The sequence below is a fragment of the Corapipo altera genome, unplaced genomic scaffold, assembly GCF_003945725.1.
Source record: "Corapipo altera isolate COAL_440 unplaced genomic scaffold, ASM394572v1 140b, whole genome shotgun sequence".
In the NCBI taxonomy this organism is placed as follows: domain Eukaryota; kingdom Metazoa; phylum Chordata; class Aves; order Passeriformes; family Pipridae; genus Corapipo; species Corapipo altera.
In genome coordinates this window covers 2,264,785-2,408,963 of record NW_020884956.1, presented here as the reverse complement: position 1 = coordinate 2,408,963, position 144,179 = coordinate 2,264,785, and the positions used below count along the sequence as shown (strand labels likewise).

Below are 144,179 nucleotides of genomic sequence, written 5' to 3'. Positions count from 1 at the left end.
ACTTCCACACACAAAGCAGCTGAAAAGCAGGTCGTATATATTTTGCTTCTGCTGGCAGCTCCTCCCATCCCATCAAAGGCTAATAAGGCATTTTGGATGCTTCATCTAGTTTGTTATCTTCCTGATGGCATTATCATTCCAGTCAGAAAGGCACTGAGTTCAGCCACCTCTGAGATCTCCCATCCCTTATGGCTGTGCCAGCAGGGAAAGCACATCCAGAATTATGATCCCCCTGCAAGTTCTTCCTCCAGTTACAGTCACCACGGACATACACACCCTTAGAGACTGTGTCTCCCATATTTTTATTGAATGAGTTACATGAAATTGGCAGGGCAGCTATTTTAATTCCCCAGCCCTCGCTGTAAGGGTGGCCTTAGCACACTGCAGAGTGCTCACCCTGTTGTTTTACATGCTGTGCACACAGCCCGTGTTAAGTTGGCTTCAGCTGGCAACATGAAAACACTTGGATTTACATTGCTAACGCTCCACTACAGTAGGGGGACCTCCCCCTCTGAGGGCTTCTGCAGAGCAGTTCCCTGAACAGCACAGTGTGACCACTCACAGGCTGAGGCTGCCCACTGGACCTGTGCCATGCCAAGATTCAGGCTGTTCTTTTGCAGCTCTGGTATCCAGCCTAACTGCACAGCAGGCTTTAAAATGGTGTAGAAATTGGTACCAGTCTTCCTAAGATGCCATACCCATGAGATTATTTATTAGAAGATTTATATCTTGTTAATGATCTCAGAACCACCCACAAGTGTTTTGCTTTAGGATCTGTACTTGTAAATTGATGATTAGGAAGTAACACAAGGGATTTGTTCCAGTGGAGCATTATTTTCTCTTTAATTAATGCAGGAATTTCAGGGGAAGACACTCTTATGTTTGTCTCCTCAAAGGGAGAGTGAAACTCCGTCCCAACATCAGTAAACTTAAAACATAAGTACTGCTTGGTCCGTATGTATGTAGGTAGTCCATGCAGTTGGTTCCTGGGATTTTTGCCCCTTGCCCTCAAAGGGGGCAGTGAGCTTCACAGATTTGGATAAAATAGAACTCAAGGGCAAAGAAAGTGTCTGAGCAAGGAACAAGGTTTGTGAGGATGAGTCTCTAGTGGACCAGCTCAGTGTCAAGCTGCTGTGGAAGAAAGAACTGTCAATTATGTCTCAAGGCTGACAGAAGGAGACCATTGCTCTGTGGGTCTTTCTGTAGGGTAAGGACTTGATCATCAGGCACCATTCATAGCCTGAAAGAGCTGTGAATGGCTGGGAGGCAAATGCAGGTCAAGGAAGTCAAGATAAAAGTCCTAGATTGATGGGGATTTAGGAAAGATCAGTCTCTGGTGAGCAAAAGGGACTCCTGTGCATTTTGCCTGATAGATATTCGTAAGAAATCAATCTCTTGGGCGCTGCAGTGAATTTGATTTCTGAGGCTGTAGCTGGACCCCATCACAGGTATGTGACATAACATGCTCTAAGGTCATGTTTTTCCAAACTATTTGGATTAGGAACCTGGCAGGATCACAAAGGGACTCCTTTTGAAGACCCTGGGCAAGACAGTAAGCATGTGCCAAATCCTCCTCACAGACAGAAATCTGTTGGGAACTGTACCTATCTTCAGGTGCTTATTTTACAAAAACTAAAATAAGCTTTTAGCCCCAACAAGAAGTTGCTAAATAACTGCCAGCTCAAAGAGATCTCTGAGACATGTTGTGGCTGCAGCAAAAGGGGCAGAGTATTCAAGTATTGAGACGAACCAGTGCTTGTGTAGTGAAACACATGTCTGGTGAACTGTGTGTTTGGCAGGCACTTCTGTGTAGTTAGTGCAAGGAAGTGACTGAAAGCAAGGTTTTGGAGGTGGTAACACTGTGTTCCTCGTTTTCTGGGGATCCAGCTTGAGACATCTAAGCTGATGTTTCTGGTTTGCAGATGTGGCGGGATCTCTGTTGCACTCACATCTGTTCTGAGTGGAAATGTGCTGTATATTGTAGTTGCTTGCAAAAGTCAAGCCCAGTGCTTCTTAAAGCAGGCAACCAAAACACGAGAGCACATGTGGCAATTATGGAGGACTTATGAGTCTGATGAGGTGCAGCAGGGAATGGAGGGAACAAAATAAGCTACTCACTAGTGGTGGTGAGCACTGCCTGTTCCTCTACAAAGCATATGGCTGTATAATTAGAGTCTGCACCATAATACAGATAGGCATGCATGTCAAATCAAGACTGCATAGGCAATTGCAGAGGAAACCTTAATTTTGGTACCTGCTGGTAGCTTACTTCACAAACTTACTACACAAATCCTTATTTCACAAACTTAATGTCCTTCTGCAAATAGGTTTTGGGGGACTTGACATAATTAATTTGCACAGCAGAACTCCCCAAAGGTAGGAGCTTGTTGAAAACCTATAAAAAGAGCACTGTGCAAACCTATAAAAAGGGGTTGGTCCCAAACCAAAGAGCTTATAATGTAAAGACAACAAAATATTTGATGGGGGGGGTATAAAAAGCATGTAAGAGGTGCTGAAAGAAAAATGTGAAATATTATATTATAGTGATCTCTACAGTCCTATATCAAACCTAAAATGCAGCAATTAATTCATGATGGTAGGAGATGTTCATACGTTGCTCAGGCCCAGTTGCACTTACACTGAATAGGTTAAAGACCCTTTAATCATCACAAGACAACATCCCTTTCTACAGTCATATTTTCTTTAATAAAAACTATTTGTATCATATTAAAAACCCAAATCACCTCCTACTAGTTCACTGGAAGCAGGCAGCAATGTACCATAGGGTGCCTGCTACAGGAGGGCTCTGAGCCTGGAGCCACCCAAAAATTCAATAGAACATCCCACTAATAGCTTTGAAACCAAAGATTCTTGAGACCTTCTTAAGTTTCCCTATGAAATCCTGTCGTGCCTTTCCTGACCAACCAAAACAACAAAGTACAAGTCCATACAAGTCAGAGAGCTGCAGGAAGACCTGGTGCAAGTTGAAAAACAAAAATTCCAGTGTTGGTGGGCTCCAGAGCTGGAATATTGTGAACTCTGTGAGAATCTAACAAAGCAACCCCCTAATGTTCATGTAAGACATGTAAACAGAGAGCCATGTCTGCAGCATTTGGACTGGGTTTCTTCTGGGGGGCTGTTATTGCTTTAGCCAGACCACATGTTCAACAAAGTAAAACATGTCTTGGTCTTTCCTTGGCTTTACTTCTTTCAGAATTAAGTGCAATGTGAAGCTCAGCTTCATGGGGGTGATGGGCAGAAATACACCCAGGCTGCTTTCTCGTGTGTATTTACCTTCAACAGAAGAAATAAAAATTTAGAGTGTTATTACTCCTTTCCCCCTAATCCTTCTCTCCCCAGCTTTATGTCTCTTCAGCAAAAGGTCAGTCTTCTAAAGCATGATTTAAAATGTGCACTCATGAGAAGAGAAGAGCCAAACCACACAGATCCTGGATGATAAAAATGTACTCCTCTGTAAAGTGTGCATTCCTCCTGTGTCAAATGCACACTCCCTTGCCGAGGTCAGGCTGTTTTGTAGTGTTGTGAGATATGTTTGTGTGGAAAGAGCTGATATAAATGATAGCACAGAGGAGCAAATGAAGGAACCGAGATCCTGATCATGTTCTCCTGCAAGACTACTAAGGAAATGGAGCTTTAATAAAGATCCTTGAAAAAAAGAGCCATATTTAAAGAGCATGACTTGGGAGGGGGCAGGTTGAATATCTCCAGAATTCTCATGGATCTGCTAGGTAAGATCCACATGCTTTGCTGCTGCTTCCCTGATAGCACAGAATGACTGGGGCCTCATGCAACATTTTCCTGCTACTCTCCAAACTCCACTCTTAAGCAGCCCCACAGCCTGGTGCCATTCTGAAGAAAAGTCCTATTACCTGGCCACCCAAGAGAGCTCAGGCCTGCAGCAGAGCTGCCAGGAGGCACAGGGTAGACAATGTGTACACTGCAAACATTAAATGATAATGTATAGAAAAAAAAATAAAATGTGGGAATTGCACGTGTCACGGAGTGGAGCAGTGCTTGAGGCTTGGTAATGCCAACCCTCTGGATGGGGACATGGTGTCTGATGTATTTAGGGCTCAGCAGTTCCCCTCTGGAACAGCTGGAAATGGAGGTACCTTAAGGAAGGGTGTTGCACTGCTTGCTTTCCCCATTGCCCGTAGGGACATTCCCTTATCCTGAAAGCCTGGAGTGATCTGGCAGATAAAACAGCTGGCAAAGGTGCGTGTGTGAAAGCAACAAGCTGCTGCTGAAGCTTCTGCAGGCACTGGAGATGTGGGAATGTGGGGAGTAACAGTGCCCTGCAGCTCTGTCTGGCGTGGGCAGGCGATCAGAGAGGACAGAGTTGCTGCTCTCAGGCAACGAACCAACCTGTGTGCTTGGGACTGGGTTCACTGAGTTTGCTGACAGTGTGTGTAATCTTCTGAGAGTGGCAATAAAACACTCCAATCTTCCAATTTTGCATCCACCGAGGCTTTTAAAAACGCTGTGAATTTATCTCTAGTCGTTTGCAGGGACATTTTAATGGAGAAAGAGACATCATTATAGATTTCTTTACCTCACACAACAGGGAAGCAGGGCACCCACTGGCACAAAGCAGAGCCAGAAGCAAGAGAATAGTTCTCTAGGGGACCAGGAAAATACAGTTCTGCCTAGAGATAGTATTTTTTATTTAAGGCTTTTATTGTCTAGATTTTCCAACCCAGGCTTCTGCTGTGTGAGAACGGGCTGCATATTGTGTGTGTTTGGGTTTTTGCTGTTGTTTTCCCAGGGATGTTTGGCGTCCTAAAGGAATCTGCAAACTACAGATGGTGCCCAAAGCAAGGAAATGTGGAATGTAGCTTGGAGTGCAACACAAATGCAGTGTCTGAAAGGCCCCTTGTCTGCTCCTGCAGGCCAGGGGAGCAGTGCAGAGGAGACTCTTTGCTCCTATGGAGTTATATCAAACTGTTCATTTTCCTTTTCTTTCTCTCCATTGTCAACCCCAAAAAATCTAAACACTTAAAAGCCCAGTTTGAAGAGTGGAATGTGTGGTACATTCTTGTCTTGCCTGATGGGACAATGTCTGTGCCAATGGGGGGTTGCTGAGGTAATTCTTTATTGACCCTGAGTAATTCTGGGAGCTTATTGTTATAAAATTTCAATGAACTGTATTGTGTCAAAACTATGCTTAATTTAATATCTAATTTAATTAACTTTTGTATTCCCTGTGCTGAAGAATGTTGATATGGGAAGACACCTCCCAGGAACAGGGCATTTCATGGGTTACACTTGCTCTTCAGTGGCTTGAGCTGTTTTTCAATTATTATTTTAGATTTGGATTTAAGAATTTTTAAATACAAGTAGAGGTTGCTTTTAAGCAGCAAAGGCAAATTTAAAAACCCTAGTGGCTTTTTATATTGTTAAAGAAAATTAAGAGTTACTGTATCATCTTTGGGGTTTATTTATTTTTTTTTGTTTTGCATTCATTTGACAAAAAAGTGTATTGTCTAAATGAAGATAATTCTTGTAAATAAAGGGGACTGGTTCTTCTGTTTGCAATCCCACAGTGAGACATCTGCCCTCTCTTCTGTGCTAAATTCTGTCACACCATGGCTGCAACAAACCAGCCAACAAACCAACAAAATGCGGCTGACTGGGACAGAAATTTCTAATCTTCTAAAAAAATTGAGACTGCGTAGAAAAGAAGCCCTTTGGCTCAAGATGTAATCACAGGCTGTTAAATATTTTGAAGAAACTAAATTCTGAAAAATACGTTGAGTTTTCTCCAGAAGTTGTTTAAAAATTTCAAATAAAACCAGGTCTTTCTAAGGTCAGGTATATCCAAATAGAACACTCCGACACTTTCCATCTCAGTTGTTTCTACTTCAATAAAGAGTTTGTTAAAATGGACAAAATAGTCACCTGGGTATCACCACAATCCCGTCCCTAACACCAAATAGTCTGGGTACCATTAGGTTAAATGCCAGATTATGTTTTCTTTGTCAGCTAGGGGTCATGGCTAAAGAAGGTCAAACCAGCCAGTGATGTGATCCAAACAGAAATATTTTTTTAAAATTTGTATATTCAACTTTAGAAAAAGTTGAAGCTGTATAATGTTGCTTGTATCTGATTTAACCCCTCCCTGACAGCAAAACACTGGAAGAGGAACAGAGTGATTTAAATGCAGTCAGAACATGGGGTTGCTGATGTAGCAATGACATTCACATATCTCGAAGATGTACAACTTCTGGAATACAAGTAATCAAATTTGCTAGATAATTTAATTCAGATGTTTTGTGGTTACTGGAAAACAAACAAAGACCACAAACTGAGAGAGAGGCCTAAATATCCTCTAATGATTTATTAGGAAGACTTTCAGCCTACATAAGTGTTCCTATAAAATTGAGTTAATAACTGAGATATGAAACACAGTAAGACCAGACATTTTTGTCTTGCAGTTCAGTGTAACCATATCCTACAGCAACATTCTGAAAACTCCAGCAGATGTTGTTTAAATAAATTGTTTCATGAAATGTGCTGCTCTTTTCTTGAGAAGAGATGTCCCTTTGGCTGGGCTTTAATGGAGACACTTTACTGACTTCAGTGGATGGCAGAAAGAAAACTGACTATATTGACTAAAGGAGACGTTTTTAGCTCTAAAATAATAATAATAATATAACTGAAGACCTTAGTGAGATGAAAATTTGTTCCTCGTTAAAGCTCCAGAGGCAAAGACAGAGACATGCTTCTCTAGGCATCATCAGGGCACCATGTTACAGCAAGGGAATATGGACAGGCCTTACCTAACAAGTGTGTGAGTGAATGGGAAAGACCCCTATTGATTTTGGCAGCCTCTGCTCACTTACTAAAGGATCAATGATCTTCAAACCTGATTAAAAGCAACAGAAGCCTTGCTGAAGGGAATGATGCCAGGGAGCTTTTCTTTCCATGCCCATTAAGGAAATGCTTTTATATGCTTGCAGGTTGCAACAGTAGATCCACTCAACAACATTTCGTGCCTCCAGTGGTTTTTGAAAATCCCTTGTGGGCAGGTGGATCTCAGGCCGTGTCAGCCACCTGGGTAGGAAGTCAATTTTCAAAAGCCTTTTTTATTTTTTTTTACTTTAAAAGTGAAATTTTCAAAAGCCTTATGCAAAACCTAAAGGTTCAGTGTAACCTGGGCAAAGCTCTTGGAGTTTGTTGGGGATTTTGCTTTAAGAATCAGCTCTTCAGATCCTTAAAGACTTTAGCATGCTGAGATGAAGAACTAACGATTTCAGCAATCAAATTTCTCTCAGTTGATTTGTTTGCTCTTGAGAAAGACTCTTCTGTGACACATCCTTTGGAAATGGGCTGTCTTCTGTGTCCTGCAGTGCACGTGGCAGCAATGTGATGATACAGTGGAATAGATGGAATATTAATCCATATTAGTAAAGGATCCTCTGCCAGGCAGGAAATATGGGGAATACTCAATTTTCTCATCAAAAGGTGGCATTCATGATTATTATCAAGCAGACTGTAAATATGAATTATTCGGTGTCAGGTTCTCTGTAAAACACAGATAATATTCATCACTAAGAAAACTCACTGTGTTGATGTACATCAGGAAGAGACAGATAAGAGCTGTGGTATCAGAAATGGGTTTTCCCTGTACAATAACAATAACTTAATCAGTATTTCAAATGTACAGGACATCTCTCATTTTTCAGGATGTGCTAGTTTATAATAGCTATGTGCACATGCCCTCAGATAAACTTCTGTATCTTCTTCATGTCTTAGTCCTTTCAGGTGACCGCCAGTTCTTGCTGAAAATTTATGTCCTTTGGGCAGTTTTTTGTCTGTAAGTGTGCAGATTTCCATTTGATTTTGGGTAATGAAAAAGCACCAAGATGCTTAGAGCTCTGACCTATTTTTCCATGGAGGCTGATACCAAACAAAGCAATAGAAAAACATTTTACACTTCTCTGATTGAAGCACAGTAGCTGCAGCAGCCACAGCACGTGGAAATTATTTTCTCTGACATTTGCTATTACCAGTTTTCCAAGCAGGTGAAGTCTATGGTGATGCAAGTGGTGATGAAACTCCTGTTCCTCTGCATGAACTGGTTTTGTGTGGAAAGCACCAGTGTAAAAGTTTTACAGGAGGGCCAGTGGCAGGTTTGGCGTGGCAGAAAAAAGGTGTGCACGGCACCAGTGATCAGCAACATGGTTGGACCCGAGAGGAGACCACATAGAGGGTGTGTGAAAACACAGATTAATTGGCCTTAAAATGCTGTGTATGGGGCACAGAAGAGGCTGGGCTTACACTTCCCCCAGTGGGAACATGTGGCTGTAGTGGTCGAGAAGTTTTGCCAGTTATTCCTCTGTACAATCTCCAGGTGGCTTATGCTTGATAGGATTTCCCTCTGTATCCCTGGTTGGAGTGAATCAGCTAAAACCTTTTGCCATTTGGCAAAATAACAGCGATTTATGTTCTCTTCATCATTTATTAACATTCATTTCTGCCTCAGGGAAATTTTATATTTGGTAACTTGTTTAGTTTTCGGCTTCAGGAAACCTGTTCAGTGGCATCTCTGAGCCTCAGGTCTGTAGGGTAGGAACACAAACATGGCAGGAGTACGAAAATAGAGAATTTCACTGGAAACAACTGTTACTGTAGGTATAAAATTATGTAAGTAAATTGCCATCAGACACCAAGGCTGCAAGCTGCTGGAAATACGGCAAGAAACAAGCATCCATCAAACTCTGAATTCTAATAATGGAGGTGCTTCAGAACAGTACTGGTATTTCCTTTCTACTTGAGAGATGAATAGAAATCACTTGCTTGAGTTCATCAGGAATGCGTGTTATAAATGATGTACCAAGCACCTGCATCTGTGCTCAGTTTTGTAGTCATATATATTTTAGTGGAGCTGTTCATAAATGGAACCTTTTCTAGAAGAAAAAAATTCCACAGAGGCTTTTTTTTTTTTTTTAAGTAGATGCAGAAATTCAAGTGAAGAGAATTTCAAAGACACCCACAATTCTTGTATGTATTATAATTGATAAATGGTAAATTTTTATTTGATCTTTTGAAAAAAAAAAACCAACATGAGAAAAAGTTCAGAAAGCTCAAAAGCCCCTAAAATTCTTTCCTCTAGAAACAATTCAGACTGGTTGGAGGAGTTGTTCTCTTAATCATCAGCATCAGACATCTCTTTTATGTGTTTGGCAAATTTTTACCTTTTTTTTTTCTTTCATTTTGATTTGATTAATTAGACCACAAAGAAGACATTGGAATAAAATGGACTGGTTAATTCTTTCCTTGTTTAAAAAATAAACATTTGGTTTGAGATCACATTTTTCCACTTGAGTGCATGAGAATATACTTTCATGGGGCTTGATTTTTGAAAATTTATTTGAAAAATATCAAACATGTTTCTGCTTAGCTTGCTTTACTTTTTATTAATCTATATTATTTGAACCGCGTTCATATTCTTTGGGATGTACTGTTTAGCAACTTTAAGCTACTGACCCCCTGATAAAAGGATGATGAGAAACTTGTCAAATTTTAGAGGAAAAAAGAAAGAATAAACTTACCTTTTTTTTCAGCAATTTTAAATCTTTCCATCTCATGGCACACAACTTGTACAATCATTGTAGACTTCTGTGACGTAATCATGTGAAATTATGAAAATATATGAGGTGAGAGTATTACAACGTGATGACAGCTGATTCTTAATGTCATCATTCATTATATTTCTTTTTGAGCAGCTTGAGATAAGCTGATTTTTGTGGTTGGTATATTCATAGTTAACATGTTGCTGTGTTTCTTGAGACATATGTACTCTGCAAAATATGTTAACCAGTGAAAGCGTCTGAACTAAATAAAATAAGGATAATTTAGGACATGCTGAACCCATGCAGAATTCCCCCTTCCCCTTCTTCTGCATCTGCATAAGGAATGAACTATGAATCAGACCAGGAAAACAAGTTTGACAGTGCTCCTTTTGCAGGCCCACTGAATACCATGGAGAAAGATGAAGTGAAATAAAGAAAAAAACTAGCTACAGACAAAAGTTTTGATTGTTTACCTGTTTGTCTGTGAGTCAGGCTAATTTAACATCATCATTTAAAGAGCCAGAGAGGAAGAAAAGGAAAAACCTCACCAGTGTCCTTTGACAGGACATTTGCACTCCTCATTACAGTAACAGCTTCAGTATTTGCTGGGAATCAAAGCAAGGTAGTTCTCCAAAGCCTCATTTCAAAGTGCTGTCTGCTTGCTAGATTACACCTAATTATTGAATGATAACCCACAATCAAATACTGAAATCATAGGTGAGAATGGGCCTGCAGTACTTTCTCCACTGTAATCATGTCCTTCTATTGTAAGATTTTTTATGTATTTTATGGTATGCAGCATTTCCACATTAACATTTAAATACTTAACTTTCTATCTCTGTAGTTTGATCTTATTCTTATATCCTTCAGCCTTTCATTACATTACTATTATCTGATAAATGCACAGTTCTCTGTTCCCTTTGAAGTAGTGAATTATTATACAATATGGACTAGATCATCCATAGATTATCTTCCATGCAGCACAAGTCAGGAGATTCTCGAGAGCCTGGGCAAACATTGCATCAAGCTGACAGGTCTGGTTTAGTACTTGCTCCAAGATTATGGAAGTGAATTTTCCTTGTCTGGCTTCAACAAGAATCTGTAGCCACAGGCGCCTGAAGGCAGTGCATGAATTAGAACACAAACACACAACAAACATGCAAACATCACACACAAACATCACAACAAACAGCAATTAATTTGTTTTCTCTGAAGAGTGGTTTCATCATCTAAAAGCAAAAATTGTCCCTGCTCTAAGAACAGTCAGTCAGTACTAGAAGGAAGTTCCAAATTCCAAAACTCTGATTTTTAGGTCCGATGTTCAAAGCTTATTATCATCTTTAGTGATGGTAGTAAGGAGGAGGTAATGTCCCAGCTTCCTTGAAATCATGTGGTCATTTAAGGACATTTAACCTTCAATCTAAAAAAACCCACAAGTTTCCAGCGTGTAGCTGTAAAAGAAAGACTAAAGTCTCTGGAAAAATAAACCAAGCAACTAGTACACAACTCAGTTCTGCTGCATAAACCCTCCTACAAACGTGAGCACATAATGATTTAAAGGCTTGTGTGGTTCTCTCATAGTTTTTAAGATGGTTCTGATGCATCTCATTAAATATGAAAAGATAGACTTAGGACTGGAAGGGGCCTTGGCCTTTTCTGCATTCTGGTAACATGGATGTCTGGGAGATGAGACATGGTCTAAATCTGTGTATAAGCAGCCCCGGGATTACAAACAAGTAAAACATACTGGCATCTGTGCTCAAGACTATGAAATCTGAACAGTTTCCTATAACATCTCAAACCCAAACATTCTGAAATAAAGGAACAAGAAAAGGGAAGATATTTTATCAGCCAGAGGTCTGAATGAAGAGGGGTGTTGTCTGAAGCTTCATGAGCCCTGTAATTCTGTGTGTGGCTCCTGTTACTTGTTTCCTCGTAGGGCATCATCAAACTCTCTGATAGTCACAGGGGTTGCAGTGAAAACAGTTCTGAAGCAAATGGCAATACCTACACCAAGACCTTCAGTCTCCTGTTTGGGGAAAATATTTATCTGCACATAATTATTCGTGTTTCCCTAGTGGAAAACTCCAGCAGACTGATCTTCTGTTCTTTCTGCTGGACAATTGTTTAGAAGCTTATGGTCCATGCCTAGTTCCTAATAACTTTTTCCACTCCACACAGAGTCAAGTGGTGCCCTTAGGAAATGTGTGATTCAGTCATTCCAATTCTCTTTTAATTATTAATTTCTACTCTTCATTTATATTTCAGTGAACTGCAGAAAATCTCCAGTCATCACAGTGCCACTTCCACCTCTTAACAGCCTAAAATATTTATTAAACTCATTAAGCTCCAGTCTTGGTAGCTAATTACTACAAATGGATGTTTATGGAAGCAAATCTAGCTGTGAAGATCAGATTTAAACAAGTGTCAAAAACTCCTTGCCTTCAGAGATTTTTGTTTTTCCTCTTTTTAATTTGTCATGCTGATTTGTAAATCTTCCTCCCTATTCTAGTAACATTAGCACTGTTGATAATAATAGGCACTGTTTGTCTTGGAGAAGTGCCAGTATTCTAAGTACGTATCTAATTTGTCCAGACAGTTTTAAAGTCTCTTGAATTAAAATTATAAGTTTAGCCTGAAGAGTTACAACAGCCAATTATGGATTAAAATTTGGAATGAGAAATTTCTAAACAAAATGAACTACTAGAATTCTTTGAAGTTATTAAAGGCACTGAACAAATTCAATCCCTTTTCTATAGTGGATGTCACTAACCCTTGTAGTTGATCAGGGCTTTCAGAGGGTTGAGCATGTGGAGTTGATGCTGTTTAAAGGTTTCAACAGACTTTGTGTAGCTGATTTTGAGGCCACTGTTAGACCTAAACCTGTGTGTGTGTATTTACTGGGGTAGAAGAATACATGGCTGTTGCTGGAGGTTCTTCTGGAATGCCAACCTAGTTGGACCTCCTCTGAAGCATCCTCTGGAGGGCCACCTTCTTCTCCAGACAATAGACAGGCTACTGGGATGAACCCCTTAGGCTGTGATAGGAAGCATTCTAGATCTTCAATCTATCACTGTCTTCCACAACAAAATTATAGAATCATAGAATCATGGAATGTTAAGGGTTGAAAAGGACCTTAAAGATCATCAGGTCCCCAAAATTATTGCTGTACTTATACAGTCAGTCCACAAGAACCACTAGAATAATTCTTGTACACAGGCTGCCCAAAACTTTCTGTGAGAGCACTCTCCTCTCTCCTTCAACAGAAAGGGAGCAAGCTGAAATGGTGTTTTTAAATAGCATCTTTGAGACTCAAAAGGTGAAAGCCAGAGACTATTAAAAAGGCAAAAGGCCTCCCACATAATCACCCTTGCAATGGAAATGTTCACTGGTATTTTTTAATACAGCTGTTTTCGTCTTGATTTATCTGTTGACTGACTCATGGGGATGGTTCTGTGCAGGGCTAAGGGTTGGACTCGATGATCCTTGTGAGTCTCTTCCAACTCAGCATATTCTGTGATTCTGTGAGTTCAGTAAGTGCCCTGAAAGGAACAACAGCAGAGTGTGTAACCTGAAGACCTGTGATCGAGTCTCTCTGCTGACATCTGCTGAATGGAATTCCAGGTTTACTGGGGAAGGGAATTGTGCCTTGACTTGCTTCTTGGCTGCAGTGGAGTCAGGATATAAAATGTTATGGTGGTGGAGAACAGAAAAATTCCTTTATGCACATACCAGGTCTAGCATATCCTTCGGATGCACTGGGTTCCACCATTTCCACACTGACTTGCTTTTCAGTTTAGAGCACAGGGACTGGATGCAAAAGTGTTTCTGGGTTTGGGATTGCCTGGTTCTTACCCTTTGGATCTGGAAAAAGTGCCTAGCATTATTTTCATACTGTTTTGAAAATTATTTGTGAGTATGCTTTGAGTTAGGTTACTTAGCTTGGAGTTGAACAGGAGGCATCCCTCTGGCACTGTATGCTGCAATGAGAGAGATTTTTAGGAAAAAAGTGGGCATTTTTTTAAATCAAAGAAAGTAGTCAGATAAGATATCACAGCTTGATAGCCATCAGTGTATGTTGTAAAATAAAATCAGATTGTGTCTGAAAGTGTTTCTGTAACTGCCAGTGCCTCAGTATGTGCAGAACTTGAGCCGTGGTGTGGTGGCAGCAGTCAGGGCTCTGAGAAGGAGGTGACAGTGTCTGTGGTCGCTGCTCAGCCACACTACAGTAGCAGGTACTGCCTGCTTCACATCCAGTTCTTTCCTTTAGTCTACTGCAATATTAATTGTACACTTCTGAGGATATAATTACTTCATCATTTGACTTTCCAGGGTCATAGTCCAGGACAGGGAATGTGGGGATGCACATCAAGTGCACATTCTGGAGTTCCAAACATTTCAGGCACTCTGAATATGGAGGACTATCCCCATCCAAGGACTGCAGAGCCTCTTCAAAATACAAATACATTAAAGTGAATTTTCAAAAGTGCTGAAAGTCCTTAAAATTTATGATTAAGATCAGGCTTTTTAGCGTATATTAGTCAAACACATATTTAGGCTGGACAGAAAATGGCTTATTGGATTTCTAGTGTTTCAGGAAGGATCTCTCCCCCTTGAACACCAGCAGTTATTTCTGTGCCTCTGCAGACCAGAGTGGACAATGACATGCTTTTCTAATCTCACTCTGTGGACACTTAGGGCAATAAAATGCAATTCTCCATTCCAAGTGTCTGTGGATACCATTCCTTTTTTTTAAATCTGATATGAATGGTATCTTCAGGTGTTTCTCTAAAGATACCATTAGCATACTAAATGAAACCTGTACTTACAGGGTGTATCTAGGGCAGCATCTGACTTTTTCCAGGTATGTTCTCTTTTTCTACCTTGATATTTTGTCTAGGAAAAACTGAGATACTGTGAGGCCTGTTTAGTCATCTGATGAGTGGATCAAGGCCACTTTTAGACATCTCTATTGCACGTGGTCAGCTCTATTCTATGGTACATGGACAATGGACCTCATGCATTTGGGATGCACTGGGATCTAATGTGTGTGCACTGAGTAGGTGATCTGTGTGAGAACAGTAAATCCAATTCACTCTGAACTTACTGTATGTGCATAAATCAAGGATGCATCCCAGACACATTAGTCTCACTGCATTTCATTTTGTCTGGGAAAACCTGGACAGAAATATGGTAGCCCTAAGCTTCCCACATTCCACACTCCACACACACACATAATAGGTTCATGTCTTGAACCTTTAGTCTCTCTCGGGCTTTCCATTATTGTTGATACAACACATAAATCTCAGGTTAAGTGTTCTCCTGACTTCGCAGTTATTTGCCATTTTCCTATAGGCCAAACAGTCTTTAAATCCTTTTGAGTTGCTTATTAGAGTTTTAGGTGGGAAATAACAGATGACCCTTGGTTTAGGTCTGAGGCTGATTCAGGAGAAATCTCTGTGTGGAATGCCCTGGTATCCGACAAACCGCTCTGAGTGATTTTTGCAGACGTGGGCATTGTTCTCTTTGTTTCATGTTCTCTGTTGTTTTCTTAGCCAAGTTGCTTTGGTATTTATTAATTGAGAGTTGTAAGTAATTCGGTTAATCTAACCCTTGATCAGCAATTTCAAATCAACATTTGAGAGGGAACATGCCCTCAGGCAGTTGTTATTTATTCTGGTCAGGTAATTCCTTTCTGGGCTGTTTAAACAGCAACATTTTCTGTAACAGTGAGGCTGCCCAACTTAGGAAAAGGGTTTGTAAAAGTCTGCCTTTCTCTTCCTTTCAAAGTTTAACTAAGCAGACTGCTTAGTGTGATAATGATAACCCAGTCCTGAGACGGGCAGATAGCAGCATAATTAGAAATATGCAACACTGCAATATAAAGTCCAGGCATCTGGTAAGGATTAGATTTGCTGGTTATACAAAATCATGAAGATACAAACCATTTTGACAGATCTGATAGAGAGAAGAAAGATGAATACATTACCATCTAAGCTGCCCTTGTGGCACTGAGAAATCCTGTAGTGCTGTCCACTTAAAATATTTTAACATCAAAAGCTAAACATTTGACTCTCAGGGAAAACTTCTCATATTTACATGTATCACCCATTGCTAAATTTTCCCTTAAGTATTTTAAGTATTTTAGTCCTTTGTGGAGGAAATATCAAGTATACTTGCTCACATTTGGGTTTTAGGAGACTTTTTTTCTCTTTTTGGAATTTTGGAGTATGAGTAAGTCTGACTTGGCATTCCAAAGGAGTCCAATAGTCATGAAGCTCCATAGAGTTGCTTCTAGGCAGCCCATAAGGAAGAAGTTAAAATAATCTCACTGAAATATGAAAGACTGAGCTACAACAAAAGCACTGTGATAATTCAGGGGCTCACATCTACAAGCCACATTTGTAGTTAATAAACAACCAAGCTTTAATCACTGCAAGGAGGTTGCTCCCTTTACACCTATTAAAAAGTCTTTTGAAAGTTAAGCAGCACAGGTACTCAGTGACAACTCTGACATTATAAAAGTTATACCTTGTCATATTTATCAACAAGGTAAAGCCATAACACAAGCCTCCATTCTCCCTTTCCTTCCTCCTCCCAAAAACAACAGCCAAAAGCTTTAAGCTCTATCATTAGAGCAGGTTTGTCCTGGACCTAATAAGGCAAGTGTCTGCAGCTCCAGAATAAAGTGGGAAACTGAAGAAAGCTTTGAATTTCAAACATCTTTCAGTGAGGAATTAGTTTTAAAAGACGTACAACAATAAGCCATGAAATAAGTCCAGACACCATAATTCAGGGATAGAACACGCTATGGAACTGGCAGGCGGCCAGCCCTGAGCCAGGTGCCTGGTTTGGATTAGATTCAAGTGGCCTTAGGCCACCTACGGAGCTTTCAGGTAGAATCTGGAAGCTGCTCACCTCAATATGCCCTACCTTACTTCTATTTCAGGTACTTGTGAAGGATTCCCAGATGGCTGGCACTCATCCAAACCCATCTGCTCTCAGCTCTCGTTGTCTCTATACTGTCGAGAGGCAGGTTGCAGGAACAAAATGTATCTGGAAAACAGAGACTTAATAATTAGCTGCCCATTTTCCTCAGTTTGCAGTGAGAAAATGTGGCTTCATGAGAGTAGCATTTATGTCTTGCTGCTCTTGACACCTTGGGGGGAATTACAAATGAGCAAGACACAAGTGTACATATATAATCAAGGGAACACAAAAGGTAGATACTGAAAAAAATACAGCTTGCAGCTTAGACTATTACAGGTCATAAAAATAAGAGTGCTTTGACAATCTAATTCATATTTTACCTGTCACATTCTTCTGCTTACTTTTAATTCCGTTTTATACCGGATCATGAAAATAGGCCAAGACAACTCAAATCCTGGACTTCAGCTGTAGAATTCTGACTGTAAATAATTTCTGCCTGACCATGGCTGAGTCCTAGACATGAGCTGCTTTCCATAGTCCTCTGCAAGATCCTGTGCCTATTCCAATTTCATTCCATGAGGGTGGCAGGCAGTGCTGGCTGGTCGGGCAGAGCTGGAGACATTTCTTACTGCTAGATGCAACTCAGCAAAATTATCCTGTGGGCATGGGTAAAAACTAATCAGGTTACCTTCAAATAGACTAACCAGCTTCAGTTTCTGGTTATGAAGCTTTAGCACAATGTTATAGTGTCTGCCTTGCCAAGAAGGTTTAAATCTCATTTAAATTCAAGCTAAAAAAATCCTTCTCTCATTAAAAGTAAAATGATTGAAAAGGCCATGAAATCACTTTTATTAATGTTACACTCTTGAAGAGTTCATCCATGGAGCAAAACAACAGCACTTTCACAGTATTTGGTATTTCTTAAAGGGGAGGAAGGGAAGGATTTTGGTCATAAGGCACCTCCCAGCAAACATAAACATACCTAGAATTAGGCTCGTACATAAGATTGAGGAAAGCTTCAACCTGCAGGTTTCCAATTTTTATGAATAGTCTACATTTCTCTTATTGTAATAGGACTAGAAATCACTTCTTCTGTAACTCTCCCAGCTACCTTTCATTCGTGCTTCACTGCAACACTTGCCTTAATACTCAAGGTCAGAATTGACAACATAAAGACCTAACTCATCCTTTACTAAACTCAGCTGAAAAAGGGCTGTTCTTTTCAATATTATAGATGTACAGCCTAAAATGATTTAATTCCTTTTTCTTCTCAACATTCAGCTCTATTGAAAATAGACAAAAATCAAACACTTTCCACTTGGTACACACACAGAGTAAGATATTATTAGATGTTGTCACAGCAACTGGTGCAACACTGAGTTTGTAAAACAACTGTTTGACTCCTCAGCATGCTGAAATCACTTTGGAAATCAACACCACAGTTGGGGAATTTGCAAATTAGGAATGCAAAGAAAGCTGTGGTAAATTAAATACTGTAAGCTGAGCTCTTGGGATAGGGACCAATTTTCTGTTCAGCATGTGTTCAGCACCTAGCTGAAGGAGCCCTCTACAGCGACAGCTACCATATTCTCCATCTGTTATCATCATCTTTTGGCACGAAAAACAGTGGTAAAAATAACTCTATTTGCAGAAAAATAACCATGGGTCACAAAGGCCATGTTTGCCTGGTAAAAGAGTATAAAGCAATTTAAAGGGAGTTAATACCCTTATACAAATCTCTGAAGTGATTGCTCACTGCCATTGTGGTGCAATATAGTCCTCAACTAATGAGATTCTGGTCCTCAAAAGATACAACTTTCCAATGTCTGACACAAACCCCGCTCCCGTTATGGTACAAGAGTTTAGAGTCTTTCAGTGAACAGCAAACAGAATATCTATGCAGATCTTTTAGACAACACCTTCTTTGTGTAGTGTTGCATGGTGCTGCAAGCCCTTTCTTATAGAAGCAAATATGGAACAGCTCCATAATTCTGTGGGAGACCTTTTCCTGTTTGATTGCCAAGCCGTAGTTAAAATTCCCGCTGAGAGGTCCAGTTGGGGTAAGAAAGAGATGAAGGTGGTTGGTCTGAGCAGACACCTACAAAGAGAGGATGAACACACACTGAACCAGAAGTAAAGGCATCTAATTTTCTTAGGAAATGGGCTGATACTTAATTGAAAGTGGTAAAACAAAGTATTTATGGGTACACTGCAACTGTTCCATGCAAGGGACTGAAAAGGCTCCTGAACTCCTTTGCAATCTGTGTTCCCAGCAAGAAGGCTGAAGTAACAAAGGCTCATTGATGTGAGAAGGGAGGGAAGTTTTTAATAGAGGAATCCCAGGAGCCAGCCAAAGAAGCATTATCTTGTATTAAAAAAATCTGCAAATAATGAAATTCAGAGAAAAGAGAAGCCAATTTTCTTTGCCTGGCCCAAGAAATTAGTAGCAAATAAAAGAAGAAACACATGTAAAAAGGACTGGAGACTAAATCTTCCCAGCAACATTCTTCCTGAGGTATGTTGTACAAAAGCATACATGGATCCATGTTCAGAATTGCTCAGCAGGTTCAGTTCCTCTTGATCCCAACCGGAGCTGTGAATTCTTGGTACTTTGGAAAATTAAGCCCCCAGAGCACACTTGAAATTTTCATCCCAGAACTCAGACTCCCGCTTTGAAACTAACTGGATACAAGCAGGAGAATTATCAGAGATCTTCTCTTACACAGCAATGCGAACTGATGCTAGCACTTGTAGTCACATCAGCAGAAGTCACCTTTCCAGTCCAGGAATAAAATGGAAAAGCAAGATAATATGTCAGGCTTGGGTGTGATGAAGCAACACCACCAAGAGTGGGGGAGGAAAGCACAACTTTTAGTCTCTCTTGGATGAAACAAGTATATTTTGTTTACAGACATGAAAAGAAGGACCAATAAGAAATAAATGAGGAACCATTTCATCCCAATGCCATTTGTTTTAGGGGTGGAGCAACTTCATACATTCCTATCATGGAAGACAGAGGTTGAAACTTCCATATGGATTTTGTTTCTTGGCCTGGTTTATCCTTTTCTGGGGTGCAGATGCTGGCTGACTGTAACAGAGACTGAGCTTTCCTTCCTGCACGTGATGCCAAAGTACGTCTGAAACCAATACTAGTGTCTTAGAAGTAATTTGCAGGGGTTTTAACTGTGTCTTTGTGACTCTGTAGGCTGCCCAGCCTTCTGGGTAGAGTGCAAATCAGTATTTATTAAAAGCATTTTCAAAGTGGATCTTTGAACCTGCTGGACTGCACAGTTTCTCCCGTGCCATTTTTGATCCATTGTATAAATACAAATTTTGGCACGTGCACAACATTATAAACTGCATAATTGTTTTTATTAGAGTTCTGTGAGTTTGGAGGTACCTGTGCTTTAATTACACTTGGCAAGTTTCCAGGAAAACTCTTCTAAAATGTAGTGCTTGCAAAGCCTTCGTCGGGCCACCCACAATGACAGCTTTTATTTTTCCTCTATTAGTGATGGACATTTTCATTTAATTTTGGTCTGGGTGTATGACAGAGCCCCCGTGTACTGAGCTGCAGCTTCCCCCTGCTCACTCTCCAGCCCCAGAGTGCGTCGGGACACCGTGGCAGCAACTTGTGACGTTTGGACCCGAGCCAAGCAAGCGCTGTTTGCAAAGTTTTTTAGGCTGTCTGTCTTGCTTCCTCGGTCTCCCCTCCCCCTGTTAAAAATCACTGGTGACACTAGAAATGCAAGTCAGTTAATCTCTTCTAAAACCTAAGCACCAGCCTACAGCAGTCAGGGCAGGAGAAATGCAGAACATTGCTCGGGAGGTTTCCCCGTAAGAACCCAGCAAGGAGGTGGGTTTAGTTCCGCTCCCGAGCCCAAATCTCTTGTGTCGCAGGACAGAGCAGGGACAATGGTAACAAGTCAGCAGGATAGCTGGAACTTCATACTCCATGCCAGAAAGAGGGATGTCCAGCTAGCACAAATAAATGTGTAGAACTAATCAAATTAGGATGGACATGCTGTGCAATACAGAGAAATGCATGTAAGCAGAAAATTGTGTTTAATATTTGTAATCAAAAGCATTTATTTGGGACTATAACAGCCCAGTGCTACGTGCAAATTGGGTGAGGTAAAAATGTAAACATTTTTTCTTTGATTTCGTGGAGTTAGGGTGCAGCAGGAATGCTGGATCCTTTTCCAGGGGCTGTGATTAAAAAGCTATGTGAAATGAATTTAGGGGCTTATTGACAGAAAATGTCACCGTAAATGGTGGTGAAAACCTATTCCACAGAGATTACTCTTTGTTGCGTGGAGTTTGCCAGAAATTATAAGATGCAAAGTGAAAACTGTGGGTTTAGAAACAAGCTGAGGATATAGCTTCTGTCCTAACATCACATCTTAAGGCTTCTGCAGAAAGTAGAATTTAGTAGAGAAACTGGTGAGGCAGTGGAATTTTATTCTGTGAATTTTCAGGCCCTTAAGGATCAGGAATTAATGGAGGAACCATGCTATGTCAACCAGTACATGTTCTTGTTACTTACACAGTTTCCATGTCAGCTGGAATGTAGTTCCCCACAAACAGAATAACCAGTGACATGGTATAGCCCGTGCCACGTGTCACTGAAAAATGCAATTAGCCATCATGCAAAAGCAACTCTATTACAGTAACTCATATTGTAAATGGAACACTGGCTAGAAATGCAGAAACATGCTTTTGGGAACACACTAGACTAGCACTTTCCATGCCTCAGAATATTGTAGTCAGCTTCAGATTTCACGGAATAAACAAAGGAGTCCTAACAGTTTCTATTTATGAGAGTAGCCTTTTAAAATTTGGGAAGAGGGTTAACAATATGGTGTAGGAGTGGATTTGCTGTCAGCTGCCATTATAAGACTGTCTAGTACTTCATAAACATGCTCTGTGGAAGTTAGAGCAAGTGCTAATGGTGCTGCAGCTGTGGGGAAGCTGAGCAGTGTCCTCAGGACGTGCCATGTTCCAGCTGCCCCCTGTCCCATACCTGAGGGTCCCTGGGGCAGGAAGCTGGGCACCAACTCCCTCTGTTTATAATCTCTGTTCTGCACAAAGGATCCTTCTGGCAGGGAGGATACAAAAGAAGACCTTCTCAGGTTCTGTAACCCAGCCAGAGAGAGGAGTTGTGATCATTCATGCCAGCTGACAGGATTTGGCCTCTTCCTAAACTTTACGGTATTGATTGCATGGCTTTAGATAATGTCCAGAGAGCCATGAGAGTGTGATTTAATACCAGGTGACTGTATCCCTGCAACTGCACTAAATCTATACAAACCCTTCCTCAAGGTCTTTTTTAAGTTGTTCATGTTTTGCTCAACCAGCAGCCTTGTCCTGCTATGAGTGTGTAACAGTTGCTGAACTCTTTAGACAAATTATATAAATCCACAAAATGCCTTGAGATTACTGAATGAAAAATGTAATGGGAATGAAAAGCCTCCTTAGCAGTTGTGGTGTATATGGAGCATAACCAAGTTTGGAGCATAATTTCACTTTGGAGCCTCTTCAACCCTGTGACAAAGATGAACTTGATGGGTTTTAAAGACTACCAGCTCATTCTAAAGAGAGTCATTTGTAAAGGGGTTTCTGTGAAGACCTCTCTGCTGAAAGAGTTCCACCCAGCATGTGGTTAATCACCACTCACTATAAATGAAGGCAAAGGGCTTCTGTGCCTCTCAGAAGTGAAACATCTTCATGAGGATAAACACAAAGAGAGCATAAGGACTGAGCTGGAAGAATCCTATGGAGTGCTTATGTGTGTCCTGAGAAACACAACAAATACATTATTTGGTAAGAAATAGTCACAGAAATGCTCATGTAGGAATAGACAGTTCAGAAACTGAATGCTGCTTTAGCAAAAAAAGTTCTGCTCTGATTTTACTATGTGTGTTCACTGAATATTGATTAAAACAAGCCCTCCCTGCACCATTTCCCATTGAAAGTATCTGCCTTCAGTCATCCAGTCAGATGTGATTTAAATATGATATAAATTATACAAATTCATTATTAATACAAATAAATATGGAAAATAATCTAGATTGATGGGGAAGAGGTGACAGCTCTCAGACAACAGACTTCTGTGAATCCCTCAGTTATCTCAGTGGTCACAAATGTCTCACATGAGAAAGAGTTTGCTCTAACAAAGATGGCAAAACAAACATGATGGCATTTTAATTCAGGGCTTGTTTCTTCTGCATGCTTGTCATTCATGTTACCAGTAATCATAGAATCATAGAATCACAGAGTGGTTTGAGTGGGAAGGGACCTCAAAGCTCATCTCATTCCACCCCCTGCTGTGGGCAGGGGCACCTTCCACTATCCCAGGTTGCTCCAAGCCCCTTCCAACCTGGCTTTGAACACTTCCAGGGACACAAGTTCTGTGTGCAGCTAGACTCTATCATGATGGCCATGACAGCATAATTCTTGGGGGGGAAAAAGTCTACAGAAATGTATGAGAAAAGAGAGATTCCAAATTAGAAAGAACAGAATGAATAAAAATAATAATCCATTTTCTCTGATAAGCTCACAAGTGGAAACAAGAACATCCAACATCTTTGCACCTAGACATCAAGACAATGGACACTTTCCACGCAGGTGTGATCTGTCTAGAGTGGGGGTGTGAGATGTCCTGGCTGTTCTCTTGTGAGCCTTGGTGTGGTGAAGCAGTAACTCACTGCTGGAGCAGAGCAGCAACCCCTTCTTTTTCCTTGCAGCTATGAGAGAAATCCTGATTTCCTGAGAATCTCTTCACACTGGAGATCCCTCCCCAAGGGTATTGCTACCTGTAGGGCAATGCTACTCAAGGCTGATGAGCTTCTACTGGGTCTCCACAATTCCTTAGATTCCCCAGTAATGGAAGAGTTTCTCATGTAAGTGGAACAGAAATGTCACAGGTGGATACAAACTAGTAGAGGAAAATAAAGATCTACTGAGAACCTGACAAAACTGATCAGCATAAAAAAGTGGTGGGAGCATCCAGCCTGACAGCTTAGAGCCCAGTGAGACTGTGGCATGCTAATGACTGTCTCTGAGGGAATATACACTTGCTGGTCATTTGAGGTGGGACTTGCTAGGGAGTGGGGGGAGGAAAACCCCCCTCTGGCTGCACTGTTTACTCCACTGCTGACTGTGGAGCTTTAGTTCTCTGATGTTTTGCATGGTAAGTGTGTTTGCACATGGAACGAGCTGCCTGCAGGATTCTCTGATGTTTATGGCCATCACGGCTGGGACCTTGATTGACTCGGGGAGCAAGTATGATGTTGTCTGAGCATGTTAACTGATCAGTTTTGCTGCCTACAGGCCAAGGAAGGTTGGGGTCCCCTGCCTAATGCCAACTCAAATTCAGACATGTGTCATTTATAGTCATGCAAAGCAGTGTCACATTTTTTTCTTCTTCTTTGATCATACCCAGAAACTATAAATCCCCAGGGTGAAATCTTAACTCTACAGAAATCCAGAGCAAACCCCCTTTCAGTGGTGCAAGGTTTATGGCAAAAGTTGTGTTTTTATTTCTTAAACAATTCTTGTAATTGCTAGAGAATTGCATTTATTTCTCTCCCCTCACAGCAAATTAAATGTCAGTGCTCACAGTCAGGTAGTCTACTGCAAACAGTCAGGTCAGTCTGCTCAGGGTGTTGAGGGCCGAAAATAAAATTACAGCTCAATAATTTTCTATTTTTCTCCTATTATCTGCCATGCACAGCATGTTTTATGTGTTCTGCTCCACTGGGACCATTGTAAACCTGTGGCCAGCTATTTCACTTGAATACACTCAGTGGGAGATGGCAGGTGGATTTTTACAAAAGAATCTTGAAACTTTATCATAATATATTCAGCGAGGTGATAATGTAAAACCTACTGGGAAATAGAGAGAGGTGAAGGAGAAATTCCACACTTGGGAACTTAACGTTTAAAGACAGGAAATGCTTTAGAAGAGAAAATATCTCGGATCAGTCTAATCCACTGCCCCAGACTAGTTACCATGAGACACTCAGTGGAGGAGGCAAGTGAAGGAGATAACCTCCCTCTCACCTCAGCTTCCATTGTACTGTCCAGCTCCTGTGCCAACTGGAGCAAAAAGGCACCTTAGATTGACACAGTTACCATTTATTTTCACGATGTGACCCTAGGACAAGGGAGATTTTGAGTGAGATTGGACTGAGACACATAGTGGAACACTCTCTGACACAAAAGGGTGCACTTCTCCAAGTGCAGCCAAAATCATCAGAAACAAGCTCTGTGTTGATTTCCAGCCTGGACCAGTCACATTCACTTCAATATTTCAGTTTACTTTCAGATCATTTAGGTCTTTGATTCTTTACTGAAGTTTTCTGTAGAAGGGAATGTGTAATAGCACACCTAGATAGGGTGGGACCAGATCTTGATGCTGTGTTGGCTCAGTGTGAGAGCCACTGCGTGCAAGTCAGCTCCTTGATGGACATCAGTGCTCAGTATCCAGTACCTGCTCGTGCCTGTCACAGCTGTGTTTGCTTCCCAAGCACCCTAATCTTCATGTGAATTGTTTCTTTGTTCGCCCATGAAGCGACTTTTAAAAAGAATAGAAAATAACAGCACAAGTTATCTTCAAGTGAGTGGGGGAAGCTGCATGGCTGGTCCAGCACCCTCACAAATCTCTGGTCCTTGCAATGAGGCGACCGAGAGGAGACCTCATCAATGTCTACAAATATCTGAAGGAGGGGTGCCAAGAAGATGGAGCCAGGCTGTTCTTGGTGGTGCCCAGCAATGGGACAAGAGGAATGGACAGAAACTGATGCCCAGGAAGTTCCACCTCAACATGAGGAAGAACAACTTTCCTGTGCAGTGACCGAGCACTGGAACGGATCAGAGCGGGTGTGGAGCCTCCTTCACTGGAGATACTCAAGAACCACCTGGACGCGATCCTGTGCCATGTGCTCTGGCATGATCCAGGTTGGACCAGACGACCCACTGTGGTCCCTTCCAACCTGACCCACGCTGTGATTCAGCGATTCCCCCCTCGGACCGCGCCCCCCGCACATCCGCACAGGTGCTCCAGCCCAGCCCTTGCCCGCGTCCCGCGGCCGATCCCCCCGCCCCATTCCCGGTCCCAGGTGCCTCCCCCGGCCCGGCCCCGCTCCTCCCCATTGGTCCCGCCCGCCCGTTCCGCGTCGCCCCCCGGGCGGCGGCCGCTGCACTCGCGGCGCCGGAGGCAGCGCTGCCCCGCGGCGGCGGCGGGTTAAAGCCCAGCCTAGGGCGCTGGGCCGGCTTAAAGCGCTGGGCCGGCCGGGGCGCGCTCACCTGGGCGCCGCTCCACGGGCTCCGCCGGCCGCCCGAGCGGCTGCGGGGCAGCGCCCAGGTGACCATGCGGGGCGGCCGGGCTCGCCCGCACGCTTTCGGGGGCAGGTAGCACACGCCAGGTGCGCGGCGGAACATGGACTGTCTCCTGCTGGCCGTCTGGACTTTACCTGTCGCGATCCTCGGCGGCGGCAGCTCCATGCAATTCCAGACTCTCCCGTGGCTTGGAAGCACTGTAAAGGCAGGTCGAGAGCACTTTTCTTTTGCAGTCGCCTAGTGTGCTTTACCGTACCAGGTTACTGCAGTCCCTGGTGCCTTGTCTTTCTGCCTTCCCTTGTGGAGGAAATCTCGCCCCAATACTCCTTTTCTCTCTCTCTTTTTTTATTTTTTTTTCTCTTGCAGACCCTTCAGCTGTGCTGCCTCTGTTGCATGTCTCATGCAGCAACTTTAACCAGTGACAGCATCAGTGAATTGACTCATGGTTTGTATAGCTCTTTCTGTGTCTCTCTATGTGAACATTTGCATGGATGCTTTTTTTTTTCTTTTCGGTGGAGTGAGCATTTAAAGGGAAGAAGCCACAGTGTTTGGGGAGCATAAAGTGCAGGCAGGCTGGCTGCTGTGGGATAGCGAACCATGGGCAGGGATTAACTTGTTAAGCCCCGTGTGTTAAAGCTGAAAGGAACTACGTGTAACAGCAAAGCAAATGAATGGGATAGTAAATACATCCACATTTCCATGTGTGATTAGAAAGATGAATGTGTGTGTAGCCGCAACAGCAGAACCTCGTGTGTCTGTTGTGGAAGCAGTGAGACAAAAGTAATGAAAATATTTGGGTGGGAGAGCGGAAGGAGCCGTGCAATGCAGGCTGAGCGAAAACAAACCTGGAGAGAAAGGACTCCTGTGAGCAGGAGCTCAGGAGCTGTTTGTTCCCAGGTCGCAAGGACTAACATGTAGATGCTGATGACTTTGGGATGTTTGAAGTGCAGTATATGCTTTTTATTGGGTGTGAGTGGAAACAAAGTACAATAGAGAACCACACCAGGGTGCAGAAAGGAAAACCCTCTTGCACCCTGTTCTCTGCTCACTGGGGATTCCCTCTCTCTAGCAGCTGCTCACATTTTTTGGCCACCAGCCTTCTTAGCGTCCTCAACTTCTGCTGTTGATTAACACCACTAGAGGAAAGTGAAAGCTCTTGATGTATTGTTTCCACTGTCTAAGGGAAAACAACCTATCAGTGGTTATGTTCTCAGCTTAATGTGTGTCCAATAAAGTCTATTCAGACAAAGAGATTGATGGTTTTTGCAACATCTGTTACAACACAAGAAGAAAGGGGTTTTTCTCTTTTTTTAATGGTGTTATTTCAATTTACTAAGAGAAATTAATTGTTTTGTTAAATGCATGGACATCTAAGTATCCACAGAGAAATACAGCCCAAAAATTAAATGAGTTTGGAAAGCAGTTTATTCAGCATAATTACTTGTGTAACTAGGAATAGGTGCAAAGATCCTAGTTCAGGAAACAGCTAAAATTCTGGGACACAAGTAATCCCTGCTAGGTCAACACCAATTGTAATGTACTTCAGGCTTAAGACACCTGCTTACACAGCCAGGTGAATCATGGCCTCTATTTTTTTCCCCTTTCTTAGGTGGTTTTGAGTAGATCTCAGCATTCTCAAAAATAGTTTTGTAATTTTTCACGTTTTATTCAAAACAATACATTTCTTTGACATGCAATTAGCGATGGTTGACTAAAGGTTATTAGGTAGGATGTAATCTCTTTCTGCTGTAGGTCAGTTACAATTTGAAACCCAGTCTAATCAAGTCACTACAAAGAGATGAGGTCTCACTCAGTTAAGGCATTAATAAATTAATCCTTTAATCCATTTGAACAAGTGGTATAGCTCTGCAAAGTCTCAGTCATGGTTATCCCTACAGTGATACAATATTTGCTACATTCTTAGGGAAGGAAAAAGCCTCTCAAACCAGAACGGCCTTCACATTTGACAGCAATTAATACAGGGGGAGGGGAAAGTCTCCAGATCTGCTGGTGATGACAAATGTCTTCAGAGGAGCAGTTGTGGGAATGTTCACAGCTATGCTAGTTAGTCTGTGCCTCTCAGTGGGGCACAAAGGAAACAAACACAGTCTGAGAGCCTGTGAGACTTAACAGGGGTGAATTTATGCAGGCAAGGCTGCACCACAGAGCCTGCAGAGCTTTCAGGCCAGTCCCTGAGTGAGGGAAGGCTTCATCCCAGAGTGAATGCCTGGTGCTCCCCGTGTCAGAGTGGTGCTTACCTGGTTTGTGGGATACAAAAGCTGATGGCTAACTTTTTATCCTTACAGATTATGTGTTTGTGACACCTGTCAGAGTGGATTCCAGCGGATCGTACATTTCACATGATGTTTTGCACAGTACTAGGAGAAAGAGATCAACTCAGAGTTCAAAGAGTTCCTTGCACTACAAATTTTCAGCATTTGGACAGGAACTTCACTTAGAACTTAAACCTTCGACCATTTTAAGCAACAGTTTTATTGTCCAGGTACTCGGGAAAGATGGAGTGTCAAATTCTCAGGAACATGACATTGAGCAGTGTTTCTACCAGGGATTTATAAGGAATGATAGCACCTCTTCGGTAGCAATATCTACATGTGTAGGCTTGGTAAGTGTCTATTTAAAACAAATCAGCACTAAAAGTATTTTCATATGTGGAATAATACCTGAAGGAATGTAATTCATATAATATTCAGGGTACCATACACCATTTGCTGATTTTCCTAGCACCACTAGTTGCTACTGCATTTAACAGAAGAGATTTAGTTAAAGCCAGTGAACTGCATCACACCCTTTGTATTTGTTGATGACAGTCTTTCAGGGAAAACATCACACCCTTTGTATTTGTTGATGACAGTCTTTCAGGGGAAAAAACAAACAGAAGACTGACTTGTAGTCCTAGTAATTATCCCGAAACAATGTGTTATAGTTTGTGATAGTTTATACATTTCTGCTCGCTCTGAAGTATAAGCTTTTCCTGCCTTTGTGAACTGCTATGAATAAAGGAAAAAACACCAACAACTATCCAGAAGCTTGTGAAAAAATATTATTTTACCTAGTTTTGTCAACTGCTTTAAGGATGGGTGAATTTCCTAGCTCAGCAGGAGTCATGAACCACTTTCCCTTTGTTTCCTTTGATAATTCAAGCGTTATTTGGGTTTACAAGTCTTGATGAGTTGATCTCTTATGAATGTGTTAAATATTATCGTTGCATATTTTCCATTTATGGCTGTCATCAAAGTTCATGAAAAACTGTCACTCACAAGTGGTTTTTTCAAAATGTGTTTGACAGTGCTCACTGCCTGCAGAGAAGTCTGTACTGATGCAGTTTAGAAGAATCATCTACAGAATGAATAGTTATGGATGTTTTTTAGGCTTAAACCCTTGCACTTGCAAAGCAGTCTGCTGTGGATGCAGAGTAAGGCAGTGTCATTTTAGCACTGGTATATGAAGTCATCTGTGTGCTTTGTGCTTGACTAAGGTCCAGAGGATATGTTGGGTCACCCTCTAGAAATCTGTTTTGCAAAGGTACTTGTCTCTAAGGGCTATTGAACTGTGTGATGGGACCGAAGAAGGAGCACTTGAGACAGCCAGTGTTTCCTTTGAAACTGGAATCAGTGACTTGAGAAGCCTGTTCATTAGGAAGGGCTGTTGATAACTGGTTGAAGTGGTCTGGGTTATATTTTGAATGCTGTACTCTTTTTTCTTTTTTTTTTTTTTCTTTTTGTTTTTTTCTCAGCAAGTTAGAGGAATTAGTATCTTACAGTTCTCTTGAACAGTTGCAAGAGGGAGTTTGGAGCAGGTGCCCGGAACTGGAACGAAGCCTTCTTTGGCTTTTAAAGTTGTGTTGTTAGTGCTGAACTGTTAATATTGGATGTGCTTAGTTGTTTCTCTGGAAGCCTCGTGTTCACAATTGTTACTTTTTACCAGATTTACTCAGAAAATACCCTATTTTCACTTATTTCGGTGTTTCGCCTTTTCCTCTAAGGGAAATGCTCTACCTACACGCCACAGGTACAGTTTAGGTGATCCCCCCTGTTTGGTCACGTTTTGGTTTTTAACATGCTTTCTGAGCTAAGTGAAGTTGGGCTTGTCAAGTCTTGTCTGGAGAAGGAAGGTTCAAGCCTGCCTCGGGTCACAGAGGAACAGAATGTGGTGATCTTAACTGAGACTGAAATGGATCTTTTACCACTGTCTCGACACAGAGGTTGTTATGACTGGTAAGCTTCACTTAGGAGAGATCCAGAAACTGATCAAAAGAGAATAAATATTGTGGCATGAACGAATTTATTCTGGCAGTACCTAGATTATCAGCAATTAGAATCTCTCTTTAATTAGTTCCAAGGTTCAGTAGATTTCACCTTAAATTGTTATTTTAACCTTTAAATGAAGTAAACCTTTACTTACAGTAATCTCCTGTAGAGTAGGTATCCCAAAGTATAATTGTTCCTTTATCCATCTGTTAATTTCAGTGCACCTAATGAATCTCAGGCAAATTATCAACAGGATTCTCAGTCTTTCAGTTTACAAGGCTGCCCTCTTAAAAATGTGTCGTCAGCTGTCTGTAATGACAACCACGTCACTTCTCACTGTGATCCAAATTCAGTAATCATATGTTAAGTCTGGACGCTGTGCTCTGATCAAGAGAACCTTGTGAATAGCTTCTATATCCTTTTTGCACCAACTACTTTTGTCACTTGGTTGCCCTTCTTTCCTATTTGCTTTGTTCACTGCAATTAAACCGAAAGTGGTGTTTCTTCTATATGGTTGGTAGCACTAATCTTTCCATTGTTCCTTTCATTAGCAATAGCTTCTCTACAATAAAGCTGCAGTGACCCATTCTTTCAAGCCTGGAACACCACAATGTGATTTGGAAGCAATTGCATTTCAATAGACTACAGGGACTCTTTGATCTAATTTTTTGGATGACCCAGAGTATTCAGTCATTCAGCTGTCTGTTATCTGCTATTGCCTGCAGAGGAGACTTTGGAGAGAGTCTATATGAAATGGTTTGTTAGGCAGGATGACCTTAACACTGGAAAGGAGCAAGAATTTCTTGCCTTGGTATAGATCTATTGAGTTGTGTGTATCTGATGATTTAATGGCTTAGTTGACAGGAAGGCCCTAGGTTTTTTGTTGATTTGAGACCAAATGTTTCCATCAGTGAACACAATTTCCTTGGTGTGTCAGAAGGCAGAACTGGATCTATGCTCTTCATGCTCTGATACAGTAAGTTGGCATTTCAGGAGGATGTGCACAAGTTTACTATAGTAGTTCCTCTTTTCATGATCAAAATGTTTAGGTGCTTTGCTTTTCAAATGGAAACTTGCCTTTTTTTTTTTTTTTGTTTTCTGCCCTTTTGTGCTTCAGTCAGCATTCTTTGCTTGCTGGGGCATCTGTTATGCAGCAAGAAAGCTGTGCTTTTACTTGGTTTTTAAATGAAAACTGTGTTCTGGGCTGTCTGTGGAGAACATCATGCATTCCTTCCACAGCGCTGTGATAATTTTTTTCATATATTTTGTTAATACATTCTCACTCTCAAGGGTTTTTTTTTTAACTATTACACCTTCGGGTCAATGAGTTTGTTTATGTTAGTAAATACACAACTGGTTTCTCTCTTTGACATCATCTTAATGTGGCCTGAATAGAAATGCAAAATGTTCAACTTCTTTCTCCACTGTTATTCATTATTGCTTTTAATAAACCTCTTCTGTTATCCCTGCATGACTTCTTGGAGTTTCCTTCAGTCCCTTGTCCTCTCCCAGTTGCTACATCCAGGCCACTGGTTTCTCTTGTTGCTTCATTCCCTTTTTACATTCTCCAATTCAAACTGTCCGTTCTTTCCAAATTCAATCTTTTTTTTTCTCCAAACCCCTTATTTGAGCTAATTCTTGCTTATTCTAATTATTTTTTATTACTATTATTATTTTGTGATTCATTATTACTTTAGCTAGCTAACTGGGAGGCAGACTGTCAAATCCACAGAATGCAGTGGTTTTTCTGTTCTCCTGAAGGAGATGATGCTGGCCACTGTTAGAATATGGAATTGTTTCTTTAGGACCTACTCAGTGTGGTTGTGTCTGCATTTCTACCTCGTTCCTCTTGCCCATTCTCGTTCACATGTGTTATTTAATCTGCAATAAAACCGATATCTACTAGCTGCTGTAGGCTCAGCATCTCTAACTCTACTACCATGATGACATCTAAAAGCCTCACGGCTGCCTTCCTAGTCTGGGTATCCCTGTGTTGTCTCTCTTTATTTGCCAGTTTTTGTCTCCTTACTTTATGTTTCTGTATACAGAATCTGCTGTATACAGTGAGTTGTTTGCAGTCACACAGTAAATCAGGGCAGAGTACAAGAGAACCTCAGAGGTGTCCAGCTGTATTCTAGAGACACTCTCAAAAGTAATTTGTGACTCTGCATTTAGGAGCAGGAGTCACGTTTCCCTTGTGAACAAGAACTCTCTTGCAAAGTCAAACAAGTTTTACTGTAGTCCAATGCACAACACAGGGATTGGTGACCTAATGAGTGAGTAGTTTGTTTTACAGCATTTGTGGGGGCATTGCTGGGGGAGGAGACAGGTGAGGGTGTAGAGCAAGAACTACACATGTGCCCAGAGGAGCAAACCACTCGTACAACGTAAGGGACTTGCCTGCCATTGAGTCCCAGAGGAGATCTGTGTGTGTTTTGGGTCAGAGAAAACAAGTACTGCTGAGTGGAACAGTTCAGGTGCTTTAAAACTATAGGATACACAGTTTTATTGTTCAGGCCAAATTTAGCCCTAAGCAAACCCCTTAGAATGGAGGCTTGAGAGGCTGCACCTGCTTGTACCAGATGTGAATGTGGGCCATTCTCTCCCATTTATGTACCTTAATTAGAAGAAGTAGTGGTGCCCTCCTCTGGTTTTGGTAAGATGTGATTGAATCTGTCATTGTAAGGGGCCTCTTTCTCTTGTCTCAAGTTCTGTTATGTTTATTAGTGTCTAGTCAAGGGAAGAGAAAGAGGAGGGAAGGATGAATCATGTTACACTCGCTGAGCTGTCAGAGGAGTCTAGGACTGGAGAAAGGGTTAGATGCAGCACTGAGAGATATACAGGAGATGTATTAATTCAGTGGAGGTTGTGTGTGCGTGTCTGAGGGCAGGATTTTGCTCCAAATATCAAAGAAGCCACAAAATTAAAGCTGTTTAATGCAGTCTGGCCACCTGAGAGGCAGGCAGGGCAACTCATGTACCCAGTCTTTGTAGTCATTTAATTGCACCCTGTAATAGCATCATGTAAGGTCGTGTAACAACAGCCTCCTATTCCTAGAGCTCACACTTTAAGTCCAATTAAATATGTTGAGACAAATCCCTAGGTTCTTATGCAGCCAAACTCCCATCAAACTCAGTGAGCCAGACTGCTGGTGAAGGTACAAAATAATTGCTGTTTGTAGTGGGGTAAAAATATGACAAAATTTGGCCCAGTGGGACCTTGAAGAGAAACTAAGTACAGAGCTGGTGATTTTTCTTATTCTTAAAACTGGTTTTAGTCCACCCAGAAGCCAGTACACAAACCCTATGTTTTCTACCATTATACCAGCATGACATGAGCAGCATCTGGCACGAGTTCTTTGACTTTCTCTATATTCACACACCATTACATCTCCATCCTTTATAGAACACAAACTGTGTTTTACAGGATCATAATTTTGTCCGTTGTTTTGATGAACATTTTTCTGTTATTTTTCCATTAGTCCATAATAGGGTAAATATGAAAATGAGAAAAATCTGTACAGGAAAATGAGGTAACAATGGGGAAAAGTCATATTCTTGAGGGTATTTTAATTTATACTAGGCAAATACAAGACACTGTTTCTGGTCTCAACATTGAACTGACTGATGATGAATTGTGAGATTAGGTTATTGATTGCCCTTCTCCATATCTGTCTGATAAGCTTTCTGTTTAAATCTGCCTTTAACTCTGTGAGACAAAGACAGTGTTATCCCAGGCATTTTGACACTACTGATTCCTGATAGGTAAGAAATGTAATTAAAGAGGGTTAATGATGACAAATAACCTGCTTCTGTTTGACAGATGAAGTAATAGAGGCTGCATTTCTTCCTGGTTTTATATTTAAAAACCTGCAACATACATAGAGGAAGCACTGTGTCCCTGAGAGCACTTTAACTCCATCAGACTGAACACAGTGGGCTGTGGATGCACAGCAGCTCTCAAGTGCCCACAGGAGCTGGTCCTCTGTCACTTGTGCCTGCCCTGGTTTTGCTCCAGCAGAGCATGGAAATGGTTTGTCAGTGTATTTCCAACCAGACTTGAGGCTGTTGTGAGCGCTGTTGCTTGCACCTTTAGAGTGGTTCCAGGAACAGGGAGCCATCCATTTGTACAGAGGCAGACAGTTCATACTGGCCATTCTTGTTAAGCTGCAGTCTCACCATCACTTCCAAAGGCAAGACTCTCTATGCTTGTAACATCAGCGTTTTTCTCGCTGTAGCAAAGTCTTTCCACAAAACTTAGTTCCCACACTTTCCCTAGTCCATTAGAGAGAAACTTATAGACAGATGCCCTCATGAGGGTCAGAAGAGGATGACCTGTCTGCACAGACTTGACCTCTTCAAAACAGGATGCCTTTGATGTCAGGAGGATTTTTATTTTCATTTGGACCACTATTTTCATTTGGACCATACCATCTCCACTGCTGAGAGGCAGAGTATTCTCTTCTGCACAGCTGTGAACTGCTGTGCTGAGAAATATCAGAAATATTTCTCCTTTTAGAGGAAGATTCAAATAACTAAGAGCAGCTTATAGTCACTAACAATTAACCTAAACGAGATTTTATTTCTGTCTTTCCCCTCTTCTTCCTACACTTCAGAAGTGTTTGAGGAAGGTACCAGGTTTGCAGACCTGGTGTGTAAAGGCTTTTGTTTACCCTAAACACAGTGACAGTCTGTGAAACTGTAGTTCAATTCCAAGTCAAGCTGCCCACTCCTGGAGCTCTGTAGCTGACACACAGCAGTGGAGTGGGAAGCACAGGAGTGCCTTGGTTGTGCCCTGATCCTGACACACAGTCCACTTGATTTGAGCAAAAAGTGATACCAAAACTGGTCTCAAACATTGTTTTTTTTCCAAGCTTATTCCCTCCTTAGCCTCTCTGCAGAACCAGTGCCCTGATTATGGTGACAGCTTTGTGACTTGCACTCAGTTGGAGACCTGACTTTGATTCACTGCGGACTAGGCTGGATGGTCACTGGGAGTTTGTCAGCTCCTATAAGTCCCTCAGATCTTCGGGCACCTACGTTTTTTGTTTGTCACTGTATTGTGTTTAAGTCCACAAGGTATTTAAGATAATTTTTTCTCACTTGCAACTTTTTAGGAATGGGTTTGTGTGTCTGATGTACAGCATGTCCAGTACTCATTGAAAGTAGATGGATCACTGGGATTGCTGCCCAGTACTGCAAACAGGAGAGAGGGTTGGAGGTCTAAAGACTGTTTTCAGTGCCTGTGGTTTGGAAATTTGCAGCCCATGGATGAGGGCAAGATAAAAGCTGGGGCTATGTTAAGCAAAGGCATCCAGAGCAGTGATGCCCATAACACATCAGTCAATTCTTCAAGACCATTTCAGAGCTATTTGCATTTGATTTCATTCTCTCCTGAGCATGAGCAATGTTGTTGACTTACAGCTCTCTAGGGATTTTCTAGAAGGTACCTACTTTCTCTTTTTGGAAGTTGCAGTGTCCAGTGGTAACCTGACAACAGCCCCACTAATGTCAGCAGCCTTTTTAGTCATCCAGAGTGTTTCCTCTGAGTGGACTGCTGACCACATACAGGAGCTGTTAGCTCTGTGTGCCTCACTTTGTTATGGTCTTCTCTCAGTGAGCTGGCAGGAGAGGGGTTAAATTTAGTTGTCTCTGCAGTGGGAGCTGGCAGTGGACCTACAGTGAGTTTTAGCAGCTGAAACTCAGACTGCAATATATTTTTTTTTTCTATTTTGTGTTAGGAAGGCTCTGGCTAGCCCTTAAACGGTATCTGAATTGAACTTTAATGGATAATTCCATTGCAAACAAGGTTTTCCTCTGTCTTTTTGATCATGTCACTGGGAGCAGAAATGTTGGTTCTTTCTTGCCTTTTCTCATCCCATTTTAATCCCAATTCTGTTGCTGCAGGTCTACCATAAATTACAGTATGCTAAAGGAATTTCCTATTGATTTGCTCTGACAGTGATTTGACCAGCTATGTGAATAGCTGATGGAAGCAGAACTTATCTTTGGTTCAGACAGTGGAGCATTGACTAAAGCTCTGAGGTAAACATTTACAGAAGAAACCTGAAATCATAATGCCTTGCAGCTCAGCACAATTTACAAACATGTATTAATTAAGCTTCAGTGCTGGCTTTACTCTGTGTTAGATGAGAACAACATCCTGGCTCATAATAGGTTGACATCAGTAACCTTTTATTGTTTATCGTGCTCGGAAGTCACCAAGAATGAGGGTGAAGAAATGTCAAATAATCAGGTCAGATGCAAGGGAATGAGTCTTGATGGTTGAAGCTCGGTACCGTGGGAACCATTATTGTCCAGAGCAATTTCTGGAACATGCAAGGTAATTTCTTTCTTTACAGTGTTAGTTCATAAGCTGGGGAAATCTGCAAACAAGTTGGACTGTGAGATGAAAATCCCTTTCCTGAATCTCGTGTGTGGCTGCCCAGCAAGTTCCTGCCAAAAAATACTATAAGACAAAAGGTTTGATGACAAAGATCATAGGTCTTGAAATTAGTCTTACTGGAATAAGAAGGCCCTGCACAAACCTGTTTCATAGAAGAGGAAGCTGAGGCAATAAAATGATATTTGCTTGCACAGACAATGGGGTGTTGCCTTTTCACTCCCCTGGGCATTAGCATTTCAGGCTGCCCCTCTCTGTACACAGCACACTCGGGGCTTTATTCTTTGAGGACTGGGTTCTTGCTGTTCACAGTAGGATCACTTGAATGCTTGTGCCTGCCTGCCTAATATATGTTAATTGAAGGACTTTTGTATCTCAACATCTTTATTAATATTAATGGAATGAGATTTTTAATGGACCTATACAAAATATGCTTGACCTAGCTTGAGCCCTCACTTTTGTTTTTATACTCTGCAGCACAGTGTGGCTTCCAACTAATTTAAGAAGGTAATATTATATTCTGTGGCAGAATACACAAACTAATGAAACATGGATTACTCTTCAGACCTGCAGTTTCCTTGCCATGAGATAGAGAATTTATATAACACCAGAATATAATTAGTTCTTTTTAAATCATGAAATTAAAAACAGATTTGCTGTGTGGAAATTATTGCAGTTCAGTGAAAAGAGCAAGCATTTAAGAATAATTCTTTTTTGACCAGGCCTGTCTTATGCCACAATCTCATTCTTTCTTTAGGAAGAAGTCATCAAAACAGTAAGTCTTAAAATTAGGCGAGACTAAACGTGAAGAAATAGTTCAAGTTAATACTGCTATTAAAGTATAAGTTGGTCATGGTAAGGGATAGGTATAAATAACAGGTATAAGGCAGCATCAGAGAAGTTTAAACTTCTGTAAAAAAATGGCTACCCAGTGTCATTTCTTGTTAACACGTGACAGAAAGTTATGTTACTTATTTTGTTAGATGCAAGTATAAATTAACTATTAAAATATCAGTCTTGGGGTAGGGATGAGGGTTTTTTGTTTGTTTGTTTGTTTGTGGTTTTTTTTTGTTGTTGTTTTGGTTTGGTTCTCAGTCCACTGTGGATGATTATGACATAGACAAGAAAAATGCTTGTGTCACTTTGGCACTTTTTTGTTACTTTTTCTGATAAAGAATAATTCCTTGTAGTCCACTCTTCCATTGTTTGCAATAAATGTCTCTGAAATCACTGGAGAGACCAGCCTACCACAGCAGGACCTCCAGCCTCCAGGTTTTTTCTCTGTTTGCTGGTTCTCTTCATGCCATAACCCATGCTCAAGGCCATGTGGATATTTTTTTGCAGTCCAGACATTATGTACTAATAGTCAGCTTGTTATCCTGCCTCTGGCAGCAAAAGCTTGAGAAGAAAAAGCTTGGGACAGAAAAAGGATAATTTCCAGACTGAGACACAAGTGAGCTGCTGATGTCTGCTGATTCCTGCTGATTGTCCACTCTCATTGACAGGTATTTGCTGGTTTATGGGCTTCATCTTCTTGTGGTGAGTAATATGTGTTATGCTGACTGCTTTGGATCTGAACCTGGCCTAGGGAGAGGTCTCTTTTTCTTATTCCCTACATCATCTTGGCCCTTGAGTCAATAGGCACACCACTTCTTTGGGAAACATTACTGTAGTTGCTATTCAGTTTAGAAAGACATTTGGAAAATGGGAAGCACCACTGGCTCATCACAAAAGTGAAGCGTGTTTCTCCTGGCAGACCCCAAAATGCATGTTGTATATAATCCAGGAGGGTGCTATATAATCAGATTTCACTGAATCAGAAGTTAAATGGAGGAAGACAGGATGTTGAAGGGCAAAGAAACCCATTTGCAGGCTGTGACCCTGTGCTGTTCTCATGGACTGCTCAGACTTGTGACAGCCAGCAGTGAAATGAGGCAGGAGCTCAGGCAGTTTCCCAGAGAATCAGCTGCTGCTGCTACTGCTAGAAAATGCACTCAAGTGCTTGGCATGTAGTGCCTGCAGTTGCCAGATATGTTTCAGGGTATTAGTGCCAAGTGTTTTCATTCCACTCTGCTGCCGGAGTATTCTGACAATGAAGGAGTAAAGGAAGCATGATGGCCACCAAAAAATATGAAGCCAGCAGTAAACGTAAAGTGGTTATTTGGCCTAACCCAAATCAAACCCTGATAAAGGCACATCTGGTATTGAGAGAAACAGACAATGGTAGCTTTTGAGGCTTATTGCCCTTATTAGACAGCAGAGGGACTTGCCAGTTCAATCTGCAAAAATGTGCAAGGAGATGATCAGTGTCATCCTGGCACACCTGTAGGGGACAAGACCCCATTCATCTTCTGCTCATCCAGGGAGAGCTGAGTAACTGCAGAGAGGAGAACACTGTGACAGGAATGGTTAATTGATTCCTGTGTTTACCAGAGAGAGTGGGTGGTCATTTTAACTGCCTGAGGCATGGACAGTCCTGCAGGTCCAGCTTAATGAGGACCATCCATGGTCCCAAGGACAGGGTGGGAGCCAGGGCAGCACAGGGTACAGTCAGTGCTACGCGTCAGTGAACATCAGGTTCATGAGGTGGTGACAAAGGCTTGTGTTCTCCGTCAGCCTGTGGGACAGACAAAATACCAATGAAAGGACAGTTTGGACCAGAAGCCAAACATAGTGGCTGGTACATCACCACAGATAGATGAAGCTGGGAGCAAAAACATGCCAGACCGTGGTCTTGGCCTCTGAGTTCTGTTTACAGGTTCTCAGCTTTTGGGTTACAGTGCCCTTAGAAGTTTATTTTAGTTGTAGTTTCCCAAGCATTTCTTGAAAACTATCTTTCTGGTGCAGAGCAGCACCACAACACTAAATTACTTGCAAATAGCTCGAGGGCTGAGGGAATTGTGTATTTTTTTGTTGTGGCTGTTCACATGATTTATTTAGTCATTTGAAAGACTGCAGTTTGGGAAAGTCAGGAACACACTCTGATGTGAGAAACAAAACAGAAGGAAATGTTATTCATCCAGAATGAAGGTCTGTCTTCTGCAAACTGAAGCATTTGGTCATTCTGCCTCCACAGCCCTACTCCTGTGTTAGGATTCACAGAAGATGAGGAGGATTTCCCATGGGGCTGTTTCCTGCCCACCATCAGCCTGCCCTGCATGGTACCCTTATGCTCCAAAATATCTCCCTGGACATGCCACATGCCCTGAACAACAGCTTAGCTTTTGGACCTGGTTTCTTGTGTTTGAACTGCCAATAAAAAGGAAGAGGAATTTATATATTCATACATACTTTTCTATGCCAGTGCACTGAATTAGTGTCAATTGTTTAATCTTTATCTTACAAAGGATGTTGCAATTTGGCATCCATTGTTAGTGAAATACCGATCTGTTTGTATGTCCATAAAGTTGCACAAGGCAGTGCTCTTTATGGCTGTTCCCTCTTCTGCTGTTCAATAACTGTATTATCTCCTAGCAAAATAGTAATTATCATTTAAGTCAACACCTTCTTGCTTCTTCCAGGAAGGGACTTAAATTTTAAAGAGAAAGTAGCTGTGATTTGTCTTTGATTTTTGCAGTAAGTGGATGGATGTTGGGTTATTGCAAAAAAATTATAATGTAGAGGTTGTATATCAGTCTTGCATGACTTCCTTTATCATTTGTTAAAATACGTTAAAGGACTAAGTCACTGTAAATCTCTAAATTATTTTTATAAAATTTATTTGCTATTGAAAACAAGGTTAAATTTATTTCAGATTAGTGACATTTCTGAGAATTAGTGATGGTATAAATAATCTGAAAATCTAGGAAAGTTCAGTGTCCTATTCAAGCCCCCTTGGGGGGTTCAGTGAAGCCCTGGAGAGGGGTGGAATCAGATGTGGAATCTTGGGCTGAAACTATTCCGACAGGATGGGGAGTGTAGCTTAAACCCTCTGTTATCTTGCCAGCCTTGTGTGTGCTGTCTCTCCCCAGCAAGAGGCCTGATTGATTCATAGCAACTGATGGGCAGTTTAAAATTACAAAGCTTTCAGTTTCCTTGTTCCTAACAGATAAAGAGGGTGGGCATTTCCTGATTGTATGGTATACACTCAAAATATTTAAGTTCCCCATGGTGCTATTTGTGCCTAATTTACTTCCAGAGCACATTAACACCGCTGGTTTTCTGCAGCGGGAGGAGTGTGTGGTGTAACATGCTGTGAAGAGAGGAAATGTTTCACAAGAGCTCCTTCTGGCTTTTCCTCTGTTTGCGTTACCACCTGGAAAGAAGAAAAGGTGGAGTGACTGACTGATGATCCAGATGGATTGCAGGAACACTCGTGTTTAGTCACAACGTGTGAAGTGGGGCAAATTCACACTGAGAAGTGCCAGGATTGTGCTTTAACTCCTGGAAGCTTCTGTAGGAAAATGTGTAGGTACAAAGGGTGCTTGACTACCCTCATAGTCTTTTGGCAGGCAGTGCTCCTTTAGAGGCCACTGAGCAGCCAATTGTTTTGGGAAAAGTCAGGGATATGGTCATACATAGGACAGGGGCTTGAGGACAGGCTCCAGCAGAGGAGTTAGAATATCAGAATGCTAAATCAGAGGCTGTGCAGAGGCTGGGAATGGAAGGACCACATTTGCCGCTTGTCACATTCATTTTTCTAGTTCTAGCCTGTGAAAGTGGGCAAATTGTCTCTTGTTTATGGATGTTGGTGGGCTTTGATGCACTAATTATTTGACTTGTGCAGCACTTCTCAGCAGACCAGGTGTGTCCTGATTTCTAGGCAAGGGCTCAAGATCCAAGAGCACTTCTCTCACTGCTGGCTGTGTGGTGTCAGGATGGAGCAGGGAGAACACCCAGGCCCTGGGATTATGATCTACATTTGAAGCTGAAGTGTCTGTGACTCTCACACACTTCCCTGATGTCCCAGAGCCTTGGTGACCCTGACAGCACATTCCTCCCCTTGGAGCTTTTTTTCTTAACCTATGCTTAACCTGACCTTTGCTTAACCTACTGTTCAGTAGATTCATTGCAGAAACAAGGTCAGGCTACTTAGGAAATTTTGCCTCTTAAGTCTTCTGCTGATATATATTTATTTTTTTTTACCATCCTTTTATAACTTTGCAACATGCTGAGCTGTCAACAAAATATCTCCCTTGTCTTCACTGCATCTTTATTTCAGTAGAAGGCCTATGGTGTTTAACATAGTGCAACATCTGTGCAATAGATATCTGGACATGTTAGACTAATTTAATATAAAGAATATCTCTTGGAAAAAGAAGTTGCTTTCAGACACAACCTTCCCTTTGTCACTTTAGTTTTCCTGTTTTCTGAGATCTCAGAGAACATCACAGGCTTATAGAGGTTTGAAGCTCCACAGACTATATTTTGAGAGCCTGATATGTAAGGTAGTGTGCTAAAAACACTATTGTACAAATGCTTTCATGAAGAAATGCTCTTCACAGTGTGTGCTTGCTGACACAGGGATCCAGGCCCTCCCTTCTTGGATCAGTTCCTGTGAGACTGTAGAGATGGGAACGTGTCTGTCCTCTCCTCACCTTCTTCTTTGTCTCCTGTTTTCATCTCTGATTCTCAAAGGTTGAACTGATTTCTTTAATGAAAATACATAAATAAATGCTCCCACATCATCTTTCTTAGGAGTCATTCCTGCTAAACAGTCACATAATTCACAGGCTTACATTGATTTTTACCATCACTAGACTTTAGTATAACCTTTTGTGACCATTTTAGTTCTTCTGGCCTGTTCAGTGGGTACAATTCAAATCTGGATCTGAATACCTGCATACCATTGTGTTAACACTCCAAGTATGGTTTAGGCTTGTGTTTTGGGCTCTGACTTTATCAGCAGACAAGATGTCAGGAGATGTAAATGGATGCATTAGGTTGAAGAATGGATCACTTTATGCTGAAAACTTGGACCAGTATTAAGGTAGTATTTTTCTATGTCCATTTTAAAATAGCCATGGCATGATGTTTTATTTCATATCCAACAGGACCTCTTTGTGGCAGTTTTTGCATGTCATCACAGTTATTTCTACTACAGAGATTTCTATAGTTAGAAAATAGTACTCAAAATTACTTCTTATCAAACTTCCATTTATAACAGTATTAAAAATTTCTCTAGTCTGGGACAAATCCAGGCTTCCTACTTTTAACTTCAGTGCAGTGTCTTCAGCAGAGCAGTTACACCATGCTCACATTTGGGCATCATCCCCTTAAAATAAAAGCATTGTCTAATTTGTGGGAGAGGAGTGTGAGTGAGTGTGTGCAGCTTTAAACCAGGACAAAGATGAGTAGCTCTTTGCTACAAGGAGATTAAAAAAAAAGCTTTCTGGACCCGTGACACACTTGGCAATATAGTCTGGGGAAGGCAGGTTTTGTGGCTGTAGACAGGGCTTACAAATATGAGGGTTCTTCATGACATGGAACACAGATGTGAGGTACTGCATTTATCTTAGTAAATAACTTCTTATTCAAATGTCCATTATAAACCAAGCTCTGGATGCTAAGGATGTTTGTATGGCTGTCAAAATGTTATGTGCAGTTGCCATTGTACAGGTTTCTTAATGTTGTGGAAAACTGAGAAAATTGTGAGGTCTTATTTAAACTTGGTGGATCTCTGGGGTGCTGCTGCCCTGAATTTGGGGTTTAATCATGTGAATTGCAGTCAAGGTTTTACTGATTTACCTTTTCTTGGGTGGGGGGGGGGGAGATATTTGGAGGCACCTAGGCTGCTGTCCTGTTAAAAGAGACTGTTAAAGCAAAAGAACAGGGGCACAGGCCAAGCTGCTCAGGGACATCCTGAAGGCTGGGGCTGTAGCTTAGAGTAGGGCACATGGAGGCACTTTAATAGAACCACCCAGCCAGGGTCAAATATGAACCTTCACAAGTCTCTCTTGAGCATTTTCTGAGTTGATTACAAAATCCTGCCTATAAAACTGAGACAGAAGGAGCAGAGGAGCTGAAATGCTGAAGAACTGGGAGTTTAATCCAGATAACCCAGGCGCCAGCCTGACATTCTCACTCTTGGGCCATCTTTGCTTCTTGTTTTCCATTCCCTTAATGGCCTAAGCTCTTTTGTTCCACTCCCCTTCTCCTTCCCACATAGATATTTCAACATATGTGTATGTCTGTGTATGTGGAATATCAGCAAAGCTGATACTTTGCTCCCTACAGAGTTCCTTGTGACCACTCTCTCATGTAACTAATCCGTAGCAATGTATACTCCAACGAGGAAAATTAAAAGGTTGGGAACCACTGACCTAACTTCTTAGTAAGCAATACAGCTGGCAATCAGATGTAACCCGAGCCCCTCGTTATTGGAGCTGCCTGAGCTATTCATAGCAAAGCAAAATTGCTATGGGAATTGAGCTGGATTTATTTTGTTTGAATGCAAATTATCCCAGGTCAGACAGGCTCAGATCTTCTGCCCCCTCAAATTCATTTGCATCAGCTCTGCCAGGCTGGAGTTTATATCTGGAGGATCTTCACTGGGGAAAAGTGGGTGTGGGTGGTGAACCACCCCCATGGAGGGCGTTTGCTTGGGGCTTTGGTGCAGTTGGTGTGAGTCACTCTGCAGCCACAACTCCTGAACAGAGTGAAGGGGCTGCCATCAGGTAGCCCCAGGTGGTGACCCAGGGCTTGGGCAAGTGTCTCTCTCTGTTACGTGCAGCCTCAACAGGGTGTTTTGTGAGGGAGAGGGAATATTTCAAGCTTGCCTGCTGCTCTCACTGATGAAGTGTTCTGCAAGGTCCAGTTGCCAATGGCCCATTGTCACTGGAAAAGCTGTGTTTTCACTAAAAAAAGAACAAACAAAACCCACTAAAGTTTGATTCTAGTACACATGATTATGAAGGGTAAAAAAACCTCTTAAAAATCTGAGTTGAAAATTGTTGAAGAAATCAGAAAGAAAATAAAATGCTGAAGCCCTTCAGCATTATTTTTAAAAAATCTCATAATTTATAGTGTTGTTTCCTGCAAGGCTTGATTCATGACTTTTTTAATGTTTGGAGTTGCCTGTCTGATAGGGAGGAATGTTCCTGATCAGAAGCACTCAAGCAAGCATCTGTTAATGCTAAGTACCTATGGAAAGGAATTTCCAAGTACTCATTTTAGTTATCTATTATCAGTTCTTTTTTTTTTTAAGCTGTTCATTTTCTGTGTCACTATGCCCTAATTTTATTGGTTTTGCCTTTAACACCACTCTAGGAACAGAAGCTTCATTAAGAAGGTATGCACTTTCCCTAGCATATTGGTACATCTGCACTCCAGCCACATAAAATCGATTAGCTGTACACAAGAGGGGAGGAGAACCTTGCCAGAACATCTTCATTTCACCTCATCCTTTAAGCAGCATAAATAATTCGTAGCAAACCATCCTTAGGGTGAAATTCTGCCCTGTCCAAAGATCTGTTAAAAAATCTGAGCATCTTGAAGTCGAATTTCAGATATTTAAGAGGGACATAAATGGTGCTTTTAGTTTGTGCTGTTACACAGAATGAGAGGGCAGAGAGAGGGTGCTTTTGAAGATTTCCAAAAGGTCAACCTCCCCTCACACCTTGAGCATTTTCTGTAGCTGGGCACCCAGTTATGTGGGATGTTAGATTAGGGAACTAACTAAGCTACCCTCTGAAATCAGTTTTTCTGTTATACTTGATGTATCCTAAGTAACTAATCAACTGTCAGACAGCACATGTCAAATAGTGGGCTGCCTCTTTTTAGGAAAAGTGAAGCATAAATGCACTCATTAAATAATCCCTCTGTTTCCTGTTTGCTTTGTGATGGATTTCAGAGCTGTCATAACTAATAAAAGATGTAGATTTTATCTTACAGTTGCAGGGATTTGCTTAAACAGGCCATGCCCAAATGCTTGTACAGCTACCAAGGCCAAATTTGAGCTGTTGGTTTTAGCTAATTGCCTTCCAAAACCTTTATAGGGAGCCAAAGAGCCCTCCTGATGGAATTGTAAATTAACTGATCCTAAGAGCAACTTGGTAAACCTCTGGCGCTTCACTTAAATATTACTGGTGTATAGTTAGTGCCATAATGCTGTAGTTTACATTAGTATTTTTCTTCTGTTCATTTATCATGCTCAAAATATGAGAAATGAGGGAGCTCACATACTGACAAGCAAGTATTTAATCTGTGGCAAAGCAATCAACTTTGTGTTAGTTCTAGAATATCTCATTACCCTGCAATAAATACCAATTTAATACATTTAAATACCAAGGTGACTGGTTCAATTACCTTAAGTGGAGGAACAAATAAGAATATTTCCTTATTTGCCATATGCTGACAGGGGGTTGCATAAAGATGTTTGAAACAAGTTCAGTCAACTGCAGAAATACAAAAGCACTATTCAGAGATAACACCCTCTTTGTTCATATAGGAATAATTAAAGACATGCAATTTTGTTACCTTGTTTTAATAATTGCTGAATGTTCTGCATGGCATTTCTTTTGAGCAACCAAACAGAGTGGTCTTTCATTGACTAACTCAGGCTGGCAATTTAAACATTGTACTCTCTTTCTGTCAGATCCTCAGGTAATAATAAAATGCTATATTGTTAAGAACTCGTAACATTTTACATTTGTAAGAAATCTATATTATGTTAGAAAACAGAATAATTTAGTTATTTTTGTGAGTCAGGTTTTAAAGAAAAATGTCATCTGCTGACAATTCTCAAGTCAGAATAGGCAACCAGTGATTCTAATGCTTCTTTCACGATAAAAATATTTTAGTGTGTGTAAAGGCCATTAACTTAACCTAAACATTTGCTGTGGTACAGAGCCAGGTATTCCAATCTGGGGAAAATCAGTAAAGGTCTGCTGAGGTTATTCTCATTGGCCAAGGACCCAGTCCAATAAAACATCACTTCTGTACTTTCTTGACTCCGGGGTAGTCATCAGGAGCTGCCCATTTGCAGACTGGATACTTTTCTGAAGGATGGGTGCGTTTTTTCGGCAAACATAAAAGCTAGGGAAAAGTTTAGTTAAAGATCCTCTCTTTCCTTTAGTGTGTTTGCATGCCTTTGTGCTGCCTGGTTTGGGATGGGATCAAAAATGAGCACTCTCTGAGTTTTACTCATGGGATTCCTGACTTCAATAATACATGTGTATTATTGGAAACCTCATGAGAGTCCATTCTCACTAGTTTCCCAGAACATTTGCTTTCCCAAAGTGGTATAAAAGCACTCTGGAAATGCTTGCAGAGACAACAGTTCAGCTCAATGGGAGCTCCTGGGTGCTTAACACTCTGTAAAAGTCTGTCATTACTTTAACAATCTGTGTATGGATTTAGGGTCCAGGCTTTTAACTTTTCGTTGGTGGATCATGGATTGTGTCCCTGTCACGGTGTTTGAGTGGCTTGTTTCACTTACCCTGTGCTTCAGTAATGTGGGTAACTGTGTAAGTGCCCTTCTGAAGGGGGACAGAAACAGTGTGTGGAGGCAAAATCCAGCTCAGCTCTGTAGCTGCTGCTGTCCCCTCTGCAGCCACTCCCAGAAAAGGGGCTGTGGGTCAGAGTGGAGAGGGAACGAACTTCGTTAATTACTGTGATTTACTGCCATTGGCTTGGCTGTTTGCTCCTGATGCTTCCCGAGGGTAAAAATATCTTTCAGCTCAGCAACACTTTTCTGCAATTCAGCTCCTTCTTTCTGCTTTCCAGATATGCTGCTTGTCATTTTTTTTTTCTACCTAATTTCACATCTTAATTTGCTCATTTTGATTATATTTTCCAGAGCATTAACATTTTGACCCTAACTTGAGAGGGGCTCAGTTAAGCCATCTCTCAAAGAGTCAGTCAGTGATATCGGGTATCTGCAGTTCCAGGTCAGGCTGTACTATACTGCTGGATATAATTCTTGGAAGTAGTTTTGCTCATGACTGTAGTAAGGTTATAGTCTCACATATTTTTCAGACTACCAACTTAACCCATCCCCAGAGGTGAGTCTACTTCATTACACGTTGTCTAAAGAAACAATAATTTATTTAAACTGCTTACATGGTACAGGATTGCTTTGAACAGCCTCACGATAGCATTGGTTGAATATCTTTGCTTTGGGTGAAAGAGGAATTCATATGATGAATGCTGACAGACTTAACAGGACTTTATTATTCCTGGAATTCCTTGGCATGTGTGAGAAAATGATGTATTTACCACATTTTCAAGGCTTGACCCAAAACCTGTTCTAAACAGCTGGCACTTCTCCTGCTATCCTGGCAGGATTCTGTCTCAGGCTGCTGGTGCGTGCACAGGGATTGCCACCTCCACACGGCTTTCTCCAGGGGTACTTTTGAAATGGCTCTGAAATCACTGCTGCTGCTCTCCAAGCCTCTGGCCATGAACTGGTTGGTACAAAAAACCATGTCCAGACACGAGTGTTATGCTGTGGTTGAGCTGACCCAGGCTCTGAGGAGATTTGCTGCTCCTGGTTTGGGCTGGGCTGCCTCTGGCTGCCTTGGAGCATGTGGTCCCAGCAGGAATGGAGGGATGATTGCAGATGTGAAGATCATTTCTGTACTTGGTGAAGGGACTGCCATTACCTGATCATAAAACCTGAGGGAAGGGCCTCATATCCCTGTCAGTCTGTGGTGGAATCTAAGCACAGGTACAGGAGTCATGGGGAGACCTCTCTCCTCTTCTAGCACACGTTGCTGTATATCATTATTTAAAAATTGACATCTGCCCAATTCTAGTAGGCCAGTCTGGGCCCAAAGGCAACTTCTGGCTGTTGTCAGGTAGCTCTAAGTTGTAAGTTCATATTCTCTGGATCCCCAGCATGCCTGTATTTTCAGTATGGGAAATGATCTGGCAGGCAGAACCCACAGGTGGGACACCTGAGCTAAGGCAGTCACTCCTCCTTTGTGGGCAGAGATGGGTCTTTTGTGTTTCCTCTGTGGTGCCAAAGTGCCAGAGATGTAGCAGAGCATCAGGGCAGGAAATAAGAGTTTGATTAAAATGAACTGTAGACAAGTTCATCTGTAGACAAGATAATTTAATGAGTTTTCCCTGGAAAGTGGATGAGGAAAGACTCCAATATGCTGTAACATGAGATGGTCCCAACAATGTGATGTGAATACTAGATTTCTGGGAATCTTTGACCTCAGATGATCTTAAATAGCCAGCAGCCATAGTTCTTAGGTCGTCTGTTCTCCTTGTTCCTTGTATTTCAGGGAAGTTCTTAATTTAAATTTTTATTTGATTTGAGTAGAACTAAAAACTGTACTTCTTGTCTCTGTACATTCTGTAACTCTTGTTAGGATGTGTTTGAGTCAATGGTTTGGTTTGTTTTTTTTAAGAGCTGGACATTTGGGAAATAACACAGCAGAAGTCTTGGATCAATGTCCACTGAAGTCTGTGGAAAGCTTTATGCCAATTTCAGTTGGCCTTTTGTCAAGTCTTTTAAAACTTTTCATGAATATTTGGAACTATTTTAATGGGTGTGAAATAAGATTTAACTCTTCCTTTTGAGAAATTTGGTGTAGACTTCATTGATTTCTTTGGCCATTGTTTTAGCTTCTCTCAGTTAAGACAATGGGATTTTAGCACCTAATTTTATGTATATGCTCATAGCATTGAATAAGGCATTTTGGATATAAGTAGTATTCCTTAGAAAATACATGCATATTTTTTAGCACTTCGTTTAGCTGAGATACTCTTGTTCTTGTACAAACTGTAATTAACTTTACATCAGTAGTTATGTTTAGCAGAGACATTGCAGTTCAATTATTCATCTGTTTTAATTCTCAGTTTCACTTCATTGTGCTTCTGACCTCATTATTTGCATCTGGTTTCTGAAACTCCTCTAGCTTTAATATGCATAAAGCTGTTGCCTTTGATTTAATTAGCATGTAATGAAAATGCCTTGTATGCAAACAGAGAACCCACAACCAGGAGGCTCTGCTGGTGTAGAGTGAGGATTTGTCTGATATCTCAGCACTCAGCTTTCTTAAATTATGGGTGAGAAATGGAAGTTCTGAAAGTCCTTCACTCCCTGTCATTGCTCTGGTTTTTATGGAGGGTCTGTTTTTTTTGAGATGCTGAAACCTCCAACTGAATGAGGTTTACAGGCTGGAAAAGCAGCCAAAGGCTTCACTCAGAGTTTAAGAACATAGGGGGAGCAAATGGGAGCAGCCTCTGTGCTGTTCCAGTAAGAGGCCAATGAGACCTGTTAGGAACAGATATGTTACTGTGTGACTCTCAAAATTGTTCCTTGTAGGTTGTGGTTTTGTATAGCTAAGATCAACTTTTTCAGTGGTTTAAAAAGTTGTCCTTATTTTTCAACTTATAATCCATCTTCAATTAAAAAAAATCTTGCAGCAGATACTATGTCATCATTTCCCTTGTCCAAATCTAATTCTGATATTCTTTTTCCTATTGAGACACACCAAGAAAACAGAACAAGTGCTATACCTTGGTGATAACACCTGGATACTGAGGAATTTTACAAAGATATATTGGATCTGAAAATTCCTTCAGCCCAGAGCTAAGCAAATGTTTTATAACAAATAAGGAATGGGAGGAATGATGCCTTTTTATCTCTTCTCAACTTTTCTGCAAACAAACTAAAAGTTCCTCTAATTTATTGATTCAAAATTATTTGCTAACCACACAGGTCAATGTATGTCTTTCCATTTTCTTTCCAATGGCATGGGATATCCCTTGCAGAAGGACAGCAAATATATATTGTGAGGGAAAAACAAGGGAACAGCGAATTCCAACTGAGCAATCTCTTGGGTGTTCCTTCCCACCATATTCTCACAATTATTGCTATTATTAGTGATAGCCACAGTGGGAGACAGAAGGAATAGACAGGAGTCCCTGGCCTTTTTCATGCTGTGTTGTCTAGACTTAGAAGAATGTTAGATTTTGTCATCCTGCTTCCTCTCATGGTGTTATAATTGCAGAGAATTTGAAATAAAAATGGGGGTCTGACCTATCTGACCCTGTCCTCATTGTGTCCTAAGCCCATCAAGGTTACTGGAAAGACATCCTTGATTTGAGGAAAATCACATGTATCCTGAAAGCTGTGCTGACAGTAGGAAACCCAATGCATAATTTTCCATGACGACTTTGACAGTATTTGTTCAACTACTGAAGTATTTGAGCTGGATAAATATATTGCATCTAACTCACAATTATGGAGATGTTTCATGTATTTGTAGAAAAAATTACCAGAACACCCAGGAGTACAGACTAGCCAAAATCTGGGCTTCCAGAATCTGAAATTCCTTGGCAGTGTAAAGCTAGAAAAGATGGCTCTGGGCTGGTCTCCTTCCTCTGTGCTGTGGCATTTCCCAGCTGGCATGTTTTCCAGCCAACACAACCATAGCCATGGGTCACTTTGCTTTACCTAACACTAAAATTCAAGAACCTGCAAGAAAATACCTGGCAGTTGTTGCCCCATTACCCCCTTTGCAGTTCTCCAGAGGTCTGCAGCTCTGTCTGAAGCCAGGTCAGCATTCTCAGCATTACTTGGAATTCCCAAAGTGATTATTTCAATATGAATCCTTGAAACTATCCCATCCCATACCTGGAAGAAGTGGAAAATAGTCTGTGATTGAATGAGTGTCCAAACTGTTCCGTGGCACTTCTCCTTTCTTCTTGACAACTTCATAAAACTGGATGTTATCAAAGAGAAGGTATCTTTCATTCACACAGCATTTTTCAATTTGGTGGATGAGTCTGATGTAAAACCCAAAGGAAAGAAGTCTTAGTGGAGATTTAGGGTCATTTCTGCTGGGAAAAAGTGACTACATTTATAAGGCACTTAGTCATCTACAGCCTCTGTAAAGGTGCAGCAAAACACATGCAGGGCCCAGAATTCAGCTGCTTCTTCCCCCCCACCCTGAATTCTCAATCCACCCTTATAGCATTAAATATAGAAATTATGTTTGAGGCTGAAACTTGGTGTACATCAGGGACAGTTTCTTACAGGAAAATGTAGACACCCCCCCCCTTTTTATTTTCCATATGGTTTGAATCATTTACTAAATGAATCCTACAGGAATAATTTCAGATGTGGAAACCTTTAAAATGGGGAAATAAAAACCAGATTCACTACATTTCTGTTTTCCAGCTGAAAAAAAGCCCCACTTAGCAGCACCCAATTATCAGTGCATTCTAGTAGATAAGGACAGCCTCTCAGAACCACTTGTAAATTGTGTGATGACACACATCATAAGGATTAAAATATAAGTCTTCTTCCCTCCAGGAAAGTACTTTGTCATGACCAAATGTGATTTGACATTTGAAATATGCCAACTTATTGCAGTGGGCAGGCAAGTTAAATTCCTGTCAATTATTTAAATCCTGTCTGTTATTGATGGAGGCAATTTTAACCTTCATTTCGAATGTCAAGTAGATACAGGCTGAGATACGTAGTTACGAATTCATGTTGAAGAAAGGAGAGGGGACAAATCATTAATCAGAATATCTGTTCTGTTTGTTTTCTTATTATTACTCAGAGGGCAATTAGACACACTCAGTTCATAATGTGAGATCTATTGTAAAAATTAAGATCACAGTATGATTTTATGAGCACTATTATTAGGCCCATGTGAGAGGTGCTTATATTGGGAAGTACTGCAAAGTTGCTTTTGATTTGGAACAACAGAAGTGAATTTCCATGAAAAGAGCACAGTAGATCACTGTAGAACTGTTGAGGACCTGTAGATCTCTGATAAATCTCTCCAACTGGAATTGGCTTAAAATCATTGTCAGCATTAGCTTAGTAAACAGTTAAAGCTGTGAAGATTTCGTGTGTAACTTTCTATTTTCTGTTAAGTTTTCCTCGTGGGAAACAGTTCTTAAAGTGTAGAAAATTCCACAGATCCTTAAAAAATACCGTGCTTACGTTAGACATTGGAACTGCTTTCCTTCTGATACCCCTGGCATTCTGGCCCTAGGAAGTCAGGCTAAAGAAGAGCATCCCTTTCAGAAGGGAATAGGTCATATATGTCTCTTACCTGCATTTCCAAAGAAGACTTTTTGGGGAAGGAGGTGGAATCATGGTCTGGGAGGACTTGAGATGTCAGGCAAGATGGTTTGCAATTGACATTTGTTTGTCTGCACATATTTTTCTGAAGCATAAGAGATATGTAGTCCTCGTGGGATGTCAATTTTGGCAGGAGGGTGTTGGCACATGGTAGAGCCTCACTGATCCAAACCAAAAAATCTGTGTCTAGTATTATGTATATAATGTAGTAGAATTACCTGATGAAACTTCTCCTTGGTTTTTGACTTGGTAAAAAGGAGTGTTTATTACAACATGTTTTACAAAACCAAGAAATGAAATAAAATCATAACTGATTAATGAGCTGCATGGAAATACTTCCTCAGTGCCACCCACATTTCCCTGGCCCTGATCCTGGAAACACTTCATCACATGTGCAGTTTTATGCACAGATACTATGTGAAAACTAGAGTGTAGTTTTCCCATACTTACTTCTGTCTTTCAGGGATCCAAAAAGGAAAACAATTAGGTACTTGCTTTCACTGATTATCTTTCTCTTATAGGACGGTATAAATTTTAAACTGTGTTTATTATGATTAAATTGCAAGGAGTTGATTACTAAATGGTGGTGCAAAAGTGTTCAGATGCTTCAACTTTGTGCTGCTGTCTTGTAATGTACATTTCTACTTATAGCGACCTGAAGTCTGGGATTCCAGTTTGGTAATACCTTGTTCTGAAAAACCCCTGAATCTTAACTGAAATTTTGTTTTACTAATCTATGCTTTTATGAGAAGTTACATTTTCCAAAAGCATTTCCTTTTTATGTGAGACTATATCCTGTACACAAACACACATACGAATAAACCTGTACTGTAAAGAATGGGTTAATATTGCATATGAAATTATCCATGGTACTGTGTGAAGGTGCTGTGCTGCCAGTCCCACAACATTCCTGTTCTGTGTGTTACCAAATGTGAGGCCTGGTCATCCCCAAAGTGCAACGATGCATACTTTAATTGGGAAGACTGTCCAGCTCATCACTTGAGTAAATCTAATTTAGAGGTGCACACTGCAACCCATCTGGGCTTTGCAGGGAGATCACTGCAGGAGTTAGCATTTTCCAGCTGTGAGCCTTGACAGTCTTGTCTCTAACTTGTGCTGGTGTTGCTTTTTTTAGTCAGGTTTGATAAGGACACGGAAGATCGAGTTCCTTATATCCCCATTACCTCAGCAGCTGGCACAGGAGCACAACTACACATCCCCTGCTGGACACCATCCTCACGTGCTGTACAAACGAACTGCAGAAGAGAAGGTGCACCGGTACACAGTAGAGTCCCATCCCAAATCCTTCCCTTTTGGCCATGACAGAATGCACACTTCCCACAGCTATCATGCTCGGGCGAATGGTTACCACCATGGAAGGTTTCAAAAGCAGCATTTTTGTGGACGTCGCAAGAAATGTATGTAAGGAAACTTTCTCTCCTCTTTTGAGATAGTGGCTGTTACAGGCTGTGTGGTGATCCTGAGGTGTGCTTCGCATCTCTTCACATCCCTTTGGGATGAGGATATAATAATTTTAAATTATATATTTCTAAAGTAAAACACATATGAGAACTTGAGTTTTCCTTGACATTCACAGAATCATCTGTTTTGTTAAGCCATCAGAATCACTGTTTAGTTTCCTTGTGCTTTACCTAGATTTAAAGATCCCTTGCTTGATTTCTTTTTTTACATTGACATAGTTCTCAGTAAGCAATTCTGCATAGCGATGGAGGCCAAGTCCCTGAACTGCTCTCTGTTAGTTTGGGGATAAAAAACTAATTAGGCTTGCAAATGAAGAGCAAGTCTTCAAAATCGTTAATTTCTGAGAGGATAGAGAGTAAGTCTTTCAGAACTCACCATTTGATAATGAAATTTTCAGCAACTAAGATCTTCAAAAAGAACCTCCCATGTCAATTGTTTAATAAGATTTTGGAACCACGTCTTAAAAAATACATTGAAAGATATTATCCTGCCAAGATCTATTCTGAGTCTTTCCTTAGGCCCTCAAATTGCAGAACATTTTAGAGCCCCCTTGGTCCCTATATCTGTACTTTGAGCATTCAGTTGGTGCTTTTTGAAAGCTGATCAGCTTTGGAGCTGCAATTTTAATGAGGGTCTCCTGGACTGCAAACAGTGTCTCAGTCCAGTTATATTCTTCCAACTTCCTGCTCAAGTTCTGAGAAAATGAGCAACTTCCTTTTCAAAAGGTGTGTAAGGAAGAAAGAGAAAATAAATAGAAGGGAAGGAATGAGCAAGGAGTTAGTGGAAAAGGTGTCTGGCTGAGACCGAGCCCTATCTGAGGCCTGAAAACAAACGGCTTGTTAAAAATTCCAAAATCCTTCCCCCCAGGTTTGAAAGCCAAACCTCAAATGCCAGATGCACAAGCCTGTGAGTCAACCTGTAAACATTTGCATTCTAATGTAGTCCAAAACTGCCTCATTCCATCCTCCCTTTCCCTCCTGTCTGGTTTTCCTGCTGCAGAGCAGGGGGTGATGGTGCTAAATTAGCTCCTCTGCTCTACACTGGTTAGTTTTATTTGCGTTGTCCTCCATGGTCTTGTGTCTTACTTACTGTTCCTTCCATGACTGCTTGTCCAAATTCAGGATTATTCATGTCCTCTCGAGCTTTTACATGGTACTTATTCCTATAATAAATGAGAGCATTTGGAACACTGTATTTTCATAACCTCCTGGGTTATGGGTCTGAGAAGATATTATTGTTACTCCTGTCTTATAAATGGGACTCACAGGCACAGGAGAGGTCAAAAATAATCATTGCTTCTGGGTACCAAATCAAGAAACTGGGTTTTTCTTTAAAATATTTATCAAATACATGTTTTTGTAATTCATTTAATTATATATATATATACACGTATATTCAGTAATTTCAGTTACAGTTATGAGTTCTTAGCTGCATATTCAAGCTGGGTTTGTGTTAAATGCAGAACATGCAATTAGCATCCAGTTGTGATTAGTGTGATTTACCCATCTTAGGAACTGTGTCAGACACACTGTAAGGATTTGATTAAGCAAGATGGCATTTAATTACCCACAAAACTCTTTTCACATCTTGTGGTCTTTAACTTCATGCAGTACATACCTATAACCTTCTGAGAGAAAGAAAGGCGTTATAAACAAAACAACGTACTTCCAGATCCAGCCTTGATTAATCTATAGAACAAATCACTGAATGAATGCAGTGCTACAAATAAAATCACCTGTCATTGTTTAATTTAGTAGGGGAAAATATAGGATGCAGAAGAAATTACTCCAATAAAGGGAACACTCCTTCTATGAGTATTTGGTGGGGTTTTTTTTCTTCCCCCCCCCCTTTTTTTTTAGGTGGTTTTAAGTTTTTACATTGTTTTCCTGGTCTTCTTCTGAGATCTGGAGGTATATCAGTTTGAAATTTTCAGCAAAATCCAGTCTAGTCACCTGGAATAGAAGATTTCAGCTCAAATGAACAAAGGGATGGAGAATTCAGTCTGACAGAAGGCAGTCCTCTGCTATTAACCCTGCCTAATCAAGGTTAATTTATCCTAACCTAAGAATGAAATCAAACTTGCTGAACAGTAAGAAGGAGGAGCACGTTGCCACTTTTGGTGTCACAAAAATAGCTTGTCCCACTCACCATCTTTAAAAATTTCATGTGTTGGCAATTTGTAAACACTAGAAAAACCAGTTACTCATCTTCAAAACTCTCCTTCACAACCTAAATGTTTTTAGATCATGAGAATTAGCTAGAGTGTAATTAGGAAATCATGCATGAAGCATTGCCACTGCTTATGTTTTATTAGTAGCTGTGCAGTTAATTCAAAAGCAAAACTTTGCTGGTCACGGATATTTGTGTCAAAACCTTGTAGTTGTATTGCCTTCCAAACAGTATTTGGACACTGATGTGCCTTGAACTGAGCTCTTCTCTCTTAGGTGAGGATTCTCATTATGTCTTGATGTGCTTCCAGAAGAGAAAAGTTCTTTGAGCTTGTATAGGACAATTGTTTATAATGAGTGATACATTTGAAAATCTTACTAGCACAGTCCTTTGCAATGTTAAATGTACTTCAGAGTGACTGAGTTCTTGAAGGCAGACCACTGTTGTGCATTCTATGGGATCCTTGATTTCCCAGTTTGGCATGGAAGGAAGTAATCTCTGTTTTAACTCTGTCTTTATAATAACTTTCTGATGAGGCACAGACAGGATTTTTTTCATTACCTGAAGCTCCCTGACTTGTGTCATGTTACACCTTGTGTCAAAAAAACTCCCTATTGTTATCCAAAGATTATGTTGAAGTGGCCTTTGAACCACTTTACTGATGCAAAGGCAGTGTAGGTTTATGCAGCAGAAGCTGTGGATAGCAGGAGCACTGCAGGATATGGGACATAGATTTCTTTTCCCATTTTCTGGCTGTCTGAGTAAATGGAGTAGAGACCATTCTCTAACTGTGCCATTGGCCATGCGATACCAGCCAGAGGGAAAAAGTGCACCCTGGCGATGGGATATGCATTGCCTGTTGTCAAGCCCTCCTTGCTGCTGCCTGACATTTCCCTGTATTAAATAAATATATTCCCAGCAGGAATAATCTCAGTGGCAGACTCGCATAGAAGGCTGATGTCAGTCACAGTAACAGGCTGGCAGGAATCTTACTTGTGGTGTGTATCTGCTTTCTGTACTGACCGTGGACATCTGTTCTGGAAAGGACTTTTTTGCCAACTGCTGTGTAAGTAGCACATGCCAAACACCTCAGGAAGTTATCAAAAGGACAGGAAAAATGTAGATACTCTGTTAAAAATTCTGTTGTGTTTTTTTGCACAGATGCTACCATTTTATTAGATTAATTCCTTATTTCAAACTGCTTATTGCATACGAATGTGGTTCTCCCATTTCCTTCTCCCCCTGTAGCCATCCTTCCCTCAGGAATGAATCGGGTCTTTTTTAATAAACATGGAAGAACTTAGCCAGAAGTATTAAATCACATGCTGTAAAAATAATCTAAGGCTCTAAACCTATGATACTTCATTTTCTGATGAAACAGTTCATGGGTGATCTGAAGCCTTTCCAAAACAGTTTTATTTCCTTTTAGATGCACCCAAGCCACCCACAGCAGAGATGTACATTCGGTCGGACGAGTACGGGACTTCTGCGAGGTTCAAGAGATCATCTGCTAAAATTCAGAAGAATGGAAGTCTAAATGTTGAAACCCTTGTTGTGGCAGATAAAAAAATGTTGGAGAAACATGGGAAGGAAAATGTAACAACGTACATCTTAACAGTCATGAACATGGTAAGATGTGGTGTAACTGAAGTGTGTTTGTGGAATAATGTTGTGTCAGAGCCGGTCCTTTTGTTAGTAGTGACACCAAAAAGAGCAGCCTTATCTAATGTATTACTAGTGTAAAAAACCCTTTATAAATAGATCTTTAGATTATCACAGCTCTGGCAACAGCACTAGAGAGTAAAAAAATTGGAACATATTTAAAATTTTAAAGTACTCCCTGTGTAGTACAAAAAAGGCAGATACTCTGAAATTGAAACTTTCATTTCATTGGCTGTCATGAAGTTTAGTCTGTTTTATCTGATGTGTCTCCTTGAAACAAGTATTTATTCGAGAGAGCACAAATTTATGTTCATAAAATTGATATAATATAACTAGAAATATATTTTCCTGTGTGGCTTTGCTCTTTACTTTTGTACTACAAAACTTGCTTGAACTTTGACCTTGATTACATTTGGTCCAGGAGACCAAGGGCAGAACAAAGCCCATTGAAGTCAATAGATGGTTTTCAAGTTTTTCAATAAGTGTAGTGGTTTGGGGCATAATTCTTCTGGCTTAAGCTCTTTTGGATTAATCCTACAAGGTATATAACTCCATTAGTTTGTATTGAAAATTCAAGTCCAAAGCAATAACTCAGTACATATGTTTAATCTATTAAAAAGTATTGTACATGTAGGTGATATTTCCTCTTCAATAATCGTTGCAGGTCTCTAGTCTGTTTAAAGATGGAACAATTGGAAGTGATATAAACATTATTGTTGTAAGCCTGCTTCTTTTGGAACAAGAGCCGGTAAGTTGTGTTGGAATTTTCGTCTCAGCTACTTCATTTGCTCCTGTTCACTGGGAGCACTGGGTGCTCTCATGTTATATACAAGGTTTCTTAAGACATAAAACATGAGAATGGATTAATATCACAAAAACCTTCAAAATGACACTTTCTGCATTTCACTGCTTCTTGGGTTTTGATACTAAATTCCTTCATTTCGTGTAAATGTTCTTTAGAAACGTTGAAATGCTTCCAGTAAGACAAAACTTAACAGTTTCCAGAGTTTTCTTGAAGAGAAATGTCTGGAATGAGAAATCTACTTAATAAGTGATTAAATAAATAGAAAGATTTTGAACTGGGCTTTCCAGGGTGTGATGATCAGAAGTGGCTGGAATAAGAAATCTACTTAATAAGTAATTAAATAAGTAGAAAGATTTTGAACTGGGCTTTCCAGGAAGTGATGATCAGAAATGGTAAGGATCCAAAATTCTTAAACTAAAGATAGCATGAAACAAAAGGTGGGAGTGGAGCCAATTCTTGTGTCAAGAGTGCTGAGACAAAAGAAGACAAAATCTCTTCTGCTGAAAAGAAATTTGTGATGGGTTGATCTACTTGGATTATACTTTTCCTCCCCAGAAATCAGCAAACATTTTAATCACAAGATTGAATATGGCTTAGTGTTCAGCTTTCTCAGGAATCAAATATATTTGTGCACCGTAATTTCAACCACCAACTTTGGAAATATCTGTTTGTCTTGGGAGAAGTGCAGTTTTATTTTACAACTGTAAGACATTCACTCATCAACTGACTCAGTCATCACATGAGAACACATAAGTTTATGTAGAACAAACACAAAAAAATAATTCCCTTTTCCCTAACCAAATTCTATTCTTGCAACCCCCTTTCTCGAGTACTGATGGAAGCACCTTGTTTCTGTGTCTGTGCCACCCCTGCAGGGTGGGTTATTGATCAACCACCACGCAGACCAGTCCCTGAACAGCTTTTGCCAGTGGCAATCTGCCCTGGTCGGGAAGAACGGGAAGCGCCACGACCACGCCATCCTGCTCACGGGATTCGATATCTGCTCCTGGAAAAATGAGCCCTGTGATACCCTAGGTATGACAGCAAGCACGTGCTGAAAACTTGTGGGTGTCCACAGCAGAAACTGAAATGGTATAAAATTTAAAAAGTTGATTTTTGCACATGCTGTCAACCTCCTTGAAGAGGGAAGAGCAGTATTATTTTTGCATGTTTGTCTTTGAGGTACCTAGAAAAAAAAGGGTATTGCTGGTATCATTGCCCCAGAAATGGCAAAATAAGCTTTCTGAAGACACTCTTTTGGATTGTCACCCTTTCAAGGAATATTTTTGATTTTGAGATTATTTCTGAGCCACTCTTCCCCCCCCCCTTTTTGTGACTACTCGCCCTTTTTGAATGGGATTCCTCCCTAATTTGGGAGCAGTAAAGTCATGGGAGGTGGGATGAGAATAATCTTTACAAGTAAAGTGTAGTTGGAGAGGTGAGGTTAGACTTAAACTTCTTATTTATTTTTTATATTGTGTTATATTATAATTTAAATTTTATACTTTATCGTCCAATAAAAGTCTGCTGTAATTCCTCCATGATAAACCTGATAAAGTAAATAAGCGTCTTCATGCACCAAAATAAACTGGCTTATTAGGACCAGTGCAGATGATATGTGTGTTTGGAATTCCGTAGAGGAACAAGCTGTTTAACTGCTTCCTTCTTTCAGGATTTGCACCCATCAGTGGCATGTGCAGCAAATACCGTAGTTGCACCATTAATGAAGATACAGGCCTGGGATTGGCTTTTACAATTGCTCACGAATCTGGACACAAGTAAGTTTCTTCTATAAACAAATATGTAAGTGAATGGAAACATCACAGTTAATATAAATCATTTAAATAGAGATCATTTGGATTGGCTGATTCTACATATAGATCATTTGAAACCTGGAGAGTGGTGAGGAATGGAGTTACATCCAGCTGGTGACTGGTCACCAGTGCTGTTCCCCAGGGATCAGAACTGGGGCCAGTCCTGTTGACTACCTTTATCAATGATGTGAACAAGGGGATTGAGTGTCCCCTCAGAAAGTTTGCAGGTGACACCAAGCTGGGTGGGAGTGTTGATCTGCTGGAGGGCAGGAAGGCTCTGCAGAGGGATCCATGGGCTGAGGCCAGCAGGGTGAGGCTCAACAAGGCCAAGTGCTGGGTCTTGCCTTTGGGTCACCACAACCCCCTGCAGCTCCAGGCTGGGGCAGAGGGGCTGGAAAGTGCTGTTTGTGCTGGGAGTGCTGGTTGACAGCGACTGAACATGAGCTGGATGTGCCCAGGTGGGCAAGAAAGCCAAGGACACCCGGTCTCTATCAGGAATAGTGTGGCAGCAGGACCAGGGCGGTGGTTGTCCCTGTTTCCTGGGCACTGCTGAGGCACCTTGAATTCTGGGGGCAGTTTTTGGCTCCTCACAACAAGAAGGACATGGGGGTGCTCGAGCGTGTCTGGGAAAAGGAATGGAGCTGGGGAAGGGTCTCTCAGCAGGAGCAGCTGAGAGAGCTGGAGGGGCTCAGCCTGGAGAAAAGGAGGCTCAGGGGCGACCTTCTGGCTCTGCAACCCCCTGACAGGAGGGGGGAGCCGGGGGGGTCAGGCTCTGCTCCCAGGGAACAAGGGACAGGAGGGGAGGAAATGGCCTCAGGCTGTGCCAGGAGATCTTTAGATTGGATATTTGGGAAAATTCCTTCACCAAAAGGGTTGTCAGGCATTGGCACAGGCTACCCAGGAATGTGGTGGGATCATCATCCCTGGAGGGATTTACAAGGTGCTTAGATGTGGCACTTGGGGACATGGGTTAATGGTGGCCTTGGCAGTGCTGGGGAAGTTGCTGGACTTGATGATCTTAAAGGTCTTTCCCAACCTAATATTCTGTGATTCTATGACTGATTTATGGAGAAATATATAATGATTAGGCACTGGATTTCCATTTTATTTCTATTGTAGTAAGACTGTAATTTTCTTAAGAACCTGCTGTCTCTCATGCAAAATCAGTATTAATCTTCCATGGAGCTTCACCTATTTTTTCAAATTGTTGAATTAAACCTGAAGAAGGTGATTAGATTTTGCTCTGCTGTCTTTTTCCAAATAATTTTGAATTTCTTTTTCACAACTTTGTGTGTGGTTTTGGTTTTCAGTTTTAGTGTAGTTCAGTCTGGAGTCTGTCTCCCCAGTGGCAGTAGAGGAGCATAGTTTTCTCTGTGTGGTACAAACCTGAAATCAAGGTTCAGATAAAGCATAGGAACTTTATTTTGAGCAGCAACATTAATGCACAGAATATCTTTGAAAAGCAGTGGTACTGCATTCTGCTGATTGGTCAAGGCATGGAGCCTTCTGATTCTGCATGACTGAATCAGGACTATTTAGTTTTCATTGTACAAATATGCTCTGCAGTACATACTATGACCTAATGTCTACACGAGTGACCCTTTCACAGGTTTCTGTACATCTGAAGGAAAAAAAGGAATTAAAGAATAATCCAGCTACCAGTGAAGCCTGTGGGACTTGTGCCAAAGCATTCAAAGGGACTAAATATGTAAAATATGTATTGTTTGATCCTCCTGTCACACTAATGCAATTTCAAGACCTCAGTACATTTTTATTGATCAATATTAGGAGAGAATCAGGCCCGTAGCTTATTTTTCAAGAATTATCCCATTTAATCTCTTAATAGTCTCCTCCCTTTTTATTTTCTTATTTGTTTTGAGAGATTATACATGGAAATTTTTAAAATTTTTATTTTTTCCTTTTTTTTTTTCCCCTTTTTCACTGCTGCCTTTGATGCACATATTATTCAACCTTTCTTTGGTATATTTCCATACTCCTGTCTAATAAAATGCATTGAATCTCCTGGGAAAAGCCTGTGCCAGATATAAAATGTCTTTATGACCATTTGCTCGTGTTCATGTTCCTGAGACTACCTAGTATGTGATGTAAGACAACAGAATTTGGTTTCTGTGATACAGAGATTCCTCAAAGAAAAAAAACAAAACAACAAACCTGTGATAGCCTTGGAGGTCCACTGTGAATATATTAACCAAAGGGTTTCATAGGAGGAGAATGTTGTATAATGTACAGAACACACTCTGTGGTCCACTGACAAGCTTCACTGGTTAGACATTTTAGTGGTTTGTTAGACATTTTAATTGTTTTCTTTACTTTGTGTTTTTACCTGAAAGGTTAACAGTTCCTCTGGGTGCTCAGAGCCCATTGTGTCAGTGGGGTATAAACTGGGGACTCTCTGGCTACAGTGCATGGGAACAAAGTATTTTATGAAGGATTCTAAAATATAAACTCAACTGGTACTTCTCCTGTCCATTTATAGAAAGAGACATATATTTTAGGAAGTTTGGAGCCTCAGCTGGTGGCAACACATGCAGTAACACTGATGAGCCTGTTGTGATTTATAGCAGTGGAGGATTGAGTCCAGTAAATTAGATATTCCCTGCACATGCACAGATTACATTCATAAAGTCACCAGTGTACTACAATATTGAAGTAACAGATGATGAAACTTCTCTCCAAAACACTTTGAAATCCACAGATGTCCCGTACAGTGAGTAAATACAGAACAGTGAAAGGAAAGAGCCTGAAAATTAGCTTTATTATATACATAAAATCCCCATAATTTGTCATTATAACATGGGGTTTTTTTATTATTGCTTATTGTTCTTTGTATCATCCTAACACCTCTCCTAGTGAGAGCAGGACCTCATGATGCTCAAACTGAGCAAAGAACCCCATAAGAAGCAGTATTCCCACCAAAGTGTTAAATTCTAGACAAGGTGAATGACACTGTATAACAAAAGTGAGGGGAAAAAAGTGGTTTGCTTGAGATAATATTGCAAGTTAATGGCCAAAATTAGAAAAATAATAATATTTTTATATTCACACCTTGTATTCTATTCCTTCATGCCCATTTTTTCTGCTACAGGTTGAATGCAGCTCTATAGCTCTTCCCTCCTGTTAGGAGGGCAGTTAAGGTATATTCCTGTGGCTGTGTAACACTGGTATTTCCCTGGATTCTCATCACCATGCCAGTCATGCTAACAGACATTATCCCTGGGCAGAGACAGGCTCACACTGCGTGTTTTAAGCTGACAGATTCATAGGCAAGTACAAATGTGGCTGAACATAAGCTCCACGACAACCATCCATCTCACCATGGAACAGTTCTCCTTCAGGGATGAGAAATGGTTAAACTGTGCAACTTTGGGCACAGTCTGCAGCTCTGGTACCTCTGGGCAGTGTCTTGTCCCTAGTCCCATTGCAGAGCTCCTGTGCAGCACCAGTGTGGGTCTTCCTTGGAACCTGACTCTTTTCCTCATCAGACAATTGTGTGATGACAAAAATTTGGTGTTAATTTGAGCTTGTTTCATACTAATAGTCATTTGTATGGTGCATTATGTTTTTATCCCTTTGGAATGAAAGGCATGAATCCCACTTTCCTGTGAAGTTCAAGTTACCCTGAAAGTGTTTCTTTTGCCCCAAATTTTGTCTTGCTTCTGTTTAATCTAGACTTTTGCTCTCCCACCTGGTTCTCTTTTCAGCTTTGGTATGATTCATGATGGAGAAGGGAATGCTTGTAGAAAAGCTGAGGGAAATATTATGTCTCCCACCCTCACTGGAAACAATGGCGTGTTTTCTTGGTCTGTTTGCAGCAGGCAGTATCTCAACAAATTTCTCAGGTAGGTCACGTGTAAATCTGGGCTGGTGCCAGGGAGTGCAGCTTTAGTAACTGGGCTTGAATTCTTGAACAGTATAAAAGTTACTAAAGTGTGAAATACACCTCTTTTAAGGTGTGCTCTGGCCCATGTGGTGTGTGAGCCCACACACCCGGGCTGCTGAAGCATAGAGGTGTTGTTGGCATGTAAGTGCTTTTGTCCTACCTTGTTTCAAAAGCATGAATTTCACCCTCCAGGAATACCCTACAGTAATAACTGGAATATCATTCTTTCCCAGGCATTCCTGTCAGCAGCTGAGTTTATTAGAGAATTAGTAGGAAGTGTACACAAAGGAGGGCAGACACAGTGGTACCAAAGTCGTTACAAAATGTAAATTAACATTAGTGGCCTTTCTCACTGGAGTTTCTCTCTTGATCTGACTCCTGACAGGAGTAAAGGACATTCTGCATTTTTCACATCCTGTTTCTGAGGGAAAGAAAAAAGGAAAAAGAGAAAGATGCCAATTATTTCTCCAGCATGTTGACATAACTCAGTGATGCTTTTAAAGGAACTGTTTTTCAGTCAGTGTTTAATTCATCATTACATTAAACTTTCCCTTATTTTTTTTTTTGTCATATGTGGGTAGACTACACAATTACTAAAGAATGTGTAGGCAGTGCTGTGACCAAAAGCAACACAGGCATTTTAGAAGTTAATTCCTTAGAGTGAGAATCAGGTACCTAAGTTGTTCTGTGGGTCTGATCCTTGAATTCCCAGTCAATATCGCTGAGTAGCAGCCAGGAAAGGTAACAGAGTTCTGGAGATTTTTTTTCTGCTACAGTGATGCAACATATTCTGAGTACAGAAGAAAATTGCAAACTAAAAAGTCACGGGTCAGTCAATGCACAGAAAGCGAGTTCTGGAGTGGGACAGTGTGTCTGCTGATTATGTGGATCCCTGATTTGGGGAACCCATTTAAGGGAAAGAAGCAGACTAGGTCACCTTGCTCTTGGTTACCCAGGAATAAAGGGAGGAAAAGAATTTGACATCATTCTTTCTTGTTGTCACAACAGTCCCAAAGCCTGGAAATTCCTGCTTCCTTAAAACTTTGCAGGTCAGGCTACCAACAAGATGTCAAGATCTTTTGGCTCCTGCGAGCAGATATTTTCATTTCAGAGCATACCTCTAAAACTAGTTAAAGGTACTGTATACCATTATTATGTATTTGTGCTGGTCTGTAGCAAATTAAAATATTTTGATATAAAGATCATAGTCATGATTAATTTACATTCTCATTATAGTACAGCTCAAGCTGCCTGCCTGATTGATGAACCTAAGCAAACAGGACAGTATAAATACCCTGACAAACTGCCAGGGCAGATCTATGATGCTGATACCCAGTGCAAATGGCAATTTGGAATGAAAGCAAAACTATGCAACCTCAGCTTTGTCAAGGTACCTATCCATATACTTTTGAGAAGTTAAATGACATTAGAGAACTGACGTACCCTGGATAAGTACAAGTAATACAGTGTTCTTCAGGGGCCTGGGCTGTTTCCCTGCCTTATCTTGCTTGGCAATTTGCTTTGAAGGTACTGGCCTCTTTTGAGGAATATCACAGTCCTGGGGGAGTTTCAGAAGGAAATGTGTTCTTTCCAGGAGTCATAAGGAGTGCAGTTGAATGCATGTGAGCCATGGGCCCGTGCCTGCTATGCTGAGGGAAATTAGCAGTTTTGATCAAAGCTTGTGTGCGGTGTGGGGTGAGAAGGACTAAGTTTCTTGTGTTTTACTTTTGTGTCTTTACAGCAGAAAGTCTGGAAGAGATCTATAGGGTTATTTTAGAGCAACGAAATATTCTTGACTTCATGATGAAGGATTAATTTAGATTAACTTATTATTTTAGCGACTGTTACACTCCTTACTGATCTCTTCAGAGAAGGCGTTTTTTTAAATAATCTGGGATGCTCATTCTGAAAAGAAGTATTGTAATTTCTTTTAGTTTTTTTATTATCCAGGAGTATTTTGATTTATTTTATGCTAACTACATTTATCAGGTGATGGCAGCTGTGTTTCTTCTACAGCTAATAGACAAAGTAAGAGAGAGTGAACAGCACTGTGCACAGACTGCCTTTCCAGATATCTTGTGTGGTTTAGAAAATCTTGTGTCTTCACAGTATTATATATAGTCCCTGTAGACCTGATGAACTTTGCCTTGAGCTTTTTTAACACTGTTTTTGTTCTGTTGTAATCTCACACTCAAATAGTTTTTAAAAATATATAGTGAAATGGTGCATAAACAAGAAGGCAATGTACAGGATATGACTGTGTAATGAACCTTAAACCAGGGCTTTTCTGAATTCAGGAATTTATTTGTATGTCTTTTAAGGTAGCAAAGGCATGTATCATTTTTTAATCTTTCTAAACACCAGGAAATAATGGGAATTATGAGTACTGTAGTGAGTGTTTCTTCCTTTTCAGGATATATGCAAATCTCTCTGGTGTCACAAAGTGGGGCACAGGTGTGAGACAAAGTTCATGCCTGCAGCAGAAGGAACAGCTTGTGGTATAAGCATGGTGAGTTGTTTTATAAATACAACAGTGTCATTCCAATGTGGTTTTGTACTGGGACAAATACAAGCTCCCATCAGAGCCAGTTTTATCCATACACCCTCAGATTTGCTGTTGTGAACATCCAGACTGCTCTGTAAAAGCTTCCCTTGAGATGCATAGTCAGGACGGGTCCTCACAGTGGTACCTGTCTGGTGCCAGGGTGTGATGCCTCTCCCATGGAGCTGTGGGATAAGGTATCTCTGGCATATCAAAATCAGTAAGAAAATACATCAATTATAACAGAATTCAGATCAGTGCTTCAAATTCCATTCTGATGTGAGCATTCCTTAAGCTGTAATATTTGCTATACAGACTAAGGCCATCATGCATATTGTCAACAGTGATCTCCACTAAAAGCACTTATTTGTTTGAGCCAAACTTGCTAATTTACTCTCATTTTATTTGTTTGTATTTCTTCTCATCTTGTTTGTTTGAGTTTGAGTTATTTGTTTGAGTGGAACCTTCTAATTTACTCTCATCTGTAGTTACCCAAAATGAAAATGTTCTATTTTGCTTTTTCTCTTTGTGCAGTCTTTCCTAATTGAATCATAAAAGCGAGAAATTCTAGCAGGCTGTTTGTAAATTACATGGGAAATGTTGAGGCTCTGCAGCATAGGACCATAAAATAACATGGATTTTTCTTGGGAAGAGTGAGCCAAAAAAACACTCTCCAAGAGAACAGTTTTGAAAATTTGTACCTCAGAGATCTTCAACTCAGAACTTGGAAAAATTTTAGGACATTACTTACCTATACCATTGTATGGAGCAATGTCCTGCTTTAGAGTCCTCGTGGGTGACCTTATGTTTATTTAGGTCAAGCACTGGAGATTTTAAATGTGGATTTTTAGCGTTTTACATTTACTAAGTAGTGCTAACTCTGATGGGGTGTTTTTTGGCATTCTCTTGGCAGTGGTGTCGAAGAGGACAGTGTGTGAAATATGGGGATCATGGCCCCAAGCCTGTGAATGGCCAGTGGTCAGCCTGGGCCGAGTGGTCAGAGTGTACTCGCTCCTGTGGAGGTGGGGTCACGTACCAAGAAAGACACTGCAATAATCCAAAGTAAGACATAGATATGAAAAGGTATTATTTTTATACTAACTGTTTTATGTTTTTAGAACAATACATTAACAGAGTCCGTTTCCTTAGGGAATAATGTGTGTGGATATGTTTGTATGACCTTTTTTCCATGTCCAGTATGATCAGGCAGTGGCTGGAAGACAGAACTGTATCCTGGCACTAGAAAGCAGTGGCTGTCTGGAGACTTGCTGGAGTACAGAACATCTGCAGCCTGACTTTGTCCTTTTATTTTGTGACACTACATTTCATGAAATACCTGCAGAAGTAACGAAGCACCATACAGACATATTCACACCTAATAGTCTAAGAGCAAGGGGAAAAGGTCTTAAAAGCTCTTAAGACTTCTAATGAGATCATATTATCCAGGGTAAAAACCAAAAATGTTTAAAGTCAATATCAAAATGGTTGTAGACAGACGTCTTTGTATGTCTGTCATGTTCTTGGCATCCTTTTATGTTTCGTGGGTCAGACTAAAAGTGCTGAACCCTGGAATTGTGTGCTAACTCATGCAACATTTCTGGTATTTGCATCTAATTGATTTCTTATCACTGTAAATGCTGCTATTCCTTATAATGGTATTTCGAAGTAGAGGTAAAGTGTTATCTGACCAGCATCTTTCCCAAGTATTCAATTCACTGCAATTTACAGGAGAAAAAAAGGATGTCACTGTTTTATTTCATACACAAATTCAGCAGGCATAGACACATGTATTCCTCATTGCACACAATAAAAACAGCATTTAAACTGCAGTAATAAAAAACAGAGAAAATATGACACAGTTTATATGAGGCTGTAAAGAAGCCTCACACCTACTATACAGTGCTGCAGTAATAATATCCACGCTTCATATAGTATGTTATAGGAAAATGTGAGTTAGTTAAAATAGCCTTTATTACCCTCAGTCAAGCCAATTTTTGCAGATCCATAGCAGAGCATTTTCTCAACCTTTTCTGTTGTTTCTCAGTGTATTTTGATAAATAAAATTAGTTGGATAGTTTCTTTTATTAAGCTGCTTAGCAAGGGAATGCAGGGTCTCAATTACAGGGGATATATATAAATATCACAGAATATGCTGAGTTGGAAGGGACCCACAAGATCATTGAGTCCAACCCTTAGCCCTGCACAGGACCATCCCCAAGAGTCACACCATGTGCCTGAGAGAATCAATATGTATATTTTGGTCTTCCTGTTTTGGTCCCGGTTTTCCTTGCTAAATTTGTATGTGTGCTCACTGTTCTTTGCATTTATTCATAAGCCCTCCCTTGCTCTCCTGGTGTTACAGGGGAATGTCCAGTTGTGGAAATGGTTCAGTTTGGTGCACTGGTATAACTGGTAAGGATTTCTAAGGTCTTCAAACAGAAGCTCTTCAAAGTGAAGTGTGTCAGTCCCTGTAGCATTGTGCATTTAGAACTTGCAGTCAGAGTGTTCTGTCTGTTCTAATATAAGTCAAAATTGATGCAAGACTCGATGTAACCAAGTCACCTTGATGCCAGAACTGGATCTTGTTTACACCAGGTTTACTTTCATTGTATTAGTGATAACTCAGAGCAGAGACAGGATAGCATAATTCTCCCAGTTACAGTGATGGAAGGACAGGACTATAACTAAGCCACACAACAGTGCTCAAATATCCAAGTACCTGTATTTCCCATCACAGCATTTTGTATAAATGTGGAATAATAAGAAAAATAATACCATCCATTTTCAATGTTACACCACATGGAACGATTTACAGCCTAGTTCCTGTTCATTGTTCACCTCTGTAACAACACAGAAACACAGAATAATGATTCCTTTCTTTTTGAGCTTCTGAAACATATTTCAGATGTTTATGTGTTTCGGTACATATTATGTATATTATTTTATATGCGATATATTTATTTCACTTTTCCTAATCCAGATTTGTGTAGGAGCTAATGTTTATTTTGTTCAAAAGTTTCACAGACGATTTTGGACAGCAAAATTTTGTAAATGACAAATAATGAAATTTCTGTAAGAGACAAGAACAAAGGGTATGGATCTATGAAGAACTGAGTGGACCTTAGAATGAAGTCTAAGTAATTGAATTCTTATGAACATCAAGGGAAATTGCTCAGTTTCTGGTGATTTTAAGGGTCACCCATCTTACCAGAAACTTAATGACAGGTGAACTACACAGGCTGTTGTGTAGGAAAGTCTTGTTACCTGCGTGTGTTTGTGAAATTCTCCTCTTGCTAATAATATCCAACCAGTTAAATTCCCTTTCTCTGGCCAGTTTGCAGACAGCCCTTGTGGCAACACCCACAACAGTTCTGGGTATGGCTTTGGAATTGCCACCAGAGTTGTGCACAAATTCACACCAACAAACACCCATGGGGGTCACCTGTAGTGCACAGAGCTGGGCAGATTTGCTAAAATCATTATGTTTCTGTAAATTGTCACAGTGTAATTTCATGGATCTGGTTTTCATACACCACAACACTTTACAATTGAGGTGCTTTTCCAAGATAGAAATTGATTGCATAATTTAATAGTTTAGCTGGGAAAGAACCTGAAGAGTGCCCGAGAGATTTAAATTAATACCTAAATCATATCTGTGGGACTGCATCCTACCACTTCACAATAGTGCATTGTTCAGCAAGAGTAGAATGGACTTATAGGCATGTATGCAATCAAAACTGCTCAAACACTTTTTTTTTTTTTAATCTTTTGGGTACAATATCTGTAACAGTGATTACAGACAATGCAGATGTCAACAGATGCAAAGTAATGATGCCATTTAAAATGCTTCTGAAAAATGACGACTGTGAAAGACCTTGGGGACCTTTCAGATTAATGCAGAATAAAGTAGCTTCATGATACTATCCTAATACAGCCACAATATGAGCAGAATTGTTCTTACTTGAATTTAAATGATTACAAAACATGGGAGTCCAGAATTTTGGAGTCTCAAGTCCTTTGGTATTGCATAAAATAAATCCCTTGATCAGATTAATTCCAGGATTTCTCACTCTCTATGTTGTGTTCAGTGAATAGCACATCACATAAAGTCTACCCTCAGAAGGACACTGCAGGATTAATTTAAGCTGCTCTTGTAGCATTTTAGTAGTTGAATCTTATATGAGGTGGAGTATTTACATCTTTGCATTTATAGTCCTTGTCCAAATCCATCTTTGGAGATTGTTTTTTTTTTCTGCTGGCCTTTCTCACTAAACTTCTTTTTCCAGTTATCCTCAGCAAGGCCTCATGCATGTCAACCTGTGTATGCCAGCACTGGGGAGTCCACAGAGGGATGAAAGCTTTAGGCTGTGTCTGGATTAGGAGCACAGTACCACTGTAGAACTATTGGAATACCCTCTCTGTGCAAGGCATTCCGTTGTAAGGGTGGCTACATGAACAGTTTCTGGAGGCAGTCAACTCAAAATCTACTGGTGGTAGAAACATCCCCAAAAAATTGTGATTTTGTCAGTGTAGATAATAATCTTGTCTCAGAAATTTGGGGTTGTAGATCTAGTTTCCTGTGAATTACTTAACTCTTACTGACATCTTGTTTGTAAAAATGAAGGTGGGGAAGTTTCCATCATTCTCTAGCCAACAGTTTCAGTAATGGGAGTGTACTGTAATTTTAAAATGCTGTAACAGAGCTGGGAAACAGAATGCCTCTTTCAGAGCTCCCCTAGTTTGAGGGAATTTTATCCCATCCTCAAATGCAAGAGTGCAGATAGAAATCATGATCAAGCCACAAATAATTCTATTATATTGCTTGTTTGGTGGCATTTAGTTGGAAGGAGTTTGGTTCTTTTCCTTACACTAGAACAGATTTGTTCTCTGGGGCTGAAGGAGGTCAAAAATCATACGTGTGCTGAAGCTGTAAAGAAAGTCTGTAGAGAATTGAGTCAGGACCCAAGGGTTTGGCTGCCTTAACTCAAAGCTCTCACCAATTGCATAAAGTCAACATAGATACACCCTCACTTCACTGATGTTTCATATCCTCCCAACCCTTCATAGACTGAATTGCCACCAACTAGGACAGAAAGTTTGACTTTATTTTAAGGCTTTCACCATTATACCCAGTGTCAGTAGCTAGCAGGTGGCCTCAAGAAAAAAATCATGGGAAGTTGTGGGGGTTTTTTTCCACAGCAAATTTTCTTTAATCCAGTTTTAAATACAGCAGCAGGTGGGTTTCCATCTCTTCCTCTGAAAGACTGCTTTTTTTTCCCCAGAATACTGGAAAAGGCATATACTGGGTATTCACAGCTGATTCAAAACATAAAAAAGGAAGTCCCAGCTTGGTTAGAGGGTTAGACATAGGAGGGTTAAAATTTATAATAAAGCAAACAGAAGCACCTGGATTTTCTCCTCCATGTTCCACTGAACTGTCTCCATGTTACTCAAGGCATGACTGTGTCAAGAGGGTTGCATGGGATACTTGAACGTGGGGAATAGTTATAACATAGTGTTTAGGGATTTAAACAAACAATACATTGCAAATGTCTTTTATACTATTATTATTTTAAATTGATATTGTTAGTTAATATATTACTGTTTTTCAATATCTTTTATATTATTCTAGGTTTTTTTCCTTAACTTGTTTGTAATATAGGCAAGCTGTCCATGGAAGTTTATAGCTTGTCTTCTAAGTGTGTATGTTCCCTGATTTTTAAAAAAATCATTATATAAGTAAGTGCTAGTGCAGCTTCAGTACATTTCACTTGATGCAAGAGTCATATAATACAACGAGCAGTTCCTAGAACTTGATGTTTTGAAGATTTGGCTCAGGACTTGCAGATGTGTATCTGAGCATTGTGAAACTGCACAAGTGACATCAGTGAATTCCTAAGTTAAAAAGAGCAGCTCTTGCATTTTGCATTGTTTTACAGTGCCTGTGCCCAGACCAAAGAGTTAAAAAATTAGTATTCAGATAATGTAAGATACTAGCAAAGTAATAGAATATGCTCTTTCCATTCTGTCCAAAATGAAGGGAAATGCCCAGGTAAGGTTTGCTGAAGTGGATGTGACATGTTTAAAATTATCCCTGAATTCCAGCATTTTCCTAAAGCAGCATGACCATGCACAGCCTTTTTTCCCTATGTTTAAAAGAACATTTTTTCAAAATGGTTTACAAAAGAAATGAACAAGCAAATGTAATCATTCATTCTCTTTATGTTTGACCAGTGTTTTGTTATCCTTTATTAACTCTAATTGCAATGGGTAATTCTTTGCACATGTTCCTGGGTTACAGCAGAGTAAAAATAGCTCTATAACAAGATTGAACCAGGCCAATACCAAATAACCCTATAAATTTAAATTACTGAAAACATGACTCACCTCAATGGTTGCATCTTTGCTGAGTTTGCAGTGATCCAAGAAGATAATTCATGGCAACTGCTTTGCTTGGTTTTAGGAACCATGAAAATTAATGGCCCATGTAAGAAATACTGATCTCCCAGGACAGTCCATCCAGTGCTGTGCTTTGTATTCTCATAAACGTGTAACATACCAATCACACAAAAAAGGGACATTTTGCAAAAAATCTTTTTTTTCTCTTTTTTTTTTTTTTTTTTCCAGGCCACAGTATGGTGGCAAATTCTGCCAAGGTTCCAGTCGTGTTTATCAGCTGTGTAACCACCAGCCCTGCCCAGCAAACAGCCTGGACTTCCGTGCCCAGCAGTGTGCAGAGTACAACAGCAAACCCTTCCGGGGCTGGTACTACAAGTGGAAGCCGTACACCAAAGTGGAAGGTAATTGTGCCCCTCTCTGAGGGACACACAGGCACAGGGAGCCCTAATTCACCCGTGTTCTTTGGGCAAATATCACCCCGTGTAAGCAAACACACACAGCCAGTTGGTTTGTTTGAGATGTGTTTGCTTTCTAGCAGAGCTGAATCCAGCCTCCTGTGTGATCCTGTGTGGACATGCAGAACTGATTTGGGTTGGGAATCCTAATCCTTGTCCTCAGTGTGACTGTTGCTGCCCCCCTCTTTTCATTTTCTGTTGTACTGGTTAGTCTGAAACCTAACCAAAACAATTTCCATGGTTTTTTCAGCATGGGAAATGTAAGCTTCCACAATAACACTACCAGAATCTTCCTTCCTTTGGAATGTTCTCAGATTTCAAAACGTAACAGCAAGTCAACCTTTTGACTTTTCTGCTGGTATAGTCCCATGGCAAGTGGAAAAACAAACAATGTACTGGCATACATTTTTTTAAAGTCATCTTTTACTAAGAGATCTTTATCAAGTTCAGATTTCAATAACTATTTATTCTTCTTTGTGCAAGCAAGTTTATTTTTACTTTATGCATCTTAATTTTGTGGGTATTTTGAGTCAGTATTCACTTTTATCAGAGAAAACAAACATTTTCTCTGGTTTGAAAACCCAATTTGTAGCTGCAAATACTTGAATAAAAGTGTGTGGATTATATCACATTGTAGCTGCTTTGTTTAGCACCTGTACAAATTTGCTTTTGATGATAATAAGTATATAATTAAATATATATACACATACAAGTACATGGAACTTTCATTCATAGCCTGATTGTATTGTTTTCAAAAGTCTTTGCAGACAGTTTTGTGAGTATTTAGAAACCTGTGTCCTAACAGCCAATGTGAACAGAGGAAAGAAGTAAAATGATTTCACAGCATGTAACAGTGGATGTTGTATAATAGGCATAATAATGCATCTTGTTTAATAGAAATAAAAGTGGCCTACATTGGTTTTAAAGGTAGGGGCTGCATTTAGTAAAAGGAGCTTAAAATTAAGGACAATACATGTAATTTCCTAAAGTGAGGTGTCCCCAAGTGACTCTGAACTTGAAAATGCCTGTCCTTGCTCTCTCAGCTACTTTAAAAATCTCTCCCAAGATCTACATTTATAGACCCGAAAACATGAGCTTGTTTTCAAAATTGTTACAGGTGCTTTTCCTCTCTAGAAAGGGCTATTGGAAATCCAGCTGCTGATTCAAGAATAAAAAGATACTATTTTGAATCCAATTTCATGTTCTTCAAAACTTAGTTGTGCGTTTTATTTGTTGCACTTACTGTTTGTATTAAAATTGTGATAATATTTACAACTGCATGACTGGTTTTGTCTGTGCAGAATTAACCAGCCCTTTATAAGCCTAACACACCATCGATGTGTAAGAAGAAATTTGACAATGGCTGGGATTTGTTGGAGGAAAAATGCTTTTAGTAGGGGGAAATCTGGCCTCGGTCCTAGCTTTCAGCTGAAAATTTTCAGCTGATCATTTTACCGTGTCATGCGTTTTCCAAATTTTAACTAAACTTCAAATAAAATTATTACAATCTCCCATTTCTCCTAATAAAAATGTAGTTTGAACCTGTGGAACTGAAATCAGGGCACAGCAGCAGAGCTGAGGCAATGTGCATGTTTTCAACCTGGGTTTGAATTCTTGGTTCTGTGTGCAGACAAGCAAACTCACGTGTGTTTTTAATATAATATAGCATAATATAAGCTACTCTATTTAATTCTATTTCTGCCCTTCTTGGTGTCCTAAGATGTCTCCATGCACAATTAATCCTTGTAACTTGTCCTTTAGGATTCACACGAAACAATAGCAAGGTGATTTTTTTTTTTTTGCTTTAAAGCTGTGCTGCAGGTCTACTGATGCTTCCTTGTCCTTTTTTGTTTGTTTGTTTTTCCCCAGAGGAAGACAGATGTAAATTGTACTGCACAGCTGAAGACTTTGACTTTTTCTTCGCAATGTCCAGCAAAGTGAAGGATGGAACTCTGTGTTCTCCAAATAATTTTGATGTTTGTATTGATGGAATATGTGAAGTAAGATAAAATTAAGTTTATTACAATCCTATTGTCTATTTTTTTTCTAAGTGGGCAGTTGACTCCTTTATGGAAAATGCAGCTGTTTCTTCAAATTCCCTTGTGTCTGAGTCCTTCACTTGTGCCTTTTGGTTGCAGCAAGTAGGGTGTGATCATGGACTTGGTTCCAAAGCTGTATTGGATGCTTGTGGAGTTTGTAAAGGAGATAATTCAACGTGCAAGTTCTTTAAAGGCCAATACTTGATCCAGCACAAAGCTAATGGTAAGGAAAACTGTTCCACATGATCATCAACTCATTGCTCTGCTCTATCCCCATGTAATATATTTGACTCTTCGCTCATTTGGGCAGTGGCTGAGGGTCCAGATGTGAACTGAAAATCACAGGGAGAGTGAGAGGAGAGTTCACATTTCTCCTGTTTCTTGGTAACACAAAAGCTATGAGTGTAAGTCTTGGTCAGTTGAACATTCCTCTTGTTTCTTAAGCCACATTTTCCCTGTACGTGTGAATTTCCTCTTAAAAGAGGTTTTAGTATTCAGACAAGTAAAAAAATAGCTGTCAGCAGCTCTGACTGCAGTGGGAGTGTAGAACATATAAAAAGCAATACAGAGCATAATGCCAAACATGACAGTATTTCCGTGTCTATTTTCAAATTAAGTTGGCTGGAAGCTGTCCAGCTGATTCAGTGGAAGATCCAGTCACTGGGAGGTGGACTTTTCTTTAGTGGAACTGTCACAGGCTTCTTGGGAAGTAATCTTACTGTGCTGCAGTTTCTCAGGCATAAAATGAAGATATGATTTCTGTACCCAAGGGGGTATTTCGAGGGTCCATTTACTTCTGATCATAAGACATGTCAGTACTGCAGTAATATAGGCCAGGAAATTGGTCAGGGTATAGTAATAGAGCACTGGCTGGCAGCAGGGAGATCCTGTGGTATCCAGGGCTTTGTGAAGGCTCTGTGCATCCCAGTGCATCTCACCTCACAGCCATTGTCTGTGATGGTAGCAGTAACTTTCAACTGCTGTAGGGAACTACCAGGAAAAAACTTGGTAAAACAGTTACAGTGGAGCCACCTTAAGTGTGTTTTGCGTTTTTCTAAGGTGAACTTGATTTTTCTTGTCTTTAATCACAAAGAAAAATTTCAGGGATTGAAATACCTCAGAGTTACTCTGATTGCAGGCTCCATAATGTAGCAGGGTTAAAATCAGAACTGGTTTTTCCTTGTGAAAACTTGGTGGACCAGAACAGCTGTCTTAATTAAACTGCAGTAATTTCAGATTGGCTCACAGATGATAAACCATCTCCGTCTGTGTGACAGCTGCAAACATGTTGATTACTTCTTTCCTTCCAGACTACTACACGGTGGTGACGGTCCCAGCTGGAGCGCGCAGCATCCAGCTCCAGGAGCTGCAGATCTCCACCAGCTACCTTGCAGTCAGAAACCTGGGCAAAAAGTACTATCTGACAGGGGACTGGACAATTGACTGGCCAGGAAAGTTCCCTTTTGCTGGGACAGTTTTTGATTATCAACGCTCTTTTAACCATCCAGAGAGTCTCTATGCCGCAGGACCGACTAATGAGACGCTGGTCTTTGAAGTAAGATTTCTTCTGTTTATTCTTCCCCTGATGTCCATTACAGAATTAATAACGACAGCTGGAGCTCTGCACTGGAGCTCTCAGCAAGATTAAAGAATAGTGTTGAGTCACGATAGCATTCAGACTTAATTGTGTGGTCCTGCTGGATTGAAAGGCCTTTCACTGCTTTATCAACGTCTGGAGTTTAGTAAACTGTCACAAACTCAGGGAAAAGGAAAGGGCATAAAACACACCATACAGCATCATTTCTCAGTTGCTGCATGATGGTGATAGAGATTATAAATGCATCCCATACGTGGTATACACTAAAACCCAGTAATGTAAAAATGAAATGTATCATTATGTCGACAACTCAATGGTAACAGGTTCAAATAATGCTTCTGAAACTGCAGGTGCATGGAGCAATTTTCACATCCACCTTGGAACACAGTCAAAGTACCACACATAGTTTCCTGTAGAATTTCCCTTGATTCAGTTGTTTTATTATATATGTTTATCTCACAATCAAATTCGTATCACCTGCTTTGTCTGCCAGATGTCCTGTGTAGAAACTATAGTTAGTAGAAAGGAAATTTGGTACTTACATTGTTTGTTCCAGTTTTACAATTTTGAAATTGGCCACTCCTGCTGCTCTTCTAAGGATAATCTCTTCCTGCATTGGTTTACTTAACCAAATTTTCTTTTAAAATGCATCAGAACATCTGAGGGTCCATTTCTGGCTGAATCATTGAAGTCTTTGCTCCCTGTTAGTTTGCCTGCTTTGTTAGAAAGCTCTGACAGGTCTTTGGCTTTGTAACTCAGCTGTTATGTCTGTTTTGATGAATCCTTCCTTCCCTGTGAGAAGGGAGGAGTCCTCTCCAGAAGGGATTCAGTTCCTTTCCATCCCTTCCAGCAATACTCAGGTTGGTGTAGTGCACCTGGGGAGCAGGGGAGTGACTGCTGTACCCCCTGTCTGAGGCAGCACCCTGCAGTCCTTCCCCCCATCCCGTATCCCTGTCACTGAAATCCACTCCCTGCAGCCTCAGCAGGGAGCCCTGATCTCTCCATCCCACCTCCTTACTCAGCTTGGTTCTGTTGAACCGAGAGAGAGCAAGCACAGACTGTGACATGAAATATATTCTTCAAGGATTGCATAAACTTTCACAAGTATCCAGTAAAGTGTTTATTTGGAATGCTGAAGAGCTTTACTGTTATTCATACTGACTGAGTAATGTACTTAAACGTGGCTTTAAGAGCCACTGAGGGCCATGGACCATGAACACATGTTAAAGCACTTCAGGGTGAACACATGTTTTAGAATGGACAGTTTGACATGGGTAAAGGGTGTGTATTTTCACAAACTGCCATCATAACTCTCAATGCCTTTTTAAAACATTTTTCTCCATTGAAGAAATTTCATTTTGGGAATGTGTGTTAGCAGGGATCTTCCTTTAGTCCAAGGAAGAGTTTAGTCTGAAAGTTACAGACATGCTCCCCTGACTGCAAATCAGCTCTAAAACAGCCTTACACCAAAGAAACAACCACACTTACAAATACTGTGAAATGTTAAGCTGAGCTCTCAGGAATCTTATTTGTCATAACACAAAGTAGATTTGAACTGTGTTATTATGGAATTAAAGTATAAATAATAAATCTCCTGCAAGACGACTTGGCTGCATATTCTGCACATACTTTGCAGAATAAAGATTAAAGAAAAAAATTTTAATGCCAAATAACACTTCTATTTTCATCCTATCAAATTATGCTAAACTGTTTTATTAAGATGTAACATTTAACTGGAGGCTGTTTCTCCTTTCAGAGCTTATTTAAGCTTCCCCTGTATTTTTATTGAAATACCTACACCACTGGCATTGGTAGCTAGGGATTCTGACTGAAAATGTTACTGTTATGTATTCCCCAATTATGGATATCTATGAACTGCAGTTAAGGATTTTTTCCCTTTTAATAATTAAAGCAACATTCAACAAGCTGAATTGTGAAATAAAATGCCAAATTTTGTATTCAGAGATCTGCATTAATTATGATTCACCAATAACTCTAAGACTCAAAAATGCCAATGGAAACTGAAGAAATATACTTTGATGAGAAAACACATGTATTGCTGAAGATCTGCTTGGAGCAGTAATAATGAAACAAATCCTACTTCCACTATAAATACCAGAAACTGATAGAAAGCTGAAAAAAAGGAATGTTTAAGCATAATACAGTGTAGCTTTGTTTTCATTTTTATCTCATCTATAATTTTCAAAGAAGCATACAGGGAAAAGCCATGCCAGCAATTTTTTTATTCAATTAAGGTTTTGATAAGATAAGGTTTTCCAGGGTTTGGACCTCAACTTCTTCCTGTAATCTTTAGATTCTTTTTCTTCATTTTGTAATTAGGTTGTATTCAAATGATATTTAATGCTTCTAGATTAGTTTGTTGATTTTTTTTTTTTCCCCCAGAATACTTCAGTGTGAGCCCTTGTAAAAATGCACACTGCAGGTATTGAGTAAATAAATTGCATGTATAAACACAGGAACTTTTATTCTTCGAGTGGGCAGAAAGTATAAGGTTTTGTAGCTGTATTTATTGCCATTCCACTATGACTGAAAGACAGATTAGCACAGCTTGTGCCCGCTTCATTCTGTGGTTATAATTTTGTTCCACATTCGTGTGGTGACTCAAGTGGCTCAGGTTTTCTGCTTCGTTTCTGCATGCAAACCAACCTGTGTGTATCCAGAAAGCTCAGGTTATGCACGTCCTTGGAGCAGCATTCCCAGCAGAGGATGGGACCAGGCAGGTCTGGCAAGTCTGCGCTTAAGGCAATCACTTCCTTTGAAATGCAGTCATTCTCCAAAATATTTTCTTGAAAGAGACATCTGAAGCGTGTATTAAGAGAGAAGAAGGAGATGCAAACAAGAAAGAAAAAAATCTTTAAGTTCCCTATTGTGTGGCATACCACAAGTTCAGCCTTGCAGTCCTGTGAAATGGTTTGTATTTCTGTTTTCTTGTACAGTATGTTCCTGAGCATCTACTTTTCTATCAGGCTTTTCAGTAGTTCAGCTGAGCACGTATCATTTAATCAGATTTTGAAGTCCTCAACACTATTCAAAAATGGGTAAGAGACAAGAAAAAGACATAAAAAGTGCTTTTCTTACTTACCCTAGAATTTCACAAAACCCCCTCCCCAGCACATACATATATTTATATATATTTATGTATATTAAGTGTATGTAATTATGGAAATGGGTCATACCAGAAAAGACAAAGGACAGTGAATCTGTAATTTAACTGGGTTGTGGGAGAAGAAGTACAAATTATAGTGGCTAAATATTTTTCAGAAGAGGAGGAGAACATTGTGAGGTGAATGTGGAATTAAATATGTATGACTGGTATTTCCTGAGCACAACTACTGGAGGGGTAAATGCATGATGAGATTTTAGGATTCATCACGATCCTTTCTGGATTGTTCAGGAATTAATTTTACATGTGGAAGCAAGGGGAAAACCAGTAAAATGGTGTCCTTCAGAACTGGTGTATCAGTGCCCCTCTGAAGTTAATATTAGTAGTGTTTTGGTGATTGTGGATATTTATAAACCAGTAACAGCTGAAATGAAAAATATTCATGGATTCAGAAGGCAGTTCCTGAAATAGCCCAATTTAGATTACTTGAAATAACAATCACTGGTCAGAGGGGTAGAAATATGATAGTTAGATGCTAATCCAGGATGAGAAATTGATACCAACCTTTTAAAATACAGTTTCTGTAGAATATTTATCTCATCTTAAATAGAAATAAGCTGGAATTTTTTTTTTATTGTAGTTGAATATATTCAACTCATTTATCTGTCATTTGAGTTTAGGTAATCCAAGGTCAGCACTTCCAATTTAAAGACCTTGCCAGTGTTTTTCTGTTAACTGAAAAATATTTAAGTTGGGGAGAAACAATCAGTATATTTATCACTCATTTATCCAGCTTTGCAAACAAGAGCCATCAGTGGGCACCAAAATCCTTTGGAGAAGAGGCTGGCAGAGGCCAAGGGACATTGCCCTGACAGGGCTCTGTCACTACAGAACTCAGAACTCACTTGTGAGATCCATTTGGTGAAATATTCACCCTCCACAACTCACTCAAATCCTGGGAGAGATTCTGAAAGAGCAAAAGAAACTGAACATGTGGATGTGAAAAAACACTCATGGCCAGGGATTGATGAACTGACTTAAAAACACAGGAGTTTTATAGTTTGGTTTTCCGTGCTGTCAATAAACAGATGAAGAATTGACTGATTTGAGAAGTCAAATATGATTTGAGAAAGCACTGTAAAGTTTTCCAGGATGAGACAGGATCAGTATCCTCACTGAAGTTGACCTCGGTCTTGCTGAATCAAGAAATTGTGAGATCTTTGTGAAAAAAAAGAAGAGTTTATTTTGACATCAATAAGTAACAGATGGAAAGGATGCTTTGTAAAGAGGCAGACATCCATGGGAAGAGAAGGTGAATGGAGCTTCAAGGCAGGAATATGTCTAATTAAATCCAGGATATCACTTCCTCTTTATCAATTGAGTAAACCAGGAGAAAGGAGGCCAGGTGGAATGGCTTTACTGATGATGTAGCTGCCACTGGGAGAAAGCCAAGTTGCAGTTATAAAGGATTACATTTATTATTAGCTACTAGATGATAAATTTGTACTGATTTCCCCTAAAGAGAAAGTAGGCTAAAGAGAACTAAGATGTGCTTATAAGATACAGATGTTGATGCAATACAATGGATAAAAGGGTTCTCCTGTAGTGAGGAGAGATTAGCTGGACAGTGTCCCTGAAGGTTGTACATTTAGCATGTGAACAGTGAAAAAATGGAGACACTATAACAACGAAGATAAATTTGAAACAGCTGAAGTAGAAATGAGATCATGTAGGACCTTTCAAGGATACTTTTTTTTTTTTTTCCTTTTAATGACCTTAGTGGACTTTCTTGAAAAACAGTAGTTTGTCATAAGCTTTTAGTTAGGATTGTGTTTAAAGTTACTTTAGAAATATTGAAGAGATAAAACCTCTTTTGTTTTAAGGTTTGGCTTAAGTACTCAGTGGGTAATTCTTCCTTTACTGCTTTCCAAACAGGTGTTCTCTCACTTTCCTTTGAAGCTCTGGTGTGAGCCACTGTCAAGGATCCCATCCAATAACTGCCCATTCAAGACAATGGTCTTGTTTTAAAACTTGTTTTAAGCAGTTTTCCACCAGCACCATATGCTGCATGCTTAAATTTATCCTACTGAAAACCAGAGTAAATTCAGAGAAGTCAATGGAATTAATCTTGACTGAACAGAGAAATCGGAATCTGACTTAGGATGTTGGATGTTACAATATTTATTGAACAGTGTGTACATCCACAGGGGATGAAAGCTGCAGGTCTCAAGCAGAGCACACCAGGCACTTGTCTTCCACACAATCTTCTCCATCTGCCCTCATGCAGATAGATTAACTTGCTACATCCCCCTAAAGAAATTTTCAAAGACTTACAAAGCATGGGACTGACCCAGGAAGTGTAGCTGCAATTTGAAGACACGGATAAAAGCTTCCATGGATGCTGGGATTCAAAGTTGGGGCTCATACCCATTTTGTAAATTGGGCACATGCAGAATGTGTGCAGCTGAAAATAGTCGTTTACCTATCTCTTTTCTCTATGCTCATCTTCACTCTGTAAGTGATTTCTAAATGTCTGTTAATCCTCCACAGACCTAATGAGTCTTTTTTAGGCTTGTTACAAGCCAGGCACTGGTATGCTTTCCTGTACATTGGACAAAATATTGTGGAAGAAAGAGGAATTTAGCTTGTGTAAATTAATCTGTCTTAATTCAGCATGCTGCAAGTAACTTCACATACACATCTTACAGTAAAAAACCCTGAAAAGCACCGAGTCAATCACAACAAAGCAACATTGGTAGACTCTTTAAAAATCTGCCTGCAAAATAGAGGTATTATACTGGAAACTTAGGATGGCCATGGGAAAAAAATAAAATCTCAAACAAAGGAGCAGATGCACAGCTAGTTTGGAGAATTTATTGGTTTAGCTCTCACATCAAAATTAGCAGCAAAAGGAAAAGGTTCTTTACTCAGGAGAGTTCAATTTATCCATTGTTTTAACATTTTGTGCCCTAAGCAAAAGGCACAGTTCTTTTTCTTGGGGATAGATCCGGCAGATTCCAGCCGTAGAGCCTGTGGTTTTCCAACTCAAGAAGCTGTAAATTTTATAACTCTGCGCCCTGCGGTCAGAGCTGCTGAGTGTTGTGTCTGAAGTCAGGTGGTTGGTGTGTTAAAGGTAGACATTAAACAGTTCTATTGAGGAACTGGAAATGTTTAAGGAGGTTGTTTGCCAGCTGTAAATTTGGGAGCAAGTGCCAGTTGGCTGAAAAGATGCTGGAATGCGTCCAGTTAAGTAGACTAGCACTGGAGGTCTTTCCAAATTTGTAGGTCTGATAACTTGGCTGAATATGCAGACTTCAGTTATTGGGTTGTTAAGAAAGGGCTTTATAATGAATGTTTGAAAATACGATAGAAAACTTTTTATATGCTCGTTACTTTGGCAAAATTGCAACTTTGCAATAGTATTGCATTCCTGATGAAAACCTGGTTGAACATTATACATAATATACTATTTTTCAGCTGAGTGCCAGGGACTTTAAAGCATATGGTTTTGTGCCCTGCAATATTTTGTTTCCAGGGCTATTCCATAGTTTGATTTTGCCCTTTTTCTACGTAGCTGGGATGATACAGGAGGACAGACACCTGACTGTGGTGCAGCTCTTGCTCAGTAAACATTCCCTCTTGCAGTCTGCTGGGTGGGAAGGGGCTCCAGCTTTGGCTGCCAGCCAGGAAATGGAGAGGAAGTTCCCTTCACCTGCCTGTTATAATTGTGGCTATTTCCCAATGTGCAAGGAGGGGGTGTAGCCCAAGGTCTTAAAATACATATGGCCCAACTTGCCAGGGTTTACCCCCCAGGCACTCACCCAGCTGGAGGCTGCGAGCTCCTTACACCGCTGTGTGGTTGTTCTCTGAAGTGATAGATACTGAGGTGTCTTGTTCTGACTTGTCCAAGATCATTTCCTCTTCATTCCCTACACTCAGGTGAAGCATCAGGAGAAAACAGTTTTAACAGGAGTAAAAGCTTTTGCCACTTTTGCCTTCTCATCCTCCCTTTCTCCTGTTCTGAATTCTGTGTTCTGGATGCATTCGTTCAGTTCCTTGCCTCTACTGTCACAAAATAACGAGTGTTTTCAGAAGACAAATGTTCAGTCTAATGCTTCAAGATATTTTTATTAGAAAGGTTTTAAACTTTACTGGGGTTTTGGCCACTGACACAGCACAGTTTTATGATGGTTGTCAGAATGAAATGAGATGAGGACTAACCCTTACATGAGGTTTTGCGGTGTGGACAAAACCTCCTCCTCTTTTGACACTGTGTATTAAAAGGCCAGACAGAATTTCAGTCTCTGGGCTTGAAGGAACACAGAGCACCTACTGAAATGGGAGAAAGTGTTTCTGGCTGCCTGAGATGCTGAGATCTGTGCTAATCCCTTGGACTCGTAGGACCTTCGGATGAGTAAAAGCAAATTGAAACATTTTGAGGTCTGCTCTGTAAGAAGAAGGAATTGTTTTAATTGAAGAATAGTTTTCCAGGGCTCAATTCTTACTAGAGTTAACAACCCCCAATTTTTTTTCTGAAGCACATGTTCTGAAACTTTACACTTTAGATATTTGTCTCAATTTGTCCTTGAGAGAAGAAAGTAGAGTGAACAGGTTATTGCACCCTGTTTTACCTGGAAACTCTAATGCCCATGGACATGGGGTTCAAGATTCGAAGTGGAACAGCTGTTTTAACAGAGCTGGACTTTTTGCTATCAGCAGTCTGATAGCTTTCTAAAAATAAAAATTTTAGGTAGAAGAGATGTTTTCCCTCATCTTAAGGGTCTGTTAAATCTTATAAAACATTTACATCAGATAGTGATGAATATTCAAGGGAAAAAGAAAGGTCCTGAAGAAAGTTACACTTGGGAATGGTTTGAACAGAGTACAGCAAAAAGGACACAGAACCACACATTGAGGAATGAGCCTAAAGTAAAATATAGGAGCTCTGTGATGTGCTCATTAGTGACCACCATGTGCTGGGAGTACTGAGCATGGTAGAGGGTTTCTGGGAAACCAGCAGGAGATCCAGAGATTTGGGGTGCATCCCTGCAGGGCAGTGAGAAGTTTCACAGCAGTCTCAATTCTAACTTTTCCTAATTTCAGAGTGTTCAGTTTTAATCCTGTTCTTGTAAAATAGTTGTGAGATACACCTGTGTCTGTGACTCACCCCTAAAGCAGATCTCATCGTACCATTTCTACCAAGAATTTTCAGTAAAAATAAAGAGGTCAGCAACTACTCTCAGATCTGTTTCTTCCATAATCTCACAGGTATTCTAAGGTGCTAATGAATTAAGCTTGGATGGGTGAGATGAAAATATTCACATCTAATAGTTCCATTTACTTGGGCTTGAAGGAGCTTCTAATCTGAATCCTGCCATGAGGAGACATGTACTCTTCAATTCTTTTGGAAGTATTTTGCCTTTTGCAGCCTTAATTGCTGTATTCTCAGTCTGGATCATTATTGAGGTTCTCTGATTGAAATCAAGTCTTTGGCTACTAAAAATGGAAAATACAGCATCCATTTTTCTTTCTTCTAGAAAAGTAAACAGTGTGCAGTCCAGGTCCTTCATGTGTTCAACATTATTGAGCTGGAGGTCACGTAAATTTGGTCTGAATTTTCACTGTCATGGGCAATTTCTGGTTTCCAATAGGTACATTTTCAGAATACTTTAAAACCCATGGCTAGGTTTCAAAATGTTATTATATTCCTGTGTCTCAAACAACATAAATGCAAGTTTGTTGCTTTTTTATGAAATCAGTCTATACAGAGATCAGTTCTATTTATATGGATTGCTTAAGTGCTCGGGTCAGACATCATGTGAACTTAACTTTATTAATGTTTTGAATGGCAATCATTAACATAGACTTGAATTATACTTGAAATGCTAATGCTTATCAAAAAGCATATTTAGGAACTGAGGTTAACTGCACCTGCTCTTTATGTTAGTATGACAAGATCCATAGAGCTCTGTAACTGTAAACTCTTGCAGTGTTTCTATTAAGTATGAATATAAATGCACTTTGCTGCCAAAACGTTTCTAAAATAAATGTCATTAAGTAGAAATTTCTCCCCAAATTTAGGTATGTGTCAGATGTTCGTGCATCTTGCATTGATTATAATTCAACCTTGAAATGAATACAGTGAATTTTAGAAAGTTGCCTGCATGAAAACTGCAATATAATTCACCACTAAAACAGTACACCCTTGAGAGCTGGGCTCTTGAATTGAGTGACAAAGATTGTTATTATAGTCAGTAATCACACTTTCTGTAAATTTCCTAACACATTATGCTAAAGTCATGAAGTAAAAGATTTTTCCAATCCTTTCTCCGTAGACACTCAAGGACAGGTTCTCTCCTGGACTGAAGCTTTATCAGCTTCAATCATCATGAGAAAAATACCAGCTGAGGGTCTTCCAACCAAAATTTATCTGCATAAAAAATTTTTCTGCATAGAAAAGAGTTTTTTTACAAGAAAGAAACTTCTGTTTTATACCCTCATCCTCAAGAACTGAGGAAGCCATCTCCAACCACCTCTACTCCCAACCCCATACAGCTTTACTACTGCTTTGCTTCGTGTAGTGAAATGTTTTGAGTCCTCCTTAATGGGCAAAAGCTTCTTCCTTCATACAAGGCATTGTGGAAGGATCAGCCTGGACTTTGCTTACTGAAAGAGAGGAAATGTCTCCCACCCCCAAACCCCAAATCTATCCCCTGGATAAACTCCAGCCCCTGCCAGTGGGTTCCCAGTGAGTGCAGGGACCAGCTGAGTCAGGGCCAGGAGCAGAGCACTGAGAGCTGCACGGGAGCAGCACAAATAGTGCAGTGCCAAGAGCCTTTGGGTGATATTCCATGTGTGCTGAAGGCATTGCTGCTTCACCAACCCCGTCAGGTGCCTCCTGATTTATAGGAGGACCGTGTGTTTCTGCAGCTGTAAGTCCAAGCAACACTTTGGTGTTTATTGCTTTGATGGCCAGCCTAAAAATCCTTTCACAAGCATGGTGTGTATATATATATACTGTGTTTTTGTATCATGTTTAGCTCATCTTCCTTCAGACTGACAGAATGCCGTTTTTACCCCCTCCCCCTTTTTTTTTTAACAACCCCCAAATACCCCTCTGTAGATCCTGTTACAAGGCAAAAATCCTGGGATTGCTTGGGAATATACATTTTCCAAAACCAACATTGAAAACAAGACATCTGTCAGAAAACACAGCTACTCCTGGGTGACAGTGCAGTCTGAGTGCTCAGCTACCTGTGGTGGTGGTAGGTAACTTTCCAATTGCCAAGCCTCTTCTGTTTAATTTTTTTTAAAGCATCTCAAACTCTTCAGCTGCCTTGAATTTTGCAAATGTGTACTGATACATACAGGGGCTTACAGTGAACACCTGGTCCTTATTTTTTTACCTGACAATTTAGAACACAGATGAAGTACCTTTGTACTTCCTTTATAGTAAAGAAAAAAAAAATCCATGCCAGGCTCAATTCATGTCACTATGACTCAGTCTTTTTTGTTTAGGTCAATCCATATCCATATGATAATCTTGCTGTTGAAGTAATGTGGGAATTAAATATGTGCTTTGAAATTGCAGTTGGGGAACATTGAAAGATCCTGAATAGAGGTAAATTAGGTAAAATGAGGAAAATCTATCTGTGGAGAGCAACAAAAGACTAAGATATTATCAAGACCTTCACTGAAAGTTGCACCAAATCTTCTCACTGTTTAGTTACCAATATTTAAATGCTACCAGGTCACAGTCTGAAATTCTATATAAGCTAAGGAGTTCTTATTGCCATGTTCCTCTTGCTTTGCACAGACCATCTATTTGTTTTTTCTGAATCCTGGATGTTCTGTCAGTGAAAGTAATTCTGGAGTGTAATGAAAGCAGAAAACTGGCATGTGGGAAGTCTTTAATACCAGAGAACAGGACTGGGTAATGAAGGAAATGCCACATTGTGCTCCTGTATTGGCAAAATAGTCCATCCAGGTGAAACTCAGGAATATCTTGCCAGAGTGTTGTCAGACTTCACAGCATCTCAGTAAACAGTTCATGGAAGAAAGAGTCACCAGGAGCGCTGCAGCCCTAAAATGTGACAGCTGTATTTTTTTCCTTCCCTTTAAAAAGTTGCAGCATGAATATAAAAATGATGGAAACAACTGTGCTTCCAAATTTGACTCACTGTGCCAAATGAACCATGTGTGAGGTGAATGATAGATCTCAGTTAAAAGATAAATCTAGAAAATCACTTCATCTCTTAAGGCATTTGCAGTCTTCTCTGTAACCTGTCCTGATGCTGACACTAGATTGAGTGTAGGTACAGGAACCTGCAGAATTCTGGAGTCTGTAAACATATACTGTAAAAAATGTGCAGAATGTCTATTTGCAGTTTGCAAGTGCATGAGGAGGGCTCTAAACAAGCCCTGCTAATGTCTGCAGAGAATTAAGATTTGAAGAATCACTAACTTTTACTGGGGGAAGATTCTGCAAATATGCTGCTTATAACTCAAATTTTCATCTGACTGCAATAGTACAGAGAAGGAAATCAATGTTAAAAACATGTTGCTAGATGAAACCCTGTTTTATTTAGTTCAAGTCAGTGGAGTTGTACCAAGGATGAGCTTGGGCTTGTTTAACTAAAATTGTTGCCTACTACTTTTTCTCTTCCATTTTGAATAAATGTTTACTGTAGTGTAATTTTTTTCGAATGCTTCCCCAGGACACATTACAGCAAAAGCAATTTGTTTGGAAGATCATCGTGTACGAGTCAACACCTCCCTTTGCGGCCCGAGGATGAAGCCCTTGACTGAAACAAAACTATGCAACACCAATCCATGCCCAGCATAGTAAGTTCTCTGTGTTTTTGTACCTGCTGGCTGTGCCTTGTGCCAGGCACATGGAATTGTTTCCCTGCGAGATGAACCCCTTTGTGTTCTGTAACGTGAACCAGGGATTGTTTAAAGATGTGAGTGGTGTGGCTGCTGCCCAAGGATAACAGTGTCGGTGTGTCTGATGTCTGAGCAGGGCCTGCTGAGCTCTGTCACCGTGCTGGGGTGAGCCCTGTGACACAGAGCAAATCCAGCTCGCTCACAGGCCTCCTCTGCCACCTTTACTCATCTTGAATCACTAAGCCCATTTCCTGAGTAAAGTGCTACTCCCTGTGTGCAAGCCTGGCCCCCACAACTCACATTCCACATGTTAGATTAGGTTAAAAGAGTCTTGTGAAGTGTAATTAGTGATTTTTGGGCAAAATGCCCCACGGAGTATTGTGATACCAAGAAGAGGACTATCTAAACCAAACAAATTGTCAGCAATGCTCCTGGTGCCCACAGAAATAAATATGAAGGCACTGCCTATGTGAACAACCCTATTTTCTAAAAGAAAGGTGAGATGCAAAGGAAGACATTGACATATAGATAAGCACTTAGAATCCAGCTGGTCTAAATCAATTTAAAAACCAAGGGAGTTGCACTGATTTATAGTAGCTGTAGTAGGGGTCCTTTTGAAAAAAAAAATGTCGTGTGCTTATATAATTAACCACAGTATTATGTGGCTTAGAGTATAAATAGGTAGATTGGGATATAAATGGCCATCTTTCTTCTGCTTTTTATTCACCTTTGGATTCCTGACTTTGCAACCTTTGCATTATTTTAATTTTATACTAAAGATCACAAAAGCTGTACTATGTTGGACAAGACATTTGGACTCCAGAACAGGAGATTTTCTAAACTGATATCTTGAAAAAATTGAGAGTGTTTCAGTCAGTGGGAAATAAATAGATTTGAAGATGCACCGAAGCAGAAGAAATGGAGGAAGGGTCTAGACCTGTTGTAATCTGCTGGTTTTGCTCTCCAGTGATGAAAGCAATGGGGCAGTAAAAGCAGTTGGCTAAGCCCATACTTCATAAAATAACACATTTAATGAAGTTTAATAGAAAGCAGTCCTCTTCTCCCCCAGTCCAGAAGAGGATGATGGGGCAAAGCAAAAAGATGCATATGTTCTGCAGTGACTTTGTTTTTATTTAAAAATCCATAGTTTGCAATATGTTGAACATACTAAAAAATAGTCCAGTAATAGTTTGGAATTTCCTGCAGAATTTAATGATTACAGCAGAGTACACAAAACCCAAATGGCAAATTATACACTCTGACCACAAAACGACAGAGATAAGGTTTAAATAATGGTAACATGTGACATGAGAGCCCCGTGTTCCTGCTTCAGCAGTTTCTTTACATTGCGTTTAGCCACATGATTTTCTCAATACCAATTTTAAGTAATCTTTGTAGCCAAACCCAGTCTTTTCATATGCAACTTATCTTCTGCCAGAACTATTTTTATCCAATGAACTTAGTATTGTGCCCACAGAAATGTATTGTCTGTGATGTCCTCAGGAGTGTTTTTAAGCTCTTTATGCCTACCTTCATTTTGATGTGGCATCATTATGCTATAAAGCTCCACCCAAATCACATTAACTTCTACTGACCACACACAAAATTTCCATTTCTATTAACCTGAGATCCTGATGTACTTTGAACATCAACTGATATACCTATCAGTGAAACTGCTGAATATCCCTTTTGACACACAGTGCAGTGTTTTCATGATGAAATTGCAGCTATTGTATAATTTACTATTTAAAATACATTTAATGACTTGAACCCTAAAAAGAGTACAAAAAGAAAAGATGTAAAAGCCCCAAGCACCTCTAGGGAAAAACAGTTCAACTCACTAATTAATTATTCTTAAAATCCTTAGGATATATTAATGCGTGGAGGATCTACATGTAGGATCATGCCTTAAATTAACACATTGCCATTCAGCTGAGTGAAACTATGCCAGAATCTCTCTGCTGAGGAATCTGCCCAGAAAGTCATAGCATGGAATATTTCCCATAAACCTGAGACTGCCAACAGAAAAAAAAAAAAGTAGGATTAATTAATAAATCACATGGAGGAATGCTTAATAGCCAGCACATAACACAAACCCAAGTACAGCAGACAACAGGCGAGGGAAGGAGGTGACTAACAGATGAGATACAAGTGTGTCAGTTTTGGGACATAAAAGAGGCTCCAGACTTGTGAAGGTCAGTGAGGAATAATTGTTGCATAAGAACAAAGGCTTATTAGTCTGAGTGAGACCAAACTACTGTCCCAACAGTAAGAACACAGAGAGGCACCAGCACTGCACACTGTTGTTGTTGTTGGGTTTCAGAGCTGCCAAACCTGGTCATAATTATTTAGTTATTTGAGCTAATGAAAGATACTCTTGGATCACAGCCCAGATAATCTTGGAAAATGGCAGTTTACTAGAGGACATTAAAGTAGGTTTACTGCCCGCTCCTCTGTGAAGAAGGGAACTTTCTGAGCAGTTATGGTGAATAAACTCTTAAAGTGAACTCTTTTGGTTTGTCTACCAGTCACCGTTGTCAGAAACATCAAGGCAAACTAATTAAAAGCTGTAAAATGGATTAAAACTCTTTTCCCAGAAGTTTGTAGTGAAATGGTCCAAATATTTATAAATCAGACAAAAAGGAAACTTCTGATGTGTTTCTGGAATTACATAACTACTGACTTTTCACATTAATATTTCTTTGTCCTTAAATTAGTGCCTTTTATATTTTCCCTATTTTGGCAGTTACAGGAGTTGTTAGACTCTGAGAACTGGGATTTCTTCTATTCCCAGAGGGATTTTGCAAAAATAGGCTTTTTATGCATTTTCTACTACTTAAAATTAGCTTTGTTTTCAGGCAGATGTGAACAGACAGACAAGTGGGATGCTGTGCATCTTTCACACAGGAAATAAAAAGCTTTCTTATCATTAAAACTGTATGTAAGCAGCTATTCCAATGGTCACAGGACTGATGTTGTGAGAAACTGTGGAAGCAGGATGGGCCAAATGGTCAGATTTGAGACAAGAACCTTTCTGTGAAATAAAAAATTAAAAATTTGTAAAACTTTTCTAAAATCCTCAGTTTAATTTCAGTGCTGGGTCTTTGAATAAGATTTCTCAATGAGTAATGGCTTAGTCATTCAGAATTTCCTCTGTTTCTTCACTTCTGTTTTCCTATCTAGCTGTTATTTATGGTCTTACGTTGGAAGCCTTCGAGGACGAAGACACTTGGTCGAATGTTTCCAAAGTGTTCCACAACGGCTGGGGACCCACTCAGGGCTTCAAGAATAGAAATACTGAACAGTTCTTGGCATTCCAAAACTGAACTTACCCCAAACAACTGGCAGTAACTCCTCAGACTTTGTGTCACTTCAGGGACATGACGTGTAGCTGCAGCATGTCTGTGCCTTGAGCGCAGATTTGCCCAACAGCTTGTGCTGGTTAAATTTCGTCTGTTTTATTTAGATTCTGCATTGTCTGTCTGCCAGATTTATTAGTCTGAGGACATTTAAGTCATAGATTCATAGAATCCCTGAACGGTTTGGGTTGGAAGGGACCCCAAAACTCATCTCATTTCACCCCCTGCCATGGGCAGGGACACCTTCCACTAGCCCAGGTTGCTCCAAGCCCCGTCCAACCTGGCCTTGGACACTTCCAGGGATGGGGCAGCCACAGCTTCTCTGGGCAACCTGTGCCAGGGCCTCCCCAGCCTCACAGGGAAGAATTATTCCTAATATCTAATCTAAACCTTCCCTTCTTCAGCTCAAAGCCATTCTCCTTTGTCCTTGTGCTTGTCCTTGTGAAAAGTCCTTCTCCATATTTCCTGCAGGCTCCCTTCAGGCACTGTGAGGGCATAATTAGGTCACCCCTGAGCCTTCTCTTTTCCAGGCTGAGGAACCCCAACTCTCTCAGCCTTTCAGAGCCCTTTCAAATCCTCATGACACTGGTGACAGGACTACTGCTTTTAGCAAGCAAGTTCTTTATGGTGAATATAGACTGGTAGGGTTTGACAGAAATACCTTCATGTTTGTCTCCCTGGGTGAGTGTATCTAAGCACAGACCTGGTAGGTACATGCTCAGCTAAACTGGCCTTTCTTTCCTTTTCATGCCAACTTTTCCTTACATCAGCTTAGGTGAATCTTCCTCCCTCATCCTGTCTTCTGAGAGAGATGTAAAAAGGAAAAGTCATAACAACAAAGGGCACAACTTTCTAATAATCAAACCTTATCTCTTTACAGAACTCTCTCCATCTATTTGTCTTCTTCCTTTGGCCTCTGTTAGTCTGTGTCTCTTCAGCAGCTACAGTGACAAAAGGGATCATCCATTTCTAAATAATCTATTTAGAAAACATTTTTCTTTTCCTGTGTGAGATGTTTTAATGAACAGCATAGACAGGGTTAAAAAGGAATGGTGATTTGTTAACCAGACCCTTATATTTTCTAAATACTCCACCAGCCTCAACGGCAGCGTCTCTCTCAGTCCCTGTGGAATTCCAGATTCCAAGTCAGATTGATAGGCAAGCTGGTTCTAGTAGATGAGAACTGTAAATAAGCAGTACTTGTTTTTCTAGTTATGTGACTTACATTTTATCCCTAGCAAAATGTTCCATGCTTTGAAGGTAGATAATGTAACTACAGCTCTCTGATTGCTTGAGCAGATATCAGTCCATCAGGAGATCGGCTGAGCAGGGTCCCTGAATAATTCACATTTGATAGGTGGCTCGTGTATTGATTTTATAAAGCTAATTGCACTCCTGTGTTTCTAACATGCCTTTCCTCCTCTAAGCTGGTCAGCAGGTGAGTGGAGCACATGCAGCAAGTCTTGTGGAGGAGGGCAGCAGAGTCGCCTCATTCAGTGTGTCCAGAAAAGGGCTTTCCAAAGAGAGGAGGTCGTGGCCCATTCCCTGTGTCCTGTCAGCACCCCCCCACAGGTGCAGATGTGCAATAGTCAGGACTGCCCACCAGAATGGAGCCCTGGCCCGTGGTCTCAGGTAATTTGGAGAAATCTTAGTCTGCTGGCATAATGAAAACATTGCAAAAAACTCTCCTCAAAAAAGAAAAATAGTGCACACTCTGTGGAGTTCAGTGTTTTGCAAGTGTCTTCATTCATGAAGAGAATATGTAAACCATGTATGTATAAACATGTAAACTATATATGCTTTGTAACCAGCCTTCAGCAGTGCTCAGACAGGAGGGCTTGCCAGGAGCAGACAGGTGGTGTTCTTTTAGGTGGTGCACATAAATGGATAGATAATTCTTTCTGATTTCGTAACTTAAGGCTCTATGAATTCTTCAAACCATTAACCCCCTCTGAGATTACTTCCCAAGCAATATTAAGTTCTCTCAGAGGTGACAGGCAGTCAAGGAATGAAGAAGTATTTGGGCTTAGAGTTACACACATGTATATGGATTGTGGGTTGATAAATTTGTGATTTACATGTTCACTAATGACTTCTGTACTTTTGCCACTGTTAGAGCAGCTACTCTACTGCCAGCAGTGCTGCTGCAGATACTGCCATGAGGAGCATGAGGCCTGTGGACAGATTCTGTGTGTACACACCCTGCTTTACACACCTGAGAGGTCCCTGACATTGAACCACCTGAGCTAAAAAACACACAGATGCTCACAAAAAACTCAACTCTGCTCCATCTTTCACTGCTGTTGGTGCTGTTGTGAATGGTTAATGTAAGGATAAGCAAAGTAATGAGAAATCTGGGATTTAAAGGAGAGCTGGCAGTACACTTCTATCAAAAGGATTCGAGATGGATTTAAATTTATTGAAAAATGTATTACTTATGTGTTCTGTTCTTGGCACTGTTACTCTTAAGGTGTTCAAGAACACCTTGACCTCAGCATTCCCAGCTGAGAAGCACAGACTGCCTCTCCAGGGCAGTGCCCTGGAATGTGACAGACAAGTAACCACTCAGTAGTCCATTGAAACAGAGTTTTAACAATCCAAAAGGAGTTTCTTACAGTGTATCTGGAGGAAACCTGAGTGCGGCAGGAGATTGTAAAAACCAGATCTTCAAACACATTCACACATTCAGACTTTACTCCTCTAAAATAAAAAAATGACAATTAAGAAAAATCCATTTTCCTCTTCTTTAAGAGGTGTAGAGATTTAAGTTTACAAGTCCTGCTGAAATGTAGTTTAACAGGCCTATTGAACAAGTTAGTAAAGATTTTAAGATTCAGCTGAAAACTGTTAGATCACAAGTTCAAAGGAGTTAAGAGGAAAAAGTGCAAAATCATAGAATCACAAAATGTTTGAGTTGGAAGGGACCTTAAAGCTCATCTCATTCCACCCCCCTACCATGGGCAAGGACACCTTCCACCATACCAGATTACTCCAAGCCCCCTCCAACCTGGCCTTGGACACTTCCAGGGATGGGGCAGCCACAGCTGCTTTGGGCAACCTGTGCCAGGGCCTCCCCACCCTCACAGGGAAGGATTTCTTCCTAATATCTAATCTAAACCCAGGCTCTCTACACAAATCAGTGTCATTTTAAATGAAAAGAACTTTTTTGTTTGTTTGGCAAAGGATTAAAACCACAGATTTTCAACATGCAGGTATTTCTGTTACATCCTCAACACAACTGTGCTTTCATGAAATCTTTTAAAAGCACTTGTAATTTGATACAAGTAGTGATTCTGCCTTGGAACATGCCCCATAATTATTAGTAGAAAGAAGAACAATTAGAAGAGGATGCAAGAAAGTAGGAAGCTGACAGTGTTTATTCCTGGCTCATTCAGGCATTTTGTTGTATGCTAAGGCAGTGAAAGCTGCAGAATGCCTGTTCCACTGAGCTGCAGTTCAGCAATGCTTATTTATTCACTGGTGGCTTGTCCTAAGCTGCAGTTGGCAATTAAAACATCTTTGGTGTAACTCCTTAACCACTGTCTGTATCAGATTCTGTCTTGTGGGGAGATCCACTCGGTGAAGGAGTTATGTATCGATCCCCTGGGTAGTTTTTTCTGCCTCTATCTCATCCCTCTAGGCCAAGGTGAGGACAAAATAACAAATAGCTGAGAGCATCTTGCCATGGGAGATTCTGCCATGGGAGGTTAGGACCAGCTTTCAGCTGTGCTGAGCAGGGAGAAAGCACTTTGCTCACAAAAGCATTTTACTCACAAGTCCAACTTACCTCATCTACGGAAAAGAGATATTACTCATATCTCTTCTATATGGGGGCTGTGAGAGTTCACAGCTTACATTAAGAGAGCACTTACAGCAACATTTTAGAAGTGACATACAGATGTTACTGTTACTTAGGTACCACTAGAATTTCAAGTTTGCTTATACACAATAGCAGCTACACAGCATGTCAGCCATGACTTCTACATTCTGCTGTAAAATACAAATAATGCCAATTTTCATTTCCTCTGCTTCAACTGAGTGTTTCTTTCCATCACAGTGCTCCAAGACTTGTGGGAGAGGTCTTAAGAAACGGGATGTCTACTGCAAAAGTACTGGTTCTCCCAAGGTGAAAATCTTGCCTGAAAGTATGTGCAGCAGAGACCACAGACCTGAATCCCAGCAGACCTGTGTGCTAGGACGCTGTCCCAAAAATGACCGGCTCCAGTGGGTGATTTCTTCCTGGAGTGAGGTAAAGTGGTGCAGTTGCATGGCTCACTGCCTGCCTTTCTGCTCTTGGAAATGCTGACTCAGGGACACACACGAGCCATGGGGAGGACAGAAAGCTGAACTGTCATTTGAAAATCAGGTGTTCTAGGCAAGCCACCACAAAGCAGAGATTTAGTTAGATGTACCCTGCTGTCTTTGTTATTCAGGACTTTCACTGACTTGGATTAGTATTTCAGTTTTCACATTATTGAGCATGGTCTTTGTGTGTTTAGTTCTACAATGCTTTTATAATGCACACTTTGAGTTCTCTTGCACAATTCCCCTTTATCTGACCGTGTTTCTGTAGATGTAAGAGGTGTGTTTTGCCTCTGCAGTGCTCAGCCTCCTGCGGCCCAGGCGTGCAAAGGCGAGAACTCAAATGTGGTGAGAAAAGCATCCATGGGAAACTGCTCACCTTCCCTCAGAGGAGATGCAGAAACCTCAAGAAACCAAACACCAAGCTGGAGGAACCTTGTAACAAGGGAGCCTGTCCATCACAGACATTGTATAACATGGTGTCTGGCTGGTATTCCTCACCCTGGCAGCAGGTAGGAATGGGAAGCTCTCTCGCCTCTCTCCCTGTCCTGGCTATTGCTCTTTCAGCACTATTTCATGTCTTGGCTCTAAGGAATTTGCAGAAGGACCAAGTTTCTCTGTACAGTAGCTCAAGTCACGTCCCCTGGTGCTCTTCCCTGCACAGCTCTGCAGAACAGCACAACTGCAGTGTGACTGCTGCCTCCTGGGCAGTGCATGCCCTGGAATGCAGGTGAGGTGTCTGTGCTGGGTTTGGAGAGCACCACACTCCATCATATCCCACAGAAGGCACACTGGCTGGAGTGGCACAAACAGCTGGTGGCTGTAAAATGCTGACAGCCATGCCACTGTGACCACGGCAGGGTGAGCCCAGGCTGCCCAGATTAAAGCCAGCTCCAGCCTTACATTCTGCTGGAGTCAAAAGTCCAGTGGTACATTGGAGCCATCCCCAGTACTAACAGTTCCCAGGTGTCTCCTGCACGTAGCCATTCCCTAAAGAAGGCCACACCACTCAGCCACTGAAACATGATGCAGCTGGTCCACATCCATCATGTACTTTGGTGCAGCTCATTTCTTTGTCCTGAAACTGAAGAATGTCACCTAAAAATGTTATTCGTGCTTGAGAGGCATTACATTCCACACTCATTTTCCAACACTTTCTTCTCCATCTTCTTCAAAGTGCACTGTGGTTGAACTACTGCATATCTCTGTGCACAATGTATTTGAGCATCTGCACAGATTGCCTGGAATTCCCTAAATACTATGATTAATTGTGGGATCAGTCTGTATTTGTTTCTACATTCTTGCAAACAAGCTTCTGTATTTCTGGAACTTATCTACTTCATGAGTCATATATCAAAGAGACACACACTCATTTAATAATATTTACATGAAACAATGTATGCCTGACAATTGCAATCAGATGAAAATGATCACATTTATCTTAAAGACAACTTTTCATGAAACACATACAAGTAAAAGGCTTATTAATGTTAAAATACTTCATAGCTCTTCCTGCAAATGCATAGTGGTTTTCCCCAGATATTGCCATAATTATTGTTCCAATGGGAGTTTTATCTCTGTTAAGGCAGCAGGATTGGGCCCAGAGGCCCAGAGATCAAAAGAAATCAGGGCAGACAGTCAGGAATAGGTTTTCTAAAATGTTCAGTTTCTGTCTCAATGCCTAAGTAAGGAACCAGATTTTCAGCTGAGTCCTTAAATAACCAAAAGACACACACGTCTCTGAAAAGTTGGTCCTGGTGGGGGTTACTGAACAGCGACACATCCGATCCTGGCCTTTCTTGCTTTGAAAGTCTCATCCAAAGCCCTTGAAACTCCCCACTTTGGCTTTCATGGGCTTCCAGAGTCTCTGCAATGAAAGACAGCTTTTCCTTTTCTCCTCAGTGCACAGTGACCTGTGGAGGGGGAGTGCAGACCCGGAGTGTGCAGTGCCTGCGCCAGGGGAGACCAGCGTCTGGGTGCCTGCCCCACCAGAAACCAGCTGTCCTGAGAGCTTGCAACACCAACTTCTGCCCAGTCCCCGTGAAAAGAGGTAAAACTCGGCTTTACATGCTGCAGTAGAGTTGTTTCCTTAGAATTCTGTAGCCAGCAAAGCCCACCTTTTCATTGCACTCACTGATTTGGCATGTTCCTTCATAAATGATTTTTTCCCAGGCTTCCAGATTGACAGTAACTGTCTGATACTACAGCATCTCTCTTCTCAAAGTGAGCTCTCTTAAAGCAAACTTAAGAGTATGACTGACACAGGAGATTTTAAAACCAGTATGTGAAATAGTTATGCTGTTTGGTTCTGAGCAGCATCTTTATACTCTCTTGTTGAATAACAGAAGCATCCTATGCTGGTACTGCTTTGTGATTAATAATAGCAACTCTGGAGCTAAGCAATAAGAATTTGCCATTTACTTTTAGTCTTCTGAAGTCAGACCAAGCTTCAGATTGCACCCAGATCCTGGGACTCCACAAATGTTTTATCTAGAATGTCCTTGAGACGTGCAGTCAGGGAACATGAATCTCCCCAGCTTTATGTCTACTGTATCCCTCTCTGCCTCTTCAATGTGAGGAGCAGGGAATGATGGAGGAGGAATTCTCTCAGCACCATCACAGACAGAGAGTGGTGCATTACCCTGTCCCATATATTTGGTTACAGGATGGTCACTGTTCATGACTCCTTCCTAACTATGTGAAAAAACCTCATGGAGGTTCAGGTTTGTCCCACATAACACTGGTTATCTAGGTATGCTAAAGCACATTAAACATTAGCTTTCAAAATACTGCACATTAATTGACTTGTTACCATTTTAAAACTGGGAGCTGAAAGTAACCTCTATAAAACCCAAGCTGGATTGCAAGAGGAAGGTGGTAATGGAATTGGGAGCAGAGGTCAAGCTCTGGCCCTGCATCTTGTAAACTGACATTAGCCAACCACCCCCAATGTCTGCCCCAATTCCTGGCATTCCCTGTGCACAGAAACCCTGTGAAGCCCAGGGAGATCCTAACCATTCTACTGCATCAGCTCAAGACATGCAGAGTATCAAGCTGATCTATCAGGGGACCTTAATCCAAACAAGGCTATAGAGATGAAATGGTCCTAAAAGGGATAAGAAATAGTTCTGCTGTTTTTATCAGTAAATGTTCCTAACACTTCAAATTAACCTTCCTAAAAGGTTCTGCTGTACTTTGGAGTTCCTGTATAACTCCCTTTTCTGTTACATAGCAAGGACTTTTCTTTCACCCCTGTTTTCCCCTGCTATATTTCATGTTTGAAGTACTGTCTGTTATTAATTTTGGCCTTGGCCTGTTTCTCTCTCTCCTCACATCTGCAGGAGCCCTTTCCCCTTTATTATACCTGGGTCGTCAGGCTCTAGAGATCAATTATCTCCTCACTGCTCTCTAACTTTCTGTCTAAACCAGCAGAAAGAGAGGAAACCAGCTGTGCTGGAATCACATTGAAGCAAATCAGTCTCTATTATCAGCCATGCAGCTCCAGCTCAGTGATCACAGGCAAGAAATTAATGTTTCAGGGAGAGTTTGCACTTTCCTCGACAAACCGGGTCATTTCCACCCCTCTGCTAAATGCAATTAGGGTCACTGTGACTCCTAGTAAATCCAACTGCTTAAATGAATGAAAATCTGAACAACGTTTAAATACTTGGGTAAATAGAAATAAGGGACTGACAGCCTGATCCCCATCCACTGAATTTTGTGGGACTCTTTGTGTTCCTTCCAACAGTCCTTGGATTAGGTCCCAAGTGTAAAGTTTTCAGCCATACCTCTGTAATATTAACACTGCCCTCTGATCTTCAAAGTGAGAATAAAGATTTATTAATGTTGCCTCCTCCTCATACATTTTTTTTCAAAGAGTAATTTGTAATTTTTTAAAAATTTACCCTTTCATGGCAGGAGAGCTTCTTCTGTCTTACTTAGAACAGCTTTCCTTCCTCTGTGTGGTGTGTGCTTTTCACTCTTGTCTGTTTTGGTTCCTCCCAGATTCTGTCTGGTGACAGCAGGGGAAGGAACGGGAAGGTTGGTGCTGAACTCCAGCTGCATCCCTCCTAACATTCCATGCAGAATGGAAAGGCAGTGCTGTGGAGTGCAAAGGCTGCAGTTCAGTACTGAGCTCCCCACTTCCTGGACAAGTGTTTGTTCAAGAACAGTGTTTTCTTTCCCTACCATTAGAATTTTTCAGACAGGCTTATGTTTTTAAAAGCTGAGAAAAAATGGCATATTTAAAAAAAAAAAAAAGAAATAATTTTCCTATTAATTCAAATTTGAGAGTGATAAAGGCATACAAAAAAAAAAATAACCTTTGCCATGATGTAAAAGGGAATTAAAAAAAAGCAGTGGTGATGAATCCAAAGAAGTTCCTATAGAGAGATGGAGATGATTCCTGGTCCAGGGAACATGAAGAAGTTGTCTGTGCCATGTGAGGGAGCATTTATCTGCTGTGACTCAGCTTAGCTGATCTGAGAATAGAGACAGTGCTGGCTAGATTTTATTTCAGTCTCCTTGTAAATTCCTTTTATTGACCATGTAAACAGTAGTTTTGAGAGTTGAATGAAATCTTTTCCCATGCTCACAGGAGATTTCAGTTTAGCTATAAATTTTGCTGAAGCTCATTGAGTCCTATTGCTCTCTCAGACACAGTGAATTTGTTTATAAATCATCCATATGAATCATTACTCTGCTCATTTAAAGAAACATAAAGCATCCTCTACAAAACTGGAGAGAGGAGCAGCTCCGAAATGTTTTTAAAGCAGCAGAGCTGTGTGTATAAATGATCTGTACAGAAATTGAAGAGAAATAAGATCTTAATTGAAAAATACGATTTACCTCTATTTGTAATTAAAGGCTTTTCAGAACTAAACACTGTCTCTTTTCTCATTGCACTTAATTAAGATTTCACCAGCAGGGCATAGTCCTAAAAGCCTGATTCATGGCACGTAGCTGAGGAAAGAGATTTCTGAGGTTCTCTGCAGAGCAGAATGGAGAGAAAGAAGTGCCTGTAGAAAGTGCTGGGACACAGACAGGGAGCAGAGCACTCTGTGCCCACATGTGCTCAGAGCAGGGCTCAGGCACTCCCATTTCCATGTGTTTGTGTGGACACCCACTCACACTCGGAGCTGACACTACTTTGAGGTGCAGGTAAACTCCGTGTGATGGGGGGTGGCAAGAAGCAGTTGGCATCAAGTGTAGAGCAGGCTCATATGTGGAAGTACCTGGCTTTAGAACAACATTTGTAATCAGAGGTGTAAACACAGATAAGTTTTTCTATCCTCTAATGTGGAACTTCCTTCTGTTTTCCTGAACTTCAGAGTGTGCTCTAAATTTTTTAATTCAGCCTCTGACCCTCCTGTGATATTAGCTCTATCTCTATAAATTAGTAAATTTGATCTCTTAAAAAATTAAAAAAAGAAACTAGTATTTTTGAGATGAAAGCTCGCTCATGTTTCCTCTTCTTTGAATTGAGTCACCCACCATGTTTTTAATACTTACAATTGCATACAAATGTGTGGAAATATTGCCTGACTTGCAGACTTGCTAAAAACACCGTCTTACCATATTGCTTGGATTTCTTTCCTTCAGATGATCCCTCTTGTGTGGATTTCTTCACTTGGTGTCATCTGGTGCCCCAGCATGGTGTCTGTAACCACAAATTTTATGGCAAGCAGTGTTGTAAATCATGCACAAAGAAGAACTGATAGCAGTGAGTTATCTGAACCCTTCAGTGACAGGATTCTCTTCTTCAATTTATGTTGGAATTATCTCTACTTTGAGGCAAGACATGGTGCCACATAAACCACTGATGGAAGAGACTTGTTTTTTTCTAAGGGAATGTCTGAGGTACAGTAATTGTTGGATATGTGTTGAAAAAGGAATGTTTCTTTTTTTTTCTTTATTTGCTGACCTCACTAAAGCACAGGGTACTATGGATCACTTGAACACTGAGACTCGAGGGGAAGTTCTTCTTTCTTTAAAAAAGTGTCATTTTGCACTGTCACATGTTACGAGGAAGAAATTAAGGCAAGGAAGCCTTTTCTGGCTAATTTACCAGAATGCAAAGCAAAAAAGAGATGGGGAGCTGGAGGAGGAAGGCTACGGCGTGGCAGCAGGACAGAGCACACTGTCAAAAGCGTTTCCTCCCATAATTTTTTTATGATACCGTTGTCCCAGGGTGAGGAAGCTGTTTGCTGCCACAGAGAGACATTCCAATGGCTGTTGGCTGGAGAACACAGTGTCACACGTGTGACCACCAGAAGTAAATAGTGCACTACAAAGATTTATGGTGCTTCTCTATCAGACTTGCTGCTGGAAAAGCAAGTTTTGCATCATGCTAATGTTCTTATTATTTTGAAGAATTCATTTTCTGCTTTGTGTAGAAACTCAGAGGTGGTTAACTAGTAACTTGAAAATGTATTCCTAGAAATACTCAGCGTTAGAATATTTGGACTTTTAATATTGCTGTGTTACAATTAATAAGGATTTCATGTTTCAACTAACTCAAGGAACTCAGATTTATTGAGCTCAACGGTTATGTTTTCAACTTTCTAAGCTCATTAGATATGTAATTTTAAAATTTAAACTTGATATTTTAAAGTAGTTTTGTTTCAGAAGCTAGATTGTTTGAATGCCAAGATACTGAAGAATGTCTTCCTTTTAATCTCAAATCTCTGCAAATTTTTGATTCATTCATTACCCAAAGGAAATAACAAGAATATTACAGTCTGTTAATTCATGCTGAACTTCTCTGAACACTTATTTATTCACACAGGTTATACGGAAAAAGCGCTTGAAAAAGATAAGTGGATTATTTACTCAAACCAAATAAAAGTCAATTCTATTTTTATACACTCTCCTAATACTTGTATTTAGTTCAGAATCCACCAGCAAACAAAAGAATTGTAAACATAATGATATTTGTAACCGTTCAGTATCGAGGTGCTCGGTGACACGATCAAATGGTGCAGTTCAAAAGGTTTCTGCGTTGAAAAAATCCCCAACCTGTTTGCCAAACCCATCTGAGACAGAGCTGTGTCCTACTGTAATTTTCTGGGGAGTGCCTATGAGGGACGTATTTATCTAATTCCACCCAATCCCACAACTTTGTTTGATGAATGTAGTTCAGTTTGACTGTTTTTTTTAAAGTATGGTTTCAGCATAAAATTAGCCAGCTCAGCACTAATGCCAGACAGTGGTCACTTAAAATTAGCAGTTCCCTCTGCAACAATTTAAATCAAAAACATGTATTCTGTGATACTCTAAGAAATGATGATTGGAAACATATCTCAACCTACACCGCTCTGTCTTGATATTGGACATTGTGTAATTATAACTTTTTTTTCTAGGAAAACTACAAGGTTGTTTTTGTTTTGTTTTTATAATTGTGTCCTTTTTATTATTTTATGTAAAATAATTAATTTATTAATGCATAGCTTTTCCTTTATATTTCTTTGCTCACTTCCTTAAGTGACAACTGAGGAAAGAAAATGGTAGTGTCACAAAGTATGAATTATGGTGTAAAAAAGGCAAAAAACTATAAGTGTAATATTTAATTATTTTATAAGCTTTGTAATAAAATACTCTAACTGTTTCATTATATTTGGAATTGTAAAATTCATGAATAAAATATGGAGGTTATAATTAATATCAAGTAATATAAGTGCTGTATGCCTTCCCTTGCATCTGTGTTGACTGTCCCATAGTGGGTTTAAGGAGAACATTATCCTGTTATCTCCTGCTGTGTAATTGGCAAAGGTCTGTGGCTCTGAGCTGGTTCTGTGGAGGGGCAGAGCTGCCCACAAGAAAAGTCTGTCCTCTGGGGAGTGGCCATTTAGGCACCGTGGCTCAGTGTGACCTCCCTGCCCAGCCATGGCCCTGCCATTCAGGTCTGGGGTGGGTTAATTTTGGGGGGAACCCGCTGAACAGTGGATCTGAGTGTTAACAAGCCATGATGATGAATGGGATGGAGGTCACTCCTTTCAGGCACTCAAAGTCAGGCGTATGTACTAAGGTCATGTGAAACTTCTCTGCTTTTGAAGGTCCCATTATCCTGGCTGGTGAGGAATGCACGGCTCGTTATTCAGGCAGTGAATATGTTGGAGTTGCTTTTTAAGAGCAGAAGGTGTTTCTCATTTGAACGCCTGCCCTGCCACTGAAACAGCTGAAATGTGCCCATTTCAGGTCCAAAAAGGCAAAAGGGACAAAACTTCATGGGTTTATTTTCATAACAACACAAAAGCTAAAATACATGAAAATACAGCTGCCCCTCTCTGTGCCAGACAGACCTGACCCATCACTGCTCTCACCAAAGGCAGTGGAAAGTTGTGTGTACCCCTGAACCAGCAGGATTCTTCCCTGTGTGTGTTCCCTGCAAGGTGGTTTGCAAGATAAGGAGCCTCACTCAACACAGCACTGGGTTTTACAGCCTCTCCCATCTGCCTGGGGATAATTTATTTTTCTAAAAATGACTCGTCTGAGAAGCTTCCAAGCCAATCCCTAATAGGGGCTATATCAATTCACTGGATCATTTTATATATATCCTCTAACATATATTTGCTGCTTTTCCCTTCATTCAGAATCACTCAGTGCCCTCACAACAGCCAGCTATACAGAGCGTTGTTGATAGGAAATACTGAACATGCCTCTGACTCGCAGCACAACCCAGTAGGCGATAATAAGCAATAGATCAGTCTGCTCCTGAAGGACTCCCAGCAAGAGCTCTTTGGAACAGGATTTAGACTAGTGATTTAAATAATTAATATGCCCACACAAGAATTCAGACTCTATAAACTGCTTAGTGTTCTGGGCTAGAATTTTGGAATTAAAATGAACCGACGGTTGTCAGTGAATTACAGTGTTGGAGAGGGATGTTGAAAGAGGAAATATTGCATAAAGATGTGCTATTGTGTGCTTGGATCACCCCCAAGTCCACAACTGTTTTATTGCTGAGCCCTTACAACAGTATTTGGTATACAAAGCTTGGCAGTTTTCTAGAAGTATATTGCTGCAAGGCTCACTTTATAAAGCAGAATGGGGTCTTTTCACAAAGGAACAGCTCCATTTCCTGTAGTCAGATTTCATCACTCAGGTAAAGGATGCATCTGCCTAAAACTCAAACAGATATTTAATGAATAGCTTGATTGTGTAAATCAAACTCCACTCTCTCGGATGCCCAGAAGACATGAAATGCTGGAGACAGATGAATGTTTCGCTGCATGTGGTTTTATGGTAACATGATCCATAGCCCGTATTTCCTTTATTTTTCAGCAAATCCTAGTCAAAAGCATCAAGAAAATAAATTAACATTATTATTTCCATTGTAATTGAAGTGCAACCCTATTGAGTCACTGGGATCCCATTGTGTGCAGCACTGTGTGCACGTGTTGTGAGGAGCTCACAGTCCCGAGTGTGCAACAAGAAACTACAGGAAAAGAACATGTTATCAGGGAGCTCGTTGTGATTAGGAGGAAAAGTGCTGCTGGTGGCTCACTGTCTGGCCACTGCAGAATGTCTCAAAGGCAACTTCATGCAGATAAGATCTGGAAGAGCAATACTGAGGAACTTTGTCCTGACTCTGTTTGTAAGGCAGACGCTGAGCATTGCTGAGGGTACAGAAATGAGGTGTGTTCGGTGCCGAGTCCTAACCAAGACAGTGACTGTCCCCAGAGGAAAGCAATACCAGTAACTGGGGACTACAGAGATGTGAGGGTTTGGCAAAGCCTTCTTTCCATCAAAAAAATCCTGAAATAAGGAGGTGCAGCTTCTAGAAGATGCTTTAAATCGCTCCCCAGGCACTACTGTGTGAACATCAGCCAAATCAAGCTAACCCTCCTGCCTACTTGCTGTGAACCTCCATTGTAGATATTCTGCATCCCCTCCTCTTCAGAACAACCCAGGTCCAGGCTGAGCTGGAACATGTCCTTGGATGTCTGTCACACTCTGAAGACGAGCACAGTCAGTGTGGAGCTGATCCCCAGCCTTGCCCTGCAGAGGGCACAGATGCAGGGGGTTATTTACAGCACCTGTCTCACAGTGCCCGTGGGAAGCCACAGCCTGTACCCTAAGGAGAAGCATCAGAATCACCCTCTGGCCTGAGAGCTTGTCTTCTAACAGCCAGCACACACCAGGCAGGGCTAAGGGAAGGGATGTAAACATTTTCCATGAGAGATACCAGGGCAGAAACAGCCTGAATGTCCCAACGGGGCTGAACTAGGGACAAAACCTGAATATCTCAATCCACAGTGCAATGTAGTAACACCAAAAGCAGTTTTCCTTATGCTCCCTGAAGAAAAACATCTATTACAGGACCTATGCTTCAAACTGCTAAATATTTTATGTACTTTCTGTCCAATAATAAGAATTATTCAGTCATGAACAGAACCTGTTTTAATTGCTGGATTCTGCCAACGGAGGCAGGAACCTTCAGCTAAGCCCTAACTTCCAGGCTTACTTTCTAAACATTAAGTCAAGCTATTGTCCCCATACATTTCAGCCTGAACACTGCAGTGTGCCTACTGCAACTTAGGACAGGTCTTTAGTATCCCTTAGGTGACTTGAGCTGCAAGCATTAATTTATTATGTTCTGTTGTGATAATGTTCACTAATCCTTTCATAATAACACGGGGGAGCTGACACAAAAGCTCATTCAAAAAGAATTTGAAAGGGTTTATGAGGGAAATGTTTGCTCATGAAGGTCTTACCTAAGGTCTTACCTAAGGTCTTTGGGATCTTCATCTTCTCAAATCACCTCAACATCTGAATTGGTCTGTCTGATAGGAGAAAGGGAAGGTATTTTTCCTAAAGCAGGTATTTTCCCCTGCCAACACTCTGCTTCCATGGAAGTAATGGCCCTTACATTTCCGTGTTGTACATTCAATGTAACTGTTGAGCAAGGAAAAAGTAATTGAGGTCTTTATTTCCTCAAAATTCATCACCAAAAAATGACTTTTATAAGCTAGTAAACAAAGTATTTTGTAGTTTTCTTTTTGGTGGCTTTGATAGCTGAAATATAACTTTTGGTGGACAAAGAAAAAATCAGTATTCTAGATATATTTTTAATATTCAAACAGATCATCTCACTGGTTTTGTTTTCCCCCGAAATGATATAAATACGAAAACACTGCAGGAAGTGCTCATAGATTATTCACGTATCAATGATATGTCACTTATTTATCCACAGGAGCTAAGAGTCAATATACAAATCATTATTTTACCCTCTGCAAAAAGATACTGTACTTCCAAGTCCATTAAAGGAATTTTAACTTTCAAAGACTTTAAATGGAGAGCATCCTTCACTGATAGATATTTTAACTGGATCAGAACATTTCACTTCTAGAGAGAGAGACTGCCTGTCAGCAGAAAGCTCATCAACTCAGGCTTTGTAAAACTAAACTGCAGTTGCCAAGTTGCCCAGAACTGCCACAACTTGCTCATTCTGGTGTTTGCTGGGGGAAAGCCAACCAGCACAGACAATAACAGGCTGTAAACACAGCTCTCTCCCAATAAAATATAGGATATACTTCTTCAAACTGTATCATTTCCCACAGTTTCATTTGGAGGGTTTTGGTGTCCACTTCCAAAATACTAGTTGCAAACCCCAAAATTGTGTATAAACATACTGGAACATCTCATTTGAAAAGCATCCAGACATTGAGTGAGTCCATTAGATGGTATAAGGGCTTCTGTGATACCCAGTGACCATATTACATGGATCTGGAGCTGGCCTTGTGTCCTGTGGTCAGTTAACAGCTAATGCTGAGGTTTTTTGGTTGGTTCTCAGTTGTAATGGAACTTGTCAGGAAAATCATGAACTTGGTATAAGGTTACTGTACAGGTAAGCTCAAGTGTCAGCAACAGTCTACTAATTTCCAGCTACAGCAGACCTATGTGATATCAGGCACGTGGATTTGAGGGCAGACCAACAGAGCCCTCACAGGCTTGTAGGAACACTGAACTCACTAAGACACTGTACATCTGAAACACTATCAGCCCTTTATTTAATCCTTAGCACAGTGACTCTACCCTAGAATTTACACATTGTTGAGAATCCTGCCCAGTTTCATCAGTCATACTCCTGAAGAGTAAAGTAGAGCAGGGTAATAGCAAGGTAGTAACACAAATAGGAAGGCAGAGCTAAAGCTTCCCTGCCTCAGTGCAGCACTGCAGGGTGGGTGTGAGCACTGTGGAAAAAATGTCATCTGAGGAGGCAGATGTTCACAGAACTGCTTATGGAAGAGGTGAGAGGATAGCCAGAGCTATAAATGAAAGTCTGGGATTACAGGACTCCTGATCTCTGCCCTGTTGTGATCAATAACTGCAAGGTGGAAGCGAGGCCAGGCTGACCTATGCTTGCTGCACAGAATTGGCTTTGCATTTAATTTGGCCCACTCTTTGGTGTTTCTTCTGGTCTTCAGGAGGGGCTGGGAGTGGGGTTTTCATCTTGAAGCATAACTTGGAATTACAAAATAGAGAGGAATTTGTCTTCTGACTCACAAAAAGGAGAGATGAGATACTGTACAAGATTTGCCAGTACTCTCTTGTTCTTGGTTGAGTGATTTGCTCAACTCTTTTTTTTATAACCAATGCTAAATCTATGGTCAAGGAGGAGGCTTTTTTCACCCAGTTAAGATTTTCTGGACATTTTCAAATGCATTCAGAGAATCATAGCGTCATGGAATGGGTTGGCAGGGACCTTAAAGTTCATCCTCTTCCACCCCCCCTTCCCTCCCCCAGATTTGTCCAACAGCTTGTGCTGGTTAAATTTCCTCTGTTTTATTTAGATTCCGCATTGTCTGTCTGCCAAATTTATTAGTCTGAGGACATTTAAATCATAGAGTCATAGAATCATAGAATCATGGAATGGTTTGGGTTGGAAGGGACCTTAAAGCTCACCGCCCTCCAACCCCCTACCATGGGCAGGGACACCTTCCACCAGCCCAGGTTGCTCCAAGCCCCATCCAACCTGGCCTTGGACACTTCCAGGGATGGGGCAGCCACAGCTTCTCTGGGCAACCTGTGCCAGGGCCTCCCCACCCTCACAGGGAAGAATTATTCCTAATATCCCATCTAACCCTGCCCTCTGTCAGTGTGAAGCCATTCCCCCTTGTCCAGGCCACTGTCCAAAGTCCCTCTCTGGCTCTCTTGGAACCCCTTTAGATCCTGGAAAGCTGCAATAAGGTCACCCTGGAAAGATTCCTGATATTAGTGCACATATTTTAACCTCTTCTACAAACTTCTGTGAATTACCAGGGTTTGAATCTTTTATGTTCTGTATCTGGTCTGCTGTAAGGAAGCAGATAGTGTTTTTACAAGTTCTTCACTTGCTCTGAGGAAAGAATAGGAGAAGGGGAAAAGTGGATCCTCTTTGAATTCATTCTGGACTGTACACCTGTGACATAGCATGTTGTTGTCAGAGACTGGATTTGCTAAAACAAGTGATCCCTTTCAGCCCTTTAACCACCTCTAAGTCACTATATCCAGTATCCTCTTTGATTAGGTTGGTTAAATGATTAATTTTATTTAGTGTAGGCACAACTCACACCTCATGTTTTACAAAGGCAAGTGCAATGGGGTCCTTGTGTTGACAAGTACAGCCCTGATCTGCTGAGAGAGTGTGACTTAAAGGGAGACTAAAAGTCTTATTCTCCTTTTAGGCTAGAGATTCCTCTGATAAAGCCAATTTTAGAAGCTGCTACCCAAACTCTACTTGTCCACATGTATACAAGATATATTGTATACCTCTTACAGGCTGTTAATCTAGCTCTTTTTTTTATATAAGGATCTTAATTAAGGTGGACCCCTTCCCCCCCCACCCCCAATATTTCATACATGCTATGTCTTCTTATCAGGCAACAGCCAGAATGAGGTAGTTCCTCAGCTTCCTAGACTGCACAATCCCACTTTGCCCATGAACAGAGTGCTGCAAGAACTGGTCTGTTCTTGGTGCTGGCTTTTGTAAATGCTCTTCCTTGAACTTCTCATTAACCTTGTGAACCTCATGCCTGCTGGATGGATCCCAGCCAGCATCCTCCACTGCTAAAGGACTCTTTGAAAGGAGAGTTTACACCTCAGGTTCCAAATTGGGTTTCTGTGGCACACTAACTACACAGAAGAGGAATGCAAACAGTGGATTTGCCTTTGTAGAAACAGCGGTCGATTAAAAAATAAAGTACCAATAATGTGAGAATCATACAGTCCTGAAACCTTCAGACATTTTGGCACATAGCTCTGTCTCTCTCGGACAATTGCATCCCCTTTTTCACTGCTTCCCTCCTCCTGTTCCAAAGCTCCCCCTCAAAGCCATCAGGGGGTGGGAGCAGAGTGGGTTGTGAAGTGTCCTGGGGTAATCCACTCTGACAGGGAACTGTGCTGATTAAAAGTTATGGCTTTGGAACAGTAAAGCTCCCACTGCTGTCCACGTAGAAGTTGCTGCTTTCTATTTAAACCTTAACAGTCACATCTAATCAAGAGAAAATAAGGACATTTTTATGAATTCCATGAGAAAAATTCCCCTCAGGTGTAGGTTGCACGGTTTGATCAGCTCCAGTATCATGTTTTAGCGTCTCATATTAATCCTGCTGATTCTGAGCCAAGAATTTAGCTTTCAAACTCGTCTGACAGCCAGGCAAAAAATGTTTTGGCAATTTGTTATTATTCCAGCAAAACTTGCAATATGCAAATTAAGATTTATGGCAAATGAAGGCTTAAAACTATGCATTTATCTTCATGTGGAAAAGGTATCATGTAGTTGCAAGGTGCCAAAAAATACCAGAGCTGGGCAGAGAACAAGGGAATTACAACTCCCAGAAGGCACTGGAGAGTTGTACATCAGCATTTGGTGTCCTGATGACAGGAAACAAACTATTTCACAGTCTGAGATTTTCTGGAAGATATGGAGTTGACCCAGCCCTCGGACTAAGTATCTCATTTCAGTGTTTCCAACTGAAAACTGTTAAAGTGTCAGGTAAATCTAGGTTTTTCAACAAGGTTGAACTAAAGGAAAAATTATTGTTTTGTGGAATGTAAGTATCCTGTTGAAAACGTGGTGATGGGAAAAAACTGATTAAGTACAGATAACATTTATATTTCTTTCTATCCTCCCATCCTTTCCCTTGTTCCTCCATGCATGAGCAATTAAAATCATTCCCAGCCATGTGCCAATTCAGCTCTGCTGCAGTCCCAGTAAGGCAAAGAGACAAGACACTGCCAATTCCCTGCCTCCTCTTTCTGGGGTAGTCCAGAGGAGCACAAACCATGGAAGCCAGATCCAGAGGTGCTCTGGAGAGATGCATTCATTCCTGTGTGGTCTAATTCCCTGCTCTATATTCTGCAGAACTGAAGACAATAGGATGACACATGGACTGGAGATAGATCCGTGCATACTTTCCTTCCTAAGTCAGGGTTTCCAATGAGAAGCATTGGAAAACTGAGATACGTGCCCAAAGTTCATCTCAGCCTGAGCCTTGGGGTCCAATTTTCATCTCGATCAGAAATTATTTCCCTTAAGTTAAAAGATTCATAACCACACAACATCAGTGTGCACAAGCCAAACTCAAGCCACATCTGGTAACAAGGGCTCGAACAAGAAGAATGTTAGAACACAGATTTTTTTCTCAGCCTGTCCCCTCACATGCAAACCACAATTACCAGATTCTGGAAGCTGCTTTGCCTCACCCCCCTAACTTACTGGAAGAACAAAGTAGCCTTCATTACGCACCTTATTCCCTATTTTCACTTGACTCTTAGGAATACCACATAGAATTTGAAATACTGGTGTTGCAAGGAAATAATTCAAGCAAGGCTTGGACTCAGTTGATATAAATACATAATTCTACCTTGCAGAACAAAACTGGTTTAACTGAAGGGATCTGGTGTCCAGGACATGTGGGACTGGGTTTCCTCAGCCCTGACTGTGCAGTGGCACCTGGTGCCTGCCGTGGCTGAGGAAAGGGTGCTCTCCAGTGTGAGAGCAGAGAAGGGCACAGACACAAGAGCCGAGTAAGAGAACAAGTACAGAGCAAGGAAGAGACTTATGTGTGTTCTTAGACAGCCACCTAGTGAGTTTAGGGAGGAATCAAGAGCTTGAAGAAAATTCAGAGAATTTGGAGGTACTACAAATACAGTGCTAAAACAGTGCTAAACTTAGCATGGATTTCAGAGGGGCTTTGCCTCGGTCAATGCAGTAGCAGATCACAAGGGCTCCTTAATTACTGAGCAGCTCTGAGACAAGATTTCTTATCACTTTTTGATTTTAGAGATGAATGTTTGGGTGAGAGTTCAAGTATTAAAAGAGAAGCCTGAGGATTAAGTGAATTTCAAAACTTTGTTTAGGAACAAGTATATGTATATGGTTTTTATATATATATATGTATATATACACCTTACCTTTTTCTTATAAAAGGGGCAAAGTCCAGAGGGAGAGATAGAATCAGAGAATCATGAAGGTTGTGAAAGACCTCTGAGATCACCAAATCCAACCATCAGCCACCATGTTCACCACTAAACCACATCTTCAAGTGCCACATCCACAAGTTTTTGAACACTTCCAGGGATGGTGATGTTGCCGTGGGATTTAGGTGCTGAAAAAAAATCTCCAGAGCAGTTAATTAGGGGTGAGATAAGAAAGGGTTTATTTGCCAAGGCTAAGATGTTACAAGACGCGCCCCCTGTGCCCGAGAGGTTACATTTTATAATACCATCCATCCAATCCCAGATGTGTCCACCCTGTGGCCTTTACTCTGGACCGCCCCGGGGTCCACCCCCTTAAAATGGGTCTGGGGTGTATTTCGGGACCCTCCATTCATCCCATCTTCATCATCATCAGAGCACAAAGGGTACATAGTTACCTAATTCCTGACCTATTCTGTGGTTTAGGCCCAGATATGCTGTTCTGTCAACTGTCTAGGCCTTGCCTTGACAAAAGACTAAACATTTCTATTGTATTCAGAAGTAGGATTGATATGGGGAGCATAGAATGGGGTAAGAGGGTTAAGGAATGTATAAACAAGGGTACTAGAGAAAGGGATAGGGACAACGGATGCTGCTTTTAGAGTCTACCTATAAAACTTACAAGGCTTACCAATATTAGAAAAATAAAAAAAACCATTAGGGGCTTAAGGTATCAGTGACTCCACTATTAGCACAGACAGCCTACTTCACTGGTGTGGTGTATCCTGCCATTTCTGTCAACCCAAATTTGAATGTGGTTGTGAAAATAGCGTGGTCTTTTGAGTAAGAAAAGAGAACCTGTGAGCCCAGTTCACCTCAGGAATAGCACTTGCCTTTGCTATTGTGTGTGTTCAATTCTACCTCTATGAAAGAAAAGGAAATAAAAAATCCCTCAACCACAAGGGTCCACAGAAAAACATTCAGGTGTGATTTCTGAGGTTGCCTGTGCAAAGTTATTCCAGGGAGACCTCTGACAAAGTTACACACTTATTGTCCCACACCTCTGCTGGTGCTCTGGATGCTCACAGAGCCACAACATGCAACTTTATCCCTGTGTTAGGAGGACACAGAAATGTGTGGAATTATAATGAAGCAGCCAGAGCCAGCACCTCATCAGTCCAGCAGTTACCTATTAACTGCTGCTCAGTAAATTGCTTTTTGCTGTGAAGCTCCCAGATGGTCTTCCTTTTATAACTGTGATCACTGAAAGAAAAATTTTTAAAAACAGATCAGCTGAAACAAAAAATTAAGATATTAGTGGAAAACCTTATCAGAACTGTGGTTCTCCAAAGTTTCTTCTACTCTCAATATGCCACAGATTGGCTGCAGGGGAGTGAGTGGGTCAAAGAAGAAACAATTAAACCCTGATGATGGCACCCTTTGGGATGCTGTGGGATTTCTACTTAAATATTTATTGCCTCTCAGAACTTAGATACAGAGAACGGCCCGAGGTGCAGATCATGTCAATCCTGAACCACTGCAGCCTTGGACATATAGTTTCTTTGTTCTTATGGACTTGCAGTGTTTGTAATCCCCAAGTCTAACAATGTAATAACATCCTAAAAATAGCCATGAATGCGCTTTGAATTCCTCTCAGAAACATAGCTCTACATGCCTAATTAAATATCCTTGACACAAAAAAAATAATTGCAAGGAAATGAAACCTCTCTCATGAGGGCCAGATGATTTTAATTAGGTCTCACTCAAAATCTTCCTTGCCTCACATGGCTCAAAAAGCACTGGGTCACACTGAGATGGCACACTGTGCTCCAGGCCTCTCCTCCTTTCCCTTTCACACTGGTTGCTGCTCTTCTGTCCCAGTTTCTCCCTGTTCCCTAGGAATTCACTGCCCTCCAGCCTTCAGAGCTCCAGTTCTGAACTCCCCAGACATGTGGGGCTGGGGTCATTCACTAGTTTCTTACTTTCCACACCTCCAAAGAACTCGCCTGCACATATGGCTTGCTTCTGTGTAGAAGCTGAACATATGCACAAAGGTTCCACACAAAATCTGTGGAGGAGGAGAAACAGTATACATTTATTCCAGAGCAGAGTTACAGCCTTACAGAGCTCATCCTCCCACAGCCACCAGAACTGGAGTATGAACTCAGATCTCACTCAGAGGGCATGAGGGGTTCAATCCTGGTGGCACCAGAAGTGTATCCCCAGAAGGAGGGTGGACACCACCCCAACAGCAGAGATCCTCACAAATTCACACTGCTGCCTCCACAAACCTGCTTTTTCCTCTCTTTTGTACCCAAGGAGGAATTTGATGCCATGCTCTCCTGCAACAGCGCCCAGGCATGTGAGATAAGCACTTTTCAGTGCCTCACTCAGATACTTAAGGCTTTTGCATTAAAAAATTGGGGTATCTCTAAAGTACAGACTTCAACCTCCCCATTCCTCAGCCATAGTAATTAATAGTTAGCAAAATTTATGCTCCATGAGAATTGGGATGATATGGATATCCAGTTTTCTCTGAGGAGATATTTACAAATACTAGAATTGTTTCAGCCACTTCAGTATAACAGTTATTGGTTGTCATGGTTAGCAGAGTCCTGCAATTCTTTCTTGGGCGATTTCTCCTTTCTTGGCCCTGAGTATTTTTAAGTATAGGCTTTTGGCTTGATATTTTTTGTGTGTGTGCCATTGATTTAAATAGTATTAAGTGTCACAAGTGTCACAAGCCTCAACCTGCCCTGAATGGCTTGTGTTCACTGCAGTGTTTTATCTGACATCTCAAGGGTTCATTCTAGCTCTTGAATGTTTTCTGTTGGTTGGTTGGTTTTTAAATGTCGAATCAGGGAGTTTGGCAAATTATAGTTTACAATATTAAGTTCCAGCTGTTGGAAAGACAGCATGGAACATAGACCTTCTGGAACATCTCCACTGCAGTGTCATAATTCTCCTCCACCTGAGGTCACCTACCAGTGTCCCCTGAATGGCCACTGGTTCCCAGCACTGCCCTGCTGCTGGAATTCAACATTTGCAGGTGCTGCCTGTGACATTTGGGTCTGAACTTCTGCCAGCCACTTCTGCAGCCTCTGAGGTTTCCAGATTTGTGCTGGGAGTTCACTTCCTCTGTGCTGAGGGGATTTTTTTGCTTGTTTTTTATTGTAATTCTAGTACCGCAGGGAATTTTATCCAGAAATCTGCATCCAGCTGTAGTTTAGTTACAAAGGTTCTTTCAGGGGACAGTCTCCACAGCCTCCATGATTTCTCAGGGTACTTCTCCAGTTTAGTACAGAAATCCACACAGAACTTGTTAGCAAAATTCATCCCTATCAGACCATGCAGAAGGTATTGCTTCTTAACACCTGGGGATCTAGAAAGTATATTTTCTTTATGTTAGACATGCAAATGTGCTTTTTCTCTCAGGTAATACCTGCATGACACTAATTTCTACGTTGGTTAAAATCTTTTCAGTGATGGTCCCTAAAAACATCCTTCTGAGAACCTGAACTCCCTGGAGCAGTTAATCTGTGTATTCCCTTTTGTTCTGGCACAACCTTGTCACCAGAATCACCTCATGAGGTGCCCATTAGTAACCATAAGACATTTTTGAATTTTAAGACAATTTGCAAGGCATTGCAAAATTTAAGGTTGTAGAAACAATGTCATGAACAACCTCTGAACCTAGATAGGTTTGGGCACAGCTGTAATTCTGTTCTGAGAGTTCTGTTCATGCATTTGACAATTTGTTCAATACCATTGCTCTGCTGCATGAAGTGAAAAGTCTTGGCAGGAAGGGAAAGCATCCAAGGGACCAAAAGCAAGCCAACTTTCTATATCCCTGGAAAAATAACTGACTTCTCATATGAATGACCATTAAGCTGCATCCATCTGTCTGTTTGAAAATAAGGACAGAACTTGATTGAATATCTTTGTGATTAGGGGTTTAACCTTTAGTGATTCAGGGCAAAAATATCTCTCCAGGGACTTCTGATTTAGGAAGAAATGCTACCACCTCTGGAAGTTGAAAATTAGTATCCCCCAAAGCCTCTGGAAAATACTCTAAGTAGACTGGCAAAACTGGAGCCATGAATTCTCTTGCAGAGGACATTTTGGTGGGTTTTTATTGCTTCCCAGATATTTAACTACAGAAACATTCCTTTTAAATCTTCATAGACCTTTCATAAAACTGAGTTTGGATTATTTTATTGTTTCTATTCCTGATTAACTAACTTTTAATTTTGAAGGCAGGCAAGAACATAAAATTACAGCTGAAGCTGTTGAAAACTTGAAGTATGGAACCTGCTAGAAATTCACCTCTGGTGTCAGAGTAAAGCCATTTTACAGGAGTCACATTGTACATCAACTGAACACCCACAGGCCTGTGAAATTAAACATGTACTGGAAATTCTTTTACTATGCTTTTAATTTTTCAAATCTGACATGCTGGCACAGAATGTGGCAGAGTAACCAATGGTAGTAGGAGAGCATATGGTTATATCCTCACTGCATGTCCTGTAAAAATTTCTGTTATTGTCAATACATGATATTGAACATGAGGTACATGAGAGCACAAATTTAACAATTAAAATTTGCTTGAGTTTTTTGACGAAGTCAGCTGCAATCAACCCCACTAATGCAGCATGTGCAGGCAAAAGGTGCTCTGCAGGCATGACTTGCCCAAGGAAGCAAAGTTTCAAAGTCATTTCAAGAATACAAGAAACAAACCCTTACATTTGCTGGATGACTTGCTTGAAAAAAACGATTTTTTCCATTTTTTCTTGAAAACAACCTCAGAGACACAAAGTTATCACAGTTTTTGTAAAACAGGAGAAAGGCTGACCCACCTGAGAAAGTGAGATACACCTGCTGGTTCATCCCACAGCCTGGATGAGCCCTGTTCTTGCACTGATAAAACCTCAGGGCTCAGATGACAGAGCCAATGGAACACTGAGCCTGCAGACAGTGTTTCTCTCTTGTCAGTGCTGCTCAGGGTTAAGCCTATCTAGTTTTGGAGAAAGCCTCGCATTTTTGATCTGAAAGAAGTAAAAAAACCTACTCTGTTTTCACAGATTTAGGAGATTTAAATTCAGGTAGTCTATGAAACTTCATAGAAGCAAAAACTTCCCACAGCTCATCTAGAACTTAAAAGAGGTATTTGCTCATTCTATTGTGTTTTACACTCTTCATGTGAGACAATCCCCTCCACTGATCTCCCCAAGTGGTCCTAATTTCAGCCCCAAATTACTGTACCACAGAAGCAGACTGTGTGGTGAGATGGTAGAATTAGTTGTAGAAAAAGTCCTATGTCATATGGAAAATCTTTGAAAGCAAGCTACAGGCATTTAGATTATTAGAAAATGAATGATAAATCCTTCATTTATACATTTTTTTTACATTATTAGAAGAAACGCTATAAACAACCACCCTCAGAAGCGTACTATCCTTGCTGTTTAGCAGGAGTAATACCTGAAAAGTTTTTATTTTTTTCCCCCTTGTTCCTATAACTAGACTTTAAGGTGGCTGTGAAACAAAACTGCAAAAGGCTCCCACTAGCAGGTCCTGAAAACAGAGGAACAAAGATGTTGTTGAGGTCCCGTGGCTGGAGCTTGTTGCTGTGTAAGTGTAAGAGGAACGGATCAAGGGCTGGGGTGAGGTTTGGAAAAGCACATCATGCAACATAAGAGAAGTGTGGAACAACAAGACAACTGTTCAGGTAGATCAGACTGGCTCGAGCTGTTTGCAAAGCATGAGAAAAGTCTATACATAAACACAGCCTGAATTTTCCCAGCAAGTGATAAAACTCAACAAGGAACCCCTTACCTCTACTCTTATATATTATACCTATGTATTTCTGAGCTACCTTTGCCACGAGTTGATTAAACCTGAAGCAAGTTTATTAGTGTTATACCTGTTCCCTTAATATACACCTCCAAAAGGTGTTTAATGAGAGTGCCTTTCCTAGCATGTAACCAATCCTACCAATCCCACTGCTTCCTTGGACCAGGCACTACACAATGCATAAATGAGCAATTGCATTCAGATTGGTTTTGCCTGAAGGTTTTCAGCATATGTGGATCTCCTCTTATGCCTTACGAAAAAATACTCCAGCAAGTAAAAACATGAATGTGTCCTTAAAATTGCCCTTCTGGAAATAGCTCAGCCTATTTGTAAGAATTCTTGCAACTTAGCACATGCTTCATCTTCAGTTCAGAGTGTTAGCCAAGTAATAATCAGCACTCAGCAAGAATTAGAAAGCCAGTTTGTCACAGTGAGGTCATGGGGAAGATTATTCCTGCTTTATGTCTCCATTTATAATAAATATTCCATAGCCTGTCATGGAAAGGATGTAGAACATATTTATACTTCCAACCTCCCTTTTCACATACAATTTATCAACTTGTCTGGTAAATTCAAGAGAAGCCTATTCCCTCTTGTCATCTTTTACGTGCCTCCTGGCTCAGAAGGACCAATAATCTACCTCAGAGTGCAACAGAGATCTTGTCTGCCTGTGAAAGTTAACGTAGCACAGATCTAGATTAACAAAGGTATTTAGGTATTTCCTTTAAAGGTAGAACATAACTGTATAAATCTTCTTCTCAGAGTCAAGTCAAACATCTGAGGCACTCACCTCTTATTTAGGCTGCTTGTTACCATCTGCTGAGATATCATGATTCGATTTCACAACTTCATCTTACTCCTATCCAAGTATTTATTGCCAGATAAGTGTGGGCTTGGAAAAGCAGCCTACATGACAGTGTAATGGCTTTGTCCTGCTCTTTCAGAAACACTCGAAGGAAAATCCAGTGCATTTCTCAGAACAGAAACATTCCCTTCTCTGAAAAAGGAAACAGGGAATGTGAGCTGTGTCTCACTACGTGGCAATGAGCTATTGGAATCACTTGTGGTAGTCATTAAGGAATTAGTGCTACCCTAAGGGATCTCATAGGAACATCCTAGATAGCACAGTTATCTCTGCATCTGCATGTAGAGGTGCCAAGGAAAATGGTGATGGATTTGGCTGTTGCACAGCTTGATGGGAGCATTACATGGAACCATTTGCTGCAGATGGGATTGACTGTGTTAGAGAAACCAGCAACCCAGTTCCTGTGTCTTAACAGTCAGGGAGCCAAAGCAACTGGTCTAATCTACAATGTCTTCCAACGTGACATCTCCCATAGCCAGATGGTCAGAGCTCAGCAGACATCAGACACAATTTTCCTATGTCCTCTGATTCCCTAAGGGAATATGGCAAAGGAGCTGGTTGTGGTATTTTTACACAGACTGGTGACTCCTTACACCAATAAATACCCCTGAGAACAGCACATGTTGATGCCAATGTGCAGCTTGGTGTTCCTAAGTCTGCAAAACAGGTTGAAGAAAAGCTTTAGTTTCTTTTCCTTTTCACTCTGTGCGTATTAGTAGCACTGCAGTGACCATGCAACTTTAAAAATGAAATAACACAATAAATCAGACTGAGGAATGTATTTGAATTCAGGTCCCAGACCACTGAAATGTTACAAAAAGGCAGGAAAGAAAACATGTCAGCTAAGATTTCAACAGGATGGTATCTCAGAAAGACTTCTAGTGTGGAATTGGCCAACAAAGACAAAAAGCATTTATTTACAAGACATGAAGACACATGTTGTAGCTGCGTCCACTATAAATATATAACAAAGATTTTAATGCCTATTGTTGAAGCAAATTGAGTACAGACAACTATTTATTTTTACAAAACATATGGGAATGATCATAATGGAATTATTTTTTTCAGAAATTCAGGCACGAAGTTTTGAGGAACTTCCAGTTGTACTCCCATAAAATAATTGCTTGGAAAGAAAAAAAAAAACAAAACACCCAAGACCTTTGTTTTTTCTATTAAGAAAATTTCTAATCCTACCTTTGTTCATCCCATAATTCTTACCAAAATGGCTTTCATTGAAGTCCACTGCATAAAGAAGTATTCTTAAGTGAATGAAAAATAATAAAAATAATAATGAACACACTAGTAATATAATTTAAGCTTCACAAAGAAATAGATGTTTGTCTTGAGACAGTAAATGAGAGGTTTATCTTGAGAGGAACGTGAGAAATAACTTGCATATGATTTTTATTTTTCACAAGAGTATAGCATTTGCTGCCAGGGTTTTGTGAACTGATTCAATGCCTGGCAGCATTTAACTATTTCACAAAAATAGCTAACAGAGGAAATGAATGCACCTATCCTTAAGGGGAGAGGACAGGGATGATGGAAATAGAGAGGAAGAAGGATTCCACCCCCTGGGGCTGAGAATCTGTTAAAACCTTATATAACTTCATGGAGCCAATTCACACAATTGTGGTTTCAGGACAATAAATCAGAGAAAGGCTGAATGAATGGATGAACAGTGAAAAAAGAACCACACTGAGAACAAACCAGTAACCACATCTAGGTGTTGAAAGGTGTCAAGATGTATTTTAAGTCTTAAAATGACCATCTTGTTCTGATGACCCAAAGATAAGTACCCTCACCTCCATCTCCCAATCTTTTCTTCAAAACATACCTACATCCTCTCTCAGCTGCAGAGCTGACCTGGGTCATTTTCCATACCCTCTCTGAAAGCTCCTGTAGCCAGCACCCGGTCCTTACCTCAGGCTGTCTTGCCTTTACAGTAGTTACAGCTCGTTGTCCATATCCAGGAATTGTCAGCATCACATCATGCAGTTCACTGGGCATTTCCATCATTATTCTAAGCAGGATTCTACGACATCTTAGTGGTTTTGCTTTGGGCCATTTCAGTCCTCTAACCTGAGGCTGCCAGTAAATGGAACAACAGACTTTGCTTTCTGATTTATAGACACACATACACAGATTTTCCCCTGACATGGAAAATACTGGTGCTCATCTGAACAAAATGTCAAGTGAGCTTAAAACCATCAGTTTTATATGTCTTTCTGAGGCTGCAGCACTTTGAAACTATCAGCATGGTGTATAAACCAGTCAGCAGCTATTACTGTTTAATTGTCCTTTTCTCCCAGCCACTTGCAGCTGAGAGGGCAGCGTTGGCATCTCTGTGCTCAAGCTGGGGAGACAGGCAAGGAGTTTATGTCCCTCCTAAAGTAATATCTACCATTAGGACCAGCTCTGCTTAGAGCTCAGGAAAGTCACCTTAAAACCTTGTACTGTATTCAGTCCCACCTACCTTCCTGAATCCTTTCCCTATTAACAAAACCTTAAAGCATTTTGCTGAATGAATATTAAAGAAAGGGATTAAAAAGTAGCAAGAGGCAACCAGTTGAAAAGTGAGAATAAGGACTAAAAACTTGCAAAACATAAAGATGAAAAGAAAAAAAGAAGAAAAAAACCCCTCCGAAGCAGGTGGTAGGTAATGTATCTTTGGTTAAAATGAGCTACACATCTGTCATAAAAGCCTCCTGCAGACCCATGAACAACTATATTTTAAAAAATCTGATAAGAAACGCTGAATACTAACCCAATCCAGCATAACTAAATACTATTTCTTGTTGACATCAGCTCTGTAGCTGAGTGGTTCTCGGTTAAATCTCTGGCACTTAGGAGCAGTGAGAGAAGTACACAATGAAATCTTGGAAAGCAGGCAAAGACAGATGGAAAGAGACAATAAATGAGCGGGTGGCGAGACAGACAGAAAATCTCACCCAACATTTTATCTTCCATCTGCTTCTCTTTAGAACTGTACCTTCACAACATCAACTCAAGACCCAGATCTCCCTTCCTGACACTGGAAACGGCACAAGGAGTGTTTATGACAGGGTGGAATGTGTTTAAATGCACAAAAAAACGAAACAACAAAATTAAAACCTGAAGGAAAGCATTTGAGAGCAGACACTTCTGAGAAAGATTTCTTTAAAATAAAACAATCTTGTGCTTCCTTTGTTTTCCCATATTGTTGTTTAATCTCCTTCCTAAAGGGGGGTCTGAAGATCAGCGAGAGATAAGCAGAGAGGAGGTGAATAAAGGAAAGATGTAGCTTTGAAACAATAATATCTGTTTCTTTTTGTCCTTCTCTCAAGTATCCCCTGCAGCAATGTAGGGAAGCAGGAGGGAACTGCTGGGATGGGATTTTGGCTGCAAGCTTGTGTTCCAAACAATACATTTTTGCATGGTACAGGATACAGGGTTTTTCATCCTTCCCATCAGGTCTAATGATATTTGACACTTACAAGTTAACATATACCATGTTATTTCAAAACCTTGTAAATCATTTTCCATTTCAATTTATGTTGCTCCTGTGTTGAGAAGGGAAGACAAAAAACCCTGAGTGATTAAAAGCTTGGTAGTTTCTGAATGAGTTTCCAGGCTCAATAGAGTCAGTCTAATTCTGTACCAGGTTTTCTGTAGGAGGATTGGTGCCTGTGATGCCATGTACCATGTCACCAGACAGTGCAGGATACAGATGGTTAATTTTTCCTTCTGTTATCAAATGTGCAGGGTTAGCATGAGACCAAAACCTTTTCTTCCTTTGCACAGGAAGGGGTACTTTGGTACCTAATATAAAGTCAGTTCTTCAAGAAATAAGTAACAGACAAAGCATCTTTATATTTTATCTATCTATCTATCTATCTATCTATCTATCTATCTATCTGTCTATCTATCTATTTGTAATGCAGCCCTGGATTACTTCTTCAAGCAAAACCAAACAACCCCAACATTCAGGAGTTCTGACTCACCGTCTACATGACCCTGCATCTACTGTAACTATCACTTTCCATCCCCATCTGTTGGACTCAGAGAGAGTACAAGAAAACCATTTTCAACAGGATTAGCAAATTTAGAATCAATAGGTTTTATTGATGCAAAGGACAAGAAGGATTTCTGGCAGCAAAAGAAAACATACACCTCCACTTGAAGCTCTCACTAATTTCGATTTCTTACTTAAAAGCAGCAAAACACTTCTGAGTTGTCCCTGGTGACCAATTCCTAATGAGAATGGGGCTGGCATGGAGCACTAAATCAGTGCAACAAAGGACACTATTCCCTGGCACTGAGTAGTGGGTTTTTATGGCAAACCCATACTGATTTCCAGACTATTCTGTACTCAAGCATTTCAGAGTGCTGCAAAGACTTTGCAAGAATTGCAGCACTGAATTTTATCAGTTGTGTCAGTTTGATTGGGTTGTATTCTAGCTCCAGAGATGCCAGCTATACAGTAATATTTTATTGCTTGTATTGCTGACAAAGACTGTATTATCCAGCTCTGGAAATGTACTTAGAGGGCTGTAAATAAAAAGTAAAACTTTGCAGAACTAGTATTCAGGTTGTGAATGGCAAGAGGACACATTTACAATAGAACACCGATATAACTTTCTGGTTGTTTTAGCAATTGAATAATGATGGAGGGAGCTACAGCAACTTTGCCTTGAGTCCCAAGGGAGATCAGTGTATAGGCTGAGAAAAAATCTCTGCATCTCCATCTCCCTGTATATTAGTTACCTATTTTAGGGAACACCCTGTGGAGTAACTAGGAAATACAGTCTTTTGATTAAACATCAAAATTAAATACAGAAAAGACTAATTTCTGCTGAGCAGACACTTTGCACAATGCATACCATGGCACCTCTAATGCACAGATTTTGTGCTTCTGAAGAGATGTACTGACCTGCATCTACTGCCCATGGCCACCCTTTAGCACATGGTTAATTTTGCAGAATCTCTTCTGTGTTCAGTATCTCTGGTGACAATACCAGCTCAGCTGGTGCACTTTACTTCAGCTGACATCCTAAAGAGCTCCTCTGAGAGCCAGGGCTGCAGAGTTTGCATTTCTGTGTTGTGTTGAACCTGATCCAACATCCATTCCAGCTGGTGGAAAGACTCCTGGTGACTTCAGCATGCATTATATTGGGCCCTCAGTGCAGTTAGCTGCAGTGACAGAGTTTGAACGCTGAAGTTCTTGAACACTTTTGCTATGTGGATACTTCACAATGTAGGGAACAGAAAAACAGAGCTAGAGAAAGCTGTTTTCCCTCCCTTTCAGTGCTCATTTTACAGTCTATCAGAAAAAAACCCCAGCTTCTCCAAGCCACGGAGCAACTGTCCTTGCTTTTACATTCCTTTGTTCTTGGAAAAAAGTCAGACAAAATTATCAGCTGCATTGTCTCAATATTAAACAGCTACTTCAGAGCAAGGGCTGTCTTACTTTTTTTCCAATATTTAGCACTTCAGAAGTGGATTGTGTTGAGAGACGAAACAAATCAGCCATTTCATTTAGTAAATTCCAAAATCCTAGTTAAAACTTTCTTCTATCTCAGGCATGTCCCTGTATCACATAAGGCATGCACTGCCTTGATCATGGACCCAGGGAAGCAGTTCTCTCCAGAGACTCAGCTGAAAACTTCCCAAATATCACCTCAGCTTAAATACCTTTAAACTTGCTAAATGCTGAATTCTTTAAAACCAGCTTCAACAATCCGATTTCCCACCACCAAGATGTGTGCCCAAAATTGCTGTTGCTTCTAAAATCCACATGATACATGTAGGACTGAATTTCTTTTGTAACTGCAGTTATCTGATCTGATCATACTAGTTCTGTGATTAAACATATTGGTTCTGAGCAGGAACTCCTACTGGGAGATCATCAGGAACTGAAAGTGCTTAGGAGCAAAGAGGCTGTGTGTGTAACAGGATTTTCCACGTCTTTGGTATTTTTTCTTTTCTTGAGTCCTTCCACAGTATGAGATAACGTGTGAAATTTAAGTTACTTAGTGATCTTACACTGTATTTGTCCCTTCTAGCAGCCAACACTTTCCCTTTACTGTTTAGCAGAACAATGCCTACCTTTGGTGACAGTGCTGCAAACAAGGCTTACCATGTTATGAGCCATTGAGATTTGAAATTAAGGGGAGTTCTAGTGCTTTAACAACATATTTTCGTTTGGGCTTTAGTTTTGTTTTGGTTTGGTTTTTTGTTTGTTTGTTTTGTGGGGGGTTTTATTTTTATTTTGGTTTTGTTTTGTTTTTTTTTAAACTTAGCATAAAATTGCATCACCAGGAGAATAACATATCCTGGAAGATTGTTTCAAAAGAATGAGAATTACAGGCTATCCACAGAAACAATCTCCTTGAGGTATTTCCTAGAGATCCTATCACTGTCATAGTAAAATTTCAATGTGTGAGGCAGATAAATATGGATGGCAACTGAGCTGCAAATTGACCTTGTAGGCTTGGGATAGATTTAGTCACTCCTGCCAAAAAAATTTTCAGGTACATCAGAGATTTGTGCCCAGGGGTCTTCTTCTTACCCAACTAACTTGTAATCACAACTGTCAGCTTCAGAACATTTATATGACCCTGTGGAGTGTAATGTGACTCAACCATCTGAATGTGAAATTCGTTAGACAACTGCAGCATGCTCAGTGGGAGCAGATTGTGAGACAACAGTGATGTATAAAAGAAGATGAAAGAACAGGTTAAAGGGTTCCTGCAGTGGTTTTGCAGGTTTGGGAATAGGTGTGCACATATTATGTGCCAAAGTGCCTCCTCAAACACCTCCAAAGGGATCATTTGGATGCTGTGAAAACTTCAGCAATAACAGAACCTGACACCTATCTGTTCCAGTATCAGGGCATAACAATGATTTCACTGCACTTTAATAAGTCTTGCCATTCCTTGTTTATCAAGGACATAAGGCTTTGAAAGAACAACTTACTTGATTATAATTTTGCTGTAAGAGGTGTGAGCGGTGCTCCTCACATCACCCATTACCCACAGCACCTCTCAGCCTATGCCAATCAGTAAATCATTCTAATTGTATAGAGGGGTTTTGAACACTACTGATTGTGTCTAGTAAAAGCAGGGTTGATTTATTGGTCTTCCCCAACTTATACTTGTTTTAACCTTCAGTGGTCCAAAAGGAATTTGTTGATACAGTTAAGGGCTCTATGTAAAACTGAATCCTTAGGCAAGCTCTCACTGAGTTATCAGTTGCACATTTTTTTCAATTAAGTCTAATTTTACTTCCCATGTCCATTTCCCCCCCATAATTTCTTCTTGCTGAGATGGGCACTTACAGAGAAAGGCAGTACTGCTGTTGAAAGAATCAATACTTCCATTGCAGGACACTTAGAGTGCTTTATTCTGCATCCTGTGCCCTTCATATGTCAGGAATCAATTATGAAGACCTGTCAGGTTTGTTATTACATGAGAACACTTATTCTGTTAAGAGGATAAGGCAAAGTCAGCAAGCCAAGAACATATCAAGTCAACTACAGTTTCCAAGCCTACAGTTACAGCCTGGTGGAAAGACGAGAATATTTCCTATATTCTAAAGTCAGAGTTAAGAACAAAGGGACACTAAAGAAATGTAATTGAGAATCACAACATATAGCTTGAAATTATCTGAAAAACTTTTACTAATGGTGTTTTTGCCTAAAGGCTTTCCCCTAAAGGCCTCTCCTCATAAAAACAGTCAACTAGAACAGCACTTTTCAGATTCTTTTTATGCTGGACCAGGAGAATTACTTCAATTTCCGTAGCTGGCCCAGTTCAGGTTCTCAGGGAATTACCATTAGGGCATGCAGCTGTGGTCTTCCCTTGCCTCTCTAAGACAATGTCATCTTGAATTTACCAAAACTAGCAGATGCCCAGGTGCACTGTAACAGATAGAAAGAAAAGAAGCAGGAGCAGAACATGGCTTCCAGACCTCTAAGAGCTTGTTATTAGTGTGATAAGCTCTAGTATAGTAATTGGATAGGCTGGACATCGTATCACTAACCTTGCAAACACATTCAGTTGCTGACTAACAAGGTCCTCATTCCATACACATTCCATACATGCCCAATCCAGGCAAGGGCAAGGCCAAAGACAGGCTTTGTTTCTTAAGGTTTTATGACTTTGCTTTTCTTCACAGAAGACAAAGATGTGCAGAATTTCCTGGAGTGCTTTTCAGCCAATGGTTTGAAGGTGAATTCTGAATATTTAAACTTTTACTCACAGTGGGAATTCTGGTATTTGTAGCCACTGCCAAGGAAGGATCTTTTACTACTAAACTGGTTGAAACTGAAAGTGAACATGCTGCAGAGTCTGGGAGAGGTGCCAGAACTGCATGTTCTCTGTGCAGCTTCAGAGCAGGTATAGTGCAGGGACTGCATGGTGAAGGTGTTATCTACCCTAAGCAAACATCTCATCCTAATTTGGAAAGGACTATGTTTGAGGGGAAAAGGGTTTTTTTTTTTCATTTTGCTCTTCCATTCAGCTGTGATTTAATGAGCTAATTAGAGCCAACATTTGAGGCCCAGATCCTAAATAAGCTTAAATACCTATTAGCTATTGCATCTTATGCCAGCTGCAAGCCATGTCCCCTTGAGGATCTGAACCTTGACTCTACTATGACAGGAACAGCCCTACATGTTGAACCTTCTCTTGCTCTCCAGTTAAAGGAAACCCAGGCACATGGAGATCAGTTCACACTTGTGTTCAGCCCTTACAGGCAGCAAGAACAGATATGACTCTGAGAACATGAAGAGGAATTTGACTCAAGGTACCAAACCCAGAAAGTTTTAAGTTACCTCAAAACCCTATACGAGCTAGCACTTAACATTTAAAGTACTGAACCAAATGAGGGGCTGAGGATCTGCTTGGAGTTACACATAACACCACCACCCTTCCTTAAGAGATGAGCTCCTAAGATAAAGAGTGACACTTAAAATAGGCTTTTCTCTGTCATTCTGCTTTATGGGACTCAAGGCAGAAACCATCATCTCAGACCACATAGACCCAATTCTCCTTCTAGCTCAGTATGCTCCTGGATAGACCTACCCATTAGTCTGTGCTATTTCCAGGGCCAAATTTTCTTCTCAGTACAGATTTAAACTCTCCAGAATGCAGTGGAGATTTTCCAGACATAGAGGTCAAAATGCATTTAAATGCTTAACTATTCTTGTTTCTTGTTATTCTCCCATATATCTCAGGGACAGCTTTCTTTTAAAATGTGAACAATCTCTAAATCTGTATTTGCATATATGAAACCAGATTTTGCATCCTGGGAATGTGACCCCGTGACACTCATGGTACTGTGCCTGTCCAGAGTCTGCTGATGTGTTACACAAGTAATGACAAGGAGCAGAGGAACACTTAAGAAGAAAAGAAAAGCAATTCGAAGTGTTTTATGCTTATCTACATTTGCAATTCCAGTCAGGGATCCTACCTGTTTGTAAATTTCAAAGCAAAATACCTCTGAACTTGCTAAGTCAGTACAGATATGGATATGCTCATTTTTATCTTGCTACATAAAATTAGACACATACCAGGCAGCTGTGAACTGATTAAGAGTCTCTCCAGCAAAATAAAAGAAGATGGGTCTTGTTATCGACTTGGTTGCTGACTCTTGACAAGAGGCAGGGATGTAAGGTGCATTGAGATGCTTATGAGATTCCTACTGACTATGATGAGAACTTTCAGCAGTGGTTATATGCTGAAAAGTGACTGGACAAATAGCATTGTGAAGTTCCAGATTTGTTTTCTCTCAAAGTCTTACAGAATAAATTTGCCCACTTTACAGGTAGAGATGCATTTTCCCTCACTGACAGCCCTGCAAACTCTGAAAGTCACAGTTGTGTTCTCCTTTCATTGCTGTTCTTCTGAAGTGGTGTCTTACTTAAAACTCTGTTGTTAATGTCAGAGATAAAAATTATCAAAACTACTTCCCTGCCACTCAGCTAATTCTATAGGATTCTACAGAATTTTCTCACATTCTTCAGCAGCTCACCTTTCTGGGTCGCTTATGCAAAAATTGAGCAACCCCAAATTAAACAACCCTTGTATTCTGACCATAAGAAACATCCCATTTGTGTCCAGTTCAAATCAGAGGTAAAGATGCAATCTTTCTTACCTAACTCCTCTTGTGACTGGCTCAATAGTAAGTTTAGAGTGCTCACCCCTGTGCTGTGCTCACCCTGACAGATCCCTCCATGGGCATGGGTGCTGCAGTGGCCATGGGCTATGAATTTAATCTTCAGAACTTTTGCTGCTGCCCTGAAGTCCTCCCTTGCTCTAGTGGAGCTCCTCTCTGGAAAATGCCTCCATTTAGCCACATACATGGAGACCATCAGCCTCATGATGTCCCAGGAAACCGCAACCTGTAGTACATCCACCCATTTACCTTCAGAGAGAAATCCTTTAAAAGGCTTGGAATATAAAAAATCCCAACTAGCGCACAACCTAAGATTACCATAAAGCTGTAAGCATAGTTAAGGGGGGGACACACAAATCACTCTAAGATTTGATCTCTCTGAATCACAAAGATTCAACATAAAAATCTAGTTATGAGGATTGTTAAAAAAATGAGCTTCAGAGTACGAAATGTTAAAGACATTTGCAATCTTTTAGAGAAATAGTGTCTTGTTCAAGATCAGACTTTAAATCATCCTCTCTAAGTTGTTTGAATGTTGACTCCTTGCAGGCAGGTCAAGTAGATGTGAAAAACTGTTGGCAAATGTGTTTCAAAAGTGTGGTGTAACAGACCCGGTACTGGGATGTCACGGTCTTCTCTTCTCAGAAAGGGATTAGGGTCACATTTTGATAGACATTTCATTTTTGAAGATGCATATAAATACTTACTGACAGTTTTGAAAAATTTTAGTGTCTCACTCTTGTCAAAATTTTTTAAAACCCAGAAGCATCTCAGCTGCTTTGAAAATTCCAGGAGTTACTGAGCATGGCAAAAGCCCAAGTGACTTTAAAAGTCTAATCATCAGTGCCTGTAAATGGCTGGCAAAAGAACAAGTAGAACAGACCCCTTACAGATTTAAAGCAACAGATACATAGATCACACAATGTAATGGGATGTTTTGCACTGCTCTGACCCTGTTTCTTTTATTAGGATCACGTTATGTCATCGGAGCTGACTGCAGGAGACAGCTGTGAAATCAGGATGAGACAAAAATCAGGCCCAACACGAATATGTAAAAGCCATAGTAACATTTCTTGTTTGTAAACTCGCTGGGATGTCATGATTCACCTTTTGCTGGGGATTTCAGGATTTTGACTAAGAAATGAGCAGAGTTCTTTGCTGGATTTCATCGGCATGTTCCCAGCAAAATCTTTTCCAGAGGTGCACATGAGCTCCTGCATGAGAACAGGATGAAAACACCCATGAGAGAACTTGGACATTGTACTTTCCATGGATCACTTCAGGACTCTTGATTTGAGTTCTCTGGATTTTTCTCTCAAACCATCCCCTGAATGGCAGCAAAATGAATGTGATGCATGGTTTGAAGAAAGTGCATTTACCTGCTGATCTGAGCTCTACAGTTTCAGGAAGGTTAGTGAACTTTTCCGAAAAGCTACTGTGATTTTGGACAGTATTAAAAAAAAATAAATCTAGTAACTTATCCTATTGTGTTTAGAGCTTTCAGAGGAATTCTGGATATTATGTAGTAAAACCCAAACTCTGATGGACCATTTTCATCTGCAGGAAGAATTCTACATAAGAGAATAATTTCATGATCCTATTTTCTATATGGGAAAAAGTGAAGCACAGGAGAATAAGATGATGCAGGAAATCCCAAATTTGAACTCTCAGCATCCCACAGATAGTGAGAGCCTTACCCACTAAGCCTTCCAGCAGAACTCCAGCAAATGAGGAAATGTGCAGTATTTAATACCTGGCTGGTAATAATACTGAACACCATTTAAATACCAACCAAACCATGACTTTAGAGGTCTTTTTCAAAGAAGCTGAACATTCCTGTTGACCACTTTTACTTAAAATTAAGGAATTACTGAAATAGTGATACAAGGTCCTAATTTTCAACACCCACTCCAGGAAACTGCCTGTCTACTAATAAAAAATTTTTCTCTGGCAGGGGACAGTAGGTATTTAGTCCCTGCTTTCATGGAGAGGACAGATCTGGATCCACACTCCCTCACAGTCTGGGACTCTTTACATCAAGAATTTTTTTAGACATAAGGAAAGCACTGGGACTTAGTAATTTTCTTTTCATTTCAACTTGCAAATTTCCCTGGAAATTTGAAAACCTTGGATATTTCCATAAAAAGTGACAAGTATTTACTTTTTTCTCATTCTTTGATGCACATCTAAGTCTCATTAACCAGACATAGTAACAGATCATGTTCCAATTTGTTCATGCCATTCTACAAAAATGCTGATTTGAGCTTACACTGCCATGTTTATTTATTTTATTTATATTGGCCAACTGCTAAAGCAAGCATTTTAAACTCCTAGAGAAACTTGCAGCCACAGGAAAACTGGAATTAGATCAAAATGTCCATATGGCACCAGGGGCATCCTCCTTGGAGTACAAACAGAGCTGTGGAGAGCAAAGATCCCTGTGCTCCCCCTCCCTCTGTATGGGAATGAATATTCAAAGCACTGGTTCTCAGTCAAGTCCTTGAATAACTGACCCAACCAAAATCAAGGAATTGCAAAATGCCTCTTTTCATGGATATATGAGAACAACTTCTCAGGGTCAGCTCTGGCCTCTATGGAATGTACATTTGTTGTTCAATTTTGCAGATGGAATCTTCTACACAGATTCTGCAGTAACACTAGAGGGCAATAATGCATGAGATATTCAGGATTTCTGAGCCTGAGAATATCTGAGTGGCCTTCATTTGTTAATTCATCATTTGCTTCACATGTTTGCTTTATTTTAGAAAGAACTTGTTCTGGGATAGGAAAAGAGGAAGAAAAAGCTTCACAGAAGACCAAAAATTAAATATCGCTTGCTTTCACAGTGCTGTGATATTCTTAAAAGAAAGTGAGAAACTGTTTTGGGAAGGAGGTCTGCATACAGGGAGATGGTGTCTCTTCCAAAAAAAATATTAAAGGACGTATTAGAGTCCCTGAACTTATTTCATATTTTGGTGAAGCCCAGACAGAGAAAAATGTCTTGGAAAGGAAAGGAGAGAACAGGGAAAAGGGAAAACAAAAAGAAAAAGGGGGAAAGAAGAGGGAAAAAAAAGGTTCATAGAGATAGGTAGAATTTAAAAAAAAAAACCTTTTCAGTAGAGATATGTTACCTGCACAACCCATAGACTGTACTTTCCTTACTGTTGAGTCTCTCCATAAGATTTTTATTTAAAGCCAGTTGATCTGAAAACTGCAAGTTCGGCAAGGAAAGGGGGGAAGGGAGGAAGGGTTTAGTTTGGTTCTCTTTGCTCTTGAATCTGATCTATCACACTTTCCTACAGTGTCCTGGGTCACATACTCCTGTAACAACTGCTCTCCCTCAGGTTGTTATTAGAAAAGGATATTGTCTGAAGCTTGGACACTCTGTAGTGCTGGAAAATAAAACAAAAATCTTCACATCTTGCTGCTTTCAAGTCTCAATAAATTCAAGGAACCTGGATGGCTTTTTGTCTTGGATGCCTGTCTCTGGTGATTAACATCTTCAGGGTGCATTCACACATCAAGAGAAGGTTTTGCTTCAGAAAAAAAAAATCTTTCTTTTAGGAACGTCAAGTGCAAAATTAATGATTCAGGATTCAGTCTGGAAGAAAGAGATATAAGTGTGAAGTGAACCTTTAATGGTCTGTTAAAGGGAGTGACTGCTTAGAAGAGTTTTTATAGCACTGCACTTCCTGCTACTTCAGTAATAATAACACCAGTAACAGTAATAATGCCCACCTCTGATATTTCACTTCCCATCAGCAGAACACAAGTAATTATGTTCATTTCTTATCTTAAAGAAAGTGTTACCGAAGAAAGCAATGTGATAATGGGATGTTGGCAACTATCTGTGTTTTTAAGCCACATAGCAGGACCAGTTTTGTCTCCTGTACTGAGGCAGGATGCAGGGAAGGACCAAATATCAGCCAAAACTCTTCTTGAGCACCCACATTTTAAATAGATCGCTGTAATTTCTTTAAAGGTGAGGTGGGGATCGTGTCATAGCCCATGTCACAGGGTGTCTGGCTCCTTTGAGTAGAAAAAGAGTATGTTGGTTAAATTTGAAATCCTCTCTGTTTCTGCTCTCAAACATGCAGCACAAGACCAGCATGAGGCCACACTGCTACAGCAGGTTATTTGTGGGGGATGATACCTATCAGTTCAAGCCAGGCAGCTTAAAAACACAAGATGATATTATTTTTAAGAAAAGGAATTAAAGAGAAGTCTTAAAATGCTCATCAGCCTGAGAAGTCTTCATTTTTTTTTCCCCTCCTACTGCCAATAGGAAATTATCATGTCATATGAAATTAATTCAGGTCATGACAGAGCCGTGGTAAAGCCAGAGGCCAATTCATGGAGATTGCTCAGAACAGACTCTCTGTTTTCCTGTTGCATTTAATGAGCCTTTTGGTTGAAAAATTTGTTGTGCTGCACTGCAATTCCAGTATAAGATGAATGTGGCTCCCGTGTTTTAGAGCCCGTCCACGACAATTACTGAGATTCCATTGTTTCCACTTTCTGTCCCTGTGTTCATAGGTCTGCACTCCCTGTGTCTCTGGCAGGGTATGAAAGGCAACACTAAGGACATTCACACAGGTCAGGTTTCCTGAAGAGATCTTGCCTCTCATACCAGTGCTCCTTCTGCTAATCCAAACGTAAAGATGAAGAATAACAATTCATTTCAGGCATATATTATTAATTTTAAGCAGTCTAGTTTTTCTTCCAGCCACTTTCTATTACCCACATGTAATGACCCTTGCCCACATAAATCAGCCAGGAAGATTTAATTCCCTTACTGATGAACCCAGTTCTGTTCATTTCCAGTCTCTACCTGCAAAACTCAGAATAGAATGCTCAGTTTTTTCTTGGTCTTCTGGAAGAAGTAATGCAGAACTAAACCCTTCAGTGAAACTTGGAAAACTGCCCTTCAGCCCCTAAATGATGACTATAAACTGCAGGAATTTTAAGTGTTTTGCTCTCTTGTATTTAGCTCTGCTATTCTAGATTATCCATGATTTTTGCACTGTCCATTTTTGTTGAATGAGGTGATAATTAAACACATGCAGTCCACAGAACAGAAAGTGTTATTCAAAACTAACCAGCAAAGGTCACAGAATAAATACATTGACAACTTGCTAAGAAAGGAGATTATCCAAAGTCTTGACTTGGTGTTATTTCAAATCCCAAGACACAAGAGAGTTTTTATTCCCTCTCAATTCCTTTGTTGTTCGGGGATTTCTATGTATTGCTTAGCTTAAATTTCTGCCAAAGCCATCCAATCAACTCTGTTGACTGCTTGGTGAAATTCCCTTCTACACTTGAGTCAGTGTGTACTGAAGAAGAAGGTTATCTGCACTATTAAACCTTTGACTTCTCGTCTTTTGAAGAGATCATTTTACATTTTGCTATGGCAGAGCTGTAATTAGATCTGTTAATTAAGGACAGAATGAACTTTTTAAAAACTCTAAACCCCTTTGCATTTTTGATAAGTTTGCTTAGGTTGCTACTGACCTTCGTACAGGGTTTGCCACTGCTTATTAATTGTTAAATTTTAATTAGGCATGCTGATGAATGTGCTAGCCTTAGCAATAAATAAAAGGTAGCTTCATTTATAATCGGATATTTACCAGTCTGCACTGAAATTATCTGCTTTCCTAGAACACAGTTAATTTAACATATTTTGATAACAGTAATTGGGGGTCTATAAAACCCAAATGCAAACAGATAAATATAATGACTCCCTGGTTCAAAGACTGAATTACCAGTGCTAGCAAACTGAGCTAGGACACCAGGTCTTAAAAACATTCTACAGGCACTTGAACTAAATGACTTCAAGAGCTGGTCAGATATTCATGGTATTTTACTGAGATTCCTTCAAAACATGTTTTCCAGAGAATAATCAACCCTTCTTTTAGAAAAAAGCAGGTCAGACTGGGGAGATAGAGGAGTAAGGGGATGAAGAATAGGATCATCTTTCACACCTAAGGGAAATGAAATTTTGCAGCACCAGTGAGCAAGCTGCTTTTTTCTTTGCCAGTAATACCTGTGGCCCATCCCAGTGCCTGTATGACCCACCCAGGTCACAGATCAACACACCAATAAAGCTGTAAAGCAAAATAGTGGGAATCTGTCCCAAACTCCCTCGAAATCAAAGGGTTCCAAGGATCAAAATAATTCTTTTAGATTAACCAATAGCCCCATAGTGAAAGAAATAGCAAGTGTCTTATCCTGTGAGATTACTCTGGGAGAATTGGTAACTACACTATTTAAACTGGACCTCCTGCCACTTTCACTTGTTATCTCTGTGAAGGATCATTAGAGAATCTTCTCATGAGGAATAAGATATTTAATTAGCCATGGCCATGGCCATGAAGCAGAGTTAACAACCACCAGCTCCTGACACAACACACTTACATATGTAACTTTATCCCTGAGTTTAGTGCCATAACTCAAAGTTGCACAGTGAAAATACAAGAGACAGTGGTTGAAGTCCTGGTAGAGGAAAGTGGCAAAAATCAGCTTTAATACCCACACAGTCCCTGCCAAACTTCAGATATCAGTGGCCAAATGCTTTGCACCCAGCACGTCCACAAGGAATTGCTGCTGCCACCAGTGCTGATTTTCCACTTGTTTCACTGTTTGCCTTCAAGAAAGAGCACATATGATTCACTTTTTACTAGGAAGTTTAAGTATCTCTTCCCAAGGAATGGATAATTAGATAACTATCACGTTATCTGTATTATTACTGATGAAATGCAACCCAAATTTCATTAGGGATGGTCCAAACAGGTTTAGAAGGCCGATGAAGTGCACTGCTCAGAACTGTGAGTGCAGTGCCAGGGCTTCCCTGTCCTCTGACCATCTCAAAGCACGTGGTCACTGCTGTGTGGCTTGATGCCAGTTCTTCAAGTGTCAAGTGTGGTTTGATGCCAGTTCTTCAAGTGTCAAGTGATGCTTTCAAGATTCACACTGCAAGCAGCAGGGCTGAGGACTGACTTGCCAGGGTGATTTCGGGCGGTGATGAAAGTAGGACTTTTCAAAGGCTGATGCTTTGGGAGCCTTCTAGCAGACTGTGGGAGTATTTTGCTAGTGGTACACCTAGTTGCTAGCTTGACTTACAGTGAGAATTCAGAGATAGGAGGCAAATTCATTTTCTGGGCCCTAATAAGTATGTCTTCCCAGAAAACAAGTTTCAGCAGACTCCTTACGTGGGTCTTATGTGTTTGATTATGTCCTGACACTGAAAAAGAGACCTAAGCCAGTTTTCAGAGAGTATTCAAGCAACCTGTCTGCTTTTAACCTTGGTTTACCCACAGATGTTCCTGGAAGTCTACTGACAATCAACTCTTTCCTTTTGAAATCAGGTATGATTGCATGCTTGGCTTCACTTTTCCCTACAATGAAAAAGCAAGAAAAATATCTGAAAGCTTTCCCCCCTTAGAGACATAAAAATGACATTACATCTTCAGCACAGGGTGGGGCATAATTCCCTGATCCTTCCACACAAAGGCTGACACATTTTACCTGTGCTGTTGATTTAAGTGAAGACCAACACCCCAGAAATACAGTTGTTTCTGCAACAGAATATGGGGCATGAAATAGGGGCTGCATATCAGTCTTCTTAATAATGATCTCCTCAGAGCTGTATTAACGAGCTGGAAGTGAGGAGAGCAGAATTTCTTCCCCTTGAACTTAGACTAGCAGCAGGACATGAAGGAGCTGTAATAGAATGTTATTTTACAAGAAGTAAATAATGTAATAGAGTCTATAAGGATGTCAGCAGGAGAGTTAGAACTGTCATAGCATAATCCTGACTTGAGCAGCAATGTGTGAAAAAGTAGCCTGCAGCAGTTTTTCCAGTACTTCAATAATTTCTGCTTTCTCGCTGATCTTTGTTTACTCTACTTACCTTGTCAAAAAAATGTTTTACCTTATGTTAAAATGCTAGCTAAAAGAGGAAAATGTATTCCCAGAAATCCCAACTTTTCAAGCATACACATTTTGTTTTCTTTTCTGTTGTTGTTGTTGTGGAAAAGAGGGAAGAATTGTATTCCCTTCACTTAAAAAAATATGAAGAGTAGTAAAACCATAAATAAAAAGAACCTGCCTGTGTCTTTGTTACTTCTTTTTCTTTCAGACTAATGAATAATTCAGAAAATTGGCAGTATTAGACTTCACATCCTTGTGATATGATGGCAGATTTTCCAGTGAGTCCTCAAATGTAAGCTCAGGAGGGTCATGAAACTACACAGTTATTGTTATTGGAATGCAGGAACATCTTCCAAGGTACTGCAGCACCTTTATATCATCACTGAAGCAAGGCAGAGAGGGCAAGTTTGCAACTAAAGAAAATGCTAAGTATTAAACTGAAGTTACAAAAAAAGAGGAGGGGGGCTAACTCTCTTTTTTTTGTCATTTCTCTTTTCATATGACATCTATTTATATTTTCTTAAACCATTATTACAGAAATGTTGTAAAGACAAGGGGGACAAACTAACCCAAACTTTCAGGATGGTTTTGCTCCTGCTTTGACACTGTGCAAAGAGTTCAGACTATGTACCCCCAGACGAATACTCTCACAAGCCTTCACGGGCACAAATTCCATCTGACTTTCCACAGGATTCAGGCTCCTCTATTTTCCTTTTTAGAAAGTGTTGCTTCTGCTGTTACTTTGCTACCTGGTGCTCCTGCAGAACCCAAGCTCCTCTGCAGTTCTCTCACCCCATCCCAGTCGGAGCCTAGGGAATACTATGCCATGTTTTAAATTCAAATTGTGTTGGCTCCTCTTGGTTTGAGACAGACCTTTAACATCAGTCTGGTGTAATGTGTTTGTATGGTATATTTGTCTTGGTTTTAAGGAAATACATTAAAAACCTTTCACTGAGAATATGAGATATTGCATTGTCCTTGAAATTGTGTTTGGACCTTCAAAGCCATTTAATCTCAATTAAAGCAGAGCATACAAGATAAGGTGCTCTGAAGATGCATTAAAGCGTGTTATAGTGCCAAGCCTCCCTGCACTTTGACACATCCTAAAAGCACTGTGGCACTGGTTTAAAGGTGTGGTTCAGAAAGCTCCCTGTGCCCCATTATCCATGGATCATTAGCATAACTCAGAACTCTTCCAGCGCTGTGCCAGTGTGTGCTAACAAGTGCTGTTAATGTATGAAACCTTGACATGATAGATTGTAATGCCTCTGGCTCTGTCATGTCAGAGGCAGTTTGTGCATTAAGTCAAACACACCAGGGGATTAGATACTTAAGAGTTTGGAAATGCACCATAAAGCCTTTTAATTCAGAATCACCATTTGTAATCCATCCTCGAACTGCAAAGTGCAACCAAAAGTTTGACCTCAGATGGATGGTCAGAAATTTATTTGAAATGAGTTTAGGGTTCTCAGTACAGTCCTTCCACCATGGGATGACATCCTTCATATCATTCCTACTGGGATCCTGAGGGCTGTGGGTGAAATGAAGCCCAGGCTGCCCTCACAGCTGAGCGAGCACAAGACATTTCAGGGTGACATGAGCGAGTTTGTGCTACCATTGATTTTGTTGCACTAATTCAGAGGATAAACAGAGGACTCAATTCTCCAGAGTTATCAATCTGGCACCTTTCAAGCACATTTAGATTGGCATGGGCTTTTGTTTTCTGTTTTCTTTTTTTTCCCTTCCTAATTACATGTTAAGTGTAGCAGTGTTAACAGATGTCACTAGAATATAATCTCCAAAGATTTCAAGAGCAAATAACACTAGGAAAAAATTGATTCACAAAGAAATGTTTAGCTATCACGATCATTGAAAATAAACTACATTATTTTCTTAAATGCCTAGTTCAAATACTGGTTTTGGAGTCATTTTGACAGAAGATTTTGTCAAGGGTGCCAGCAAACAGTGTTGAATGACAATCATACAGGAAGAAGATGGTGTAATAGTCAGAATTCACCAGTCACAAAGATGAAAGGCATTGGATCATGGTTTTTACAGGCATCTAACCTCCACACTTACAATATGGTTCGTATAGCAAAATCCTACTGTGCCAGAAAATACATTTATATTTTTAACATGCTGAAAATACTATGAGTACCATGATATCCTGGTTCTATTTCCTCCTTGCTTTTTGAGCTTAGGAAACCATTTTTGTATTTCTGTCCCTAATTTGTTAGCTGATTTTTTTTAAAGCAGATCACTTACTAAATAAGTCCGTTGTTAATAAATTTATGGTTGGTTTGACAGAAAAATTAAAAAAAAAAAAGAATTATGTAGGAACCTGAAGTAATGAATACATCAGAATGCCTACTTAGATCCCTACAAAGTAATGCCCTCAGAAGCACAGAGCTCCCATAGCTTCCAAAGAAGGGGGTGACAGCTCTGACAGCAGAGCTGTTTTAGTACCTTAGCCCACATGTGGTCATGCACACTAAAAGTGATGCTCACAAAGCCTGTCATACCTCTGTCATAATAATAACTGATTAGTAGTTAAGCTTCTTTTTGGAGTTCATTGCCATTGCCTCTTTATTTTACACTAATAGACAGCAGTAATTTTTAATATGTCTATTTTGGATATGGCAAAGCAGGTCACAAAGAGATGAACACACTGACATATAAATACTTCACACAAACTCTCTTTGTAGCTCATGTACTTTATGTTTGTTTACTGCTACCCTGGTCTACTGCCACAAGTAACACCAGCAAAACCAGAAGAATAATCTGTGAAAACTGACTTCTACGTCAGATGAGAATATCCCTGACCCTTATCAGAACCTCTGTTGCTCATATTCCACTGGACCACAGCACCTGGAGCTGTATCAGCACCTCCAGTTCAGACAAGTCCCTGAGCTGGCTGGCTGGGAAGGAGGACTAGCCAGAAAGAAACCAGCTTGTCTGGTCCCTCAGGGCATGGGGAAAGAAGATGTGCGTCTGTCTGCAGCTGATCAGAGCTTTTTTTCCACTTGTTTTCCCTTCCAACTTTGCCCCTGGACTTTGGGATGAGATCTGCTCCTCTTGCCCATCCTGAGTAACTTAGGGGGTTTATATTCCCCTGGGAGAAAGCCCATTAGCACCATCCCCCACTGGCATTTTTCCACAGGCCCTGAAGTCTCCAACACCAGAACAGAGACTGCCCCAAAGCCATTGCAGAACAGCTTCAGCTCTGTGTGAATGCTCTTTTCTCTCTGCCACTGAAAAGCAGTTTCAGCAAAGCACATCAAAATTGTGCAGTTTTACCCTCATACTACTGTATTCTCCTCACTGTCCATTGCTTAAAATGTGAAGAGAATCTGGGTTGTATCTTGTTAATCACCTGGGTCAGATTCATATTTCCAGTATTTCTGGAACTATTTCAGTGATGAACTGTAGATGGAGTTATTAACCCACCAGAAACATCTGACAGACGAAAAGGAAAAGACCCTCATCAATTCTTCTCCAAAACATTTCCAATCTTTTCAATTGTTTGTTCATCTACTAAAAATAGTATATTTAAAAGCACAGAATGGCAGAAGGCTGGAGTTGTTGAAGCACATGACAGATATGACAGATACCTGGTTTGGAAATGCCACGGGACTTCTTGCCCACATACCACTGTTCACCTCTGAACACTTCTCACCAATTCTACAACTACAGACAAAGAACAAAACCATAAACACAACGGGAAAAGGAGAGATTTCAGGATCAAAAAATACACAACCAACCTACTCCTCAACAAACCACATTCATAGAAACACAAATGGCCAAATTTACTTGATTACATTTCATTTTAGGAGTAGCAATAGCTCCTCACTGTCACCCAGCTATCAGCTCACGTCACAGCTCACAGTCTCTCGTATTTCAGCCTTGCTTTCAGCTGAGCTTCACCAGTATTTGAACTTGGGTAATGATCAACCCACTGTTCAGTAACATCACCACTGGGTGAATGCAAACAAAACCAAGTTCACTTTCCAAGACATGCCATCAGCCTACTGAAAATATCAGGATGACATTCCCTTTGTAACAGAAGATCTCTCAATTGTTACAACACTTGCACATTTCTAAGGAAGCAGAACACCCAGTCTGCTGTGGGTTAAGATAATCCCCTGGAACTGCATCATAAGCAAATTTTACTCCTGTTCAGTGATTTATTTAAATGCAGTTATCTCTGAAGGATAAGAAAAAAATCCTCAGGGTATTCACAGAAGCAGGGAGTTAGGGCACAAGGGGATTTTTCACCTTCACATTGAATTAACTGACTTTATTCTAAAACGAGGATGGTCAACCAGGATGATCAACCAAGCATTTGCCCAAGACTACAGAACACAACTAGCAGAGGAACTCTGCTGACCTGAAGGGCTTTTGAGTAATCTAAAACCTCAGCTGTGGGAGCAAGTGAATTAACAGGGACTACTGGGGCTGAAAACTAACAGCCAGTCCTCAGCAGGATCCTGGAGAGCTATTTGAATTCTAAGACACTCCTCACCTCCTTCTTCTCTATCCATTTTCCAAGGGGTTTAGTATGCATTTTCTAATGACCCTCAGCAACATGAAGATATCAAGACAAGGTTTGGAAAGTTAGGAAAGCTGGTATGATCTCTTCTAGCCAGCTGTTCTCAGAACCCATGCTGAGGCAAACATGGAATCATCCTCTCACCTCAGGAGATCCCAGGGGAACCTCTGGAGAGAAGAGGACACAGCAGCCAGGGCACCACTGCTGACACAGAGCACTCAGCAGGAGGAGACACACGTGTTTATAAAACTTGATAAGAATTTGCATTATTACTCGTATATTACTCATATATTCTCAATACTCCCATAGATTCTTCTTTATGTCTTCTGAACATGAAAGAACATGTTGATCTCCTTAATATGTTTTTCTTTACTCGTCTATGTCCCTATTCATATCTGTGTGATCCACTGTTGGATCACGGTCAGACCTTTAATTTACAGCAGGGCATAAATTAGGAGGTGGACTAATTCTGAAAATTGCCAACACAGACATTCATTATTGTCAATAAGAGTAAGATAGTCCAGGTAGCTTCCATGTAAGCCTATATAATGTTATATATCCAAGTTTTCTTATGCAGATAATGCCACAAGACAAACTGCACACAGAAAATTGTTCACATTTACAGGGAGTATGAAGATCACACATTTTAGCCAACTTAAAAGTATGAAAAGTTACCATTTAAAAATAAAATACATTAAGAAATGTTTGTTATAATCCATACCATACTACAGTTATTTGAGCTGAAAAACCTCCACACCTAGCAAGGCAGTAATTTGATGGCTTGCTAGAAGAAACAAGCCATAATAATGTGTTCATGTTAAGATTCCACATTAAATGGAATAATTATTTGAAAAAATGTATGTCTGATTCTCTGTTACTCTGATTCTCAGTTACCCCAGGACTACTTCAGACTCCTCTGATGAAACAGCCTCAGACCATCAGTGGTGCTTATGCAGCAGAGAAGAAATGGGAGTTCTGGCTGATAATTTTATAGTGGAGAATGTATAGCTGGTTTTGGATGTATTGTATTAAAGGTGCCGTGGAAGTGCTAAATGATAGCTATCAGCACTGTTGGTGTGGCTGTGCAGAGCAGCTCTTGTCACACGTTTTTGGCAAGGCACCACTAGAGGTCTGTCTCTGCCTGCGCTCGGTGGTGGCACCGCTCTCTCCTGGAGGGCCTGGACATGAACTCACATTTTGGACCACAGCTTCTCTTTGTGCTTGAGACAATTTACCTCATATAATCTGAGTGCTGGTATATAACACCCACTTATTGAATTAACTGTGTAACAGACCAATTAACTGCAGCTATTTCTCTCTATAAGTGAGCGAATGAGATCATTCTCTTCCCCTCCA

The 144,179-nt window shown here is 40.5% G+C and overlaps 1 protein-coding gene and 1 long non-coding RNA gene across 8 annotated transcripts; one reads left to right on the top strand and one right to left on the bottom strand.

Moving 5' to 3' along the window:
* The first annotated feature begins 25,914 nt into the window (after positions 1–25,914).
* Positions 25,915–104,727, top strand: ADAMTS18 (ADAM metallopeptidase with thrombospondin type 1 motif 18). 5 transcript variants are annotated; one of them, XM_027663741.1, is made up of 23 exons: positions 25,915–26,073; positions 26,235–26,313; positions 28,175–28,491; positions 53,671–53,953; positions 57,616–57,815; positions 58,513–58,596; positions 59,529–59,688; positions 60,326–60,431; positions 64,190–64,327; positions 65,605–65,758; positions 66,782–66,877; positions 67,824–67,972; positions 73,538–73,710; positions 75,634–75,764; positions 75,903–76,026; positions 77,114–77,358; positions 87,648–87,789; positions 89,242–89,368; positions 94,197–94,401; positions 96,827–97,018; positions 97,371–97,583; positions 98,974–99,121; positions 102,673–104,727. In XM_027663741.1, exons 1-23 carry the CDS (start codon positions 25,969–25,971, stop codon positions 102,786–102,788), a joined length of 3,687 nt encoding a protein of 1,228 aa, XP_027519542.1. In that variant the 5' UTR covers positions 25,915–25,968; the 3' UTR covers positions 102,789–104,727. The 5 variants fall into 5 exon arrangements, with proteins under 5 accessions (XP_027519542.1, XP_027519543.1, XP_027519544.1 ...); XM_027663742.1 differs by having other exon boundaries at positions 25,966–26,077; XM_027663743.1 differs by lacking the exons at positions 25,915–26,073; positions 26,235–26,313; positions 28,175–28,491 and adding an exon at positions 57,109–57,252 and having other exon boundaries at positions 53,859–53,957.
* LOC113956815 lies at positions 79,575–142,192 on the bottom strand. 3 transcript variants are annotated; one of them, XR_003530958.1, is made up of 3 exons: positions 142,040–142,160; positions 141,886–141,961; positions 79,575–80,220 (listed from the first exon to the last, which is right to left on the bottom strand). It is a non-coding gene; the product is annotated as an uncharacterized LOC113956815 (long non-coding RNA). The 3 variants fall into 3 exon arrangements; XR_003530959.1 differs by lacking the exon at positions 79,575–80,220 and adding an exon at positions 102,642–102,730 and having other exon boundaries at positions 142,093–142,192; XR_003530957.1 differs by lacking the exon at positions 79,575–80,220 and adding an exon at positions 102,642–102,730.
* Between the last annotated feature and the right edge of the window lie 1,987 nt (positions 142,193–144,179).

Coding starts and splice junctions, on each gene's coding strand:
- ADAMTS18 (XM_027663741.1), top strand. CDS start 25,969: ATGGACTGTCTCCTGCTGGCCGTCTGGACTTTACCTGTCGCGATCCTC. Junction 26,314..28,174: donor CATCAGTGAATTGACTCATG/GTTTGTATAGCT, acceptor TTATCCTTACAG/ATTATGTGTTTGTGACACCT. Junction 73,711..75,633: donor GCCGTACACCAAAGTGGAAG/GTAATTGTGCCC, acceptor GTTTTTCCCCAG/AGGAAGACAGATGTAAATTG.